This window comes from Phodopus roborovskii, unplaced genomic scaffold (assembly GCF_943737965.1).
Source record: "Phodopus roborovskii unplaced genomic scaffold, PHOROB, whole genome shotgun sequence".
Taxonomy (NCBI): Eukaryota; Metazoa; Chordata; class Mammalia; order Rodentia; family Cricetidae; genus Phodopus; species Phodopus roborovskii.
Genome location: NW_026126511.1, coordinates 5,161,879 through 5,278,954, shown reverse-complemented (window position 1 = coordinate 5,278,954; position 117,076 = coordinate 5,161,879). Strand labels below are relative to the sequence as shown.

The 117,076-nt window shown below is 45.2% G+C and overlaps 2 protein-coding genes and 1 non-coding gene across 4 annotated transcripts; 1 reads left to right on the top strand and 2 right to left on the bottom strand.

Moving 5' to 3' along the window:
* Positions 1–19,849: 19,849 nt before the first annotated feature.
* Trnaf-gaa (transfer RNA phenylalanine (anticodon GAA)) lies at positions 19,850–19,922 on the bottom strand. The gene has a single exon. It is a non-coding gene; the product is annotated as a tRNA-Phe (tRNA).
* A 7,100-nt stretch (positions 19,923–27,022) lies between these two features.
* Positions 27,023–44,903, bottom strand: Tgds (TDP-glucose 4,6-dehydratase). Its single transcript, XM_051195228.1, has 12 exons — positions 44,735–44,903; positions 42,936–43,002; positions 41,684–41,752; positions 41,051–41,141; positions 36,643–36,785; positions 33,276–33,374; positions 31,954–32,013; positions 31,326–31,369; positions 30,347–30,512; positions 29,537–29,595; positions 28,715–28,812; positions 27,023–27,593 (listed from the first exon to the last, which is right to left on the bottom strand). The coding sequence occupies exons 1-12, from the start codon at positions 44,818–44,820 to the stop codon at positions 27,508–27,510; spliced, it is 1,068 nt and encodes a 355-aa protein (XP_051051185.1). The 5' UTR covers positions 44,821–44,903; the 3' UTR covers positions 27,023–27,507.
* Positions 44,904–48,314: 3,411 nt separating this feature from the next.
* Positions 48,315–70,174, top strand: Gpr180 (G protein-coupled receptor 180). Of its 2 annotated transcripts, none has more exons than XM_051195226.1 (9): positions 48,315–48,534; positions 50,583–50,741; positions 54,948–55,148; positions 61,492–61,672; positions 61,805–61,854; positions 65,008–65,165; positions 67,322–67,513; positions 69,012–69,089; positions 70,001–70,174. In XM_051195226.1, exons 1-9 carry the CDS (start codon positions 48,387–48,389, stop codon positions 70,157–70,159), a joined length of 1,326 nt encoding a protein of 441 aa, XP_051051183.1. In that variant the 5' UTR covers positions 48,315–48,386; the 3' UTR covers positions 70,160–70,174. The 2 variants fall into 2 exon arrangements, with proteins under 2 accessions (XP_051051183.1, XP_051051184.1); XM_051195227.1 differs by having other exon boundaries at positions 48,391–48,534; positions 50,608–50,741.
* Positions 70,175–117,076: the final 46,902 nt, after the last annotated feature.

Sequence of the window (117,076 nt, the reverse complement as noted above, 5' to 3'; positions counted from 1 at the left end):
TATATAAACACAACACCTAAACAAGAGGAGAAATATATATATACATATATATACATATATATATATCACAAAATTAACCTTAAATTTGTTTCAATAAATGAAAATCCATTCCAAAACAAAGTATTCATTTCTACACCATAATCCCCTTTTTAACCTTTAAAAAGAGATTGGATGTGATCATTTACAGCCAACACCATTTAAATTAAAACAAACAGCTATAAACAATATTTGGGAATTTGGGCATCATTTTTTCCAAACTGCTTCCTGCTGGTAGGGGGCTTTGTCATGGGGATCCTAAGACATAAATCCTGGCTGTTGTCTGCAAGGCTGCCTTGTCTCAGCTGTTTTGAATGTTGGATCACCTGGGACACTGTTTCAGGGGGTCTGGCTTGATCAAACCACGTTAGTGTGGAAGGAATCCATAGCTTTTCATTTTCTGTGGAAACAAAAATAGAAATTCCTTTCCCCAGTAATCTGTCCTTAGACTTAAATTTTGAAGTCAAAGCATTTTAAAATATATAAATTGGATTAATTCAGCGGCATTCCTTTTAACAGTTGCTGCTATTTCCTTAGCAGTCAATCAATACAAAGACAACACAGCATACAGTATTCAGACTTTCTGTGTGCTTTCCATCTTCACATGGCTTTTTATTACTCTATTTCTTTTTTTTTTTTTTTTTTTTTTTTTCTGTTTTCTCATTTTTTTGAGACAGGGTTTCTCTGTGTGCTTTTGCCTGTCCTGGGATTAACTCTGCATACCAGGTTTGCTTTGAAATCACAGAGATCTGCTTTCCTCTCTCTCCCCAATGCTAGAATTAAATGTGTGTGCCACCACACCCAGCTACTCTCTATTTTTTTAAACCACTTTATCCTGTTTCTTTTTCTCTCCCAAGCCTAAGTATATTTTAAAGCACACTGTAAACCTTTAGAGGTTTTTCTTTATCTGAATCTGTATTTACTGTAAATCTTTATCTTTTTTTGACCATGAGTCTTTTATCTGGTAAACAACAACATTGCTAAAATGAAAGCCACAGCCTTATTAGCAGCTATCCAAGATGGCGGCGGGTACTTTTACTGCCAGAACTGAGAGCTGTGCTTACTGCCTTGGTTTTTGCTGCCATCCAGCAGCATGCTGCCAGCTTAGAGATGTGGTCACTGCCATTGCCAGCTCTCCTACACACCATTGAGTTGTTAGCAGGGTTTGCTGCTTATGCTGAGTCAGGAAGACTTCCTTAAAGGAGGCATACAAGTCTCTGCTTGTCTCTAGCAAAACAAAGCCCAACAGAGAAAAATAATGCTACCAAGACTTGTTTGTCTCTGCTCTTTTGTTTTTAAAATCCCTTTTTAAGCTTTTGTTAAGTTTTAAATAAAAGTTCTTAGTCCCCATGTTGCAGGCGCCATTTTGTTACTAGCAATTTTCCCACCAGCCTGGTCCAAGAGCCATGTTAGCCCCAAATAACACACAGACGCTATATTTGATATAAATCTGTTGGCCTATTACTAGTGTTTCTTATTGGCTAGCTCTGTCTTAAATACTAACCCATTTCTATTAGTCTAAGTGTTTCTACATGGGCTTTTTTAATTGGAGAGAGGGTTCAGACCTCTTCTCTCAAGTCACTACATCTTGAATCTCCTCTACTACATCTCCCAGAATCCTCCTTGTCTCCTAGTCCCACCTATCTTGCTTTCCTATTGGCCAACAGGGCTTTATTCATTAACCAATAAGAGAAACATATTTACAGAATGACATCTCCCATCACTGTTTCTCCTGGCTTCCTGTCACTAGAGTGTCAGCTCCTGACTGGAGCCATCCTTTGTCATTTTAGCACTTCTCAACCTGGACACCTTATTCTCGTGGTGCATGGTTCGTTTTCTTCACAGAACTCATTTAAAAAAAAAAAAAAAAAGATTTGTTTATTTTTTATTATGCACACAGTGTTCTGCCCACATGTATGCCTGCAGGCCAGAAGAGGGCACCAGATCTCATTGTAGATGGTTGTGAGCCACCATGTGGTTGCTGGGAATTGAACTCAGGTTCTCTGGAAGAGCAATCAGTGCTCTTAACCTCTGAGCCATCTCTCCAGGCCTACTCACTCATTATTATCTCATTGTTACAGAAGAGGAAATGGAGGCTGTGAGGCCTCGGTTAACAAGCAGTAGGAAAACCGTGTTTCCTTGATTCAAGAACCAAATCCTCTCAAGACGCCATACTTTTATCTTCCCTGAGGAATTTGTGGCAATGTCTCAAAATAAGGAAGCATATTTAAGATTTTATTTTCATAAGTACATGTGTGAGCCTGTGTGAATGTCTTTGCACTGCATCCATGCGGGAGGCCAGTGGAGGGCATCAGACCCCCTAGGACTGCAGTTACAAGCAGCTGGGAGTCACTGTGTTGATATTGGGACCTGAATCTAGGCCCTCTGCAGGAGTAGTACAGGATCTTAACAGTCTTTCTGGCCTCATGAAAAGCTTAGATATCTTAATCTCCTCCTCTATGTCGGGTAGAGAACTAAGCTTTCTTCTTTACCAACCCTTAATTCATTTAAACCACAAAGCGGGGCATGGGGTACAGTTCCATTGGTAGAGAGTTTCCTGGCACATGTGAAGCCGTGGACTCAATGCCCAGCCCCTCATAACCTAGGTGTGGTGGTGCATACCACCCAGCACTTTGGGTGCCGAGGCAGCAGGATTCACGGCCATCCTCAGCTGCGGAGTAAGTCAAACGCAAAGGAGAGTGTCTTCGAAATGTACACGTTTCAACTAGAAATAAATGGTTTTGACATTGCTACCCGGAGGGGGGGGGGATTGCAATTGAGAGTAAGGGGTCTATCCGGCTATCACGATGTCAGCCTGCACTAGAGTCTGATATAAGGTAGGACCGTGTGACACTGATGCATTTCTCACTGGAGGAGTTTCTCTGCCAGCCTGGTACCCCGAAAAGCTGTACTTCCTTATAGGTGCCAGCCTGGCCAGAACGATCCAGCCTTGTGAATCTCCATATGGTAATGGACATAGTTCCAAACCTTAGACCTCACGACACGCAGCCAACTGGGCAGAATCTATCTGTTATTCTGAGCTTCTCCTTGTGTATGTGGGAGCAGTTTTAGACTCTTTGGGAAATGAGATATAAAGATAAGCTGTACACACACAGAGAGAGAGAGACTTCTTGTAAATCTAGACACACCCATATAGTGTTGCAGACAGTGTTCTGCCTCCATGTCTGCATGTATGTATACCCACATGCCAGAAGAAGGCACCAGATTCATTATAGAGGATTGTGAGTTACCATGTGGTTGCTGGGAATTGAACCCAGGACCTCTGGAAGAGCAGTCAGTGCTCTTAACCTCTGAGCCATCTCTCCAGCCCCCAAAGTTGTTTTATTTGTTTACTTACTCATTTATTTAGGGAAGCTAGACCTAGGAAAGAACTCAGGAAGTTGCTGAGAGGTGGGTGGAGGTGATCTCACATTTAAAAAATAATCTAAGAGCACAGGTGTGATTGCAATTAACAACTCCACAACATTACTCAAGGAAAGTTCTGCAGGGCATTGAATGGCAGGATCCAGGAGGACACAGCTCGGGGCATTCAAAAACTATTTGTTGCCGATAAGAACTGTAAAAACCAACAATTCCTGTAAAGAGTGCTCTAAAAACCCAGTGAAACTTGCTACTGTTTGAACATGGATTTCTTTTGTGCTTTTGGTTATATTTTCCTCTGGAAGCGTAGTTTGGCAAATTCTGTGGTCTCCAAATTTAAAAAGTGTTTGAGGAAGAAAATAAAGAAACTCTGTCCAGAGAGGCCACTGTGTATCCAGTGCTTAGAAATCTTAGAGTAGGGTTCTTTCTGTATGTCTTTCCACAGCTGAGGCAGGAGTGTGTTTAAGAAGACATTCCATGGACATTCCCTTTGCTGCCAGCACTTAGCACCAAGAACTGAATACACGGCAAAGGAGGGAATTTAGACGATGAGAATATTTGAACACAGGGGGTTCAGGGTCGGGTGCAAACCTTTGGCAACTGAGACGACATTTACAACAGGGAACGACAGCAGCTTGAAGCTGGGTGAGCCATTGAATAGGACAGCCAGTGTCTTAGAGTTTTTGCTAAGATGAACACAGAGAAAACATTCGCGTCTTTCTTCTGGCTGTCAGCAAGCTGCCTGCCCCTTTCCCAAAGGCCTCTCTCTGAACGTAAAAATCCTCCCCAGCTTTAGCCCCCTGCTGGGCGTCTCTGTCTGGTGTCTTTTCCTCTGTTCTCTGCGGCCACGCCATGGGGATGTGAGATTAGATTATTTTGCCTGCTGCAGCCAAATTGTCTCCTAAATGCTGGGCATTTATCCTCACCGGCTTTTGCTTTCTCTGCCTAAGCTCTTCTCTTTTCCTGGCGGTGTGAGGTGTTTTGTTTTGTTTCCAGAGGAATTAAGGGTTAGGAATGGGCTGTGTGGCTTTTGTTAAGTAAATTTCTTCCCATGTAGTTTTGATAGTCTATCCTGAGGCTGTGATAAAGATAAAAACAAAACAAAACAAAAACTCTAGTTTCAAATTTTGCATTTGCTTGGGGCTTTCTTACTTTCAGCTCTACAGTTTAATGGGTGATTTGAGGCACAACTGAATGACTTCTGCTTCGAAACACTGACCTGTGGGAGGGACCACTCCACAACAAACCCAGTGTGCATGCCCAAGGCTCTACACTGTCTAAGACACAAGACAGCAGCGTTAGTCCTGGCTTACGAAGGCGCCATTGAGACTGCGTGGGAAAGGCTCAGAAGACACTGAAGGAGCAATTGCTGGGAAAGCATGCAGACCTGAGTGCGAATCCCCGCGCCCATGTGAAAAGCCAGGCGTGCAAAGCGGGTGACCGATACAGGTGACGCAGGGCTGGCCAGTGTAGACAGTACAGCAAGCGAGCTCAGTGAGAACCCCACCCCTCTCAAGGAATGAGGTGGATGATACAGAGGAAGATGTCTGACCACCTACTCGGGCCTCCACATGTGTGCACACACACACACACACACACACACACAATTCCCAATGGATAGATTTAAAACACTTTTCAACATGGCTTCCTGATGGGAGATGTCAGTCTGTAAATATGTTCCACGTATTGGTTAATGAATAAAGCCCTGTTGCCCAATAGGAAAGCAAGATAGGCGGGATTAGGAGACAAGGAGGATTTGGGGAGAGGTAGTAGGAGAGTCAAAAGGTGGGACCAAAAGAGGAGAGGTCTGGACCCTCTCTCCGGTAAGATAAGGCCACGTGGAAATACTTAGATTAATAGAAATGGGTTAATATTTAAGACAGAGCTAGCCAGTAAGAAACACTAGTAACAGGCCAGCAGCTTTATATCTAATACAGCGTCTCTGTGTGTGATTTTGGGCTGATGTGCCTCTGGAACCAGGCTGGTAGGAAAACTGCTCATAACAGCTTCCAGCAGACATCTTCCCACCTATAAACAATAGACTAAGACTGCGTTCACGGGCGCACTATTACAATCTCAGGATTGGACATTACTCCTTCTTACTAAGTATTCACCACATGTGAGAAAACAATACATATTTAAGGTGGTTGCCACTCAGTCCTTCAAGACAACACTTAAATAAGTTTTCACTCCAAAGAAAAGCGCCTCTGGAGACAGGCCTCTATTAAAGCGTTCTGTAAAAGGACAGGTGCTTGTGACGTGTGAAGGACAGCTCAGAGCTGAAACTATCAGCTCTTTGTTCTTCTCTATATTAAATCCCATAGAACATGCCACATTGCACTACTGGTTATGGGGCGGATCTTCTCTAGGGAAGAGGAACATTGCTTTCTTTCTTTCTTTCTTTTTTTTTTTTTTTTTTTTTTTTTGTAGCCACCATCTAAAACTAATAACAGAGCAATAAGTGTTCACTGTCAGAGCAAGTGAATGAAAGAATAATAAACAGTGAGTATACATATCAGGTTCAGGTTAGTTGGAGATGGGAACTTAAACCACAAAACTTGCTTACTTCTTCCAATCCAAAGCTAAGTTTTATTGTCTAAAATTCTATTGTTTAAAATTTGTATTTACACATGTGTTCATGTGTCTGTATTTATATGGCAAGTGTACGGGTGCTCATTGGGGTCAGAAGAGAACATTCCATCCTCTGGAGTCGATGTTACAGGCAGCTCAGGATGCTGGGAACTGAACTCGGGTACTCTAGAAGACCAGCAATTCTTAACTGTGGAGCCATCTCTCCAGCCAGCTGAAATTTATGACCTAATATAATTTCTTATGTATTGGTTCTGATAACAAGATACATAACCATCTCAGAAAGTTTGAAAATCTAGGCTAAAGAGATGGCTTAGGGAGTTAAAGGTTTTGCAAGCATGAGGACCTGAATTTAGGTTTTAAGAACTCACGTAAAGCTGGGAGCTGGTGAACAATTCCAACTGCATGACGTTCTGGAAAGGTCAAAACTATAGGGACAGTAAAGAGATCAGTGGTTGCCAAGAGATCAGAGTAAGAAGTAAAGGATAAAGGGGTGGCCCCGGGGACATTTTTATAGCCGCGAAACTATTCTACACCAGACTGTAACAGCAGATACATATACACCATTGTCAAAAGGCACAGACTATACAACATGAAGTGTACACACAAATATAAGTAACGTGCGTAATAATGTATCAGCATTGGCTCGTTGACTGTAATAAGCGAACCATGACAAAGAGTTAATGATGGACATAACTGCACTGAGAACGTGGCTTGGGAATAGAGTGCTACTTAGTACATGAAGGCCAGGGTCAGATCCCTAGCTATGAAAGAAAACTGAAGATGGCAACATCACGCATGGGAACTGCCTCCGCCTGCCACTCAGGGCTTCTGGAATCTTAACATTGCTTACAAGTCAGATGCTCCTGTGAGTGCCCATAGTAGCAGCTTCTCAGGAGGCTGAGGCAGGAGGATGGCAAGCTTGTGCCCAGACCGAGCAATGTTAGGAGTCTCTGTGTAAAAACAATTGAAGCTAAAACAGTGCCAAAACCAGGAGAGTCCATCCAAAATTTCCAGACTGAAAATTTCCCAAAAAGGTCAGAAGCTCCAACAAACATGACACAAATTCACTCCCAAATCCGTAGTCTCGTGGTGTGTGTGTGTGTGCATGTGTGTGTGCATGTGTGTGTGTTCATGTATGTGTATGCATGTGTGTATCTGTGTTTCTGGGTCTCAGTGTCCACCCAGTTCTTGAAATCTCATAGAATGGACACTGTCTCCTGGGGTTGGGCCTCCGGGAGTCCTGGCTCCTGGCCACATCCCAACACTATCAGATAGAGTACTGGGATTTAGAGGACAGTAACCCAGTTCTGTGGAATATGAGGTTCTCAAGTCCTGGATAAACGATGCACTGCTGTCTACTGGACTGCGACTCCATCTGCTGTCATTATATCTCTGTGAACAAAACAGAGTATGTTCTGGGAGCAAGCTGGAGTGGTGGCCTGAGTCTGTGCCTTATAACACTGAAGTTGTTCTTGTTTCTACGGTGAAAGAAGCCGTTGTTTAAGCATCCTAGCAAAGAGCTGTATTGGTTGCTTTCCTTAATGACAAAGGCCACTTAAAGAAGGTTTACTTTGGCTCACAGTTTGAGGCTCACCGTAGGGGAGGTAGTGGGCACATTGCACCTGCAATCTGAGTCCACAGAGATGACTACTGGTACTCCACTCTATACTTCTCCAGGGTCCTAACGCAGGAATGGCGCAACCCACACCAAGGGGAGGTGAAATGGGTACCAAAATCAAGCTATTCGATTTATCTTTTTTACAAGAGCAATTAGCATCTGTTTCCTTAGCAGGTTTCGTGTACACTATACGGTGTCGTTGACTGCCATCCCCATGCTGTACACGGGATCGATAGACCTTACTCATCTGCACATTTCAGCCTGCACACGGTGATGGGCATTCTTCCGATTCTCCCCCGGCCCGCCTCTACTAACTTCCATTCTGCTCTCTGCTCTCAGGAACGCTACCTTCTGTAGCCCCAGCACACAAGTGAGATCGTGCAGGTCTATTCTTTCTGTGCCTGGCATTTGACTCGGAACTGTCCTCCATGTCCATCCATGCTGCTTCAGACAGCATGTTTAGCGTCTGAATGGCATCCCTTAGGCATAAATGCTACAGTTTCATAGCCTTGTCTGTTCACGCCTTGCTTATTGTGAACAACAATGTTGCAGTGAACGCTGGCTGTCGCTTTAAGTGTGCTTTCAATTTTTAAGTCACACAGAAGGTAGGTATGGTGCTGTACAGCTGTACTCCCAGAGCTGCGGGTGCAATAAGAGGATTCTAGCTTTAGGACAGCCTGGGCTATGCGGCAAGGAGCAAGATAAAGGAGAAAAGGGGGGGGGGGATGAAGGAGAGAGAGAGGGAGGGGGAGACACTGTCTCTCAAATGCTAGGAAAAAGGTCTCGCACAATTTCTCACATTTGTAAGGGCTCAATGGCTAAAAGGTGTCAGAGGCAGGCCGTAATGACATCTAGAGCAAAGAAACTCCCTGTGCTGCCTGGGGGGGCAGTGTAACCACAATCTCTCAACAGGAAAAACCACGCCCTCTCCAGCGCCCCGCCCCATTCAGTCTAAACACTCTACATCTTCCTCACCAGTCAGTTATCTAGATACATCCCATGTCCTGGAGCGGAAGCTCCCACTCAGAGGCACTCTATCTTAAGACCCTGGGAATAATCTAACTCTTATCCCCGCCATCCTGTCGATGGTAAGCATGGCTTTCATAGCTGAACTTCCGAGATGAAGAAGGCACATGTGAGTCCGTTTCTTTTCCGTTCTTGTCAGGACTGGTCAGGCATGTCTGAGACCAACAGCAGACATTCTCTACCATCACCCTGCTGGTCACAACACATCCCCCCTGCCTCCCTCACCCGCCACACCACCCCAGCTTGAGTGACTTAGTAGAGTAGACGGAAGGATTCGGGCCTTGAGGACTGCTGAGAGGCAAAGCGGTGAAGTGTTACTCTAATTAATCCTGTTCAATAAAAAGCCGGCAAGGACGTGGAAGACCAGAGAAGTGGGTTGCTTCCTATCTCTTTCCTTCCTGCATCCAAAATGGACCAAGACCCTCTCTCTGCCCTGCCTTATCACTTCCTGACTCTCTCTACACTCCTCCAGACCTCTATGGTTAACTAGCCGCTAGCTCCACCCTCTGACTTCAAGCAAGCTTTATTTGTTGGAGCACAAAGAAATATCACACAACACAGAGGGGATTGCCTGCATCCCTGGTTCCTTTCTTTGCTCTAAAATGATGCCCGATCCCCACATCATCATCCTGCCCCCCACCCTCCTCCATCCCTTCCCCAAGCCAGAGCATGGATTTATGCCCTGCGCTCCCGAGACTGGCCTTTGTGGAGGAATTCAGCATTGCCCTGTGTTTTCTCTTCCTCGTCTTTATTGAGAAATGCTGCTTTTTCCCTCTTCCAACTCCCTTGTTACCCATCACTGGCAACGCTTTGACGGTAGTTCCTCGATGTGTGAACAGAAGTCATGTGGTACTACTTGTCTCTCAGCTACTGGGAGAGTCTATGTTGCCTCTCAGGGGTAGAACCACATTTTCTTCCCCTTTACCAGGGTGGGTGGTGACCATCCGATGTCCCCTTTACTTACCGAGTTTTCAGTTCAGGTCTAGAGATGATCAGGGAAGGCACCATGATGACGCATGCCCTATTGCGACGGTCTCCCTCGCCACACTCCTGTTTGGACTTGCACTGTGGCATTACCATTTGACAGCCCTCCACGAATTCTGCCCCTTTCCTCCCCATGCTCCTCTCTTGCCCCCAAAGTTCTCTGCATGCAGCGATGCTGTCACGAGCTGAAGAAAATCTGGAGCCTCGAAAAACCAGGGAGGAGAGAGGAGCCTCCCCTACACCTCAGAAGCAGCAGCAGCAGGGTCCTGCCCCCACTTTGAGCTGTGGGAGACCACATCTGCACAGTTCAAAGCCACCCAGCTTATGGAGCTTTGTTCCAACAGCCTAGGACACAGATCCTGCCCACATTCCCTTTATAGAGGTATCAAGGGTGGCTGTGGCTTCCATAATATTAAAGTCCTTGAAAGACACCCTGCTCATTGTTAACCCATAAAATGAGTGCCATCAATTGGCATTAACGAGGTAACACTGTTTCTCTCTTTCATGCTGTTGCGTGGTGACCTCATTCATCAAAGTCAAGGAAAACGATGAGCGTTGCATCCCCAGTCCAAACATGCGGGATCGATAAGGTGGTGCTGCACGGTGCAATCCTGGCATTTTACAGAATGCAACGGAAGTGCTTGGCACATTGAAAAGAAGCAATTAGTCGTCGGCTAAAATCATCTGCGGCAGACGATTTTACACTTTCTAATGTTTGGGAAGAACGTTGCGCTGCTCCTCGATTCTCACGCTGAGTGCATCCTTCACGCTACAGAAGAGTCTCGGTTTGTGTTTGTGTTAGTGAACCTCAGTGTTGCTTCTCAGCCCAGGACAGCACAGCCTCCGTCTGCCATGCTGGCCACGTGATTTTGACCCAGGGGGTACTTGCTCCTGGTGTTCAGTGAGCAGGAGCCAACAATGGTCTCCTCCAAATGTCTATAAACACCATCGTAATCAATACTGCTAATGATCTCCATTGAAATGTTGGTGTCATTTGCCATTGAGTGAGAAAAAAAAATTAAAAGTGATTTATTGGGCCAGGAAGATCGCCCAGTTGGCCACCAAGCCTGAAGACCTGAGATCAAGCTCTGGGACCCATAAGATGGAGGGAGAAAAATCACACTCCCTATGTGTCCTCTGACTCATTCACGGCGGCTCCCACGCACCCCCAAATGAACACACCATCACAACGTGACTGTATTCTAAGTTATAATGGGATAAGTGGTATGGAGAGTTACAGAGGATAGTATAGGTTCAGAACATCTTCCAAGTAATGTGTCTCCCCCTTTTGTTGTTTAATTGCACTCAAACATCTCCCATATATCTTCCACCATCTAATCACTTTTAGCCTCCCTCTAAAGATTTCGATGATTGGCTGCTATCTAATGTGGCTCGGAGGTCTTTGTTGACACCCACACACTGTCCTCTTGCTGGAGAAATTACTCTTTCTACCTTACGTACCAACTTGATGGTCCTATAGCTCACAATCTCCCTCTGACACCACATCACTTCCAAAACTGATGCTTTCAAGGTCTGTGACATGTAAATGACCAATTCTGTAATGCCACCTTCCCGTCCCCCCCCCCCCAGAATCCTTAATTACTCCGTAGCCAGCTGAAGGATGACTCCAAAATACCAGGTTTCATGCCCTGAGTCCTGAAAAGGCTACCTTATAATAGCTTTAATTGATAACCTTGAAATGAGGACAGTCATGGACTGTGCAGACAGACCCTAAATGGCTCACACGTGTCCATCCATGGGAGCCGGAGCACAGACTGTAGGAGGACAGATTGTAGAGATAAGCAGCCTGGAGTAACACATCTAGACGCCAAAGAACGCAGCCACCAGGAACAGGAAGGAGCAAAGAGCGGCAATTCCAGTAGAGCACGAAGACCAGTCGTCTGTCTTGTCCCTAGTAACAACTCCTACCATCTTGGATAGCTGCTGAGCTCCGTAGCAATCCATTGGAGATAGATGAAAGCCAGTATCGATCCAGCCCTGGTTTAACTGCCCCCTCCCAAGCAGTTTGCCTTTGAACACTTGGACTCCTCTCACTCAACCTCCTGTCATCCCAGAAAATCAAGACGTAAGTAGCGGTGTCGGTGAGATGGCGCAACTGATAAAGTGATTGCCTCCCACTCATGGGGACCTAGGTTTGAGTTCCCAGCACCCACGTAAAAAGCAAGGCATAGAGGCATGTGCCTTCACCATAATCTCAGTGTTGTACAAGGGATGAGTAGAAGGCACAGAGCTCCCTGGCCAGTCAGCCTCACCGAGTCGGTAAAAATCCAGGCTCAGCCATAGACCTGGTCTCAGAAGCTAAAGTGGGGGGCGGCGGCGGGAGAGACCGCCCAAGTGTCCATAACTCCAGTTCCAGGGGATCCAAGGCCCTTTCCTGGCCTCCACTGTCACTGTACTCACATCCATACGTGTAGGTAGGACACTCAGACATACAACAAAATAAACAAACAGAGAGGGCCGTTGAGATGGGTTGGTGAGGAGATGCGTGCCGCTGTGTCTGAGAACCTGCGTGTCTTCCCCCGGAGCGCTTGGTGAAAGGGGAGAGCTGATTACACCAGGCACGCCAGGACCTCCACACACATGCCACACACACACACACACACACACACACACACACACACACACACACAGTATAGTGACATGAGCATCTAAGCAATCTAAAATGGAAACTGTTCTTTGAGTCATAGCCTTCACTGTGTGAAGCTGGCATTGCCTGGAGATGGCTAGGAGCCCGAGTCCAACTCTACTCCACTTTTGTAGCTTCAAATCTACGAGGTCTGCAGGGGCAGAAAGATGTTCCTATCCTAGTTTTTGCAAAGGCGTGGGAGGGTCTAATGGTCGCCTTGTTTTATTATGCCCAAGGAAATGAAATTGCCTAAAAGCCAACCCACATTGCAGAAGAACCTAGAAAAAGCCCACTGACAAAGTCCCATTAACTACTAGACAAAAACTGAATGGTTAGCGGAGAGAGAAAAGGGTCTAAGTACATAGAGAGCTCTGAGACACAATGAAGGACATCTGATGGAATCATTAAGTGGGCCCTGCCTGACTTTATGATGTCTCACGGAGGTCAGAAAGGGTCCAAAGGAGACTTAACACACAAATCTCGCTATTTAACATGCCCAATAATCTCCACGTTAACCCCCAACAGCTTCCAGATATTGTACCAATTGCTGCAAAATTATAATTAGAATCAATACAATGAACACTCACTATGCAAAGCAATCCGGGCCTCTTTCAGCACGAAGCTCCATTTAAATTGGGGGAATGAAAAGAACAGACAACCCTTTGTTCTGTTCATTTCACAACCCTGCAAATGGCCTCTTAGCCAAAATAGCTCCTCTAATCTTTAAGTTTTAATTAGCTGCCCACAATTCATAAACTATCAAGAATTAAAATGCTGGTACCTCACTCTCCTGAGAAATGGCACACAATTAACCTCTTTTCTTCTGGTCAAAGGCAGAAATTGAGAAAGGGTAATGACAGAATTAATCTATTCTGGCAGCAAGGCCCGCCATAGGATGGGAAACAGCATCAGCTCCTGCATCAAAGAGGTCGGTGATGGCTAGTGTGTAGGGAACCACACATTTCCCCTTCCTTTTACACCCCTGACAAGTTATATCACAAACACTGGGCTCCTCCTAACTAACTAAAGGGTTTAATGAGACCCTAGACTAAATCACCTAACTCGTCTTTCTCTTCTCTCTGGAAGCAGGCACACTGGGCTCTGGGCTGCATTAAAGTGCTCACTTTCTGGAGACGTGTGTAGGTAGAGAAGAGAAAGGACGAGAAACGCACACCTTGGCAGTACATGCCCCAAAGCAAAAGAGACGCTGGCTGGGAAGCCAGACAGAGATGCCCGGCTCTGATAATCACTCTCCCAGGAAGACAGATCCTGATTTCTTAACTCTTCAGGGCAAATTACAGGATCAATATTTAAAGAGAATTAGCCGCGTCCACCTAAACTTAGCTGAAAACTCACAGGGCAGAATCAAACCCTTCTCTTTGAAGGTGAAGCCACTTCGAGGCAGCTGTCAGTGCGTTTGCTCCTTCTGAGATGACGTTAGAATGAAGTCTGCCAGTCTGGTTTCAACCCTCCCCGACAGGGAGGGGCATTTCTCTGGCTGTGTGCTACGGGAAAGTTCCTGAGCCTCTAAAACAGGTAAGAGCCTGTGAAGTGGGGGCGAAGCAGAAACTGGCTCAGTACCTAGAACCTCACTTCGAGGTCCCCTGATCAGCTAATATGATTAAATTTTCACCCCCTAAGCATGTGCTGGAGTCAGCCTCCAGCACAACAATATTGGGAGTTGGCACCTAGGAGGAGGTGCTTGGGTCATGAGGTTCCCCCCTCAAATATGGATTAATGTTGAATAAAGGGGGCTCAAGCGCACATGGCCAGACTCTTGCTGTCTCTCACGCTTTCTCCACCATGAGTCACCTTCCACCATGGAATGATGCAGTCACAGGCCTCTCACCAGTCAGGGTGAGACAAACCCCAGACATTTGACAGGGACCATGCAATCAAGCAGACGAGGAACCCGACAGACCCAGACCAGAAGTTCTCAGTAAATGCTGGGCCCCCAAACCAGAAATCTCTTGAATTATTCCCAGCAAGGTGAATCATCGTCTCCCTCAGTCCCCTGAAGTATGTTGTGTGTGCTGCATGTAAGTACTACAGATACGATAGTATTTTAGAAGCTACAGCGGGGCCTATGTTGCCTCCCTTAGGGGAGAATCAGGGCCCAAATTCCTGCCAAGGGCCATGTCTAGGTCTGTGCAGGCAGTAAGTGAAAGCCGAGCTCAGGTCTAGGTTGCTTGCCGGAAGAATCTTTGCTCTTGACCCCTCCTGCCATTGTGTGTGCACAGCTGTGGCATGCTGTTTTTAGCATGCTGTTTTTGGCCTCCCCTCTGCCTCCTCTGGACTGTGCTCCCTGACATCAGCTTTAGTGGAAAAAGTAGATGGTGTTGGCTCATCATCATCTTTACTGAAACATGAGAGTCCAGGGAATATTGCATAAATAGATGATAGATGATTGATTGGGAGGCAGATAGATGGATGGATGATAGGTAGATGGATGACAGAAAGAGCAAGAGAGATAGATGATAGGTAGATGGATGGTAGAGGTAGACAGACAGACAGACAGATAGGTAGATATATATTCATAGACAAATGCTGCAAGCTAAGAACAAATACGGCCTCCACAAAAAAGGAAATACTTAAGCCACCGCAACTGTAATTCAGGGCAATTTTTCTGGGGAGCCAGAGATAGACCTGGCCACCGCCTATCCACCTGGCCAGGATTTAATTAAATCTTGCTTCAAATTTGGCTTCAAATTATTCTCAACCAGTGGGATTAACAATGCCTCTGGGGACAAAGCAGCCAGTGATTTTTGTCCAACATGACAAAACATTCGGGAAGCAACTTCTTTCAAAATGCTGTTCTCAGGACTAGTGGAAACTCACTGGCCCCTGCACAGCTTACCTCCCGCTGTGGGCAGGCTAACCCCTCTCTCCTTTGTTCACACTCCGGCCTTCCACTAAAGCTAAATCGTTGGCCTGGGTGTCCTTTCTCTGTCTCAACATTTAATTCTCTTATTACCGGAAGTTGCCTTGTGTCCCCTCTACCACTAGCCTTTGAAAGACTAGCTTAAACACAAAAACAGAAAGAAACCCCTGAGATTAAAAACGAAATCAAATGCAAAGGCATCCACACAGATGAGGAAGAGTTATCAAGTTCATAGTCTGCTTTGTGACGGGAAAAGGACATTTTTTTTTTTTGCTTTGGCATCTCATCTCCCATTTCTGTGGCATTCAGGTCCCAAAGAGGGTGTGTGGCGTCGTGGGGGTGGGGTAGTAAGACTTGTAATAGCTACCTTGGAATTTATTAACAAAAGAGCACTCCTTTTATGCTCTATAATGGCTCAAGGGATTAAAAGGAAGACCTGGGAATGTGAATTGGGGTGTGGCCAGAAATCAGGGGCAGAGGAAGCTAGCACTGACCTTGACAAGTTAATAGGCACCAGCCATATGTTAATAAAAGGGCTGCAAGTTCCTTTCCCCAAAGTAAGAATGTCTCCTTTTTTTTTTTTTTTTTTTTTTTTTTTTTAGCAAGCAGGAACTGTCTACAAGCCCCTGAGGGAATGGGGACTTTTGTTTGGGAGAAGGACTTTTGGGGGAATCAGACACTTCTTTTATAGAATATTGCAGAGTTTTTTTTTTTTCTGTTTTTTGGGGGGAGGGGTATGGCTTAGTTAATTCAAATAGCTAAAACCTAAAGTGTGCAAAGATAAAGCTAGACAAATATTCCTGTGAACCTGAGTAGACTGCAGGGATTTATAAATCCTGACTATCAAATATACCTTACTTACCACCCATATATTACTTACCTAAACTTTCTAGCAGATCAGTGTTAACTTGTATGGGAGTATGCAGAATTATCACACTATCTGGTTCCACGGTGGCAGGGATTCCCCCCCCCAAAGAATTATTTTGCTCAAAGAGGCTGTCATTGTGCGCATTTTCATCCTTCACCGAAGCCCACACAAAATCTCCCCAAAGGAAAGGCACAATAGTAAGAACCATTACCATGAGAGGGAGTGTGCTGGAGAAGTGCGATTGCAAAGCTGAGATGCAGGATCTCTGTCAAGCAGCAATGGTCACCTTGGGGTCCATGCCAGGCATCACCTGTCTTCAGACGTCAACCATGGACACAGATCAAAGTCTTCGGTCTTCCCCCACTGCAGAGACTCACCAGAGTGGCTCTTCGGAGAGTCCTTTTGGTTTACATCAGGAGACAGTGTGTGTGTGTGTGTGTGTGTGTGTGTGTGTGTGTGTGTGTTTGGTGTTTGTGCACTACTGGAATATAATTGTGATACCCATGTTAACTCATCATAAATGGCAGCAGGCAGCAAAAGATGTTGGCTTTGCTTCTAGGTGTTCTGTTATGGGTGACTTAATGTCAGGGACAGAGTCTGAGAGACACAGATGATTCCATCATTGTGCAAACATCAGAGAGTATGCAAGACCCCCTGCATCACCCCTGAGCAATAGACTCGTAACAAGACCACCAGTATATGCCCAGTCATCTCTAGCTGCAATGCTGGGTAGCTATATTGGTAAATTTCATCTTGATACAAACTGGAGTGGCCCGGGCAGAGAGGATCTCGATGAGGAATTGTCTCTGTCGCCCTGGTCTGTGGATGTGTCTACAGGGGCATTTTCCTGGTTGTTGACTGATGAGAGAAAGCCCAACACTGCTGGCAGTGCTCATCGCTCAGCAGGTCGACAGACAGACAGACAGACAGACAGTGTTTCTCCGTCTCTGCTTTAGTTCACATCTCTAGGTTCCTGCCTTGATTTCCCTTGGTGATGGACTGAAACTTGTGATCCAAATAAACACTTTCCTCTCCACACTGTATTCACTCAGTGTCTTATGAAATCAGGAGAGCAGCATCTGGCGGTGCTCAGCAGTGAGACCCAAGGCAATAACAACACTCATTCCAGTGAGCTGACCCCGACCCCCTCAGTCTTCACACATCCTGCTACTCCAGCCCTTCCTTCCACAACCATCAGCACCAGAGGCCACAAGGAGATCACATTTAAATATTTAAACAGTGCTAGAAGACCGTGTTTGAATGCCTGGCCCATAAGAAGTGGCACTATTAGGAGGTGTGGCCTTGCTGGAGGAAGTGTGTCACTGTGGAGGCGGGCTTTGGGGGTCTCCCATGCTCAAGCCACGCCCACTGTGCCTCACAGTCTCCTGCTGCCTGCAAGCCAAGGTGTAGAACTCTGGGCTCCTTCTCCATCACTGAGTCTGCCTGCTCACTGTCACGTTTAACCATTATGATGATAATGGACTGAACCTCTGAAACGGTAAGCCAGCCCTAATTAAACGTTTCCTTTTATAGGAGCTGATGTGGTCCTGGTGTCTCTTCAGGGCAACCACGGCAATGAAACCCTAGCTAAGACAGCCGAGCTGGTCAAACCTGACACGTGCTATGATTATCATGGACTGACTCCCTGAAACTGTAAGCCAGACCATCCTTTTTCTAAAAATAACCCACTAAATCCAATCTACGCTGTCCATACATCTAAGGCTGGAGCATGGTTAACCAACCAGAGACCACAGCCTTAAACACAATGGACTCTCCCTCCCTTAGCAGCCACCAACTGTTAATAGCCCCTCAGTTAGGGAATGGCAGCTCATAAGCCCATCCCCCACTCCACTGAGGGATGCTGGCAAGCTTGATCATGAGCAGGTAACTACAGGTTTTATTATTGAGGCATTCCATGTAGGTATACAGCATATTCACCCCCTGTGGTGGCTTGACTGAAAAAAGAGCCCATAGGCTCACAGATTTTTAATTCTCTGTGTAGGGGAAAGAGGAGAGGGAGGAAACTGTGTAATTACAGCATTTACGTGTGACATTCTCAAAAAGAAATTTAAATTAATAATATTCTCAATGTAGCTCCACAGTGTATTAGTAGGAGCATTACTTTATGTATATGGCTCAGGCTTGTGTCTTATGCTGGTTTCTCTCAAGAGCAAGCATAATAAATGTACTATGAATTCCTATATTTATTTTACATTCACTTATGTTTTTTTTAACTTTGAAGGACTGTTGACCAGATAAATACGATTATCTCAGACTGTTTAGCACCATGCTTGGAAACAAGGAGAGGACCCTAAAACTGGTGACTATCATTATTCTTGGTGCTTTGAATTTGCGGTACGTTGGGGATTGGTTTGCTCGCTGGGCCTATGAACCATGCTTTAGACTGGTCACAATAATATTGGAATGTGTGGTACTAATTTTGTCGGACCCCAGCTCTTTCTTAGCAGTCCGATGTCACTCCCTGGGCCACCTGCTGGCCTTCTTCCAAATGGCAGTCTTGACAGCTATCTGTGACAGCCTCTTAGAGCCCCCCCCCTCCACTGAGGGACACATGAGCAGAACAGTATGCAGTGTGTATTAAGGATGATTGTGGGAGATCCATATCGACTTAGAAAACTAGACAAATTCAAGTTTTAAACGTCAAATGAAATTAGATATGATATTATAGCACGAACCATTGGAAAGGTGAAAGTATGGCCTAGGGCTAATAAAATGGGTCATGACACATGTAATAGTCATTCATGGAAGGCCCTAATTAAATATTCAAAGCTCATCTAGTTTTACTGCGTGTAACTTTGTTTTAAATCATAGTTCTGGCCTCAGATGAATAGATAGAGTATACAGAACAACTAAGAAAGACACATTTACTCCAGGTTATATTTACTCGTGACCTTGGACACCTATAGCGGCGCGAGCTTTCTCTCCGAAGTTTTCTGAGGAGCTGTGAGGACACCCCTACTAGAGGACACAGCGTCTCAGGAGAAAGCAGTAAAAGTTGCCACGTTACAGTTTTAGACCGGTTCTTAGCGGGGAATACGCATGGTTAGGAGTTTTGGGCTGGTTAGAAGCGGGCGATGGTCAGACCATGGCTAACATCAGACTGTGAAGCGAGTGTCCAGCGCAGAGCTCGGCTGTGAGTGACACTGGACCCCCTGGGAGGGCGGCCGTATGCCGGGCTCCGCTGAGCAGCCTGGTGTGGGGCATTTGGAACTAACTCCAAAGTGATGCCGAGGGGCTGGGCTTCTGGTCCCCAAGACCACCCTTGGAGACGCACCTGTCCAGACTAAGAAACCGTCGCTTAGGTAAACTCGGGAGCTACAAAGCTACCAGGCCTTTAGCACCGAGCAAGCGAGCCTGCCTGGGCCACCCCGGGCTCCGCTCTCCTGCATCCTCTAGCAAAATCCTGGCGGGAGCCACCTGCGTGCGCAGTGGGTGTGCATCGAAATGCGGGAGTCGGAGGACCCCGCCTCCGGGGCAGCAGGAGAGGACCCCGCTGCCTCGCCCAGGGATCCCCGACGTCCTGCGCGTCCCCGACTCCCACCCCTACCACCATCTCAATCTGGAGCCACAGGGGTGCGGGGCTCAGGGCTGCGCATGCTCAGCAGCGCCTCCGACGACAGCCGGAAGTGGCTTGCGGCGTGCCCGCCGCCGCGGGTGGTCGAGAAAAGCCGCGCGTGTTGCTCTACGACTCCTCCTACCCCCACATCTGCCAGCATGAGGCGAATGCGTGGGGAGTCCTTGGATGGGAAGACGTGAGGAAGTTTGAGTCTCATCAGATTAAAATTAAAAACTAGCTGCCGAAACCCGGGATCGAACCAGGGACCTTTAGATCTTCAGTCTAACGCTCTCCCAACTGAGCTATTTCGGCGCCGCGAGTGCTCCATGTCGGGTATGCTATCCCTGAGCACTTCACGTCCAATTGTCCCGCCTGTGTGAAGTTAATAATTGACCTCAGTTCCGTTCCGCAGTTTTCTTTGCCCCGTTCTTCGGTCTCACTTTCCCGGTCCTGGTGTCGTCCAGGGACCCGCTCGGCGCTCAGCCCGAGCACCGAGCACCGAGCACCGGGACGAGCGGGAGCGCGGTCCCCGCCATCCGGGATTGCGGTCCCCTAGGTAAACGCTGTGCGCAATTGTTTCAGTGTTTGCCCGGAGCCGTGGGGGACCGAGTGGCTGTGGCCGCCCCAGGTGCGGCGTTTGCAGAGTCCCTGCGACCCTCGTCCCGGGAAAGCTACTCCTGGGTTACAAACTGCGTGGAACCTGTTTGCCAAACGCCTGGGCGGCACATGAGAGATGATTCGGTGTTCCTGCGCGAGCCCCGCGGGTCCCTGAAGCACCCTCTGCGTGCGTTCTGCAAGGCCAGCCATTTCACTGAAATTCTGTTTTCTTGTTCTCGCTCATTAAATAGTACTAATCTCAAGGCGATTGGCTTTCTTTTGCCACCCGCCCATGAGACCTTTTAATTTATCCGGGAGCAAGGCAACCGATTTGGATTGATGGGAGGATGGATTGAAATGCGAAAGAAAAAAGAAAAATAAGGAGTGTGTGAAACCTTCACTGGGTCTCCGAAGTCTGCATTCTACAAATGAATGTCCGAGATCGCTGGCTGTATAAACCAATAAACAGACAAAAAACCACATCTAGGCAACCAAAAAGATGCAGAGTTAAGAGGTCGGTGGATAAGGAGAAAGAGACGGAAAAGAAAGGACGAGGAGATGAGATTGGGCTGCTGCCTTTCACATTCTCCTCAAACACACTCCAGCAAAGACGTGGTTGTTCTCTGTGACTCGTTGGGCGACCAGCCCCTGTCGTTTTCTGTGCCTGCCTGCCTGCCTCGACTAAATACTGCTACAGATCAATCTCTGGCTCCTCCAGTCTTTCAAGGCCTTCTTCCATGATCGTCCCCAAGACTTGGAGAGATGTAGTAGTACTTTGAGAAATGTCCCCTACAGTCTCGAACATTTGAATGTGTAGATCGCTGTGCTACTGTTCAGGGAGGTTTAGAAGGTGCAGCTTGTTGGAGGAATTAATCACTCGGGATCCTTAGCGCTTTCTCAGGTGTCTGGGTCGCCAGCCCCCCCCCCCCCCAATAAAAGTTCACATTCTAGAGCTCTGCTGTCTTTAGCATACGAAGTCACTAAAGGTGCTGTGAGCACAGGAAGCTGACCACAGGGATAAACTGTTGCTGAGTTTGAGAGCAAACTTTGGTTCATTGGCAAGACTGCAGAGGCAAAATGAGCCATCACAGCAAACACGGAGGGTCAGCTGACAAGCTGAACGGAGACTCTAGACTAAAAAGAACGTTTTTGTAGGCCGCCCTCCTGCCTTCCCGGTTAGCCCAAAGATCTCGGCTAACTCCAACCTAATTGCTTATGATAACTATGAACACTGAGAACCAGCCAGCAGATCTAAGACTAATACAACTAAAGAAATGTTTTGTAGATATGTCTGGTAAACTTTGGAACTGCTGTCAATTGACTAAATGTCCGTAACTTTGTTTCTGGGGCCCTATGGCATATACAAACAGAACCCTAACAACACTTTATTTTCTAGTATTTATCATAGGGAAGTTTTTTTCTTTAAAAAAGAAAAAATGATGGCAGTGTGTAAAAATTATATAGGAGTAGTTTGAAAGGGTTCATATTGGCCCAAACCAGGACAACATGAACGTCATGGATGAGCAAAACACAAAGCCATGAGTGATAGCTAGGCCTTGTGGTCAGGGCAGAGGGGAGTGTGGGATTCTGGTCTGTGGACCTGAAACAGAGGCCACACCTCTTTGGGTGTGGTTTCAGGCGGACTGAAGAGGAAACAGAGGGCTTGAGGCCTGGCTTTCCTTTGTGTGCTTTTCTGGTGGATCAGCAGATCCGGTAGGAAGAGCAGGGAAACGAAATGCTCCATCGGTCTTTGTATGTTTCTGTTAAAGTGTTTCCCAATAAACACCCATGTATCATTTATCTCGGGTCTACTGATATAATTACATCCTCGCCTTCAGTGAAGACTCCATCAAGCTGAATGAATTGTGCCATGGGATAAATGGCATGCATGGGTTAGCATTCACCAAGTACAGTAGTAAAGACTCATTCAGTGAAAGAGTAGCTGGCGGTGTAGCTCAGTGGTCAAGAGTGATGCGCATAAAACCCTGAGTTTGATTCCCAGCTTTGCGTGAAGCCGTGTGTGCTGGTGCATGCTTGTACTCCGAAGAAATGCCAATGCCTGGCTTGGTCATTAAAGGTAAGATCAGCAATGAAGAACATTTGGGTGCCATGAAGCCCAAGACCCACACACTTGAATGGAATCAAGCCGGACATGAATATGTTGGATTTTTACCATGAGCAGCAACAAACAATCGCCAAGCAAAAGCCATTCTAGAAGATATCAGAAAAAAAAAGCCAAGGACCTCACAGGCACACCATCACCACTATGTAAAGAGACATGACATCCCAGTGCAACTTGGCTCTGAGAACGAGCTCTCACGAAGGGGAGAAGAAAGTGGTTGGAATTCCCCAAGGTTGGCAGCCATAGTTAAGTGACCATTGGTCCTTGTTATCAGGACATGCACAGGGTCATATTTGGGGCAATTAACTCTCAAATGCTTCAAACAATAAACAAAAGAATACATTTCCTATGTGAATATATATATGTATGTATATATATACATGCATACATACACACACACACACACACACACACACACATATATATGAAAAGTTGAAAAATACTAATAATTGGCATATCTGGGTAAAGTATATACAACTTCTTTGGCTGATTTATAATTTTCCAGAGAACTTGAAACTAAGATTAAGTTTTTCTTTTTGGCTGTTTTCTAGACAAAGGCTGTTCCAGCTAGAATCATCAATGCAGGAACTGAAAAACAACTTGGGTTTATCCAGCCCAATCCACACATTTTGTGTGCCCGAAAGCTGAGGCCCAGAAACACACATAACATGCTTAACCTTGCTGTGTTAGCCTGCTGGAGCAGCCTCAACAAAACATAGATCGTGTGGCTTACAAAAGTGGAATTACTTTTCTCCTACGTTGGGACTGGAAATCTAAAATCAGTGTACCGTTCACTGGTTCCTGTTAACAGATGTCTTTCTTAGCCAGTAGCCACCTGGCCTCCCTGCTCACCCCCATACATGTTTGTGTGTATACACAGAGAAAGCTACATCATCAAATAAGACCATACTTCCTATGGGTTAAGGCTCTATTCTTGGGACTTCTTTAGCCTTGATTACCTCCTAAAAAGCTCTCTGTTCAAATAGAACCACATTGAGGAACTCAGGAACATCTGTAGTTCAGTCCACACTAGTCAGTTTGGTATAGCGTGGTCCCTCAAGCGTGTTCTGTAACCTCAAATCAAACACTTTTAATTTGTAAACTTCACTTATTTATATTTATAGTGTTGGGGGTTGAATCCATGGCCTACAGTACAGTGGGTGAGTGTTTGCCATCTAGATATAATCCAACTCCTTAGTTTTTTGAGACAGTTTTTTCCAAGTTAGCTCAAGCTGGCCTTGAACTTGGATGCAGACCAGGTTGTTACACCATCCCATGCCTCAGCTTTTCCTGTGTTGAGATTATAAACAAATGCCACCACATCCAGCCACTTTTAATTTTTTAAAAAGACCTTATTTTAATTAAAAATTGTCAAAAGAGTCTAATTTAAAAACCAGAATCCAGGACTATGCCCCAAGCTTGCAATTAGATGTTTTCTTGTATGTGTATGACTATGCATTTTGAAGTTTTCTGTGTGTAGAAAGTAATACTTTCACTTGATGAATGCAAAATGATTTCTCCAAAGTTATACGTTAAAGTTGTAACTGAGGGGAGAAACGTTAAAAAGCTAATAGATTGCAAATATCATCAGCATGTTGAATCGATCCAAAAGAAGTTAATTTATTTAAAGCCATTAAACCACGGGTCGATGAAGACCTTATTGTGTTTTTGTTTTTGTTCAGTCACATACATCAATATAAACCCTCTGGGTATACTCACCAGGCCAGAAACAATGAAGTAAATTACACTAAAAAACAACCTACCCAGCTGTTTGTATGTTCTAATCCAACCCTCTGACATCCATCTGACAAGATATAACTCACCTTTGCAGATTTTTGTGGAATGCCCCAAAGGCCAGGAAACTTGGGTTCCAGAACTTGCGTGTAATGGGCTTTAGTACTCTTAGTTGCTTGTGGCTCTCTTTTGATGAAATGGGTCAGCCTTCCATCTGTTCCCATGTCTCCATGTCCCCATCTGCTGCCTCTATATCCTACAATCCAGCAGTGAGGATAGACCCTGATTATTCACCCAGACATAACATGGTATAAAGTTAACACAGGAATTGGTTAGGAGCTTGTGCTGCTCTTCCCAGAACTGAAATGTGTTTACTCTTCACCTGTTTAGGTATTCCAAGCCACTGGGATCCCAGGCTGCGTCACCAGGCTGAGACAGCACAGCATCTCTTGAGTTTCCCGTATCTGAGGAGGGAACTGCCATCAGCCCCCTTGCCACAGAGGGTCAAGGACACTGCACAGACATGATCACACGCTGGCTGTCACACCTTCCATTCCCTCTCTCCCATTATCCCGAGCTACTCAGCCAACCTGGGCCTTGGAATGATCTCTTGTGCATGTGAGTTAAAATAGCTGTCACAGGCTGACAGTCTAGCACAGGCTGAATCAGAATGCACGTGTGCCCTCACTGCAGGAACTCTCTGTGTAAGTGAACGGAAGCAGTGGTTGCCTTGAGGATGACTGACGTCTGCTTGTTTGCCTCATAGGGACTGCAGAGTTCTTCACCTTAACATACTCTGACCGTAGCTGTAGCCACGGGGGAAAAGTAACTGCCCAAGCTTCAATAAATGATCCCGTGTCTATGATCATGCAAGCAGCCCAATTAAACTCAGGAGGGCTTGGGCACACATACACACACATGCACGCATGCACATGTAAAAATAACCAGAAACTTATACATTGGGCTGTAATCTGTCCCCCTGCCCCAGGAGAACAGAAGCTTGTGTGTCAGAGGGCCCTGAGTACTTCCCAGCAAAGAAGTCTGCGTGCCTGGTGGCTTGTTTATTGGGGTAACAGGCTAGCTTATATGTAGCTTGAGGACAGAGGAACAGGAGAACACACCTAATTTGCATACAAGGGTCCGATTTAAGGACAGGCAGGCTTTATCAGCTCAAAAACCAAAGAGTCCCCGCTCAGGGAGTAGTGAAGAGAGGGGGCCGGACATGGCGTCACTAGGGGAGGAGCATCCCTTAGTTCATCAGCTGACGGGCAAAATAACGTATGCTGGCGCCAGCTTTCTGGAAGGGGCGGGAAAGGCTTGCAGAATTTTTAAATGACTTGACCTTTTGTCCTTATGAAGTGGATCCAGGTTTTTCAACCCACGTTGGGAAGAAACGCCCGACGCCTACTGTAAATCTCTGACAGACTTGTTTGATCCTGGAATTCCACATTTTTGTTTTGCTTGTCAACTTGACACAAGCCGGGGTCACCTGGGATGAGGGAACCTCGGTTGACAGTTGCCTCCATCAGATAGGATGTTGGTGAGTCTGCAGAGGTCTTTCTTGGTTAGTGATTGACGTGGGACGACTGAGCCCATTATGGGTGGTGCCTTCCCTGAGCAGATGGTCCTGGGGTGGTTAAGTCAGCAGGCTGAGCAAACCAGGGAGAGCAATCCAGTTAACAGCATGGCTCCAGGGATTCTGCTTCTGTTCTTGCCTCCAGATTCCTGCCATGGCTTCCTTTCTTTTGTTCGTGGAAATAGAAGGTGAACTAAGACTTGCGTGCATGAAATTGGCGAAGCATGAAATGATAAATATGTACTGACATTCGATCTCGTCGGTGAGCAGTATTAAATAACTTTAAGGAATTGTGGGGGCGGGGGGCTGGACAGAGGCCTTCCTCGGTGTTATTCTGTGCAAGCCCGAAGAGGTCCCGAGCCCTGGAGACACACATTTTGCGACAGAAGTGGGGACTAGAACTTGGTTTTAGGTCCCCACTCAGAGAATGGGTAAGGGTGTGTGCAACAGATCTCATAGTGGAGACAGGTCATAAAGGAGCTGGGGGGGGGAGTGGGGGGAGGGAGCATTGTTGCTGTTGTTGTTTTGTAACAATTCATTCTCCTGGAAATTAACAAGGTTTCTGGGAAAGTTACATCAGTCCTTACAAAAGGTTGCATCCGTTGATCTGATTACCTTCTACTAGGCCTTAGCTCTTAAAGGTCCGATCACCACCAGGGCACACTCTCAGGTGTTAACAGCCAGTTAGCCCCCAAATATGTTTCTCCAGATCTTGACCCCACTAAGTTGATCTGCATATTCATATATGTGACCATTTTTGAGTTAAAGGCTCTACTCACTCCTAAACTGATCTTTCCAGTCCAACATCCAACACCTTAAAATATCACCCAAGCCAAGTAACAACTTTCCCACATATCATCAATCAGTGAGGTTTTTAATTTAGAAGTTCTCCAGTCTGTCATCAGCACTACCCATGTGCTGGCTGTGCTTCAGTATCAGCAGCCTGATTTAACGCAGCCGCTTCCTAAGCTGGATGCCTTTGGGAGCTCAAGCCTGTCATCCTTAAACTCATGTTCCGTACTGTTTCCGGAATAAGCTATCAAACATAATTCTACAGTCAATAAAAATGGCAAAAGATCCCATATCATAGAAAAGTGTCATTCTGTAAATATGTTTCTCGTATTGGTTCATGAATAAAAACACTGCTGGTCAAAAGGAAAGCAAGATAGGTGGGACTAGGAGATAGAGGAGGAAAGACGGAGAGAGAAGAACTCGGAACCCTCTCGCCAGTAAGATAAGACCACGTGGAAACATTTAAATGAATAGAAATGGGTTAATATTTAAGGCAGAGCTAGCCAATAAGAAATGCTAGCACCAGGCCAAAGAGATTTTAAAAAAAAATGCATGATTATTTTAAAAAATTATCTCAAAATAAAAATATACCACTAACACACCCACAACATGTATTTAATATATTAAAATATATTGATACTTTTATAAATAAAACCATTGTACATGGTAGATACATGATGAAATTTCTGATACAGGTTATATATAAATCAACAACTGATTCAAAAATGTATGAAATTTACATCTTTCCTTAAAAATCACCTAACCTGATTTTACAAAATTATCAAAAGTGAAAAAGTGCTCAACGTGATTCCATTATCACATCATCGGACCCGAGGCCGTTGGGCTGGGGAGCCGACAGGCAGGGGTTCTCGGACGGACAGGGTCCTCATCCTGCCCACGGCCCGCTTCTGCAGCTGAGCGGGTCTCCGCACGAAACCCCGGACCAATACTGGAGCTTGTGGAGACTCTGCATCCGAAGCCCACACGGGAGCACCCTGCCACTCAGAATGAGCTGGCACTTCTTTTCGGCACGTGTGGAAGTAGAGGTAGGATGACGTCCTCTTCACAACTGGCGATTAAATAAAGGGCGGCTGAACCGGAAAGGGCTCTAAGGCCTTTTCTGCGTTCCTCCAGTTGTGGAAATTCTCTCGGTACCACTCAACTGGCAGGAAAATCAAAAGAGAAAGACAAGGTGTAAAACATGCATCAATCAAACGTGATTCCTGAGTCCCTGCGGTGTCAGGGACGCACCTTCAAGCTGACTAGCAGGAACTGTCGCCTGAAACGCCCTGGGAACGGTAGGAGCTACTGCGTTCTGTGGCTGAAAGGCAGTCCCTGCAGCAGACCTGCGGGAATGCTGACCACATTCGGACTGCAGAGATCTCAGGCGAGGAATGCCATTTGTGCTGCCTTTAAACCCATTTTACAGCAAAAAGTAATACCTACCCATCTAAGCACAGTGACACAGGATTAGCAACTATTAACTAGGGGGGGTGGGTTTCCAGTGCACACTATCAGGAGACGTCAGTTTCCGGTGCGCACTATTAGCTCAAAGCTTTGCACCAGGCAACCCAAGTCTAAGTAAGAATGGAAGCTATTATTTGCTTTTGTTTTTAATACCTGAACAAAGTATTTTGTATTTAAAGTTTTTAAAATCTAGTCCTTCTTTTGTACATTTGAGTAGATCCTTTCCTAGGAATACAATTCCCATGGTTTTTGCTGCTGTTTTGTTCTGTCAACTGAGATAGGGTTTCACCATGCAGCCCTAGCAAGCCTGAAACTTGTCATGTAAACCAGGCTGGCCTCAAACTCAGAGATCCTCCTGCCTCTGGCTCCTGAGTACTCACATTAAAGGTATGTTGCAACACACACACACACACACACACACACACACACACACAGTTTCTCATTTTCCTAGTGTTTTTCTGTGCACTTTAAATTTACAGAAACTTTCATCAAAGCTAAGACTCCACTGGTGGCAATATGGACACCATTTTACAGACCACTGAGACAGAAGGCGTGACCGATCACAAAGCCCGCCTTTCAAGAACACAAAGGAAGCGAAGACCCAAGCACCTGGTGAGCTGAGCAGATGCAGGAGGGGCAGTGGGAAGTCAGGTCCATTAAACTCAAGATGCTCAGCAACAACTGCTAGACACGAAAAGCTAGAAACAGCTGGGGGCAGGCCGGCCATCACCCGGCCCGCACACCTCTGGGGCTCTGAAATGGGCTGCCTCTCTTCCACTGGTCTGCATGCCCCCAGATGACCCACTGGTTACTTACCCGTTTTCTTTATTCCTTCTTCCCAAGGCACTTTGGGCTTCCATCCTAAACTGTGAATCTTTTCAGACTTCATTGCATATCTCATGTCATTGTGAGGCCTTGGAAAGCAAAGATTTAAGATGACATTGTGAACACACATCTGCACATCTGACCAAGACAGAATGCATACTCACACATCTTTACTGTGAACACACATCTGCACATCTGACCAAGACAGAATGCACACTCACGCATCCTTACTGTGAACACACATCTGCACATCTGCACATCTGACTAAGACACAATGCACACTCTACACAACTTTATCATAGTTCACGTTAGAACAGACTCATGCTGGGGACATGCTTATTGTGGAAAAACGTTACAAAGTTTATACAACCCATATTTACTAATGCCTCACATTCTCCTTTCAATAACTTAATTATTTCAGCCACAATTCAGGTACAAATGAAGTGCCTGACATAGAGAAGGAAATTAACAGTGTTTGATGAGTTAATGAATAAATCACCAGGAACAAGTGAAGGCTCCTGGGTGCCAAGCCTGGGGCTAGATGCATCGGCTACCTTCTAATTAACCCTTAGAGCGCTTTCATAAAATAACGACCCAATTTCTCAATGGAGAAAGCCCCACACTGGGGAGGAGTTATTGGCCCCTGGCCCATGACAGTACTGCCCTTAGTCTCTGTAGCACTTGTAATTGGGAAGACAAATTTGTCAGAAAACTCGTGTGTTCAACTACTTTTCCAGCAAGTTCATCTAGCTTGTAGTTTTACAAGCACCTAAAGCTTCACGTCTTCCCCGGAAGTCCCAACGTGTTACTCACCTGTCATTCACGTAGTCCACCCACCTTTCCGTTTCAGACTCTGAACTGGTCTCTTTGATCTGTCAAAATCAGCAAACTTCTGAGTCACGCTACACAAGGAGGCCACAGGGCAACAACAGTATTTAATAGCTGATAGAAGCTGGCGAGAAAGAGACAACTGCCTCCAGCGGGAAGGGAGGAGGGGCCGCAGCAAACTTTCTACCCTTTGCAAGCTGCGCTGCGCCCAGAGCTCATAAAGAGTATGGGCTGCATGTCCCCAGGGGTTCGCCTGGCGCCCAAGAGGAGCAATTCCCACTGGAGCCCAGTTACTTCATGCCCCACTCTCGTTGGCTCTGAGGTGAGTTCCTACTTCTGAAGCAGGGGTGCCTCACAGCTACAGGATGTGCACTAACATCCTTCCCGAAGAACGCACGCCATTTCACAGAGACACATGGTGTAGGTAATTACGACTTTATTTTCCCACCTGTCCATTTTTAACTTAAGTAAATGGGAAGCCACTGATTCTGAAGTAGTCATGGGAAATTTCTCCTGTTGGCTGAGTCCTTGTGCCCCGTGGGTGGTGCCGCTTGGGGACACTGCATAACCGCAGGAAGTGAGGCCTCGCTAAACGGGGGGCCACGCGTGGAGGCTTGACAGCCCCACCCCCCGGAGAACTCTAAACTGAGATGAACTCTCTTTCCTTAACTTGCTTGTGGTCACGCTGTTTCAGCAGCAGGAAAGTAACTAATACACGGGGCGACTAAATTCTTCGTCACTGCCACCAACTGGACGACCACTTCATAAACGCCCTGACAACAGACACGCACATACCAGCTGTATTAGTTCCTTCGCAAGCTGGACAACCGACATTTCAAAGCTGGTCCCAATGTTGTAAATTTCCCCTGGTTCTCCCTTTCTGAGGACGGTGAGGAAGGCTTCCGCCACATCAGCCGCATAGAGGAAGTTTCTTCTTTGAAGCCCTGATCCGTGAATACAGCTAAATGGGTTAAATAAAGCAGAGTTATAAAATACACAAAAGATGCTCCCAAGCCAGGCGTAAGCAGGGGCAGGCGTGACTCCCGAGAAGCCAGCTTCTAGAGGCCCTAGAAATCCGTGACTATAAAGACTCAGTTCCCTTAGAATTTCTTCCTCATTTCTGAAATGATGCCCGAACTTCTTGAGAAGTTTTAATTTCAAAAGTGGAAAATACGGCTCCCTAAGACAGATTTGTTAATTTTATACCATAATTCATTCTGAAGAAACACCTAAGCTGGTGGACTGTAACTCCACTTGGAGGACCGAGACAAAAGAGTTCCATGTTCAAGGCTGGCCTGAGCAATTTCAGAAAGTTAAACAATCAACGATAACGAAATCGCAGGGCTCGGACGGAGCTGGGGCTACAGCTGGTTATCACAGTGCTTGTCCAGAACCTGACGGCCTGCTTCCAAGCCCCAGAACTTAAAAATAATGGGAAAACGAAAAGTAAAATCCACATCTCTATATTAAATTAACCATTTGGAAATATGAACTAATATATATAGATGTCAAGATTTTGTCTTGCAACTCTAAGTTCCATGGCAGATAATTTCAGAATTTACTGTAGTAAATTATGAAGATGCAGTTCAGTTTTTGGCAAGCTATCACATTAAATGGAGAAAGCATTCCTACATGGCAGAATGTTCAAATCCTTGGCCTCTATAAGACTTTAGACGTCATGGCTTTTAAAGATTGCTACAGAATACCAAAATACCGAATACCGAATACCAAAATAGCATAGAGCATATAAATGCAAAAATAAAAAGCAACATACCATTTCCTGTCATGCTGGAGCAAAGATATAAATTTTGGAATAACCTAGAAGAATATTTAAATGTCATTTCAGACTTTGAAAATGACATCGATATGAATATAAACTCATAAGATTAAAAATTGTTTTATATATACATACATACATATACAGAGAGAGACAGTTTGCAGCCAACACACGCCGCCTCTCTGGAGAGTTCTGACGTGAAGGCAGGCACCAAACATCACTTCCATATAAGCACCCGCTCAGTCAGCCCAAGCTTGCCGCACCTTTCCCTAACGAGCTTTTAACTTTGTGTACCCTGACACAACTGCAGACCAGTCTTAGGCGCTACGTAGGGCAATGTCGGAAGGGCTACGCGGTGCTTTAGGATGCAAGGAGACGGCGTGTGCCCACGCACATCCTAAATGCTGTCATTTCCCCCAATTTAGAGACCAAGGCACGCCAGCTGGCGGGCCTCAAGTTGATACTTGGGAGTGAAATCTTCAAACTCTGAATGTGATGAGCTCTCGAGCAACCCCCACAGAGAACGTAACTATGCACAATTACAACGTGAACTGTTCCAGACGAGTAACTGCTGAAGATTGCTTTAAAGAAAGCCACTCGCTAACAATTTAGAAATGGCGCTTACCTTTTCAGGGTACTGATGTGGTCCATAAACATTACTGCTTCTGGTGATGACAACTGGAAACTTAGAGAACATTCAACATTAGCGGGAGGGAAGGACCCAGCAATCAGTGCCAGCCCACAGTGAGGAGCCTGCCAGGTAAGCTTATAAAGACAAGCCCGCACCTGTAACCCTGACACTCCTGAGGCTAACACAGGAGGGTCCCTAGTTCAAGACCAGCCCAAGCTATGCAGTGGGACCTGGGTGTTTTTGTTGTTACTTTTTTTGTGTTTTGGTTTTTTCTTTTAAGTCAGGCCTGGTGGTGCATGCTTTAATACGAGATGTCAGGAGGCAGGGGCAGGTCGATCTCCGAGCTTGAGGCCGGCCTGGTTTACATGGTAAACTCCAGGTCATCCGAGGTCACATAGCACGATCATATTTTTAAAAAGACAGGAGAGGACAGGGCTCAAATAACGGCCGCAGGCCAACAGGAAGTTGGACAGGAAGTTCACAAGGCTCCTTCTCGTGTGGAGACAACGGGAAGATGGATATAGAGGAAGGCACAGAGTCAGGTTAAACACTGAGGCCTTCCACACCATCATTTCCAACATGGCTTCCAGCAGTCTACATTCCATGAGACAGTAGACATCAACTTGACTCTATCCACTGAATCTACCCTACGAATAAAAAGGATCACCACAAGAAGCAAGGGAACACCAAGGAACTTCTTGACTTGCCTTTCTGAATCAGCTCCTAATAACCAATATGGCCACTGGGAAGCCTAATTAATATATGACATTGGAGCTGCTAATACTTGTTTTGTAATACTTGTTTTGATTAGACTCCCAGACGCAAGCCTTCAAGTCCACCTCACGTGGGGCCAAGACTGTTTGACTCACGCAGGGAAAGCACCTGCTGGGAAAGGGATCTGTGATTCTACCACCTGGCAGGGTTCCCATGGAGCGCCTCTCTAACCCTGTGATGTTCTATCATTGCAATAGGATCAAATGTGTTTCAGCTTAGTGCTTTTATGAGGAGATGAACACAAGGTTCATGCAATGTAAGATTTCAATACTTATAAGCCCGTAATACCTAAGTTTTTAAACTAGGTCTTCTATGCCACAGCTGACTTAGAATGCTAAGAAATCGGGCCGTGAGATGGGTAAGAGCAGGATGACCTAGCTCCATGCCTGAACCCACAGGGTGGCAGGGAAGCAGTGGCTTCCATAAGGTGCCCTCTGATCAGCAGGCTCATATTACAGAACACAATACATACATGCACTCACCCGCACGATAAATAAATAAATAATAAATGTTAACACATACTTTCAGAAGTCAGCGTTTACCTTGTATCGCTCCCAATAAGACTGCACAAAGCACTCAGCAGCTGCTTTAGATGAGGCATATGGGTTTGTAGGTTGTTTGGGCGATGATTCATCAAACTCCTAGTTTTAAAAGTATACATTTGAATTACACACATTCTCTAAGTAGAAAACATACTACAAGGTCTAAGTGTGTGACTCAACAATAGTATTCTGTGTTACACTCAAGGGAACCCAGGTTCAGGTCTAGTACACACATACGTGAGTGCACGCCACCACACACACACACACACACACACACACAGAACCAAACAAAACTGAAAACCAACCATACTACTAGTTTGAAATGTCAGTCACTACAGCTAAGAAACCATGCCTTGCTCTGGTGGACATACCCAGGATTCCAGAACTTGGGAGGTAGAGGAATTGAATGGAGAATTGAAACTCTGTCTCAAAAAAAGACAAAGAGAAACCCAACAACACAGGAACCCTTTGAATTCCCGCAAGGGAAGAGCAGTAGCGCAGCGGGGTCTTAGAGACCAGCCCCGGGGAAAGGAGACAGAAAAGGAGGCCACTGAACCCGTGGGAGGGCATACTACAGCACATCCATGTTCTCAGGCATTTAAAATATTTTTAAAGACTATTTATTACTTTTATATGTATGTGTGTGTGCACGAGAGTTTATGGGCAGCACATACATGCAGGAATCCCTGGATCTGTAGGAAGGGAGTCACACATTGTAAGCAGCCACACGGATGCTGGGAGCCAAGCCAGGGTCCTCTGTACCGGCAAGGAGCCATCTTCCCAGCCCTGTATTTATTAATTTGAGACAAAGTGTCACTAAGTTACCCAGGCTAGCTTTTAACTTGGGCTCCTCCTGTTTCAGCCTCCTTCAGAGCTCAGCCTCCTTCAGAGCTCAGATTATAGTCCTGTGCCACCAGGCCTGGCTAAAATTTGTTTACAGCCATCTTGGGTGAATAAGCACAGTCTTAGGGAATCTTGGTATAGCTGACTGCAGTTACTGTGGCAACATTCTAAAGCTCCCCACTGAAAGGAAACTCGTGTAATTATTTCGTTATAAAAACGACTGTCAGAATAGCTTACATAAGAGAGCTAAAAAGAAAATTGGTAGCAGGCGAAATGACAGGTGAGGTCAGTATTGTGCAGTCAATAAATAATCCTCCTGGGCGGAAGGACAGTTGCACGGACTTGGGGCTGGGCAGGACCTTCCCTGTGCACCACCCAGACGCTGCTAAGTGCTTCCGATCAAAGCAAAGCTGTGACATACATGGTCCCCAAACAAGGGGAAAGGGACAACATGTCCTGAGCAAATCGGGAGCACAGGGGGAGGGAGAGGTATTTAGGAGAAAGAGGCTATCTTAAATATCCTTCCCCTATAATGAGATTGATGACTACTTCATATGCCATCCTAGAGCCCTCATCCAGTAGCTGATGGAAGCAGAAGCAGACACCCACAGCTAAACACTGAGCCAAACTCCTGGAATCCAGTTACAGACATGGAAGAGTGATGAGCAAAGGGGTCAAGACCAGGCTGCAGAAACCCACAGAATCAGCTGACCTGAACAAGAGGGAGCTCATGTAATCCAGACTGATAGCTGGGAAACCAGAATAGGACAAAACCAGGACCTCTGAACGTGGGTGTCGGTTAAGAGGCCTGGGCAGTCTATGGGGCCTCTGGTAATGGAACAGTATTCATCCCTAGTGTACAAATGGACATTGGGAGCCCATTCCACACAGAGGGATACTCTCTCAGCCTAGACACACAGGAGGGCCTAGGCCCTGCCCCAAATGATGTGACAGACTTTGATGATCTCCTATGGCCTCACCCTTTCTATGGAGCAGAAGAGGGATGGGATGGGGGTCGGTGGGGGGCATGGGAGGATGGGAGGAAGAGGGAACTGGGATTGATATATGATAGCTTCTAGTTTAAATGAGAAACAGCTCTGAAGATGGTCCAGAGAGCAGGCTAATACCATACCAAACATGCACACACAGGGGGTGCTGGGAGCCCTTTCTAAAACAACCCACACCAAAACGTGTTTTAATTCTCACAAACACACACTTACACAAGGAAATCTATAGCTTTACTGGGTAACAGTTGGGAGCTTACATATCAAGCATGGTAGTATTTGAAGATTAAAACTTCAGAAATATGAGAGACCATACTCTTCTCTGCCTAGTTTAATTTTTGACTGCTATTATTCTTTCAGTCTGTATAAGACCACAAGGCAGTAGTAAAGTGTTAACTGTGTAGAAATTATCTTAACCATTAATAACTTTTAGAAATAAGCATCCAATACCTGTTACATGCACACAGATATATTTTTGAGGCTTCTCTCTGGTACCTTCTTAATTTCAGGGCCATTATAACTAGCAGTATAGATAATTTTTTAAACTTTATTTAATTTTATTTTTATGCATTGGTATTTTGTCTACATCTATGTCTGTGTAAAGGTGTCAGGTCCCCTAGAACTGAAGTTATAGACAGTTGTAAGCTGCCATGTGGGTTCTGGAAATTGGACCCATGTCCTTTGGAAGAGCAGACAGTGCTCTTAATCACTGAGCCATCTCTCCAGCCCTGCAGTATAGGGGTTTACTCTGAGGCTTTTGTTTTTATCTGCTGCTTAGGATCAAGCCCAGGACTTCACAAACACTGGAAAAGTACTCAACATGGAGCTGGACCCTAGCCTGTTACTTCCCATCAACTCTGAGCTACACCCTAGCCTGTTACTTCCCATCAACTCTGAGCTGGACCCTAGCCTGTTACTTCCCATCAACTCTGAGCTGGACCCTAGCCCGTTACTGACTCCCAAAAGAGCATGCCTTTAAGAGAAAGGACCGGAGGAAAGGAAACTGGACCGAAGAGTGGTTCTATCTTTGTCTAAAAAGCACAACAATTAGGAACGGCTTCCTATGAACAGGGCCAGGTGTGGTGGCACATCCCTGTGAAACCCGCATTGGGGACACAGAGCAGGAAGACCTGAGGGTTAATATCAAACTGAGCAACGCAGGGACTTCCAGGCCAACTGGGCGCACCATGAGACCCTGTCCTCAAAACATCAAGGAAGGGGCAGATTCCAGCTCCAACAACAATTCTGCAGCACTCTTCACAACGGGCTGACGTGTCTTCCTGCCCAGAGAAGGTGAGCAGGGGGATGCTACATGCATCATCACGCTTTACCACTGAGACTAAACGTGAGACCTGCTGCTGTGTTGTACGACAGTCAGACCCTGAGTAAATCTGTGCCAGTGAAGTGGTAACCCTTGACAGGAACAAAGGAGCAGGAAGGAGCGTTATGGAGGTGACGCCAACAAGACACGCCCTATACAGGCACAGCGCACGCACGCAGAGTGCGCTCTCCACACTTACCTGATCGAGACTGCCTCCATACACTTCGTCTGTGCTGACGTAGATAAATTTCTCCACTCTGGCTTCGTACGCAGCACTTACCAAAACATGAGTGCCATAAACATTGACATATGTGAACTCAAAGGCACGGACAAACGAAAGATCTAAAAAGGACGAGAGAAAAGCTATAGTAATTCCGTTTCCGGGGCAAAACAAACATCAAAAATCTGACTCCGTGTTAAGGGTTCGTACTTCCCATTCCTCACCACGGCTGCAACAGGGTTGACAAATAACACAAGGGCACTGATTCATACTTGCTTTCATGTGTTCTAAGCTGGCCGCAAACTTACTATGTAGCTGGGCATGACACTGCTGTGTATGTATTGTGTGTGTGTGTGTGTGTGTGTATGTAGTGTGTGTGTGTGTGTGTGTGTATTACACATCAAGTGTGGAGCCATCCTCTCCTTCAACCACGTGGGCTCTGGGGATCAAATTCAGGTTATCAGGCGTGCACAGGAAGAGCCTTTATCCACTGGGCTATCTCACTGACCTAATCTTGAACTTTCTGATCGTCCTGTCTCTCACTCCCAAGTGCTAGAAGAGGCAAACATGAAGAACAGGTGAGCAGCCTGAGACCTTACTTAATTCTGGTCACGTGCCCACTCGGCAGGCACCTGGCAACCTCAACCCCCTCCGACTCCTACCTACACTGGGCTCCACGGCTTCTGACTGACTACATGTGCCCTCCTCCCTGAACTATAGTATACGTTTCTCTACCCCTAAAAATAACCAAACACAGATAGTTTCTACTCAGACACATTCCTGATGTACCTGGGTACAAGACAGAAAGGCCAGTCCAGCCTGAACCGGTTTGTGGTGCATATACAGTAAGGCAAACCGCACCCTCCTAGGGAACTTTTAGGGTTCTATTTACTATCTTAGATCCAGTGTGGTGGTCTGGATGTATTTGGCCCCCATAATCTCATAGCTAGCGAGAGGCACTATTAGGAGGCGTGGTTCTGCTGGAGTGGGTGTGTCACTGGGGGGCGGGCTTTGAGGAACACCTGTCCAGACTGCTCTCTGAGCCCAGGCGATAAGGAGGACCCTCTGCAGCAGGGCTCCCTCTCTACCCTATTTGGACAGTGTCTCTTCTAGACTCTGACGCCTGATCTTACTGAAAGCTGTCCCGAGCTTGGGTGCCTGACTCACCTTAGATGTGACTTTTGACCCCGCCCGCCGCCCATATGATAACTGGGTGTTGTGTTCCAGCTGTATGGTAGGACCGTGCTGCCAAACTCAAATCAGGAGAGGCTCCAACTGCTGTCCCCATCCCATACATTCCCCTGACCCTGAAATAGAGATGAGCTGTCTCACCGAGGCTGACTTAGGGAAGGCTGTACAAGGCCCCTCATGCCATCTCGGCCCCCTTTGTCCTCGTGGACTGGTGGCCACCAGACCCTGGGGAAAGGGAGTCCCCGGCACACATGCACACACTCGGGAGCATACACTTAAAATAAGTACCTAAAAACTAACATACTTCTGCACACTAGGAGTGGGTGTACAGCAGGTTCTCAACCCTCCTAATGCTGTGACCCTTTAATACAAATCCAGGTGTCGTGGTCACTGCTACTTCATCACTGTAATTTTGCTACCGCTACGAATTGGAATGTAAATATCTGATATGCAAGGGTATCTGATCTGTGACCCCCGGGAAAGGGTCATTTAACTCATGAAGGGTTTACAACCCATAGGCTAAGAACAGCTGTTCTACAATGATGTATTCAAACCCAGAGGAAGGAAATCTGGTGATGTGTAGTCAAACTGATATGCATTTCTCCCTTAATTCAGACCTATAAGCTGAACTTTTCCCCCAAAATCTATGCTGATGCCTACTCCCACAGCACAGTAGAGTGTGGTTATGTTTGGAGACAGGTTTTCCAGAGGAGAGTTAGTCAAAATGGACCCCTGAGGGTGAACACTAATCCAATACTGATGCGAGGGCTCAAACACACAGAAGCCACTCGAGGCCACAGAAAAGGCAGTGCATGCTGGGAAACCTGGAAGCTAAGCAGGGAGCACCTGCTCCACCAGGACAGCATAGTGCCGAGGGCTGTGAGGTTAGGACAGACGGACTCAAGGAGCTACCAGAAGTGCTTCCAATGGGTGCTGGCAGGCGTGGGTGCTCACAACACACCACAACTGACTAAAGCATGCAAGAAACAGGAGTCATGTTAAAATCGTCATGCTAAAATCCATGGTCTCGTAAGAACACTGTGAAGAAAATGAAGAAACCAAGTCTTTGCCACAGAACCCAGTGCACAGGGACAAAGAATAAGTCAGCCAAGCTGGCTGCCACCATCAGCTGAATCTCAAGGTGCCCTAAGAGCTGATACAAAGAACCTGTTTTTAAATCCTGATTTAACGTATGAACGGGGAGAAAAGGACAAGGAGAACATCATCATTACCAAAGCTCAAATGCACCCGAACCTTGACTGAGGGAAACAGTACTATGGAAAACAGTAAGACTGATGTGTGCTGGAACTGAGGGACAAAATTAAACACAACAGACTGGAAAGCTTGTCTGAACACAACGCTGGGCATGAACAGAGGTAAAGGGAGCGATCTGGGAAGACGGCAAAGGTTTCCAGACTTTGGGCTCCGAAACCTAGTTACATTATAGTCAGACAGTTCTTCCCAAGCGAGCTGTGGAAAAAGAAAGTGAAAACAATTCAAAAGATAGCAAGGGGTAAATGTCACGGGTGATCAAACCCATTTTTCAGAAGAAGTCAGATCTAGGCTGAGGTGTGGAGCTCAATGGAGAGTGCTTACCCAGCATGCACAAGCTAAATCACTAAGGCAGACAAGTGCTGGAGATAAATTATAGAGGAGACACCCCGAGACAACACAGCCATAACCATGCCAATTAAAAGGTTTCAAGGCAATCCACATCACCACGGAAGAAAGATCACTTCAGAATTGGGGTGATGGCTCAGTGGGTGCCTGCTGTTCGGGAGAGGACAGGCGTTCAGACCCCAGCACCACACATCGTGCAAGTCTGCAATCCCGAGCTGGAGTGGAGATGTGGATCCCAGGAGCTGGCGGGCTGCCCAAGGAGTCCAGATAGTGGCTTCCAGGTTCAGAAAAACGCTCTGTCTCAGGAGTAAGGCAGAGCACAACACAGGAAGACATGTGACGTTCTCCTCTGGCTTCTGTATGTGCCCACACAGGGCCATCTACCTGTACACACACACACACACACACACACACACACACACACGAAACAATAACATAAAGGTTCAGCTAGCCCAGAACACAGAAGAAATCACTTCTCTCTCTCTCTCTCTCTCTCTCTCTCTCTCTCTTTGTTTACCAAGATATCTCTCACTAAGATATTTCGATATGAAAAATATAAATAGGCTTTTTTTTTTTTTAAACGGGCAAGTGATTTCAACAGTATTTTACCAAAGGAATTTAAATTGTCAGAAAACATAAGAAACATATGATCTCACTGGAAACTTGGAAAAATATAAATTAGACTCTCACTGGTAATCAGAGTCTACCCAACACACAGTACTGAGTTTGGAACCCTGAAGATACACTGACAGGAGCCTGCGCCACAGTGAGACCCCTTCACAAAGCTGGCTGCCACTGTCCCATTACTGAAGAGAGCAAATCTTATGACAGCAGACAGAAGGTGTACTTACCGTGACATGGTACATGGACCGGAACATTCACCACACCACTGCCTACAGCTGCCTAGAAGGACAAGTAACCCAGAGCCTAACAGGGGTCAGATCACACCGGGGAGCTCTCTTGAGTTCTAAGGACAGTGCAGGTTTGTGTCTGCCTCCAGGAAGCATCAGCAGCAGCACCCATCACAGGCGACACAGGTGGACACAGGTGAACCTGTTACTTCCGGTTTCTCTGAGTCTGTGTTGCAAGGTTAACTCAACTGTGAAACCAGCATCATGAATGTACTGCGCTACCACAGAGTTCATGGTGTGCTACCACTCAAGAACAACACAAAACAAAACTGAGGCTCATCGTATTCCTCCCTTTCAGAAGTAACCAGTGCTCTGAATTTGACTCGACTCAAAGTCTTTAGAGCCATTTTCCATGTCCCATTTCAATACACATGAATTAAAAAGTGACCGATAGCAAGCCCCAATTATCTGGGCTGAGGATGTGGCCAGGTGGGTGCAGAGCAGGTGGGCCGAGTAGATCGATCCCCAGAACCCACGGTAATAACAACCAAATGGAAACAAAGCCCTTACCCCATCAGGGACAAGGGGCTGTGCTTATGGCCTGGCCAGTGCATTCTCTTTAAAGACTGATAAGTTCCTGCTTATTCCTTCTATTCCTGGACTTTGGGTTTCTTCACTAGGGAAAGAAGAGGCCAGTCATAAAGACAGCATAAATCGGTGCTTACCTACATGTGTCTGTGCAGCAAAATGCAGGACTATATCTATTTTCTCCATCGCAAACAGCAGCTTCACAAAGTGAGAGTCGCAGATGTCACCCTGCAAGGAATGGCAAACACGGACGGGTGAGGATTCCTGAGCACTCGCCTTCGTAACAACCAGCGCTATCAGCACCCGGCTGTGCTCATCCCGGGGCTTTGCTCATCCCAGGGTTCAACAGAAAAGGTCTTGAAGTCAGTCAAGCAGCCAGCCAAGTAAAACATGACGTGGTTACTCGGTATCTTAGAACATACGCATTTAATTCAAAATATTTTTGCAAATGTGTCTGTCACATACTTGTAAAGCTAAGAGAGCAAGGGCATTTTTTTTAGCACTAAGAAAAATAAATCTTCCAGAGAGCTATACTAACATACATTTAAAACAAGTGTGGCATGCATGCTCAATTCACATATTTTGTCAACTATTCATACGTTTGCCAAGTCCCCAAAACGTCTATGCAGCTTTTTCTGTGATAATCTAAAAGAAGAACTGTCTACGGCATGTACTATTCTGGAAAACATCTGATCTTTAACAGGTTTGCAACACAAAGAAGATGACGATTTCTGGTGACTAAGGAGGCGCGGTCAGCAAAGCTTCCATACCTGTATAAATTTGTAGTTTTGCTTGTTAGAGACGGGTTCCAGATTCTTCAAGCTTGCACAGTAATCCAGCTTGAAGGAGGAGGATGTGGTGCAGAGAAAACAAACCACAAAGCAAGGTCAGGCCCTCCTATGACGAGCCAATTCAGCTTGGAGGTCACAGATGCTACTAAACAATGACACAAGAGTATGTCCCCTAAAAACGCTTCCTGTATTTTACACCCTTAAAGTTTCTGGCATCCTCAAAGTAAAAGCAGGTCATGGCTAATTTTCAAAGGAACAAACCAAGAGAGACTCTGTTACAGATCTCTCTTCAGAGCAGGCCGGATGGCTGGGTGGGTGAAGATACTTGTCACAGAGCCTGGGCCTGGGAACCACATAGTGAAGGAGAAAATGTTGCCTCTCTACATGCAAGCCGGATGCCCCTGCCCCCAAATAAATAAATGACATGGAAAAGAATTCTGTCCACCTGTTTATAACATTAACACAGAAAAAAACAAATAAGCCAACGCTGAACGGGCGCTGTTTCCCTGTATATCTTAACCATCGTGTTTTATGAAAATAAAGCCATTTGCATCTTTTGTTTAAACTAAAACATCATATTCTCTAGGGAGACTTCAACCATGACTATAAAACTGTCAAAACTAAATTAACTTCACTGCTTTTCATTTGTTGGTTTGCTGTTCGTAGATGGGATCTCATGCATCCCTAGGCTGGCCTGCTTTATAGTTCAAGGTTGACCCTCAAGTTCTAATTCTCCTGCCTCTACATGGCTAATGCTCAGATAATAGGCAAGTGCCACTGCAATTGCTTTTAATTATACCCTAATATTAATATATATACATATATTATAAAATATATGATATTATATATGTGTGTGTGTGCACACACACACACACACACACACACACACACACACACAGGTGTTCCTGGGAGGTAGCAATTATAAAATCACAGTATATGTTGAATTTTAAAAAGGGTAAAGCGTTTCTTTTGCTAAAATTGCTGCACTGACAACCTTGGGTTTATAGGCTGGCAAAACGATTTCAAAAGCGTTGACCTAAGACTAAACGCAGCATGAACACATGACAACACAGCCCTCCGAGCTGAATAAATGAGAACCAGGAGGACATCTTTCTACTCAGCACTCCTCAGTTCTCTGGTGCTACTTCTTAATGGTTCCCTGGTACTTTTTAATGATGCGGCCAACAGGGGTCTAATTTTAGAACATGAAGCTCATTTTTCCGATACTTACCTTGTCTAGATTTATGATCATGTAGTTGGGATAATCTTCCACCAAGGAGACAATCACGTGGGATGCACTACGAGGAGAAAAAGAACTTTGTGAGTGACAAACATGGACCTCCCTAGACTCTTAAAGAGTTTCCCTAAGCTATGGAGTAGTAGGAAACATTACACTTTCCCAAGACAACGGAAAGGATGTAACACACCACACTTTTAACCCACCTTCTCAACAGAACCTATAAACAAACTCTCATATGAATTTCTGGAGAGAATAACGAGGAAGCCAGTTTAACCAAATGATGCTGCCCATGCATGCTGTGAGTGTGAGCATGGAAAATATAAGATCTAGTCCGAGCAAGTATACCGAGAGGCAGGTATGCCTTCTCAGGAGCTGCAGCATAATTACACAGATGTTACTTCAGCGTAGACGCTGTCATTTGCCTGTGTTTATACTGACTTCTGCAACTGCCCTCTCCTGGTACTAGCAGTTGGCTGTGTAAGCCTGAAATCTCAGGAGGGTCCTGGACTGAACACAGGTTTCCTAGGCAACACCGCCTCCATAGTTGACACCATGTCGAGTTAGGTACTGACAGTGCTTCCAGCGTTATCAGGGGACCCTGCAAAGGAGCGATCTCAGTAAAATGAGACGCCAGATATTTTTAAACACACTCTGGGTTCTTGGGAGTAAATGGCGAGCACTGACCAGCTGTGAGGACGACGCTTATACTTGGCTTTATACTTATACTCTGGAGAACGGCCCAGACCTTTCTTCCTGCATGTGCTCCATGAATATCAGTCTGCCCTCATAGAGGTTACGTTCCAGAAGCGGGCCAAGGCCACAAACAACAAGTAAATACAAATAATGCAATTTCAGGTCGTTTTAAGTGGCTCTGTTACCTAGGGTGGTCCGCTAAGGGCTCTTAGGTTGATACGTGGGTAGATTAGCACCTGAACTGAACAGCCTCGGCAAAGAAATTAGTGCAAACGTCCTGTGCTCCAAGAACCCTGAGAGCACTGTGGCGGGTACAGAAAAGCCGGAGATTACATTGGAAAGCAGGGCTTGCGCAGCGCGCCTGAGTCTTCAACGCCGATGAAGATGTTGGACTTTCGCATCTCACAGAAACCACGAGTATAAAATCCTATGTGGCTGCAGCATCTGACTTCCTCAAAGACAACGACTTCTGTATGAGGAACACGCTTTAAGGAGTCTCAAGAAAACTCGGGGAGCTCCATCTGGGGGCAGGCACAGCACCCGTGTTCCAAGCAAAGGGAGGCAGTGTCGGGCCCAATGCGGTCAGGACAGGGGTGAGAGGTCCGGGATAAACTCTGACACCGAGTAGGGCAAGCTCATGGATTGTGCTTACCACAGAGGATCTGTAAACGTGTTCTTAAAGAAAACGGGGTGTGTGTGGGGGGGAGAGTCCCACCGTGTCGAGAGAGATGCTTTTGGACAGGCCTGTGCGTGCTGGAGGGAGGCTCAGCAGAGAGAGCAGGGGCAGAGTTCGATGTGCAAAGTGACAGGCAGGTGGCAAACACCCCGGGCAGCAGGGGGGACAGACACTACACCCCGGCCCTCCCGACTCCCTCTATTTGCAGGGCAGGTGCTGAAGAAGCCGCAGGCTCAAAGCAACCCCGTGGTCGCTGGCCCCGCAGTGAGGGAGGCGGGCGGACGTCCCACGCGTCCCGAGCGAGCGTCAGCATCAGCATCAGCACCAGCACCCTCCCGCCTGGGACCCTCCGAGCGCGGACCCGGGGCCAAGACGGGGCGAGCCGCGGGCAGAGGCCAGGGCCACCAGCACGGCTACCTACATGAAGCCAGCGCCCCCGGTCACCAGCACCCGCTTCGCGTAGCTGCCGGGAGGACCGCAGGGCTCCCCCCGGCCCGACGCCGACATCTCTGCGCTCAGCCGCGCCGGCGCCGTGCAGCGCGGAAGCTGCACATCCCAGCGCAGTGCCAGCCACCACGACGTTTTGCGACACGACCCCGCCCCTCGACACGTCAAAAGGAAGTCCGCAGCAGCTTCCGGGTTCTCCGAGGGGGCAGGAGAGGGCGAGGGAGGGCGGGGGAGGGCGGGGGAGGAGGGCGGCCGTGGCACTGCGCAGGCGCAGGCTCTATCTATGGTTGGGGTTACTGGGGAGCTAGAGTCTGGAAGACAGGTGTAACCCACGTGGGTCACTTGTGTAGACACTTAGAAGTTCGGAGTTATGAATGGATGCCTTCGTTCTTTCTTAAAATGTATTTGCTTATTTATTTATTTACTTATGTGCATTGATTTTTTTTTTTCCATATGTGTGTGCATTGGGTGTCCAGTCCCCTGGAACTGGGATTACAGATAGTCGTGAGCTGCCTTGTGGGTGCTGGGTACTGAATCCGGTCGTCTGGAACGGCAGTCAGTGTTCTTAACTGCGGAGCCATCTCTCCAGCCCTAGACACCTTCATTCAGTCATGCAGGTAGACTAAACCCCCCAGCTAAGCAGAAGCCTCAGGAATGTATGCAGTGTGGAAATGGGCCGGTGCTCTGCAAGACTGAAGGCTACTTGAAATCAGGACAATGACGATTCGGAGATTCCCCTCTGCCCCCATCCTGGTCCTGCTCTCTCTTCTTGCATTACCAGGCCGGTCCTGCCCTGGTCTCCCTGCCCGTTCATCAAATATCTGTTTGTGTCTTCCCATACTCCTTCAGTTCTCAGTTTGAGTGTCAGCCTATTGGAGTCTTTCCTTGATTCAATTTGAGCAACAACTGATACCGTAACTACACAGATCCACTAGTTTTTCTCTTTTTCAGAGTCGGTTCATCAACGTACCCCCGGCCAGTGATATAATTGCTTACTGTCTCTACCCCATGGAGGCAAGGTCTTTCATTTCTCTGGGACCAGATCTATCAGAACGCTCATCAACAAGTTACATTCGTGATGCAATTGCCCCTGGTATATTAGAACTGTTCTAATGTAGTCTGCGTGCTCTTCATGAATTCTGAGCCTTCCCCAATTGGAATGGTTGGCAGCCATATTCTCTCAAATGAGCACAGGCACCAAAACTCTTCCTTTGGTGTAAGAACGGCATTCTGACCAAGAAGAAAATCGGGAGACAGAAGGAAAGTGCTGACAGTGGTCCAAGCTGATGCTCTGCTTTTCCTTCAGGGACAACCCCGTCCCTGTTCCTGGCTTATCAGTAATACCATTAAAAGTTTAGACAAGCTAAATTTACTAGAGTTTATTTTAGCAAACAATGAAAACCAAAGCAACACTCAGGAAGAAATGGTCAGAGAGCCACCAAGCAACACAGGCAGTCAGTGTGTACAGAAAAGGGGGGGGGGGTACTGGCTCTGTGCTTCACAGCATGCGCTGCTCTTCCAGAGGAGCCAGGTTGGATTCCCCGCACCAACATGATGGTTAAACCACCTGTAACTCCAGCTCCAGGGTGTTGGAAGCCCTGTTCTGGCCTCCACGGGCACTGACTCATTATGGTAAACAAACATTATGTAAACCAAATTCCTGTGTACAAGAGAATAGATTGCTTTTTTGTTTAAAAATGTATTTACTTATTTTTATTTCATATACAATGTTCTGTCTGCATGTATGCCCGCAGGCCAGAAGAGGGCACCAGATCTCATGATAGATGGTTGTGAGCCACCATGTGATTGCTGGGAATTGAGCTCAGGACCTCTGGAAGAGCTGCCAGTGCTCTTAACTGATAAGCCCTTTCCAGACATATTTGTTTGTTTGTTTAAGGTAATGTTTAGGAAAGACTCAAAATTGTGCCTTCTGAAAGGGCTCCCTGATTCAATGCATCTTCTATATACAGGCATAATTGATCAGTTACGCAGGCATTCAAAATACTGGGGGCAGTCTCTGGATAAATTTAGTTTAATACCACATGTATTTGCAGAGACTTATCTGAAAAGATCCACCTGAAAATACTAACAGAGGCTACTTTTCAGTGTTGGTTATCGACAAGGAAACTAAGAAGTCAGACCTTAAAATGTTGTTCTAATCACTTGACTATGATTGTTTTTCTAAGCTGCATGGAAATTACTCTTATATTTAAAGAGAACTAGGGTAATTTTAAAAAGTCTCGAGATATTAATATCCACCTGGCAAGCCACGAGTGCTGATAGGGTTTCTTTACTTAAATGGTGAGGTATGTTGTGAACACATGCTTTTACACTACAGAAATATCTCATTGAATGAAAATAACTTGAGCACACTTGTTCATGGAGTATTTTTCGGTTCCTACTTTCACTTTCATCAAGAGGCTCACAGAGTCTGACCTTTCTGCAATTTACAATAGTTAGAAAGTCAGAAGAACCGGAAGTAATTCACAATATCGTGTAGCACATGGTCTGACAGGGGCGTGAGGCATTCTCGTTCCACTGAAATCCAACTCAGACTCAGGTGTCAGAAAGGTTTCTTCAAGTGTGTTGGGAAGAAACAAAGTGAAACCAAGGAGGAGCGGTTGAGTAAGAAGTACCGCAGCCAGAGGAATCTGCAAATCTCATCAACACAGAGCCTTGGAATAGTCACGGGACATATAGCATTAGGATGTGTATTCGTTGAGAGATGGAGTTTTGAAATATTTGAGCCCATATTCTAAAGACCGAGGCTTGTATACTAAACGCGATGAAGGAAGGAAAGTAATGCTAGGAAAGGGTGTTTTTTTTTTTTTTTTTTTTTTTTTTTTTAAGCAGTCTCTAACTTTACAGTCAGAGGTGGACCGTGGCTACGCAGAATTAACACAGGAAGGAGGGCAGTTGCCACAAGCCAATTCAGTGATGGCTGAATAGTACGGTGGCCGCTGCTTCCTATCGTCACCAGAGGAAAGGCCGGTGGATACTTGATCAGAGGCGTGATGAAGGTGGTCGTTGCTAATTCTCAGCTGCGTGGCCTGACGGATGATGATATAATTCAGCCAGACCCGGGAACCCTACTCGTGGAAGGAAAAAATCGTTTCGGTGCCAAGAGAAGTTAGGCTTTTCAGTTTGGCTATGTGAAATGTCCTTGCAGCAGCATTCAAGTGGGCATAGACGCAGAGAGCAAAGAACGTTTTCCAACTTTGAGGGAGTTTTTCCTGGCAGCAATAGTTCGGCCACGTATTTCTCGGTTCTTTCCTGGAAAGCCTCAGACGTCAATGACAAGCGCGCCAGTGCGCAGCGGCGCAGCGCGCAAGGGATACCCAGGGCGACTGTTTCCAGTATCCCGACGCAGCATCCCCGGAGGGCTCCGTTTAAAACCGGCGCCAGGCAGCAGCTCGGCCGGGGAGCTTAGGGACCCGCGGGGCTGCACGTCCCGCCCAGCGCGGCCGATGATTGGCGGCCGTCTTCGGCTCGTGGCGGTGATCCCGCGCCTCATTGGCCGTCCCTCTCGGGCTCCACGCCCCCTCGGCCCCGCCCCGCCCTCCGCTGCGGACGTGGGCTGCAGGCCCCGGGCGGTTGCCAGGCGCGCGAGCGAGCGGGCTGCGGGCATGGGCGGTCTGCGGCTGCTGGCGCTCGCCCTCACGTGCAGCTGCTGGTGGCCGCAGGGCGGCCAGGGCAAGACCCTGCGGGGCAGCTTCAGCAGCGTCGCGGCCCGGGACGCCCAGGGCCAGAGCATCGGCCATTTCGAGTTCCACGGTAGGTCCGGGGCGGGCCGAGGGATGGAGGCGCGCGGCCTCCCGCAGGCCCGGGGTCGCTGGGCGGCGGCCGCGGCGCCTCCCTCCCGCCACGTCGTCCCGGCCTCACCTGGATCCCCGCGTCACCGCGGCCCTGGCGCCTTCACCGGGCCGTAGCCCGATGCGCCCGAGAGCGGTTTCCATTTCCCCGACGCTCCCCGTGCAAGCGGGGCCGCCCTGATGCGTCCTCCCGGAGCTGTCCCCCCACAACTCCGCACTTGGCCTCATTGTGTGCCTTTGGTCCCCGCGGTTGGGAGTGAATGTCAGCCCAGGAAACCAGCCTTCCTGTTGTTTGTAACAGGGAACCTACCTGGAGCGGGTTTGGAATGTGTCATTTGCCCCAGCAGTTTGGTTACAGCGCTGCCGTGCAACAGATTTACTGTGTGCCCAGAGTTCGGTTGGTGGAAATGCGTTTTGAGCGTTTAGAAAGTTCCGTGGGTTGATTTTAGGTGTTTAGAAAGTTTCGCAGCCTGCCTGGAATGGCTGCATTTCATTCTTACTTCCTGGCATCCGCCAGGAAAATCAGTAACTCTTCCCTTTAGGTTTGTAAATTTCCGATTCATTCTGTTAGTTTTGCCCCCATTCATTTGCTCTCTTAGTATCTGTCTTCTTGGCACTTTGAATTTGACGTTACTGCATTTCAAGTGAGTAATTTCCTTAATGCAGCTCAGCTAGTATATGATCGAGATGCATTAGAGATGTAGCTGTGTCTATCAGTGTGTCCACTTAGGTGCTCTTAGGAGCCGATTACAGAAATGAGAAGCTACATTGGTGTGGGAAAGAATGTCAAGCCCTGGACACTCGCAGAATTGATGGTGTAAAGGGATGCTTTTAAACCACAAAAACTGAAGGTTTCACAATGTCTGGGGAAAACATGCCAATTTTCCAAAATCTGTACATATGTGAGTGAAGGAAGAAGACCCCCCCCCCAATAAACCATTTTGTTGTATTTTTGTCATATTCTCAGTGTCTTAACCTCCTTGTGGTGGTCCTTTGAGAACTGACAGTGCTGTCTGGTCTGTGAGCTGGTAAATCGAGGATCAGTGCACGCTGTGATCTGCAATGCTCATGCCCCATGGGGATACATACACATAACCCTGATCATGGTTACCTTGTGAACACAGAGGGGAAGCATGAAGGAAATCTGGGTTATCAAACACCCCACAAGAAGCGTTACAAGTATCACCTGAATTAAAAAGATACGTTTCATAAGGCTCATGACAAATTAGGGAAGTTTCTCTCTTTGACATATTATGCACACATAATTCCCTTACACATGGTTCTTGCCAGGTTTTGGCCAATTGCAATTTAATTCACTAAAGCTGTGCTGAACAACTAACTATAGCTTACTACCATTTAATCCCAGTATTTAGGAGGCAGAGGCAGACAGGTCTTTGTGAGTTTGAGGCCAGCCTGGTCCACAAAGTAAGTTCTAGGACAGCCAGGCTGTTACATACAGAGAAACCCTGTCTCCTGTCTCTCAACCCCTCCCAAACATGTACGTGTGTGTGTGTGTGTGTGTGTGTGTGTGTGTGTGTGTGTGTGGTACTAATGTATTTATGCTAAAAAGATACTTTAGCAAAAAGTATAGATTAAGAACAAATGTATAAGGTGAATGAATCGGATTGTAAAGTGAAGCAGAAATTCTACGATGACTGTCCATGTGTCCCAGATCATATTCTTTACTCAGTGAAACGTTGCCAACTACCACAGCAGTTCTACAGTTACTTTCATGTTGGATAAACTCTTACAATGCTACCAATTGTCATAATATTACAGAGATATTTCCATATTGGGTATACTCTTACAATGTTACCACCTATCACTATAGTTATACAGTTATGTTCCATGTTGGGTAAACTCCTACCCCTGAATGAGATGCTCCCTATGTTGTGAGTAATTTGCATGAATGTGATTTAATAACGTAAAATTCCCACATTGCTTTGTGGAAGTACTGTCTTAGTTCTCTGTAAGACCAAACTAGTTGACAATTTTTGTTTTAATGTCAAGGTGACCATGCTCTTCTGTGTGTCAGAATCAACAACATAGCAGTGGCTGCTGGGAAGGAAGCTAAACTCTACCTGTTCCAAGCCCAGGAATGGCTAAAGCTTCAGGAGAGCAGTCCTGGGCATGGCTGTAGTGAGAGGTTGTCCAGAGCTCAGTTGACAAGTGAGTATATGTCGAAGCACAGTACAACATGGTCCAAATATGTATATACGAAGATATATAATTGCGACTACATACATATGACCGATGATGTTTTGGTTATTATGTTTTCAGCTTTGTTTTTCAAAAACTAACCATTTCCTTGTTCAAAAGATAGAATACTTTTTCTCCTTTCATCATTCCAAAAGTTCTTAAATGTGCAAATAATTTATAAAGGTGTCTTCACTCATACTCTGCGGGTTATGCAGTCCGTGCTAGTATGCCAGACACATTTATCTGGTTGTAGCATGCAGGGAGTAACCCTGAGCAGACATTACCTGCCAGCTGTGCACTAAACATGTTATTTCACACAACTTAGCCCAAGTGATGCTGCTTGATAGCATGCCTTTGAGACTTAGTTGCATGATGGTGAGTAGCAGTGTGTGTGTGTGTGTGTGTGTGTGTGTGTGTGTGTGTGTATGTATGTATGTATGTATGCGTGGAACCACATCACCTAGAAACCTTACCTTAGCAGATGATTTGCCGTCATGATTAGGATGCCAGCCATTGGTGCTGGTGGGGGGGGGGCTTTCATAATGTAGAAATGAAGTGCACATGTCATTCTATCCATTATACCCCTAAAATTAATAGGTTGTGGGAGACATGGTTGGAGAGTCTGTATTGGTTTCTTTTCTATTGCTGTGATAAGAGCACTTACAAAAGGGTTTATGGTTTCCGAGGGGTAGAGACTCTGGTGGCAAGCAGGACACTGGGGCAGTAGCCAGGCCCTCACATGCTGGAACGGCTCGAGTGTTCTAAAACCTCAAGGACTCAACCCTTCCCAAACTGCTCCATCTGCTGGGGACGGCGTGCTCACATATGAGCCTAGGAGGGCCACTCCCATTCCAGCCACTGCAGCGTCCATGGGAAAGAGAGCGCCCACCCTCTGACCCCTTTCTCTTCTGTTTGGGAGCATCACACAGAACTCGCTGATAATTCTCATAACCCAGCCAGGCAGACGTCCCTCTTTAATTTTTTTGTTTTTGTTTATTTGTTTGTTTTTGTTTTTCGAGACAGTGTTTCTCTATATTGCTTTGGAGCCTGCCCTGGAACTAGCTGTGTAGATCAGGCTGGCCTCGAACTCACAGAGATCTGCCTGCCTCTGCCTCCCCAGTAAGGAGATTAAATGTGTGTACCACCAATGCCTGGCTTGATGTGCCATTTTAAATATCTGCTCAGCCATCTGGATGCCTGAGCAGCAAGTGGAGGGGAGAAGGCAGTTCCCAGGTCACCCTTGCGCTGTGTGGATTTGGAGAAGGCAGTTCCCGGGTCACCCTTGCGCAGTGTGGATATTTGCTTCCTAGATAGTTAGCTGACATCTGTGGTATGCTAAAGAGCTGAGTGCTTGGATTCGGATAGCGAAGATATTACAGTTATTTACACCAACCTTGAGTTTCTGAACTTATCTGGAAATTAGTAAAGTCGCTATCAGTTTTCCTTTCTGCCGCGTTTGCTCATCTCTGAGTTTCATGTGTGTAGAAGCCCTCCTCCTTTGCACTTCATTTCCTCCAAAGTTGAAACGGAGCTTCCCATCCAACGTCCCCACCTCTGCAGTGCTCCTGGTGTCCGGAAGTGGCCTCATCCATCGCCTCTACTTCACTCCTGAGGGTTTGCTTCGAACACCCTTTTGAACATCTGCTCTCTGGCCTGGAACTCACTCTGTAGACCAGGCCATCCTCGAACTCACAGAGGTCCGCCTGGCTCTGCCTCCAGAGGTTAAAGGCGCGTGCCACCTTGCCTGGTCACCGATGTTTTGCTGTCCCCTCAGCTCGTCCCCCCCCCCCCACGCATCCTCCTACTTTTTCCTGTGCAGCATGGTTTATGATTAATCACATCCCCACTTCCTATTTTAGTTTTTCAGAATTCAGCCAATGACAGCAGTATCATAAACCGCATGTGTGTCCATTTGTCCCTTCACCGGGCAATTGTGTGTTTGCATGCACAATGCTAGGCATTACTGATACGTCAGTAACCACAGCCCAGACATCCTCTCAGTCCTTCGGGTAATGGTGACAGGAATGCACCAGGTCAAAGTAAACAGACATACAGTTAGGGCCGAGAGATGGCTCGGGTATTGAGTGCTTCCTGCTCTTGCCGAAGACCCTTGCTGTTGTCAACAATGTCCACTGCACTGCTGCAATTGAAATTTCATGGGACATAGTGTGACATTTACTAATTTTAATTATGTGTGTGTAGGTGCGCGTGTCTGTGTATGTTTGTGGTATAGGGATTGAGTCTTGTTGGTACAAGGTAAGTGAACTGCCACTAAGGTATGCCTCCAGCCTAGGCTTTTTTCCCATATATATTAAAAACTACTTTGTTCATTTTAGTTAAAAATAAGCACGCAAGACATGGAAGACTAGTATAAGTTTCTCTTAAAAACCAACAGTTGCCAAATAATTTGTTGTCAGATTAAGTAGTTACATACAATATTACATAGAGAATAATTTACATCTTGTAAATCTCATGCATGTGATCCCTTTTGTGTTTTGGCATTAATGTTTTACTGTGTATTCTGGTTAGCAGTATTTGTTTCTTTTTATGGTGATTGGACAATTAGCCATTCAACCCCTACTTCAGTGATTCACACTTTGTTAATATTTGAGAACTAATTATACCCTCATAGAACATGCATGCTGTGTTGTAGTCTTTTGTCTCAAAAACAATAACAGTATTGTCAAGAGGCTTGCTGCAAAAAGACAGTGAGACAGAAACCAAATCCAGCATCACTTTGGAAGCAGTTCTGTTTCTCTGTTAGTGTGGGTCTGTATAATTTAAAGAGAAGCATCAAAAGCTGTTGCACGGTGGAAATACAATGTCACAGTTTTGTGTCATGTCATCGTGGGACAAAGTCTAAATGCTAAGACACACAACATCACAGCAGAGCTTTGTTTTGCAATGACAAGCCGGCATTGGGGCAGCCTCACTTGAGCCCTGTGTGGATGTCATGGGGAATTCTGTGTTGGAGCCTTAGAGTATTGACACAAACTAAGGTCTTAGCCACAGTTTTTCAGGATCTGTATATGGTGTGGGGGAGTAGGAAGTTTCTTTGTGTAGCTGTCCTGGAAGTCACTCTGGACCAGGCGACCTCAAACTTAGAGATCCACCTACCTTTGCCTCTCTAGCACTGGCATTAGTTGTGAGCGTGTGTGAGAGTTGCACACGTGTGTGTGTATGTGCTTGCATGTGTACACATGCACACGGGCTAGAGAGGGATGTCAGGTTCCCTCTTAACTGACTTGAGACAGGTCTCACTGAAGCTGGAGTGAGGCTGGCAGAGTTAACATTTAGTTAATCCTACACTGGGGACGAATACCGTACTAGAAGATTCACAGAACTTAGTGTTTGCACCGTCAGTTGTTTACTGTGGATCTTATTTTGTGCATGCAGAGATTCAGGTATCATGCTTGTCTTAGTTTATACTTCCATGTCACAGTTTGTCATCGAGGAAAGTCAGGACAGGAGCTCAAACAGGACAGGAGCCCGGAGCTCGGAGATGATGCAGAGATCCCGGAAGAGTGCAGCTTACTGGCTGGTCCACATGGCTTGCTCAGCCTGCTTTCTTACAGAACTCGGTACCTCCAGCCCAAGGATAGCACCACACACCACCGGCTGGGCCTCCCCCATCAGTCATTCATTAGGAAAATGTCTTACAGCCAGAGTTTATGCAGGCATTTTCTCAGCTGAGGCTCCCTTCTTTGAGATAACTAATGTGTGTCAAGTCAGCACAGTACTGGTTCCAAACGGACCTTCCTCTGCCCCAGCACTAGGGGTTAGCCCTGTCCTGTCTTACTACCCTGCACAGATCTGACAGAGCTGACTCAGTGTTACTGTCACTTTTTTTTTGTTTTTTTATACCATATTAATGGTATTAATAGTACCTTTGAAAAGAAAGTCCAATTAGAAGAAATATCTTTGAAACAGGCATAATTTGGGGATGTAAGGCTTTCCCTAGTGAAATACTTTCATAGTGATCTCATTGCTTAAATTGATCATTTTGGTCCGCTTCGTAGTCTGTATCCTTTATTCTAATATTATAACAGGGCTTCAATTTTTGAGACAAGAAAAAACAAAACAAAAACCAAAAACACATTTTTAAAACTCAAATTAATTCTATTCCTAAAACATTTAGACCACTGCTTTGAAAGGTGCTTTTTTCTTTCTCTCAAGTGGCCATGAACCAGACAGAACACAACCTGACAGTGTCCCAGCTCCCAGCTCCCCAGGCTTGGCATGTGTTCTATGCGGACAAGTACACCTGCAGGGAGGATGTGGAGAGCCCCCAGGGGGAAGACGTCCCATTTGAAATGGTGTTGCTAAACCCAGATGCTGAAGGAAATCCATTTGATCATTTTAGCGCTGGAGAATCTGGTAAGATGTGTGTTTGAATACACCCTAAATGCAAAAAAAGAGATTTGTGCAAGGGAATCTTCATTTTACCTTCTTAGAATATTAAAAACGAAAAGCGGCTGAAGTTTGAAAGGCAGAATGCTGAATTTTATATAGCTTGGCTTCAAGTATGTTAAATACAGAAAATAAATTATAAAATGTTAACAGGCGGTTGTATACACAGGTAATAGAATTGTATAATTTTCCTTTACACGTTTTAAGTCTTGTTTTTAGGATATTTTGACATTGTTTTAATAAACAAAATGTTAATGAACTGTGTAGATTATTATCTACACTGAGGTATGAAGGAAACTACTTTATAGAAAAAATTCCCTTCCCTTAGTTTTGAAAAGACTCAGACCTTGCTTTTCTGGGTTCTAAAGTAATAATAGTCAAGTCTGTGGTGTTTTCTGGATTCAGATACATTCCTACAAGTCTTCACTAAAATTTTAGGTCACTGTGCCTTGCCTCACTGAACTGAGATCCTAGCCACATGGAGAAGATTGGCATGAACATGATAATGTGCTCTAAGTATGACAGATGGTCAGTTAATATGTTAGACTAAGCATCCATGTGGCCACCTGTCAGGGAGAAGGGTTCACTCCCTCGGGAACATTGGCCATTTGAAGAAGTCAATAAAGAAAATGCCATTGAATCTTGTCCATAAAGCAGTTGAGTTGAACGAGTGATTATTAATTTAGGCTGTATTTGGCTAATGACACCTTAGGCTGTGGACCATTACTGGAAGTCAGTGGCTGTCCTCAGTACTGTAAGATGTCATCAGTGAAACCCAGGCCAATGGGTAGCATTGGGCAGAGGCTCGGACTAACGGCCCTGGGACCCTTATTTTAGGACTGCTCAGGGCTTATAAGAAAGTAGCGCTCTGCCAGGCAGGGCTTTCCCTTGCTGCCTGCAGGTGCTCTCTGAATCTTGATAAATGCTGTCTTCCTTGTCCTGGCTCTGTCTCAGGACTTCATTTCTTCCTTCTCCCTAAGTTGGCATTGAACTTCAACCCCACAGCATAAAGTCATCCCATTTGCAGTCCCGGGCCTGTAAATGTGAGTCATCCTGGTCCTGGCTCTCCCTGAACTGGCCTATTCCTCTAGAGGTTTCCTGGCAGCCAGGGTTACTGCTAGTTTTTCTTTAGCATTCACACAAATAACTCTAATCCATCTGTCAGTACTTGGCTTCCTGGCTTTTGTTACTGATTTGGTATAAAAAAAAAAAAAAGCTTATTAAAAAATGGGAAAGTTACACAGGTCATGCCCTGACAATATTTGATTAGTTGGGAGATTCTGTGCAGAACCACTTGCAAGGACTGATTATTTAACAGTCAGAAGAGCTCAGAAATACCTTGGGTTCTCTTGACAAAACCCAGATGTGCCTTGGATTATTGAAAGCCAGTCAGTGGTTGGCTTACTTTCTGAAAGTTTACATTATTTTGTTGATTAAAATGCATAAAAGCCCCTGTGAATAGGTCTGTATTGGAGTTGAAATTGATGGTTCTAACCCCATCACTATAGAGAAAAGATTTATAAATCTAGAGACGCTTTTTTTGTTATTGTTATTTTTCAAAAAATGAAATATTGAGAGGCAGAGGCAGGCGGATCTCTGTGAGTTCCAGGCAGCCTGGTCTACATAGTGAGTCCCATGACAGCCAGAGTAAAATAAAATAAAAGATAAATTAACTTCTCCCAAGACTCAGACTTGTTTTGGGTTATAAGCCTGGCGTTGGATCAGAGCTCTGAAGTTATCTAATGCGCAGAACCACTGTTATAGAAAGCTGTAATCCAATCCTGTGGGTGATCCATCCGTTTTATGCTATAGTTTAAGAGGGTCTTTCCTTTCCTGTAGCCTTAGTATTGACTTTGTTTCTAGAAATGGTCTCTAGTTCTTTCAGAAATCTGTTAGTTTGTCTAATTATACACTCTGGGTAAGAAAATCTGATTTTCCATTTTTATAGAGATTTGACCCTACAGTTGAAAGATTTTAATTGAGTAATCTACTACAAACAACATACAATTAATGTTGCATTGTATTTTCTTTAAATTTTACAAACTGTTTCCTTTCCTTTGGTCCAGCTAATACATTCTGAATCTAGACTTTGATTAATCCCTGCTTTGCAGATAAATCTCACTTACAAAACCTACTAAGGCAAATTTGATGCCACTAAACAAACTGCTAAGTAGGAATATATGGTTTTCCAGGTAGGAAAAAAGGAAAAGAGCTTCTTTAAAAGATTTGTTGTGAATTTGAGAGGGGGCATGAGGAGAATTGGGGGAGGGGTATAAATGATATAAATATACTACTCGTGAAATTCTCAAAACAGATATAAAGAATGAAAAGATTAAAATGATTAAGTGTGTCTTCTGCTCTCCTTTGAAGGTAGACTTTTGAGAGCATGCTGCCTAAAGCAAATAGCTGGCTTTTATTGAGATAACATAATAGGCTTTGCTGTGTGACTGGATTTCAGCAGATACATTATGTTTCTCTGTTTCCCTTTCCCCCCCTCCAAGTTCCAAAAGTAAATGGACCACCCACTTAGCTCTAATAAAATGCTACAGCTGTAGGGCTCAGAGGAGGTGATACAGATACCGAGTATCTTAGGACAAAGGTCAGGCAGGGTGGCGCATGCCTTTAAATCTCAGCACTTGGGAGCAGAGGCAGGAGGATCTCGGAGTTCCAGGCCACCCTGATCTACAGACTGAGTTCCTGCACAGCCAGGACTACATCGTGAAATCTTGTCTCAAAAAAAAAAAAATCCTAAAAAATAAAAAGACGGGGAGAGAGAGAGAAATGAAAAGAAGGAGGAGGAGGAGAAGGAGGAAGAGGAGGAGAAAGAAGGAAGAAGATTCACCCACTTTGCCCTACCAACACAGTTTCAGTGTTGGAAGCCTCGGGTGGTTTTGCAATCTTGAATGGTGTTGAGACACTTGAGGGTGGGAATTGCTGGGCCTGGAGGCATGAAGCAGGCTGGGCAGGAGCTACCACACTGCTCCCTTCTCTACCCTTGCTGTGGAGTTCCTCAGATGGAGCTGTGGCTGCTGGAGCTGTGGTCTAAGCCTCCCTACTAGGTCTCCTCAAGGCTCCTCTAAGGCTTGCTTTGTGACGCACACATCTCTTTGTAAGCATTCACCATCTGCTGTGTGTTTGTCTGAGAGTTGTCTTCAGGGTGCATTGACTTTTAAGACACCCAGTTACCCACCTGTTTTAAAATTAGATTTTAATTCCAATGTGAACAACCCAAATTGCTTTCTTCTGACTTGTGACTGCCAGAGCCAAAGCAAAAGTAAAATTGGTAGCTAAAGAGAAAACAGAGACATGTCTTAGAGTTGATCTGCTTAAAAGGAAAAATAACATAGAGCCCAGAGTGGAGGGCTGACGTTGTCTTTTAAAGTGTGTTATGGACAAGAAAAAGAGAAGACTCCCTTATCAGAGACTTAGTTCACAAAATTTGAGTCATTGTTTGTGTTTAATTTACTTAATATATTCATCCAATCAAATACCTTCCTTTGTTCTCTCTCTATGTTAGTGTTTTCTGGGAGATATATTTAGTACTGAATAAAGTCTGTTGTCTAAGTAATTTTGATTTCTCAGTAAATAGTGATGATTTTCTTGTCATGTTGGATCTGCTACATAATGAGGCCTGAAACCTGGGCCTGTGATGGGTGCTTTACAAAATATTACAAATAAGTAAAACTTTAAAAAGATGCTTTGTGTGCTTTCTTTAATTCAAAGAAGGAAAAATTAAAAACTTGGGAATGTTTTTGGCTCACAGCGTTTAGTGTATTGGTAGCACCTGTATTTTCTGTCTTGATTCAGTACTATAATAATCTAAGGACATCATTCTGAAGTGCAGTCTCTTTCTGTGAAGGGGGTGTGAAAACTCTTCTCCTTCCTAGCAGCTGGTGGTTCTTCTCTGGCTAGCCCAGCTTCTCTGCTCTGGAACCGTGTAACTCATCGCTGTGTAGCAGGGCAGGAGAGACACCCAGTGGTAGAAGAACTTCTTGCTCCTTTTGGTTCTCTTGCTGATGACCCAAAAATGATGGAGTTTGAGTTACTTGTTTGCTGTTTTTACTGGGGTATGTGTCTGCTAGTTTGCTTTTCCAAAGTGATTCTTTAATAATAAAGGTACTTTCTTTTTTTTTCTTCATTAATTGGCATTTAACCCAAATGGGAAGCTAGAGAAATCTCACGCTTCTCATTGAAATGGGAGCGGATGCAGGTCCATCCACAGAGTCAGGGGAGCGGATGCAGGTTCATCCGCAGACTCAGGAGAGAACTCTCTGTGCAGCCGGTATTGCACATTGGCGTTTGGTAGGATGTAAAATCGCTGCTCTTAGGGACCACTGTGAGTTTAATCAGTACAGCTGACCCTCCATCTCAGCAGATTGCACATCCTTGTGTGCAGCCAGCCACAGATGAACAGTGTCATGTGAGTAGTTGTCTGTACCGAAAAAATGCCAGCTTTGTCCGTTTCAGTATTCTCAATACAATGTAGTATAATACCTGTTTATATAGTACTCACCTTGGATTAGATTTTCAAGATAACTTACAGGTGACTGAAAGTGTATAGCAGGATGTGCATTGGTTTTTATGCATAACTACCATGCGTTTTATTTAAGAGACGAGCATCCATGGGTTTTGATATCTGAGGGATTCCTGGGACCAGTCCGTGTGTGTGTGTGTGTGTGTGTGTGTGTGTGTGTTTCTATGCACACGGGTAACCACAACAGTCAGAAGATGGGTGCTTGGAGCTGGAGTTACAGGTGGTTGTGAGAGGCCTGATATGGGTGCTGGGAATTGAACCCAGGACCTCTGGAAGAGCAGCCAGTGCTCTTAACCCCTGAGCCATCTCTCCAGCTCGGGACCAGTCCCTCTTAGACTGAAAAGGCTGTAAATGAGTCCCTCAAATTCGAAGCCACGAAACTCTTGGTGTGAGTGAGTGGCACACTTCTCCTGTAGCCCTGTGAGTGGCACACTTCTCCTGTAGCCCTGTGAGTGGCACACTTCTCCTGTAGCCCTGTGAGTGGCACACTTCCCCTGTAGCCCTGTGAGTGGCACACTTCCCCTGTAGCCCTGTGAGTGGCACACTTCCCCTGTAGCCCTGTGAGTGGCACACTTCTCCTGTAGCCCTGTGAGTGGCACACTTCTCCTGTAGCCCTGTGAGTGGCACACTTCCCCTGTAGCCCTGTGAGTGGCACACTTCTCCCTGTAGCCCCTGCATTTTTGCTTGGGTTTTATGTCGCCAGTCTCCTTTGTGCATAGTTCCTCAGAACCTTGACATCGTCACCGCTGGTTTGACGCTGGCCGCGTCCAGCATTAACTCTTTTCAACTTCAGCTTTGACGGCCTACTTCCCGTAGTCTGTAATGGGAGTTCTGAGAGACAAATGATCCATCTGACTTGGTTCTTGGCCACTTGGAATGGTGGTCATTTGCTTGCCATAGTTGTACTTCCTATTGACATGGGGTCACCTGATTGCCAGAGGATTTCCTCTTTGCCAGTAGCTACAGAAAGTGCCAGAGAAGAGGCCTCTGGATGCAGATCTTAAAGCTTTGCCCAAACGAGAACACAAGGTGGTAGAACATCCCCAAACTGTGATTTGTATGTGTTATTATCAGAATCACCATAGGGCTTCCCAAACCAGACTTCGTGGCTTCATCCTCCAGTGTCTGGTTTGGTGGATCAGAACTGGTACCCAAGAATTTGCATCACAAGTCTTTGGTGATGTTGCCAGATCAGGGACCACACTTGAAAGAGCGTAGTCAAGGCCTATTCAGCTACTGGTGACAATGAATGTTCTAAAGTTCTCAGAGAAGATGTGCACTTTGAACTCTGAAGTCACTGCAGGCCTGGCTGTTTTCAGACGAAACAGAGTTCTGATTTTCAGTGAGTTGTCATCCTTGAGTGACTTTGTTGTTCCACAGATTGACTTTTAACTAGTTTAGGTTGCAGTCTCATAGTTAAAACTTGGTCAGGCCAGGTGGTGGTGGCACACATCTTTAATCCCAGCACTCAGGAGGCAGAGGCAGGTGGATCTCTGTGAGTTCAAGGCCAGCCTGGTCTACAGAGCGAGTGCCAGGGTAGGCTCCAAAGCTACACAGAGAAACCTTGTCTCAAAAAAAAAAAAAAAAAAACCCAAACAAAACAAAACTTGGTCCAAGGGGAAAAGATAATAATACCCACCTTTCTTCCTTACAAGACTGAGTGCTGTGAGCCCAGTTTAAAAGACAAGCACCAGACGTAGGTAACTTGACCATATGCGAAAGCTGCCCGGCACTGTGCTGTTTTACTGAAGCAAACTCCCTTTCTTCTCTTCACAGGGTTACATGAGTTCTTTTTCCTCCTGGTCCTAGTGTACTTTGTGACTGCTTGCATTTATGCCCAGTCACTGTGGCAGGCCATTAAGAAAGGAGGACCCATGCACACGGTCTTAAAAGTCCTTACGACCGCATTGCTGTTACAAGCCGCTTCAGCCTTAGCTAATTACATTCATTTCTCCAGGTAACTCCACCTCTGTGTTCATCCTTACAGCTAATTAATCCTAATTAGTTCACAAACATCATGCATGCTTTGATTGTGAGCATTTTTCCACACTTGTGATTTATATTAATGCTCTCCTCCTCAATTCCTCAGGTACTCCAAAGATGGAATAGGGTTACCTCTTATGGGAAGTCTGGCCGAAGGTGAGGATCTTTCTGAGTACCTTTTCAAAGATAAGTTTACCGTATTCTTAGAGAGAGAGAGAGAGAGAGAGAGAGAGAGAGAGAGAGACTTTATTTTCAGCTAGCAGTGTAGCTCAGTAGTAGAAGGAGGGAAGAAGGGAGGGAGGGAGGGTGGGAGGGAGGGAGGCCCTGGGTTTTCTCTCCAGCACTGTAAAATGATGGTAATGATGATGGTGATGGTGTGAGATAATTATTCTTGCTGTGGTGTTTTTTGTTTTTGTTTTTTTTTTGTTTGTTTGTTTTTGTTTTTGTTTTTGTTTTTTTTTTTTTTTTACTCTCGGGTAGTTAGAACTCAGCTTAACCAGAGCAGGACTGTGGATTTAGTAATCAGATCTTGTTTGATCTTGCTAATGAGCCATGTGTCTAGCTTAGTTCTTTACTGTTTGTTACCCACGTGGACTTCTCAGTTCATCCTCAGTAAAAAGCAGATGTGCTTTCCTTATCCCCATTCTGCAGAATCTGCTCAGATACCTGATGCAGACTGGAGAGGCCCCTGGGCCAGTGAGCTGCAGAGCCCAGCTCCAGACCCAGGGCCTACAGCCCCGTAGGTGAAGGGTGTCCTGTCCTCATTCCGCATTCACCCATAGTAACTTTGTTTCTGGTCCAAGACCACATACACACCTGTAATTGAGCTGACCTCACGTCTTTGTTCTTGTATTTATAGAAGAACTCTTAGTAATTTTAAAGCGGACTTCTCAGAGAAATGAAACCATGCTGTTCTTTACACACAGAACTGAACTATTTGGCCAGGGACAGGATTTGAATATGGAACCATGCTAGAATTTGTTTTCCTTTCCTTCCCATAGTTCCCCTTTGGTCTCACCATTCTTGAACAGGGCGTCTTTGGACAATTGCTACACGTCTTCTCAGGACTCACTCATCTGATCTCATCACCCATTTTGATTCAGAAACTTCAGAAACTTTTGTTACCTTGTGAAGCCAGGGGCACCATTCACCTTGGGCGCGAGCATGAGGGTGTGTCCCTTCTGAACGCTGTCTAGACCTTGGCTTCCCCTTCCCCTTCTTTCCTTGTGAACGTACTTGGATGTTTAGGGGACTCACGCTGCTAAGGCAGGGCAAAAGTGCACAGGTAACTTAGGCAGTTGAGGAAGCCAGCATCTGAAGAGGCAAAGCACAGCACAGACCTTAGCAGAAAGCTCCAGAAATCGAGGGTCATTGACCGTTTGTCTGCTCCATGTGAGACTGTTGGGTCTCCTGGCCGTTCTTTTCCCCTTCAGTTCTGACTTTTTGCCTGTGATACGAGCTTTCTACCACCGAGCTGTATCCCTTGGTATTTGAGAGTGGGGTGTACTTTCTCTGAGCTTGCCATGTAGCCTAAGCTTCCTCCTAACTCAAAACCCTGGCAGTGTCTCAGGTCCTAGGGTTTAGTAAGCCCCTCTGTCTCGTGTCCCTCCGCGCTCTGTGCAGTAGTTGTTTTAACTGCAATGAGTTGATGTTCCTGAGTGTCGGTATTCTTCCCACAAAAGAATTACTGGTTCAGAGATTCAGTTCAAGAAAGCAGAGTTCTTATGTGATCTGTGTATTTCATCTAAAGTAAATAAATGTTTACATTTTTACAAATATAAGTATATCCATATATAAAATGACAGGTTGTTATTTTGGCAACAATGAGCATAGGTTTGTCTATTCAGTTATGGTATGTTATTGGCCTTTGTAACCTGATGTATAAAGAAATGAGCAGGAAAATGAAGGGGATTTCCCCAGGTATTTGTTTTTGCTACTTAGGAGCTTATATAGGAATCCCTTCAGCCAACTTCTTTATCTAGTTAACTGACTGCATTTATGAATCGTTTAATGAAATTAATTGACACCACACTTAAACATGTGATGAAAGAAAAATGTGCTTGATCTGACAGGCTGTGCCATTCAAGTGTAGTAACAGTTTATTATCAGCAGTCATACGGTGTGTATGTAAGTGTGCATACGTCTCCTGGGGAGACAGACATCTGTTTTTCCCAGGTAGCATACCAGGAGCAGACCAAAACAATCCCACCCAAGATTAGGTTGGTGAACAAGTGAATTAATTTACTTAGGGTAACCTGTGGGCACGGGCAGCTTGCAAGCAGCGGTTACCTGCCCGTGTTTCATCAGGAAGGCACTGTGGGCCTCCCCCTCCCTCTCCCTCTCCGTGATGGGACATAGCTGTCCCCACCTTGTGCAGCTCTTCCGTAGGTAAACTGAGCTGCCAAGAGTCCAGGAAGTCAAGGCCATGGCATGCCACGTTCAGAAGTCAGCGTGTTACATGGTGCGTGTCTCAGCAGGAGGAAGTCTGTCAGAACACATCTAACATGTATTGTTGGTAAATGTTCCATGTGTAGCTCAAAAACATAAATAAGCACATAGCCCAGCTGCTCCTCTGTCTCTGTAGACAATCTTACCCAAAGCAGTGTCAGCTGGCAGTGTTAGCTGTGTGGGGGCCGTGGGTTATGTTGTGATCACAAGCCATTCACATACACCGCGATAAAAAGTAATAGCTTTTATCATAACCAAGCAACTGTTAACGTCTAAGATAAGCGTGCACGGACCCCGAAGCATTTACAGTTCACTCCTTTTATCTGTGCGCAGGTGGTTTCCTGACCGCCTTCAAAGAAGTGGCGTTCTCCTGCAGTGCCGGTGCTGGCCACCGGGTGGCACTAGTTCACGGAGCTCTTCATTTCTCTTCCGACTACCTCTACTGTTTCCTAACAGCTTTAGAGAATACTCCCATATTACATTCATCCATCAAACATCATTAGCACCCTACAAAGGATACTAATATTTTCCACATTGCAGAAATTATATTTAAAGTTTGCTTTTTTTTGTCAGAATTGTACATGCAATAAAAACTTTAAAGGGAAGAAAGAAAAAATAGCTTTAAGGTTGGGCTAACATAGATAGCCATGTATATTTGCTTTTAAATGGCAGTATTTCACTGTTCTTATAACCAATTACAAATTTTACAGCAAACATTTAATGTTTTAGAACTACTAGACATTAATGTCTCATACTGACTTCCCTCAGTTTGCTTGTGTGGTTTGAAAAGGAGCGCTGTCATGTCAGTATACAATGCGCTAAGCTGTGTAACTGTTGGCTTTGGCTTGTGTTTCCCTGCAGTTTTTGACATTGCCTCCCAGATCCACATGCTGTACCTGCTCCTGAGCCTGTGCATGGGGTGGACAATGGTCAGGATGAAGAAGTCTCCAAGCAGACCCCTCCAGTGGGACTCGACCCCTGCTTCCACGGGCATTGCTGTATTCATTGTCATAACCCAGGTGAGAGCTGACCCCACACACCGAGTGTGACCCACCACAAACGGGCACGGGGATTCTAGAAATGCACCAGCCAAACAATGCTAATGAGACCAGCAGTCTATCAGTTGATGAACACATACTTGTGCTTTTAACACACTGACCACATATTAGCACATGTGTGTGTAAACACAGAGTTCAGCTGTGGAAAACCAACTTACAGGAAATGGTAGTTTTACAGTCTTGCCTCTTTGTTGTAAAAGTCAGGGTTAGAAGTGTGGTTTAAGAAACAAGATAGTCATAATTCAGTGTAAGGAAGAATAGTGCTTTTAGTAATAAAACTCTCTGTGTGTGTGTGTGTGTGTGTGTGAGAGAGAGAGAGAGAGAGAGAGAGAGAGAGAGAGTGTGTGCCTGTGTCTGCACGTGCGTGCGGTTTGTGGGGGCAGTGTGCGAGGTGTATGAGCATGTGGGTGGGTTTGTGAACATATCTATGTTTGTATGTGCCTACGTGTGTGTATAGCATGACAGGCACATGCTTCCACACCCGGCTTTTTCTCGTACTGTGAGTTTTAGGGGTAGACTCAGTTCTTCTTGGTATTAGTTAATGGTTGCTGGAGGAGGGGTTGACAAGTTGTGCAGGCTTCAGTAAGTAGCCTCCCACCCATGCGAGCAGCCCTAATTAATGGTTACTGTGTCTAATAAAAAATAGAAATATAAATAGGAGGGGTTTGTTGGGAAGAAGGCTTCCATAGAGAGAGAGGAGTGAAAGGCTAGATTCATTATATACATGTACAAAGCTGTCAAAGAGTAAAAAAGAAAAAGCTTAACACACACGCACGTGTGTTAGATTTTAAGGATGGTTTCATTCCTCAAGTCTGTGCTTTTCCAGTCACTGCAGGTACTTCATGTGGCTAACTAGACATAATAAACATACGTATGTAGTTCTGTGTAACACACTCTGCCTAAGACTGAGTTATTTCCCTGACTTCCCCAATGGCGGGAGCTCTTCTGCCGTAGTGGTGGGATTGGTGGGATGGAGTGGAGCCTGCTGCCGCTGGCAACACCTTACGACAACCAATTGGATTTTGTTGTTTTGAGATGGTCTCATTATGTCACAGAGCTCTGCCTGCTCCTCCCTAGTGCTGGGATTAAATGCATGAGCCACCGTGCCCTGCCAAAGAATTGGATTTAATACTGAATTTTATCTATCAAAGGTGTTTGGAAGTGACTGAAGACTCTGCTTTGAAAGCCGAGCTTACATAAGGAAGCCCAAAAGCTTATTTGATGGTAAAGATTTCAATAATTTAAGTACTTGGAGTTTAGTAAGGACAGAGGAACCATGGATAGCAGCAAATGGAAGAGCAGAAAGCTGTGTTCTGTACTGTCACCGATATGACAGGGAAAGCCACAGGCAAGTAAGGGTGTGAGACAGTGCCCAGGAGCTTATACCAGATGTCACAGATGTGCTTTCAGGCTGAAACCCAGCAACCTGCGTTCAGTCCCCAGTACAAACCCACAGAGTTGCCATCTGACCGCTACGAGCATGGTGTGGTACAGACACGCACCTTCACATGCACGATAACAGTAAAAAAATCTAAATAAAGAAGAAAAAATGTCTTCCCTTACTTAGAGAAGTTGCCAGAGTGACATTTGACAATGATTTGGACCTGGCGCACTCTGTTAGAAAAGATGGAGCTATTTGAAAGTGGTCTTGAATTTGGCACAGTGAGGCACGTCCATCCCACCAGATCTCAGGGGGCAGAGACGTGACATTGCTGGAACTTTGAAGCCAGGACTTTCAGAAAACAAAAACAACCCCAAAACCTCAGCAAGTTAGCCCTGAGACACGAGGAGAGTTGGGATGTGAGGATGTGAGTTTAGAAGAAAGTTTCTCCTCTTCACTTCTCCATGTGTTTACTCTTAGAGATGATGGGTTTGGCTCATGATAGCAGCAGTAACTGTTTGTTTATTGTCTCTCTGTGTCACTTGGTAGAATCCCCTGTCAGGGTTACAAGAGCAGGAAAAGAGCCACACTATGATTGACAGCCTTTACAGTCCCACAAATCTTCGCATCCCTCCAGAATGTATTTCTAGCAAACAAAGGATGCTTACAAAAGGGTTGAAGACAAATTGTCTTGGAAGTAGGCGAATTCTTCTCTAATTGTTGTTTTTATTTACAGAGCATTTTGCTGCTTTGGGAGCAGTTAGAAGATACTCGTCACCATAGCTCTCATTCTCACCACAGCTTAGCAGGGGTGCTTCTGATCGTCCTAAGAATTTGCCTGGCACTGTCGCTGGGCTGTGGCCTCTACCAGATCATCACCATGGAGAGAAGCACACTCAAGAGGGGGTTCTACATCACATTCGCCAAAGTACGCACTGGGCAGGAAGTGCTCCGGTCAGGTGCTCTGCTTCTGCTCCGTCCCGTGGGAAGCTCGTGGGTCCCAGGACTGCCCTGAGCCTTTGTCCCTTCAGCTAGTCTTCAAGCCATGCACAAGGTGGTCACGGACCCATTTTACAGAAGCCACACTACCATGTTTCCCATGCAACCTCTGAAAGGGTCATAGGCCCACATCTTGGTTTTTCCTTACCAATGTATTTGTCAGCAGCTGTTACCTGTCTAACTGTTACTCTTGGAGCCGTGTTGTGTGACAAGCTGTGAGGAGCCGTCCTTTAGTTTAAGAGGGCGTGGCCCAGAGGCTGCTGCACCTGCCTGTGTGCACACTGCTCCACACCCTTGTGACTGAGCAATCCTAGAGCAGATTGCGTTCTTTCTGTGCCCATCTAGTCAGATGCTGAGGGGTAGCAAAGAGCTCTGAGCTGTCTCGTCTCAGTTCTTGCCACTACTGCATGGAATGGGCGCCACTGGCCCTACAGCCCTCTGCTAGAGAACCCGAACGTGTGCATTCCTAAGAGCATCGCCATCTTTCTCTCCCCGAGGTACCATGCTGAACAGTGCCTTTCTTCCCCTTAATCTTCAGGGTGCTCCAGGCATTATAAACTTGTTTCTGGTTTAATTTTGGAAAAGAGATACATTGGGGCAGTTCGTGGGAAAATAGAGAAAGGTATTTGAAAAGCATAATGTAAAATTTCCTGTTCCCACTCACCCCGTTGCGTCCCCTGTGCAATGCCGCTCTGCCGTTCCTGGTGCGCAGTGGGAATCTTGTGGGTATTTTTACTGAATTCATTTGCGTATGGTCACGTGACTGACGCCAATGCATCTGTGCTGATTCTTCTCAGTTGCCACTTGTTTCCTACATCCCAGCACCGGCACACACACAGATTGAAATATCTGTATGTAGCTGGTGTATAACTGTAATGCTATAAAGTACACTAAAAATTAGCAATTTGGTTAGAGAAAAGTATTAATGTCATAGCAAAAAATAAATTTGCTTCTACATTTTATTTCAAGTTTATTCTGAAGTTCAATTGAGGCCAGTCAGGACCTACAAGAGGGAGTGTTAAGATATTAGTTTTATTTTGTGAGTGTGTGTGTTTGGCCATTGTGTGTGTACCTATATAACATGTCAGATCCCCTGGAACTACACTTACAAACAGTTGTGAGCTGCCTTGTGGATGCTGGGGCTGAACCTGGGTCCTCTGTGAGAGCAACAAATGCTCAGTAAGAGTACTTGCCGAGCCACATCTCCACCCTGGGCCCTGGTGTATTAATAATTGCTTGGTTTTGATTCAGGACCTCGGTCCATAGCCCAGGCTACCCCCAAGCTGCAGTATTCCTGCTCTGAGGGCTGGAATGCTGGGAGATTCCAGTGTATGCTGCCAGGACCTGCCATGTTCTGTTTTTGCTTTTAATGTGGTGCATCCAGAAGTAAGGACAGCAAATCTTACTGGCTTGTCGCTTTCTTCCAGGGCTGTGTCTTGTGGTTCCTGTGCCAGCCAGTGCTTGCCTGTGTTGCTGTAATATTTAATGACTACCAAAGAGATAAGGTAAGCGATAAGCATGATGGCAGCGTTTTCAAATCCTCATGCAGGACATGATGTTAACGTAGGGGCCACTCAGAAGCTTCTTGACTTCTTTGAAACTCACAATATTAAAACCTGGTGAATCCATAAATGAGAAGTTTATAAACATTAATAAGACTTAAAAATTAGCTCTTGAACAGAATGATAGAGCCGGCTTTTTTGTCAGTCTGCTGTCAGAACATAGAGCCCTGGGCTCAGAATGGTTCTCCTGTTCGTACCTGCCGGGTGTGGGATTGCAGCACATACACCCAGCCCTAGAAGTAGCTTTCATGGGTCTTAGCCTGTTTCAGAATCATGTTTTATAAGTTAAATTACAGGACATATAATGCATCTTTTTTTAAAAAAAAAGAGAGAGAAATGATTAAAATTACTCATTGTGTACTGGTAACAACCAAAGTAGAGAAAATGGCATTGCTTTAACAGACTGCAGATAGTGTTTGCTGGTGTTTGATTGCACCAGTACCTGCTTTCCTTCCTCAGCGAATGGCTCCAGCATTTCAGAGCCCAGCTCTGCCATGAGTGTTTACAGATGCTAGGTAGGAGTGTGGCCCACAGGAACAGCTGTGCCTTGAGGCGGGAGTGTGCTTACTGCTATTACTAAAGTAGCCTGTTAGCAAAACGCATGCCTGTAGCATGCACACGCTTGGACAGGGGCCTTTTCTATCTCTCTGTGGTACCGTGCCAGGAGTTTACCCTTGAGTAGTCACAGTCCTGAAGATATGCCTGCTACTGTGTGTGTGTTTGATAGGACGCATCTGTGGGACAGAGGAAGGAAGGTAGGCTGAACAGAACACAGAGTGGATACATGCTAAATTAAATGTAACTTTTCTGTTTCTGCATGCATTGAAACATCCCCTTTCCTTTCTTTTTTCCAGGTGATTACAATCGGTGTTATCCTTTGCCAGTCTGTTTCCATGGTAATTCTGTACAGACTCTTCCTGTCCCACAGTCTGTACTGGGAAGTATCCTCACTTTCCTCAGTGACACTACCACTGACCATTTCATCTGGACACAAAAGTCGCCCTCATTTCTGATGCCCGACCTCTGCGGGAAGAGCAAGAGAATTGCAGAAGTGCAGTAAGGTTGCAGGTGCAGTGGCTTCTCTGACGCCTGTGCTGTGGAAAACTGGACAGTGAGGGCGGAGCGCGCTGCTTAAGTCACTGCTCTCCAGCAGTGCACTAAGGCGAAGGTAATAAACGTGCTGGCCTGTACCCACACGGCAGACTTGTAAGAGAGAACATGCTGTCAAGGGGGACTGAAGCACTTTTGACCTGGAAATAAATGTGAAAGTGATAACTCGAATGGCATGTGGGTCAGCTGTTCACACTTGCAATGCCTCACCAGTATCGAACTCAGGTCTGACAGTCTTAACAGTGTCGACGCAAACGGTCACGCCCAGGTGTGATGTCAGTGTGATTTTAAAACACTTTATGCTTTAAAGAACATGCATTTCATATTGCAATTTAAAGGAACTGTTCATTCGTGGGTGGAGTTATTCTGCAATTGCTCTTGTATTGTTGGCCCTAGATCAGGCTTTATTTTGATTAGGACAATGTATGGGAAATTCTAGATACCTTACATTGTTTTAAGGGCAGAGAGGGTTTATAATCTGAGTCCTTGAGTGAAGGGATGAGCAGGCTTTGTGTTTAAAAAGAAAGAAGGGAAAAGTAGTATATGATATGGCACTAAAATTCTAATCCTGAGATAATTCATTTCTCTAACATTGAATCCCCAATCATAATTAAGCTGTATACACAGATTAAATTAACAGAAGCATTTTACATAAATGTTGGTTTCAGTCATCAACTACCCATGAATTCCTGGCCAAGGATACTTAATCAGGATTAAATTTTCTATGAATAATTGAAAAACAAAATACTCACTGGATTTGTTATAATCCATGTTGGCACTGGATTGTAAGTAGTTGCCATCTTGAATCCTTTGTAATATAGCTGTGTGCCTCTGTGTGTGCGCGCACAAGTGTGAGTGAGTGAGTGTGTGTGTGTGTGTGTGTGTGTGAGTGTGTGTGTGTGTGTGTGTGTATGTGTGGTCTCCAGATTGAGTGTGTAGTTTCCTAAAAATTACCTGACTGAAGAGCAGCTGTGTGGACGCTATGAGAATACTGAGTAGTAGTTGCTGATTGACAATTATTCTAGTGGTATTTGTCAAGTTGTTTGGACCTTTTGTTTATGTTTGGCTAATTTTAAATATTTTCATCTGCTTATTGTGTTTTTAAGCAGGGAATGGTGCAATAGCCTGGTAATTGAGCTTTTTTAATGAAAGATTCAGGTAATGTAGCACAATTGAAAAGTATCTGCTTTGTCTTCATTTTTCCCTTGCATGAGTTTCATTGAAAATGAAATATTCTGCCTCATTTTAAAGACAAAACATGTTTTCAGCTAGAAAATTGGCAAAGTAATATGGTCCAGCCTGATTAAAGCATTTCTCTAGCAGTATTGATAACCTTCAGTAAAGGAGAGCTACAGGCTAATAGATATGCAAGGTAAATCTCAGGTTTGTAGACTAATAGATATGCAAGGTAAATCTCAGGTTTGTGGACCTATTGAGCTCTTACATCTTCTCTGTGTACCTCACTAGTTCCATCCACATCTTACATCCGTTATGTTCAGCTAAGCCAAAGCGAGAGTTCTGGAAACAGTGTGGTCTTACGCAGAGCTGGGTGAGCATGATGATAAAAAGCACAGGACATGGACCAACGTGCTTGTGTCGGCCAGACTTTCAGCAGGGACTTTGTTTTTATATACCCAGTTGCTGATAATTTATATTTTACTGTTAAGAGCAGTACGAAGGCAGAAATATAGTTGTTTAACGAATGTATGGAACTACCCTCGCCTAACAGATCCAAGGACAGAAGTATCTCATGTTATAATGGGGTCTGTTTCCTTTTCTTAGATAATTAGCATTCTAAATCACAGAAGGGTGAAATGTCCGTCCCCTGCCTGGCTTTCTCCTGTCAGACAATGCCTTTTAACGTATGGGGATTTTTCCTTTAAAAACTTCAATCTGTGGACACCCCATCCTATTAAGCACTGGTTTCTTTCTTTAAGGAAATACGAAGATGCTTGATTTTATTGGTATGTGTAGTAATGTAAATGCCTACTGTCCGTCAGACACCTTAACCTCGGTATGACTAAATCAAGCACCCATTTAACTGAGTAGGAATAAATAAATGTTCCTTTGAAGCTCACCAGACCTTTTTATTACTTTTTATTTTACTTTTGTGATTTTTGAACATATTTATTAGGTTATATGTTTTTAATTTGTGTGTGTGCGAGAGCAGCGAGCGCCTGCAGCATCTGAGCAACCTTCCCAGCTCCGTGTGCAGTTTTTCTCTCGGATGAGTGAGTGAGTGTACTCTGGCTTGCTGGTGATGGCAGAACTGGACCTGCAATTGTGCTGGAATCTGAAAGGAACTTCAGCAGCTATGAAAATGCAGTCCCTTTCCTACTGGAACCTAGCCAGCAGCCAGACAGGGAGAGTTAGTCCAGGTTGAAGGGCTTGCTGTCAGAAACTGGGTGACCTCAAACAAGGGAAGCCACATCTGACAAAGTAGAATATATACAAGTCCACGATGATGCCGGTGACACTGGACCACCCTGTGTGTGAGCAGAAAGCTGGTCCCTCTGGCGCATTTCTCTCAGATTCTCTGGGATTGCAGTTATTTGTGGCATTCTTATACGGAGTTTCTGTGGTGTCAAATCTTAGAGGACTTTGGTTTTGATTTAAGGCGATAGGATTGTTACATGTAGCCAGGCAGTTGGAGGGTTCCTGCCTTGAAACCTGTGTGGGTGTCCTGCAGCTTACGCCCTGCAGCCCTCTAAGTGTCCTTCCTGCCCCCACACCTGGGTGGTTGTCTTCACAGCTCCACGGACATGGCACATGGTGTGTTCCAGGACACCCAGAGGCATGGGGAGGAACCGGCCTGCCTCTGCAGCCATTCACCGTGTAACCAATATAGTCTCAAAAGGGAAATCAGCAAGGCGGGCGGTATTTAGGATCCCTTTGTGGTAATCATGTATCAGGTTGGGTTTTATTTCAAAATAAGGTATGTGTGTGCATGCATACATGCGTGCGTGTAAGTAGTAGGCCCGGGCTTGTAGAAAGCTCGACTACAGAACACTTGCCTGGCATGCATGAAGCTCTGGGTTCAACCCCATCGTCATACAACAAAGTGGCTTTCCTGTTCTGGTCGGACCCTGCCTGCTGACAGGTGCATCTTTGCCTTGTCTTCCCAGGTGCCACGGCTCTGTTCTGTTGTTTTGCCGATTAGAGTTTGAATTACAAGAGAGTTTGCCTGCTGACTTTATTGCACACGGACATTCCCTACTGCATATTAGATGGTCAGATACATACATACTTTTGTGTGTTGTTTTCTGTTTTGAATTTTTTTGAGACAGAATCTTGTTTTGTAACTCAGGCTGGGCTCACTGTTTGGCCCGAGCTGGCTTGGAAATCATGGCCGTCTTCCTGCCTCGGCCTCTCAAGTGCTAGTATTACAGGCGTGAGCCACCACACCTGGCTTGCAAATGCAGTTTCGAGGCAAATGAAATGGCTTAGCAGGTGAACAAGATTGACAGTCTGAATTTGATCCTGAGGACGCAGTAAAGGCGGACCTGCCAAGTTGTCTTGTGACCTCCACATATATACCCATGGCGCATATGTCTGTACATGCTGTGCACACACAAACACACAACAGTAATAAAATTATATTTATGTATGAGCGAATGAGTGACAGAAATTCTGAAGAAAAAGACCCGAAAGTATACTTAGCAGCATTGCACGCGCTAAACCCTGTCGGCTCGGCTTCAGGGGCACCTGCCTTGTCCGACCTTTGTTCGTGGGGACGTGGAGCCTGCGGGTGTGTGACGTCTGTAGCCAGGTGTTAGGAGCAGTTCCCCTTTACTCTCATGGAACACTTGGTGGACTAAAGGACAGTCGTTGGAAGTAGCTGGTAGAAAACAGGAAACTGAAAGTACACACACGTCATAGTAGCTCAGCGTCATTTGAGTAATGAAAACGTTTCTTGTATCTTAGCACACTCAGCCTTATCCAGGGTAACCATGGCAAGTGCTTTTCCTGGAAGCCGGGACAGATCACAAGTTAGAAGTTTTGCTTAGTTACCCTAGATGTGAAATATAGGTCTTTCTTTACTAGGTAGCATATGCATTTCATAGATGGTATATGCATTTAACAGTCCATGCATTTAATAGGTAGCATATGCATTTAACAGTCCATGCATTTAATAGGTAATATATGAATTTAATAGGTAGTGTATGCATTTTGAACAAAAAGACAGCTTAAAGGCATTGAGGTCTATAAAGTAGGAATCTTCCAGTTACTCATTTTCCTGTTGTAAATACTACCTCATTACCTGCTACTTCCTTGTTTATATGTCTAGAAGTAGCTCTATGCATGGATAAACAAACACATGTATTAAAAACAAGTTGTAACATGTCACACACCTGCCAGTATACCCAGTAATGTGTTCTGTAGCCACGCATATAACATGTCTCATTGTATGAATTTGCTTTGATTTGTTTAATCTGTTTTTATTGATTTGGACATCATTGGTTTCCAGTCTTTTGCTAATGTAGATGGGGCTGAAATTAAGGCTGTGAAATCAAGAATGTGCTTACTCTTCCTCCTCCCTGGACAACGCCCTCTATCCCACAACTTCCTGAACCTAAGTTCCTAGTGATTGCCTAGTGTCTGGTTGTGTCTCGCCCTGATGGCTACACTAGTGAGATGCCTTGCCACGAGGTTGTCGTCTACACAGACAGGAGTCGTCTACACAGACAGATCAGCTGTCTGATTGATTAGGAGGAGGAGAGTCAGTCATAATTGAGAGATGAGGGTAAGCTTTTTATCAGGTTTGTTTGCAGTGGGTTTTAGTTTTGTTCTTTCACAGCTTCATGCATGCACGTGGTGTATTTGGTCCCTCTGCCCACTCCACGTTCTTTCCACAGTAACCACCCTCTCCCTGCTCCTTCCTATAAATGTATTTCCCCTGTTTGTTAGGTTTTTATGCTAGGTGCCCTCTAGCTTAACCCGTGCTGTCTCTGTGACGCTCAGTTTGGAAGGAGCCATCAGTGCCTGGTGGGCTTCCTGTGGCTTCCGATTGCTGTGAGTTTGTGGTCCAGTGTCAGTGGTCCATTGAGAGAGTGGGATTTCCCAGCCTCCAGGTCCATCCTGCATCTCTTACATCCTTCCAGTTTGTTTCCCGAGCCTAAGGGCGACATCAGTGTCTCGTGTGGCTCACCTTGTCTAGGCTCAGCTGCGTTTATTCTCAGTGCCGTGTGCCGCCCTGGTGTTTGTGTATCTCTGTTGACTGCAAGGGGAGGAGCTTCTTTACCGATTTCCATAGCCTTTGTGGTCTGTGGTATAGATACTCAGGGGTGTGGCCAAACCAAAAGATTCTGTTTGGTTCCACTACGCGGCACGTTAATGGCTTAGGTGTCCACGTTCTAGTCCCCCAAACCTTTCATGAAGCCAAATTTCCCTAGTATGAAAACCAGATAAAAAGGAAATTGTAGGCCAGTCTCCTTTATGAACACCAGTGCAAAAATTCCTAATGAAATACCTGCAAACAATTAAAGATCACATCAAGATCATTTTCCATAATTAAGTTGTTTGTTTTTTCTAGAGATATGGGGAGATTTCAACATAAATAAGTCAGTAAATGTAATATTAATGGACTCAAGGGCAGAAATTGCATGATTATCTCAATAGATACAGAGAAGTCCTACAAGACCAACATCCCTTCATGATCAAAATCATAGAGATGAAATGGGTGTACCTTAACATAATAAAAGCCATATACAACAAATCTGTAGTTGATATATCAAATAGGGGGAAACTTGATGCATTTCCACTAAAATCAACCAAAACAGAATGTCTTTTTTAAAAAATGCTTTTATTCATTATACTGACATTTTAGCTAGTACAATAAAATATGAGAAGGAACTAGAAAGGGATACAAATGTCAAAGGAAAGAAATCAAATTATTCTTTTGGTAGATGCTATTCAAAACACAAGAGACTCTAAAGACCATGCACACATAGACACACACACACACAGAGAGAGAGAGAGAGAGAATCAGATAAGAGTGAGTCCTAGATCTAATACTTTCAGCAACAAAGCAGGATGAAGATACCTTGAAATATACTTAACCAAGGAATTCAAAGACAGCTGTAATGAAATATGAACCTTGAAAAAGGAAATAAAAAACATTAGAAGATAAAAAGACCTCTCATGCCCATGGATTAGGAGAATTCGTACTGTGAAAACAAATATATTACCAAAAACAACGTTGTGATAAAAGCATAAAAGTTGGTATATTCAGTACAAATTTTATTAAATTCCAATGCCTTTCTTTGTGCAATTTTTTTTTAATCTAAAATTCTCACGGAAATATAAAAGACCCCATATAACCACAGAAATCCTGAGCAAAGAAGGTAATACTGCTAATACTGGCCTTGTTGGAGGAGTGTGTCACTGTGGAAGCTGGCTTCGGGGTTGCAGGGTTGACTCTCGGCCCCAGCACGGTGTCTGCCATGTTTCCCATCATGACCACAATGGACTGAAGCGCTGAAAGTGTAAGCCAGCTCCAGTTACACGTGTTATAAGAGTTGCCATGGTCATGGTGTCTCTGCACAGCAATGGGAATCCTAACTAAGATGAGACACTAAGCTTCTGCACAGCAAAAGGAAATAGTGGAGACCCTACAGAGTGGGCGGGGGGGGGGGGGGGGAGCTTGCTCTAAAACCCAGAAGTATATGAAGAACCCACACTAAACAAAAAATCAAAAAGCAGAGGAAGTAACTGCAGAGTTCTCAAAAGGAGGAATACAAATGGCCAATGAATATCACTCAAAGCATCAATATTCCTCATCACCAGAAATACAAACGTTAGGATATTGTGAGAGTTCATCTCGTGCTTGTCAGAATGGTGGTCATTAAGTCATCAGGCTTCAGAGTTGCCTCAGGCTGCTGTAACTCCAGCCCTGGGGCTCAACGCTTCGCACCTCCTTGGGCACCTACAGTCATGCAAACACACACACACACACACACACACACACACACACACACACACACGCACGCACGCACAGGGCTTTCCTGTCCCACTTGCCCGCTCCCAAAGCCACCTATAAAATAATCGCTCAGAGGCTTTATATTAATTGTAATTGTTTGGCTGGTAGCTCGGGCTTATTACTAGCTAGCTTTTACATTTAAATTTACATTTACATTTCTATTAATTCATGTATTGCCACATGGCTGTGGCGTTACCTCATTTCCTACATGCTTCCTCAGGAGGTACTGGCATCGTCTCCCGACTCCGCCTCCTTTCTCCCTGTATCTCTGTTTGATTTCCAGCCTAGCTATATTCTGCTCTGCCACAGGCCAAAGCAGCTTTGTTCATCAGCCAATAAAGGCAACACATATTAGCTGCATGCAGAAGGACATTCCACATCATAAGTAGATCTACCGTGTGACCCATGCTCCCAAGTGACTTCAAATGACCACGTCACAGACAAATGGAACATCCACTTTATTCAGGTAGCCCTGTTCCCAACAGCCGAGTTACAGAGCTAAACTACATGCTCAATAAAAGCAATGGGTAAACATAGGTTATATACACGACAGAATCTTCATCCATAAGTAGAATAAAGTACTAGAAAATGGGTACAAGTGGAGTTAATTATATTTCATGTTCTGTCTCTTGTGTGGGCCTGGACTTTATAGATATGTAAAGCCACATCTGTCCTGATGACATGAAAAAAAGCAAAACCACTTCAGGGGACTAATGGGGAGTAGAAATGAGAAATGCATGGTTAGGGTAGGAGGCAGAGAGTGTGCTCAAAGCACGTGTATGAAAATGTACATGGAGAGGTGGCTCAGAGGTTAAGAGCACTGGCTGCTCTTCAGAGGACCTGAGTTCAATTCCCAGCAGCCACGTGGTGGCTCAGAACCATCTGTAATGAGGTTTGGTGCCCTCTTCTGGTATGTAAGAATACATGCCAGGATACTGTATACATACATGCATACATACATATACATACATACATACATCCTTAAAAAAGAGAGAAAAAGAAAAAGAAAACTTACATGAAATGGTATAGTACTATTTACAATGGAAAATCTTAAAGAAATACATTACTTTAATTAAAAAAAATCTATTTGAGAATTAACCAAGAAGTAAAAACAGAGAGAGATAAAACAGTCAAGGTAACATATGTTAGTGACCTTGGTCATAGAGAAACTAGTGAGTCCAAAAGCTGGTCCTTTAAAAAGATGGATAAAATTTACAAGTCTATATCAACACTGTCAAAATGGTAAAATAAAAGGGAAGACACAAAGTACTGATGATAAGAATAAAAGCTACAACCCTGCAGAAAATCTCGAGGACCGTGGATACAGGGAGAAATACTGACCAGCAAAGGAAACATTTACCACTAAGATAAATGATGACGACGTAAGGGAAACATCTGATGCTCTGTAAACATCTGGTGCTCTGTAACTGTACACCAGGCGGCATTGGCCCTACGGGGCTGACAGCCTGAGTTCAGTCTCCAGAGCTCACAGAAAGAAAGATGCAGTTGGTGGCTCACATCTGTAGTCCCAGCTCACCTAAAGTAAATGGGGGGCAGGGACAGAATTACTTGGGAGTTCATTGCCAGGCGACCTGGAAGTCAGCAGAAACAAGGGAGACTCTTGTTCACCTCCACATGTGTGCTTTTCACACACGTGCCTACATGGACACGTCAGTAATTCATTCAAAAGGGGAGTATGAAGGGCTTGAGGGTTTACCACGCCTTATAAATGGACAGGTTGATGTGGCTTCGTTGTGTCCTATAACTTTTGTTAGAAGTTCGATCCCCAGTGCAGTACAGTTGACTGAGGCCGCATGAGGTGAATAGCAGAACCTACCTAAGTGGACATCAGTCCATGTATGTGATCTCTGTAGGTCGGCTGGTGACAAAAAGTATTCCACCCTTCCTGGCTTTGTTTTGGTCCCATGTGTTCATTTGTCCTTTCAAGCCCTGCCATGCTTTTATGCAACACAAAGACCCTCGCCAGAGGTCACCACCACACACTAGACTCTAGAACCACGAGGTAAACTTCTTTCCTCATGGATTACCCAAGCTATGGTACTCTCTTACAATAGAAAAAGAGTGAAGTTTGTAGTTATCTATGAAGGTAAGCACTAACACCAAGTGTGTTTGCTTTAGTTACACATGCAGTGAAGGTTTTCTGGGTTCATGGGGAATTGCCCCTTCTAACATCCCAGGTGACCAAGAGCCACTGAAGAGTGAAGAAATGCCTCAAGAAACTCTATAACTACTTAAGAAAATGAATCCTGGTTAAAATACTAGTGAGACAGGAGTCTAGTCTAGACAGTTTAAGTATAAATTGTATCAAATATCTATGGAGAAATAGTAATTCTACATAATATACTTGTCTTAGTTTGGGTTTTATTGCTGTGAATAGACACTATGACCTTGGCAACTCTTACAGAAGAAAACATTTAATTGGGACTGGCTTACAGTTCAGACGTTTAGTCCATTGTTGTCATGGCGGGAAGGTTGGCCATGTGCGGCAAGTGTGCTGGAGAGCGAGCTGAGAACTCTACATCTTGGTCTACCAAGCAGAAGGAGAGACTGTGAGCCACACTGGGCATAGATTGAGCAAAGCAGACCTCAAATCCCATTACCACAGCCACACACTTCCTTCAACACGGCCAAACCTCCTAATCGCCTACCTCCTATGGGCCAAGCATTCAAACACCTGAGTCTGTGGGGGGCTTTCCACTCCTCGGCCCCCATGTGATTATAGACGTACCAGTGCAGAGATGAATTCAGTCCAACTTCAAAAGTCTCCATAGTCAGTCTCAAACTTGTTTAAAAGTTCAAAGTCTCATCGGTGGTGCACGCCTTTAATGCCAGCACTCGGGAGGCAGAGGCAGGCAGATCTCTGTGAGTTCAAGTCCAGCCTGGTCTACAGAGGGAGTTCCAAGACAGGCTCCAAAGATACAGAGAAATCCTCTCTCTCAAATAAATAAATAAATAAATAAATAAATAAATAAATAAATAAATAAAACAAAAAAGAAAGAAAGAAAGAAAAAAGTTCAAAGGATATACATTCCAAAAGGGAGCAAAGGAAATACTGGACCAGAGCAAGACTGAAAACCAGCCTGGCAAACTCCAAACTCTGCATCTCCATGTCTGATGTCAAGATGCTCTTCTGATCCCCAGCTCCATCCAGCTTTGCTGACTGCAGCACACTTGTCTCTCTTGGGCTGGTTCCACTCCTGTTAGCAGCTCTCCTCTGCAGGTGTCCCGTGGCTTCAAGGTCATTTTCCTGTGCTTCAGCTGAACTGGAATGTTTGGGTCTTGCTGTCGTAGGATAGCTGGAGTCTGGTGGCCGTGCATTTCTCTTTCTGGTATCGACTGTGTTCTTAGACTGGAGTTTAGGCATCTGGATTTGGGATGCTTCTATAGGTCTAGGTGTGGATTCCCGGGTTTGTCTTTGTTGGGGGTGTTTGGTTCCTTGGTTTCTGTTTTCTGTCCGGTCTTCCAGCCTAAGTGGCGAGTGGTTCTGGTGACCGGAGAGTCTTCAGGTCCATTAGGGTGTCTCCACTTGGGTTTTTGTGGCCTGTAAGGCCTCTGGGGGTCTGGTTTCCTGCTCCGTCTCTGGGATTTCTAGTAAAGCAAAGCCTCCAGTAATGTAGAAGTCTCTGTCAAGCTGTGGGCTGGGGTATGAAGCCCATGGGAAAGGGCACAATTGGAGGCTGTCTGGCCACCTTTAGGGAGTGTTAGCTGGCAGTGGGCAGCATTTTACCTTGGGCCCCTAGCACCAGCCTGGCCTCTGGTAATGCAGTTGGAGTTGTGGGTTGGAATATGGAGCCCAGGGGAAGGGGTGCTATTGAGGAACGTTGGGTGGAGTTTAAGGAATGCCAGCAGGCAAGACCATGGCAACTCTTAGAAAGGAAAATGTGTCATGGAGGCTGGCTTACATTTGGAGAGGTTTAACCCATTATTGTTAGACTATTAAAGCATGGCAGTGTGCAGGCAGGCAGGGAGGAGAATGGACTGAGGGTTCTACATCTTGATTCACAGGCAGCAGAAGGGGAGACAGACTGAGTGCCACTCTGGGCATAGTTTTGAGCATATGGACCATGCAGCCTCCTCCACAGTGACACACTTCCTCCACCAAGGCTCCGTCTCCCGATAGTGCTACTCCTTATGGGCCAACCATTCGAACACACGAGTCTTTGGGGCCATTCCTATTCAAACCACAGCAGTATTCCAGAAAAAGAGAAGAGAAAGATAGGGTGCAAAGGGAAATGCTTTTTCTGTGTACCTCATTAGCGTCATTGGACATGGAAGTGAACTTCGGCCCGGTCTCACCTTGTACCAAAAGACAAAGAGCTGGATACCTAAGTGCAGAACACAAGACTTTCAGAGCATAGAAATGAAATATTTATGGCCTATCATCACACACCAAATGTACAGTCTACAAAAGAAAAGCAAATTGATATTTAACTTTTTAAACATTAAAACTTGTGCAAAGGACGCCATCAGTAGAATGACTAGACAAGCCACAGTCTGGGGTAAGCATGTGTAAGCCATCCAAACAAAGACTGTAACAAAGACTGTTTCAGAGAGGACCCTCAGAACCCTGTAGTAAGAAGTCGGCCCAATTTAACAATGAGCCAAAAGCTTGAGCAAGCGTTTCACCGAGGAGCATGTAAGATGGCAAATCAGCACACGCAAAGATATTCTGTGTAATCAGCTGTAAGGGAAATGCAAATTAAAACCACAGTGGAATACCACCGCGCACCTTAGAACGACCTAGATGAAGACACAGAGATTAACCAGGTCCTAGAAAGGGTGTGGAGAAACCAGGGCTCTCCCAAGCCATGGACGGCGATGAAAGACGGTGCAATCCTTTTTGGAGAACAGTGTTGGGCTTTCCTGCCAAGTCAAATTCCCACGTGGCCAAGAAGTCTGTGATTACCCAGCATCAATCAACTCAGACAGAGGAAAGCTTCCATCCACGCTAAAAGCAGCGCACAGTAGCTAAAGCAGTCCCCCTACCCATGCTCATAACAAACAAGACAGATACGCTTATTGCTAAAGTCCAATATATCCAGGCAAAGGATACTACTCATAAAAAAAAAAAAAAGAAAGAAAAAGAAAAAAAATCAATGGACCTCAGAGGCCTGTGCTGACCGGAGGAAGGTGATTTTCAAAGTCTGTGCTGTGGGGTTCCATGCACGTGGTATTCTCACACACAAAGCTGTGGGGTGGAGGAAAGGCGGGCGACTGCCCGGAGAGAGAGGTGTGTGGACGTGTCTATAAAGGGGTAATGCTGCTGTACTTCCGGGAGCCGACAGATGGGGTCTGTATCCCAGATGTCACCAGTGTGTATGTTTCAATTAAAACAACGGTATGCCATGCAGTTTTCACATTACAAATTTATTTTAAAATTTGAGTGTAAGAAAAACGAACACCCAAGAATTTAACGATAGGCCTTTATCTCTTGTTCTATGTATATATGACTGTCTTAGTTTCTTTTCTGTTGCTGTGATAAAACCTTTCCAAGGCAACTTAGAGGGGTTTCATTTCCCTTTATAGCTGTAGAGGGATGGGCCTACTGTGGCGAGGAGGCGTGGCGGTGATCAGCAGTTATGGGGACAGGGGCCAGAGGCTGAGAGCTCACACCCTACCTGTAACCGCAGAGCAGAGAGACCACACTGGCGGTCCCAAGGCTTTGAGCTCAGATCTTGCCAGCAGACATGATTCCCCCAGGAGGCTGCATCCCCACCCCACTACCCCCAATAGGATCACCGGCCCAGGCCAGTTATTCACACAGACACACAGGAATAAAATGTTTCAGAAGTTATTAATTTCTTGACCCCTGTATTGAATGATATTTTGGATTTATTGCCACTAAACGTCCTCAGCATGTGGCTGTTTAGGAATAAAAGAAGCCGAAGTCCTTCATAACTAGTCCTTCATAACGAAGGCATTAAGTGTAGGCTAGAGAGAGTGTGGGCTTCTTCGTTGCAGGCAGACCTGGTTTCTCAACCAGCTTCTGCTAAGTCCTTCTTGGCTTTCCCATCCATCCAGCACTGCATCAGGATCTCACCCCACAGAGAGAAGCATGACCTGACCTGAGAGGTGGGTTCAAATGTCGCTGACTCCGGGATTGCTGTGGTGAGTGTGGATGGTGACTACCTGGCTCACTGCTCGTATGTATGTATGTATGTATGTATGTATGTACACACACACACAAACACACGTATGTATATATGCTGTGCTGAGTTTTCAGTGAGCCCCAGGTTATCATTAATCTACCGTTCATGGAGATAATATGTAAATGGCCTGAGATGAAATGTTTGTTTTAAATGATCATACATATGTGATTAAGACAGAAGGTAGGTGTGACTGGAAGATGCTCAAGATTCTGTCTAACTCACACACGACTGAATTCCAACTTACTCCCACATAAAACAAACTTTTACATCTTGAGCCTAGCCTGTGAGCTTTATAGATCTTTTAAAAGATTAGCTTTTAAGACTTACTGAGAAGCCAGTGTTTGTAAAAAGTCCCCCCTCAGGGGCAGGGCAGGGCAGGGCAGGGGGAATAAAGGTTTGGGTTTTTTTTTTTTTTTTTTTTTTCATGGAAAATACAGCCTGGGCACACCACACATTGTTAAAATTCACATTTACTTTCAGATTTGTACACTGTGGTCATCTTTATTCTATTTTTGGAAGGTTTCAGGTTTGTAGGAATAAATGTCATTCAATGGTTGTGAAGAAGAACTCTTTTCAAGCTTGCAGTCCCTTTATGCAGGTGCAAATTCTGTTTCTGACAGTTTCTGGAAAGTGTGTATTATAGAACGAGTCACAAACTTAGCTTGAAAATTGGAGATGGGCAACATTCCTGCGAGAAAGAATGTGAGTTTGAAGTGTAGCGCAACTATGGCCGATTATGATTTCCGTCTAGATTTTGTTAGTTTCTGAGTATGAATTGTTTTCCCACAGCAACACTCCTCTAGCGACTCTTCAACCTCCGGAAGCCACCTCTCAGATCCTTCCATTTTTCCAGGGTACCCAGTGAGCTCTCTCTCTTCCTGGGGCAAAGGAGGCTAGGGCTTGCTTGCAGCCGGATGCCCCCCACCCTGGGGGCTTCTGTTGATTGAAGCCAGTCAGGCATTATTTCCCACCTTTTGTCTTCTCAGTGCACATCCACTCTTTATCACAAGGCTGTTTTGGTGTTTCTGGTTGGGGATTGTGCTCCGCCACAGGCTCAAGCTTTCGCCGCGTTTCAACAGCTGCGGCATGTCTAAACTGCATTATCTTGAAAGTGTTGGCTCTCCGAAGAGTGAGAAAGGAGCCAAACGACTGAAACAAAACATTTCAAAGGGTTCCTATGGATACGCCCCGCCACCAGGAAGCACACCCTGGACCGCGTTGACTCACAGAGCTGCTGATGCTGCCCGCCTCTTCTGCCAGCCGTCTCTTTTGAGCACACTGTAATGCAATGCCTCAGAAGAACCCGAGACCTGATGCCTGCAATCACATCATAAAGGTGTGCCTCTGCCTATAAAATCCATTCTTAAATAGGTTATTGTGTTGGAAGTGATTTATTACAGTCTTTAGAGATAAAATATGAATATTGAGCAAGGGTTGTGCAAACCGAAGTGGGAAATGATTTGCCTTACTTACGTAGAAGAGTAATCAAGAAATAATGAGCGTGCATTCCAGTCGGGGTGAAGTCTCAGAGTAGATTGAAAAGACTTCTTTTATCGGAGGTTAAACCTGCGCAGAGCCCGATTGGGCGACAGCAAGGTGGTACTCTCTTCCTTTGCATCTGATTTTATGGACCTCCGTGTGTCACTGCGACTTTCCTCTCCGTGTATTCAGGTTTCACTGTTAATATATTTGCTTTGGGTTAGGACGCAAGTGTAAACAGTGCTGGATGACCCGACTTACTGGTGACAGTAAGGGAGTTAGATACCCTGCAGGAAAGTCAGCTTCTGTGCCATTTAAAGATTGAAAAGGAAATGATTTTTAAATCTCCACACACATCTTGGCTTTTCTTGCTGGGTAATTTGCCTGTAGTTTGGCCCTTTCTTGTGGCTCTTCCTGTATAACTTTTAATGAATTTTTGCCTATAACACACATGGGAAATACATGCCCTACTATGTCATTAGCTGTTCAGTTTTGTGTATAGAGGAGAGATGCAAAGTTTTTGTGTTGTCATATATGAATATATGTCTTTGGTGTTCTTTAGTACTCCAAGATGTCAATTATATGTACATTTTCACTCACTAGTTCCATGGCTTCAGGTTGTATTTCATTTTTTTTTTTTCCCAATCAACTCTCAATCTATTTATTTTGACATGAATCAATAGTTCTTCCCTAGATGTGTTAGGAGCACATGAAGAATAGAATTATGCCTAGAATAACTGAGAATCTCTGGGGTGGGTTATGACCTCTGTAGTTCTTAGAATTTTACAGGTGGTTCATGATGTAAAACCAGAGGAAGGGCCACTCTATAGAATCGGGAAAAGTCCAATCTTTTCCCAAATGGATCCAATGAAAATAGTAGTGATAAAATGAGAAGAACAGGGAAACAGATATAAACTTTATTACATCTCAACACTCTAAGTTTTTATAGAGTCATATATAGTACTATTCAAAAGATGGTAAAATACACTTAAATCTTAGTAATATCTTAAACAAATAAAATTTTAAAAAACTTTTTAAGTAAGTAAAATCTTAATAATGCCTCAGAATGGTGGAATATTTTAAATTTATTTTTATTTTTAGTTATGTGTATGTATGTGTGCCTGTGTGGGCATCTGTCTGTGAGTGCAGGCCAAAGAGGGTGTTGAATCCCCTGGAACCAGAGTTACAGGCAGTGACGAGGCTGGACAGGACTCTACATGATCAGTACATGGCTGGCCACTCCAGTCCCAGGAATATTCTTATTTACCCCTCTCCATACTTTCCAAATCCTTTGACAAGAGCCATCTATTACTCTTTGAGAGAAAACTAATCACAGAAAATGTTAACTTTTAAACACAAAGATTAACTTGTAGTCAGAAGGCTACACGGACAAGCCAGTCTGGAAGTGTCTGCCCTGTACTAACACGTCACGACCGGGTGTGCTCCCTGCCAGAGTGCGGGGCTAGGCGAGGAGCATGCATGCCCGCGTTTCTGTGTTTTCCGCTCGTGTTTAATAAGTAAGCACTTGGTTATTTTTAAGAGATTAGTCACATAAATGTTAAATTATAGCTGATTTTAAGTTCACCAGAGTTTTCTTTTTACTGTAACTTATCTCTGAGGATAAAAATGTTTGGAGAAGGTTTGGTCAGAAAATTCACTCGTATATTATAGCACGTTATTTCTTTGACTGACGAGGAAATCAAACAGCCAGGAAGGTTTCATCTTAGCCTCTCGCTCACACTCCTGATCTCACAGAGGCCATCAGGTGACTGGTCCTGAAGGCAGATGAACTTCAGAAGAAGGTACAAGCTCTAGCCACGTCTTCATAGTCAACAGACTCGGGGGCCATTTGTCTCACCGAGTTTCACCACATCAAACTAAATCTAAGATTCCGTTACTTCCAAGACTCACTGTCAACTTTACTACCATAGACAAAGTAGTGCTTGTCAATTATAACCAAAGGCTTCCCAAACACACTGGGCAATAAAGGCAGCCAATTACAGCGATTTTAAATTTTGAAAGATATATGCATCTTGGAATCCGAGAAACCTGGGTTCTTTTCCTATGAACTGTATCCTTGTCCAATGTATCCAGGGATGAAAACTGACATCTAGATCATTCTGCATCATGCTGAGAGTTTTAATGAAGGTTCTAACTAGAGGGACAGACTGTTGATTTGCTTAGAGACTTATTTGGTCCAGGGACTGAGACCCTTCTGCTGGATCCATGCCTTCTGCTAACAAGGCACATCCCTGGGGGGATCTGTGTGGAGTAGTGTGTTCTTGCCAAAGCCGCTGCCACTTCTTACAGTAAGTGACAGTCCCTCTACATAGGTGACATAGGCCTGGAACCTTCCCAAAGTGCTAACTAACATGCAGTGACAGGGGAGGGGTAATTTTGTCTTAAACACCTACCTCTATATCAGGGCAGACCATCAATGCTACTTAGTCAGAGTCTTAAAGATGATCTGAAACGATCCCCTCCTGCTGATAATGTCTCGAAAGGAGACAGAGGTAGACAATTGGCTGGCGGCGATCACAGTCAGTCACAGTCAGTCTGAAATCCCTCTCCACTTGTTCATAATCTTGCCATCCAGGGTCAAAGGTGCTGAGGATGAAGCCATTGTATTAAGTGCACTAAATTTAATTATGTGCTTATTTGTACACATTTGTTTTAAGTTTATTGTGGGGAAATCAAAAAAGAATCAGCGCCGACAACGTCTTCAGTTACTGAACTCAAGTGGCGGAACACACATTATCTAACAAATTCTCTCAGCATCCTCAAAAGGAAATGGATTCAAACAGTTGAAGCATCGTTCCCTACACGGCACAGTAAAGTGTGGACTGGGGGAGCATCTTACTCTCATCCTGAAACTCAGCCACTGCTTCATTGATGGGGAGGTCCTTCTGTATATGTGTTTCCCTTATTGGCTACGAGTAAAACACCGAGTGGCTGATTGGCCAGGCAGGAAGTAGAGGTGGGGCTAGGACATGAGGAGAATTCTGGGAAACGTAGGCAGACGAGTCACTGTGTAGACTGCAAAGGAGTAAGAGGTCCAGACCCTTCTCTATTAAGCCAAGACCACGTAGAAATACATAAGTTAATAGAAATGGGTTAATAATGAAGACAGAGCTAACCAATAAGAATCCTGAGCCACCGGCCAATGGTTTTATAACTCATATAGCATGCGAGTGTTCATTTGAAGGGCATTGGGACCAGCTAGGACAAAGAACCTTTCGTTACACTTCTTTCATATTAAATATACTTTCCTCAAAGAGTATTTTTTAAGAAGAAAACTCTCACTTTACATTTTAGTATATCTTCAAGTTTCATGTTATCCATTTTATTCTTGTTTCTTTTTTGTTGTTGTTGTTGTTTTTGTGTTTTCAAGACAGGGTTTATCTGTGTAACCACCCCAGCTATCCTGGAATTCACTTTGTAGACCAGGCTAGCTTCGAACACACAGAGATCCACCTGCCTCTGCTTCCAGAGTGCTGGAATTAAAGACATGTGGCACCACCACCCTACTCCATCTTCTTCCTAGTCTACTGGCTGGTTTCATCTGTCAACTTGAGACAGACTAGAGTCATCAGAGGAAGGAGCCTCAATTGAAGGAATGTCTCCATGAGATCCAGCTGTAAGGCATTTTCTCAATTAGTGATCAATGGGGGAGGGCCCAGCCCATGGTGGGTGGATGGTGCCATCCCTGGGCTGTTGGCCCTCGGTTCTATAAAAAAAGCAGTCTTAGCTAGCCAGGGAACAGCTCCTCTCCATGGCTTCTGTACCAGCTCCTGCCTCCAGGTTCCTGCCCTGTTCCTGTCCTGACTTCTTCAGTGACTTCTTCAGTGATGAACAGCGGTGTGGAAGTGTGAGCCACATAACCCTCCTCAACTTGCCTTTTGGTCATGGTGTTTTGTCACAGCAATAGAAACCCTAAGACACTTGGCAAGTTTGCTTATCCTGCACTGTTAATCCCTTTGTTACAGGGAACCTGTTTCCCAGAAAAGTTGTTGACCTTGGTTTCAACAAGGGATGTTATTAATAAGAGCTAGCAAATGCTCCCCCAAGAAACTGTGCATAGCATTAGTATGGAGGTCCTTTGCCACAGTGTTTCCTCCCCCCTCCCCTCAAAAGTTTCCAATAAAATTATAAAACTCAATAGTTTTCTTCGCATTTTCAAAACCACTAAAGACTGTAAATTGTAGTTGTGCTTAAAATATAGTAAATGAAGACCACATAATGTTAGTGCAAAGACAGACAAACATAGATGGGACAGAATATAGCGCAAAGAAGAGGAGGTGATGGGAGATGTCATTCTGTAAATATGTTTCTCTTATTGGTTAATGATAAAGCCCTGTTGGCCAATAGGAAAGGAAGATAGGCGGGACTAGGAGACAAGGAGGAAAGAGGAAGTAGTAAGAGGAGTCAAGATGGAGAGACTGGAGAGATGAGACTCCTGCTCCACTTCCCCGTAAGATGAGACCACGTGGAAATACATTGATCAACAGAAATGGGTTAATACTTAAGACAGAGCTAGCTGATAAGAAACAACTGGCCAACAGAATTATATCTAATACAACATCTCTCTGTGTATTATTGAGGCAAGACCAGCGGCGGGCGGAAAAAACAATACTCCTTACAGCTGTTACTTACATAGTCAATTACTGTACAGCAAATCTACCAAGGCAATTAAACGGGGGAACGTTTACAACCAGTGACATTGGACGATGGGACAAATGTGTGGGAAAATAATAAACTTTGACATCGATCTCGTGTGACACTCAAAAACTTAACACGAGAAGAACAGTAGGCATCGATAGAAACGTTAAGACTTCGAAGCTTCTCAGAGAAAATGTTATGACATTTAGGTAATGGGAAAAAATTCAGTTGTGGAAGACATGGAGTATCAGGAACAAATTGAAAACTGTTTCATTGTAATGAGAACTGTCCTCAAAGGTAAGTGACAAAGATACATAGTAAGCCACATACCGGCAGAAGATGCTCATAATGCCTAGATCCACAAAAGAATATTAACAGGACTAAAATAAGCTGTACAAATAAATTAGGGGAAAAAAACCTCACAACCCAATTTACAAAAGGGGTCAGCAATCTTGAACTGACAGGCCATGAAAAACAAGAAAGCGAGACCTTGAAAGGGACGTGAAGCAGCCAACGGGAGACGTTGGAGGAGGGGAACGGCACACGGGGACAAAAACGGCTGTGTACACTACGAAACTTTCAGACAAAAATTACCTCAGTGTTTTTACTGAAGAAGCCGAGAGATGTTGTTTTCAAATGGCAAAATATAAATGGACTGAAAGTCCCATAGGTTGCTGTTAGGATCAAAGAATGACACAGACCAGACACTTTAGGAAAGCTATTGACATGCTCTTTTTATTTTATTTATTTATGTGTTTATTTATTACTTTTGGTTTTTCAAGACAGGGTTTCTCTCTATAACAGCGTTGGCAGTCCTGAACCCACTCTGTAGACCAGGCTGGCCTTGAACTCACACTGATGGCCTGCCTCTGCCTCCTGAGTGCCAGGATTAAAGGCGTGTGCCACCACCTCCCAGCACTTTGGCACTTTCTTATAGAGTCAAATGTGCACTGATCCTAAGACCTAGCAATTCCTCTCCTACATCCTTACACAGTGGGATGGGAGGAAAACAGACAACCATAAAAACATTTGCTGGAGCAAATGTTCATAGCTGCTTCATTTCTAATGGTCAAAACCTGGGAACAAACCAAGTTTCCACACAGAGGAGGAGGAATAAACCTGGCGTTGGTGGAGCACACCTTTAATCCCCTCACTTGGGAGGCAGAGGCAAGTAGGTCTCTGTGAGTCCAAGGCTAGCCTGGTCTACAGAGTAAGTGCCAGGACAGGCTTCAAAACAATACAGAGAAACCCTGTCTCAAAAACCAAACCAAAATAAAACAAAACAAATCCCATAAAAATAATCCCAGCACTGATGAGGAACGGGCAACTTGCAGCAAGGAAGATGAGACAAGGTCCTGTAAGAGGAAGTTTTTTCATGTGAGAGGACAGTCTGTGGTCCTGCGACTCTTTAGAACCAGCGAGGCTAAGCTAGAGCAGAAAGAATGTGCACAGTGAGAACTGCTTAGAAGGAGCACACGGGAGCTCTCTAGCGTGCTAGAAACTGTCTTGACTGGGCATTGTCTATGCGCATTTATACACTTACCAAAATGCATGGAATTATATGTCTACAACCTGTGCATTCTACCAAAACTATATCGTAAAGATACTTAAATGCTGGAATTGCGGTTGTGGAAGCAGCTAGCAAATGAAGTTTCCTGACGTCAGCAAGGGAGACAGCAGATGCAGGACAGAATTCAAAGCAGCCTGCAGTAGAATTCGACTGTGTAGAGGTTACCAGGCAGAGAGCAGGTGTTGTTCCTTCCTGATAGCAGCTGGGTTCGCAGGAATCTGAGGGCCAGCTGAGTTCCAGACTAAAGATACAATGAAGCAGGTAGGCGGGAACAAACTGAAACAACATGAAATTGAAGTTGACTAAATTTGAAAGGGAGGGCATAGGGATTCAAACAAAAAATGCCCAAGTATTTATTAAAAACGGAAATGTGAAAGGTGGTAGGCACGGGGAAACATTCCATGATGTGTCAGTGGCAGAATTATACAGGACGACTCAAAACAATGGGAAGAACGATAGGCTAGCCTCTTAGAAAGGATTAGTGATTGGAAGTGCCCTTGCCTGCCGAAGGGCAGTCACAACAGCCTGGCGCCCACGGAAGCCGGTGATGTCTGATCTCTCAGCGTCTTTAATAAAAAGTTGTCATCGCACATGGCACAATGCTAACTAACTACGTGGTGAGCTGCACAGGTAACATTCAGTTGTCCGAGTGAGTTCCTGCTACGTCCTCCTCCAGTGGTGATATTTTACCCTTGTCTCCTATGTCCTAAGCAGCAGCAGCAGAGGCAGAGATTACAAGTTTTGAAAGATAAAGGAGAAACATGGAATGAAATAATGTGTCAAACGAGCTCTGGCCAAAGCTGTCCAGAAGGCGGCAGGATTCAGGGGCACGGGGAGGGCTTGCAGGCGAAGCAAAGCTACAACAATCATGAAGAGTAGGTGAGGAGGTTCATGAGGTCAACCCTGGAAGGAAGGAGACTCTGGTAAAAGCAGATAGCCTGTGCAGTTGGCCTGTGCTTAGCATAGAGGTGGGGTGAGGTGGGGTGGGGTGGGGTGGGGTGGGGTGAGGTGGGGTGAGGTGGGGTGGGGTGAGGTGGGCAAGATGATCGGCAGAAGATCAAAAAGGGCTGAGCCAGTCTAGGGAAAGAATGGTTTTACCCACAAATGTATTGGGAGGAAGGGGACGGGAGAGTTTTGTATTGAGATGGCCAGCCTCAGATTTAGGTTTTTGTTAAGTCCAGAGTCAAAGACCCTGGGCTGGGCCCCATGCCAGGAGCAGCCCAGAAGGCATCACAACGTAATCTGGCCCTGTCAACGACCATGCATGTTGGTGGACCACGGACGGGCAAAGATGACTCCCAAGATTTCTACTTAGTTTTGAGAGACAAGCTGGATGCTTGTTTCTTTTTCTCTTGTTGTTGCTTTTGTTTCAAATTTGGTGGTTTAAAACACCTCGGATTTCCCTGTCTCAGTGTATGTGGACTGAGAGTCCAAAGCCACACTCAAGTCCTCGGTGCTCCCAACCGAGAAGGCCTCCAGTGCGTTCAGTTGCTGGTGGCATTGAGTTCCTTGCAAGCCTAGAACTAAGGACCCTGCACTCTAGTTTTCGCCCCTGGCAACCAGCCACAGACCGCTCTGATCTCAGACCTCACCATGGGACCCTCTCAAAGGCCCTCTCTAAACACAGTACCGTACTTCAGGGCCAGCGGGGGTTCTCTGCCATCTCTGAGGCCTCTCCCAACACCTCAGCCGATTGTATTAGGGTCCCTCAGGTTCGTCTCCCTTTTGATTAACTGATGGTCAACCAGCGGGGACTTCAGGTGTGCAAAACCTCTTCATCTGCCTCACAGTATAACATCATCAACCGAGGGCCACCTCATTCTCTAGTCCTGTGCTCACTCATTAGGGGACACCTCAGAATTCTGCCCGTCACAGACATAGAACAGAAACCACAAGGAGAGAGGCAGTCTCTGTGAGGCTCAACACTGGGTTTGATATTTGAGGTGCTTCACCTGAGTGGAGCGCTGTGTCTGATGACTTTCTCCAGAGCACGTGTGAGCTTTGGCACACATTCCCTGTCATGACAGACACTGAAGAACCACTTTCCTGGGCCGAGGACGTAGCTCAGAGTCCTTGCCTACCATGTGTGAGGCTTGGGGTTCAGTCCCAAGCGCTGCAAGAAATAAAGGTAAATCACCCTGTTAACCAAGCCTGAATGCCAGCCAGAGCTGCAAGCGGAAATTCCGCTCAATTCTCTCTGTATAACAACAAGGTTAGGACACAAGTTTACTCTCATGTGCATTCTGGTGTTTAGGTGTAAACACAAATGCTTTGAAATAATATTAATTAGTTCTCATTATATATTTGCTTCTCTTTGGTAAGAGACATTCCTGGGGTAAAAAAAAAATGTACTATTACTTTTATTTTTCTCATTTTATCAACAGTACGCGTCTATTTTCCAATGCTATGTGGCTTCAGGACACTAAAACACATCTTTTCTTGTGATTTGAACTCTGAGAAGCATCTACCCCTACACGATGGCGTATTATTGTTATGTAGCTCTCCTGAGTGTGACTTCATGCAGTAAACGGCGATCTGTGTGATGCCCACCACTACACAGTCGATGTCCGTGGACATCATCATGATTTGATTTGCTTTGACAGCATGTGGGTTGGCGTTTTTATTTTTTTCCCCCGGGGGCAGTCTGTGCTGCAGCTATGCGGTTGTCCCACAAAGGTTAAAAGAGTTGCAAGCTGAGCATGGGCACTGCCTGCGGCCCTGCTGGAGCTCCGTTCAGCTCTGAGAACACTAAACAACATGGTGGATGGCTTCATTAACAGCCTGTTTGAACAGCGTCTTCACACTTGGTAGAGATAAAAATACTCTCAAGAGTTTGTTTAGGCCTACTGATGAATCCTCCATCCCAGCTGGAGAAATCTCACGGGAGGGGGAGGGCGTGATACAGCGCCAACATCCTTCCCTGAAGTGTCTGAAAAGGCCTGGGCAGTTACTTTGCTCTGCCCCTTTACTATGGCAAAACAACCGAGCTCTCTCTCACAACCTCAGACTATGACACACAGCGGATATGAAAGTAGATCAGTATTCACTATTCACTTATTAAGCATCAACTTTTAGGACTTAAAAACAAAACAAAGAAACAGACAACAACAACAACAACAACAAAAAATCCCTTCCTTCCCAAAGGCCCAAACTTTACATGCATGGATGTAAAATTCAAAGGTTTGCAAATAAATGTGTTTTGCCGTGTTGTATGATGAGCTTAAGTTATGAGTTAAAACAATCTTTGAAGTGAATCAGCCCTTACATGTTCTCAAGATCTAGAGGGCCAGGCCCTTCATTTGCATTTTTGCGTTTTCTTTGGCTCGAAATAGATTTGATTAAAAAACAAAATTTGGCAGCAGATTAATCCATACCAGGGGTTTTATTGCTTCTGTTATTTAAAAAACAACAATGTTCGGCTTTGAGGTGTGATTAGCTCATGAGCACAGCAGCTACTTTTTAGATATGTCTCATTTCACTTTCTTTTGTATCTGCCCGCTGCCTTCCGCAGTTTGTTTTGCTGTGTGTGTTAAAGTGCAGCTTTAATCTACTCTCTTCACATCTACCAGGAAGCAGAACTTAGCACCCCTTTCATTTGCCAGCGTGGGACAAGACGGTCTTTGTGGCTACTGTGCGTGCCGTGCAAGGTCTTGCAAGAGCCCGTCTGTTTGCGGAAAGGTGCACACAACAGGAAGGAGACCTTTGGGACTCAAGCTTGAGTTGCCCACCCTATCGCAAGAGTGTTTGCTATGGGGGGCTGCATCTTTTCTGTGCTTGACTTTGTTTTCTGTAGCATTTTGACAATGTTTTCTGAGAGCTGAACAAGGCTCAAGGCTGGAAGGTAAGCTTGGCTCTTCGATATGTAGTCTGAGTTGGATTTGCACCTCAAGAGCAGTTAGAGTAAATATGCAGAGTGGATCTGAAGAAAGGTGTTTTGTTCTTATCTGTGTCCAAGGTCGTCCTTTATTATATGTGTGTGCATATATGTATCTATGCTTCTGCAATTCACTTGATAGATGTGTACATACGTGTAAGCGTGAGTTTTCTGGCCTGTCTGGTCCCGAGGCTCTTCAGCCCCAAATAAACACACGGATGCTGTATTAATTATTAAACTGTTGGCCAATGGCTAGAGCTTCCTACTGGCTAGCTCTGTTTTAATTGTTAACCCATAACTACTAATCTATGTATTTCTACATGCTCTTATCTTACCAGGGAACGCCTGACTCTGGGCCTCTCTTCCCAGGCTCACATCACGACTCCTCCCTGCCTACACTTCCCAGAATTCTCTTCCTCTGGTAGCCCCGCCTATCCTTCCTGCCTGGCCACTAGCCACAAAGTGTTTTATTCATCAACCAATAAGAGAAACATATACTGAATAACATCTCCCATCACATACACATATAAACAGGATAAAAGACAGCTACAGAATATCGAAGCTTATATCTAATTCATGTCCCTTTAAATCAAGTGGCTTTATCCTCACGGAAAGGAATTAATCCACAGCTTTTTGGTGTCACACTGAACAAAAAGCCACATAGCTGTGTAATTCACTTTTTGCCACTGTGAGTAAACCAGGAGTCAATTTAATCAGTTTTTTTTTGTTTGTTTGTTTTTGTTTTTTGTTTTTTTGTCAGTGAATACTGGATGTCCTCATGTACACATAAAAGCAATTTTCAAAGAGATACTTTGGAATGGGGGGGGGGTCTGCTGATCGCAGACAATGTACGCATTTCACTTGATAAAGCAATCCTAACTCTTTTCTACTAAATCACATGCATGGCAACTGGTAGTTCATGAAGATTTTTGTTACTTTAAAGGTTTGCTTCATATTTTTTTCATAGAGAATGGGCATGCCTGGAAAGACATAGGCGCTTTCAACAGAGACTTTTATGTCTCTGTAATGCTGTCCACCTCACTGGCTGGTACAGTGTGTGTGTGTGTGTGTGTGTGTGTGTGTGTGTGTGTGTGTGTGTGTCCGGAGGAGTCTTCCTTCTCTGATAGACTAAAAACTGTGGACAGGGTGATTGTTTTGGTCTACTCTGTATCTGCATCCTATTTACTTCTGGCAGCATTACTTTGGTCTCTATGTTCCCTGACTCCTCTTTAGTCCACACAGTTGCCCAACCCCTTCCCCAGAAGCACCATACACCCCAGCCCTGGCTCTGTCTGGGTATGGGTTGGTTAGGAGGGATGAAGGTGGTACCCAGAGCATCACATTGAGACAGTTCTTCAGCTTCTGCTAGAACATCATCTGGCAACTGACTTTAGGCACAACACAAAAGGACCACCAAGTGGAGGAAGAGACTTTTTTCTGGGCGCAGCCAAATCTCCAAGGTTTTTCACCCTCATACGCTAATGAAACTCCCTCTGCTGGCTTCTAGTTCTGACTAACTTAAGAGTTAATTGCCTGTTGTTCACCCATGCCAAGATGAACAAAAGAGCAGTAGGTGTGTTCCGTGAATGCTTGCTTCGATTTGTATAAGAATTACCCTGATCAAACAAAATTTCAGTGCTAGCTTCTAATTATCTTTATATGTGACAGATAAGTAAGCAAGGGAGCTTAAATCTTCCTCAGAAGAAGTCAGTAAACATTTTCTTTCAGGATGTTAAGAATATTAAACGCACACTCTCAACTCTGGTCCTTGTCATTGTTAAAGAATATACCTGAGAAATGGTCCCTATTTTAGGTGATTTGTTATATTATCTAATAGAAAAGATAATAATCACATTTGGGGAAACCCTCAAGGTCCTAAAATAAATAGCACACTCTGGTGCTATGTATAGTGCTTGTGTGTGTGTGCACGTGTGCACACTCGTGTGTGTATGTGTGGTCATAGGAAGATTCTGATCTAAGGATGCCTACATGTCAGTGAAATAACATAAAAAAAAAAGAAGAAGAAGAAGAAGAAGAAGAAGAAGAAGGCTGGAATAGGTCCCAGTGTTTTTAGGACCAAAATCTTGTATTTTGGACACCCCCCACACACACACAGGCACACATACACACACACACACACATGCACCTTGAAAAATACCAGCTTAGGAGTGAGGAGCTACGAAAGATCACTGGCCCACAGGTCTGGAGGTATCCGACCCATGAACGTCATGGTACCGGGATGCTTCAGGAGGTAACTGTGCCTGCCACACATAAGCCCCCGTCCTTCAAAAGGAGCAGGTGCGCTCCATTTGCTGTGGTGAGAAATCGAAGTTAGTCCAGAGGAGGAAACAACGGTTTCACTAATTGGTTCCTGGGGAAGATCAGTCCTTGCACGGGTCCTGCAAGCTGTTAGCGTTCAGGATAAAGCCTTTGGGGAACAGAGAAGGGCGGCTGAGAGGCTGAGAGGGGGCGTCACTCTGTTAAATAAATTAACAGTGAAGATAAAGTAATAAACCAATAAATAGATGGAGGTATGGGGCTTCCAAAGATATTTCTAGCAAGCAAAAACAAAACAAAACAAAAAAATGAAAAACAGATTTTTTTTCTTGAGGACCCGAATGGAGCCTGCAAAATATGAAAGGAAGACAATACACCCAAAGTCCACGACTTTGGAGTGTAAATGATGGGGAGGAGAAAAGCCTGGAATAACTCGCAGGATTTCTAAGCTGAAGTGTCAGAATCTTGCCCACAGACCCCTCTTGTTTATGACACTTTTTATTGTCGAGGCGTGCCCTGACATAACTTCCCCGTGGGGCAGGGTTCAGGGCTCTAATGCTACTCTGCGTTGTTATTTTCCTTGTTTGCACATTCCCATTTGATGCCGATTCTAGCTATCACATATTCTACCAACACAAGAAAGAATCTTGACACCGTCCCCACCTGGGCCATCAAAAGGCAGCACCATCTCTAACTATTCCAGAAGAGGCCAAGCAGACACTCAGGCCTCTCCTTGTCTCCATGTTCTGAGCTGGAAGCAGGCACATGGCCTCCACCCATCAGCCACCACCTACCTGGAGAGCAGGCCTGAGCCGGGATGGGTGCAAGCTTGCCGGCTAGCTCTACTCGCCTGTAAGTCCCGAGCAAAATAGCATTTCTCACTCTTTGTGTGTCAAAGGAAGGATTACACACTGCAAGGGCAATGATGAGCAGACATTTTCTTAGTGGTCACACTTGAGAAACATATAGAGTTTTTCAATCATTTAAAGGTAATTCTATCTTAAAGGACTGAAGTAATCCAGTTTAGGCCAAACCTTCCTGAAAGGCAGAGACCATTACAACAATTGACTTTTCCCTTCAGAAACCCAAATCCACTGCCAGAAATATTGAAAAGAAGGGGGACATCATCCCGCACCTCTGTTTGTGACTTCCAAGATGAAGACGGACTTGCCGGAAACCCAAGTTGATTATGCAGTCTGGAGAAACACCCACAGATGCAAAGCTGGCTGTCTGGCGGGCTCTAGGCTGCTGCTCACTTCCCAGCATCGGGCTGCTGCCCGGGAGAGGCGAAGAGGGATTCCCTGAAAACTCAGCTCACTTCTGAATGGTTGGACTTTGATTTTATCTGCTGCAAAGAACCTGTCAGCTAACCAAGCAGTCCGTTTCAGAAAGGAACACTCACAAACCCAGGTGACAGGGAGTCAGACCACTCCGGGGGGGGGGGGGTGGTTTGTTAAGCCCTTCTGTGCTAAAAGAAGGATGGGTAGCTTTTAAAAATGACTGTAGTTATACAATTTTAAATAGTCATTAGTCAACTTTTAGGAGGCTCTCAAAGCAAACTCCTATCTCACCCGAAGCCACCAAACGCCTGTAAACATCCCTTTCTTGTTTTAATTGCAGAAGGATTAGCTGGGCTTTGAAGTAGATGCAGTGCAGCTCTCAGTGCCTGCTTCCTCTAGCAGCATCCAGGCTGGTGCTGCCCAGAAGCCAGGCCCTGCCCTGGCCACGTAGCTCACGGTGTCTTTACACCCACTGGTTATTCAGGCTTGAGTTTGCCAATGTGGTTATCTAAATTCTCCTCGACTCAAACCCCAACAAGACAACAGCAAAGAGTGATTGGCCATGATGATTACAAAAGGATGGAGATCACAAGGGATTTAGGAGGCTACACAGAAAGAAACCCAAAGAGCCTTTTCTCCCTCTTTGACAAAGGGGCAAATTAGATTTAAAAGGGAGGTGGCTATGGTGTGTGTGTGTGTGTGTGTGTGTGTGTGTGTGTAAGGCTGTTTAGACAAAATGCCAGTAGTTTTTAGCGAGGCTTCTCCCAAAGATAAGCGATCTTGCCTGCGCTGTGTTTATAATCAGTTTCAAAATCCTGGGCCTGGTAGCTTCAAAGAGGCTCCTGGGAGGATGCAGGAGGGTAATGCATTTGGAAAGGAGAAGGGAAGGAGCTGGGTGGACTTCCAAGAGGCTCACAATTGTTTCAGCCATCAAACATCTATATTTAATTTAAGCTTCGTAATCCAGGACACTCTCATTCGTTTGGGTCCAGGCAGAAAATATAAAAAGGATGAGGAAAGAAAGAAAAACAGAAAATTAAATAAGTATAATAGAAGAACAAGGGGGCCAGCTGCTCTGGGCAAAGGAGGGCAATAAAGAGAATCTTTATAATGTGGATGGTGGAATAGGCTTTGCCCCTCCCTGCCAAGCAGAATGTCAAATTCTGTCCCCCCTTTTTCCCCTCTTAAAGCACGCTAAAAGGAAAATTCTTCACAGAATCTTAAAGAACTTTTTTTTTCCACACAACAGCTGCAAAAATCTATTTTCTAAACAAAGATTTATACATATTTATATGAGCTTAATCCAGATTTTTTTTAATAAATCATCCTCAGAACTGCAGAGGTAAACTATATGTAAATACCTCAAGTAATAGGCTTGTAGTGCAAATCACATCATTTTATCTTCAATTTTGCATTCGTTTTTCTGGCTTAAAGGTGCATCAGAGATATGCATTTTAGCATATTCAGAACACGGGGCGTGAAATTAAATGTTTGACAGAGTGAGAAAAATATACAGACTTTGGAGATGCCTTAAAAATAGTAATTTATGTAGATCTAGAGGAGTGAAATCATTTGCAGTGGAGTGACCCTCTCTCCAGGAATTTTGTGCTCAGTGTTCTTCCCTAATCTCCTGCTGTATCTTCATTTTTCATTGAACTAGCCAGTTTTCTGCGGAGCCGTCTTGTAGATAAGGGGAGTGTGCTAAAGAAGAAGAAAGGAGGCTCGGTGGGTCCGTTTCCATTGCACTTTTACCCAAGGCAATGGGCAGAATTTAACGGATTCCTTCCAACATATGTTTTTGCCAGATAAGTAAACAGTGTGTGTCAGAAATGAAAAAGCATTTGCAATTTAATGACATTACAGTTCTCAGCTTAGGCTGGCGTGCTGCGAGGCGAAAAGCAGAGAGAGAGGGAGGGTAGCAGAAAGAGAAAAAGAACAAAGTTCATCCTTGCTTTTGTGCGGGTTTTTTTTTTTTTTTTTTATCAAGGAGAATATTACTTCTTTCCCCTCTTGTTCTCTGTTTTCTCGTCTTTTGCCTTCTTTATTTATTTATTTATTTTTTGTCTCGCTCATTTACATTTTCCCCTTTTCTGCCTCTCTGCCCTCTTGCCTTCTTACATATCCACTGACTCATTTCCCTTTTCTCTCCATTGTGACTCTTACTCATCAGTTTGGGCCATTCAGTTCTGCCTTATGAGAAGCTGTTTATCCCACAATGTATCTTTCTTTCCTGTGTGGTGCTGAAGCCCACAGTCAACAGGATTGTCAGAGGGATTAGAACGTTTCATTTCAAAGCGCTACAAATCAGCTGGCTCGCCTTCCATCCCTGTCCCCAGCTCTGCTGATACTTGCCTTTTTTACTCCGCGGCCTTCGATGTCTGATGTCTTTTGTTTCACACGCCCCCCCCCCCAGGCCTTGCAGCTTTCATGTCTAACCACTGATCCTGACCATCTCTGCCTTGTACACCGATACTGCAGAGATCTGAGTTCAGAGAGCCTCTCTCTAACCCCTAGTTGGGTTCAGACCACACCGGGAACTGACCCAAGGGTCAGAGTTGTGTTTTCCTTGACAGGGACAGGGTAAACTGGATCTAATGCTAAGCCCCTGATAACTATTGTGCTTGATGCTACTTTCTGTGTCCAGCACCCTGTCAGTGTGACTTCTGGGATATGCTTGTGCTGGAGTTGGTGACGCATTTGAATACATGTGCATGTGTGGGGGTATGTGATCCAGACAATGTGGTAAGCGTGCACAGGTGTGGACTTAGGGCCATGAAAGTCTAGAAAGATTATTTTCCAGCCTTGACTTGACCTTAAATTCCAGAAGCAAGAGTTGACGAGAAAAACCAATATTTTTTTCTTCATTAGCATCCATAACGTTTTTTTTTTGTTTTGTTTTTTCTTTTTCTTCTTCTAGGGTTATCTTGCCTGCCATATTTTTTTAACAGGTAGAAATAAGATTCCTCTTTTGTGCCAGCTCCATCAGGAAGGAGGAACATCTCCAAGTCTCTTTTGTTGCCTAGAGTTGGCCTGTCAATCTCAGCAGCTCCTAAAGAGACAGCTTTTAACATGAAGATTAGGACACACCGTCATCTTTTTATTTTCACGAAGCAAGTCGGTGCATCCCCAGTGTTGTTATCATGAACGCCTGACACTCAGCACTCCCGATTTTTTAACATAAATCTCATTCCAAGAATACACTTGAAAGTTGCTTGTTCAGTCCTAAGGTTAACCTGCAGGTTACGTGTAATTGAAAGAACCATAATCATATTGCAAGCCCTACCACAGAAGGGCTTGTAAAAGATGCCTGAACAACTCACTCTTCTCTACAGACATACACACGTTTTTTTACCATAAAATTACATCTTCCACATCTTCCAGATCCGGCGCTTGGTAAGTAAGAAGAAAATCTATTTGGACATAAGGATGTAAAGTAGCTGGAGGTGGTAATTTAATCAAGCAAGGATATATTTCAATGTTTTTTCTGGTCTTCTAGGCATTAGCACTTTAAATTCATTATGTCGGCTTGACAGATATTTGCAGCCTTAAGGATCGAAAAATGAAATCCTAGAAGTACAGCCTGCTAGAGGATATATATTGAACTTAAGAGATTAAAATGGTAACCATTGCAACAAAATGGAACATATCGCATTTCTCATTTTCCCCCCACTAAACACGAGTATTTTGCAGATGTAAAATCCAGTCTTCTCTAATTATAAAACCTGGCTCAAGAACCAAGGCTTTCTAACATTTATTACTGATGAAGTGGATATTAGAAAGGAAATGTTGGCTTCATATAGAGTCTGGAGATGAAGAAGTCTTCCATTTGGGATTTTCTGTATCAATCGCTTATTAAGGAAAATGGGCCAGTAGGTACATGCAGCCTGCCATAAGAGGCAAGCATCGTGCCCATGCTCCCTATGGAAGGCAAATAACCAAATGTGGCCAAATTATAAAGCAGGTCTTAACATAACTGGGACGTTAACTCTACTATATCATTATGCCAATTTAGCGATGTTAATGATCTGTAATATTAATTCATCATCCTGAAAAATAGGGAAGAGTCGCCATAATTAACTATATTAAGCCACAATTAAGAAGCCATCCAAGCCGTTGTAAAGATGCTAGAGTTTGATAAGGGTGTTTGTTATATTACACACCTCTGACCATGTACATTTTGTATAGAATACTTTTACAAACAACTGCTCGCTCTGAATTCAGATATGTCAGAGCAGCAGCCACCCACAGAGGCAGTGGCACCGACTAGACGCCTTATCGTCCATTCCCATCACTGACTGCGGTTTAGCACTTGCTTACAGCGAGAACCAGCTTTGAAAACGGAACAACCTTTCAGCACATCTACTCTAATTCCTCACAGGAACGCAAACTCAGGCTGTCTAGTGAAATCCACATGTGTCGGACAGAGCGTCTACGTTCCTGAGGTTCGGGTCATCTTTGAGAGCCATACATCACACTGCACAGAAATGCACATTTGATGTTGTAAAGTGGAGATACTGTACCATCTACACCTAAGCCCAAGTTGCCTATCACCAGATAGCCGATAAGTTCCTCATTCTCCTCCCTCCCTATTTGAAGTCTCTGCTGTGAAAGGGACTTTTTAGGTTACTACGGTGTCAGGAGAGGTAAGTGAGGCCGAGGTGATAACCCCTTTTAACTTTCCATGCTAAAGTACCCCCTTTGCCTTTGACAGGGCAGACATACTGGTTATAAAGGACAGTTTACAGACTGCAGGGAATGACTCAATGCATAAAGTACTTACTGTGCTAACACCCCCCCTCCCCCCGGCCAAGTACCCTAGCTCCTGGTTCAGTGGGAAACCCTTCGTACAGTAGTGGTGTCTGAGGGGGAGGCATACAGATGTCAGCGTCTGGCCTCCACACAGGAGCACACTTGTGCACAGATACAGGGGCACACCTGCGTGAACACGTGTCAGACACATATACACACAGAGGACAATTTCCTCTTCCACTCAGGAGCCGGCCGATAAGCCCTAACCACTTTCCTTTATGTCCTCGTCATTAAGGATCTTATGTCCTTTCTCCTGACACATCATCTATGCTGCTGTTCCGATGCCCAAACATCCCTGGCATGCGTCTGTTATCAGTAACTGTCACCACTGCAGAGATCTGAGTGATGGGAGGAGCCAGGGCATGACTAGCAGGCACACAGCTGACCTTAGTTTGTGGCAGCTGACGAACCACACCTCACCTCATTCTGAGCATGGTGTTAGAGATTTGCAGAGATTCATAACAGGCTCTTCTATATACTCATGTAGGTCCTTTTGCTTTCTCCACTAAGTCCAATGGTCAATTGCAAACTGAAACCGTGCAGGGTAACAGTGATCACATTGGATCACAAACCTAAACAGGAAGAAGCACTAAATCCCTTTCTCCCACATCACAAGCATTCCCATCATTACAGAGTTATCTCTAGGCAGGAACACCCATATACTCCACACTCCAGTCCCTTAGTGTGCAGCGCACTAGAAAGGCCTGGACAACAGCTTGAATGTACTCTCAATGCTGGGGGGGGGGAGCATCTCCTGACATTGTGAGTGACAGGAGACTGTTCATCCCAATCTTGCAGCTCAGCAGGGATCTAGTCACAGAGAATTATCCAAAGAACCAAAGCAATCTTTGGCTAAGGGCCAAGGAAGAAGTTCCTCTGGGGGAAGGCAGGGAGCATCATGGCAGGGTCGTGCATCAGTTTTCCTCTGAGACTGAAACTTTCCATCTTGCAGAGAGGCTCTTTAAGAAAGGTAAACAACTCTAAGTAGTATCAGGAAGTTCCTGAAACTGACCAGATTCTCTAGGCCCCTCCCTGCCAGAGTAAGTAATAAAAGCTGAGACTCCCTTTCAGAAGAATAGACTCAAGCTACAAAGAAGACTCTTGGAGGAGAAAAGCCACAAAGAAGACTCTGAAAGCAGACAGACTTCCTGGAAGATGCAGAAACCAGCCAAACTGCCTGGAGGGGTTTTAGACCAGACTCACATGGTGGGAAGGTCTCTCCCACCTGATGAGCAGCCTGCAGGCTGTGCAGGGTGCTCAAGGTCCCCAGCTTTTTGGTGATGCAACTGTTTTTGAGTAATTTCTGCTCCTATAAGTAATTCCTCTCTCACATTCCTGTAAGTAGTAACCCCAATAAAACTCTGGTTCGCCAAGTCAGACTTTGGTGGTATTGAGACTTCGTCTGTCATGGTATACCTGTCTGGGGTGAATAGACATGTGTGCTGCATCTCCCCAGGAAAAGTTTTGTCACACAACAGTTACCCAAAGAGAAGTGCCTTTACTTACAGCACCAGACTGGGACATGGGTGCTACTGTTTCTTGTGAGGGAGAGGGTTCCAAAGGAGCCTTCTTCCAGTTAAGTATTACAAGAAGGAAGTCAGGGTCTTATGTAGACATGCCAAGTTCTCCAGACTTCAGGCACCTTCTCCCCATGAAGAAGCCAGATCTTCCTCAATGAGGACATGACCTGGTGGGAAGGTGAAAGACATCTTAATGTTTTTAGATAATGAGGTTTGAAAAGAAAAAACAGCCCCCATAGGGAGCAGCACTAATGAGAGCTGTGGCCTTGTTGGAGCAGGTGTGATCTTGCTGGAGGAAGTGTGTCACTGTTGAGGGCTCATATATGCTTAAGCCACACCCACTAAGACAGGCACGTCCTGCTACCCAAACTGTGGGACACTCGGTTCCTTCTCCAGCACCGTGTCTGCCTGCACAGCACCATGTCCCACTGTGATGATCATGGACTGAACCTCTGAAAATTATAACCACCCCAATTAACTGTTTTCCTTTATAAGAGTTTCCATGGTATCTCTTCCCAGCAATACAAACACTAACCTAGACATGGGCATTGCTGGTGGGTCTCTTACTCCATGTTTGCATTGTGGTATGGCTACAGGCATTTGAGGGCCAGGAAGTAGAATATGGTGGATTGAAAATAAATGACCCCCCAAGGGGAGGGACACCAATGGGGGTGTGGCCTTGTTGGAGAAAGTGTGTTACTGTGGAGGCAAGGCAGGCTTTGAGGTCTCGTATAAGCTCAAGCCACGCCCCGTGAGACAGAACACTCCCTGTTGCCTGCAAGTCAAGATGTTGGTCATTTGGCTCCTTCTCCAGCACCAACCACATCTGCTTGCACACCAACCACCAGGCTGAGCCACGATGATCGAGGACTAAACATCTGAACTCTCAGTGAGCCACCCCAGTTAAATGTTTTCCCCTATAAGAGTTTCCATGGTCATGGTGTCTCTTCCCAGCAACAGAAACCCTAAGACATAAACTTTTTAGCGCTCACCTGGGCAAGACATTGAAAGCAGAGAGAAGGTCCTAAGAAGTCTTCATCCACAGGTGCACGCCAACTCAATGCCGTGTCTTCTGGGGATGCATTCAGAAGTTGAGAGGGGCCCACACTGATGTCCCTTCAAAGGCTCTGGTGACACCTTTTACTCTGTGTCTATGTGAATGGACTACTTACGCTAATGGCCACAATTACTCACAATCACAAGAAAATACGCCTGTGTCATGAACCACTTTGTAGGATCCTCGTTCCCTTTGTCAACTCCTCTACTAGACATTTGTGGATCATCCCAGTGACTGTGGCCGTTTTATGTCGAATGGCTCTTGCTCTGTTCTTGGACAGTTTGTCTCAGCATGTGGGCGGTCCTTTTGGTTCGTATCTGCATTGTTCTGTGAACTTCAACGTAGGCCAACAAATTTCTCCAAGCAAAAGCCTTGGGCCCTACTGACTTTGTAACGCTGGTTAGACGATGGCTGCCCGCGTCTTCAAGTGAACACAGAAGGTATTCAGAGGAAGAGGAGACGCGAATTCGTTGCCATGACAAGTTGATTGAAGACTTCCCATTTTGTGTAATGGGTACCTCAATATTTCCACCTTTCCAGTTTCACTGACTGGCGGATGCCATAATAAAACAACGGAACGCCCAAAATTCAGACGCCAAGGAAGTGGGACCCTAACGGTTTTCCTCTGGAGCATTAGACACAGAAAGCCAAGCGTTCCCACCCCACATCCCTATGAATGCAACATACCTGGCATTTTTGTGTTGTGTAGTGATTGATATACAGGTGTGGGAAGAAACACGAATCACTGTCCACTCCTTTGTGAGGGTCAGGAGACCAAGAAAAGCTAAACAATGCCACCAGCAACCTGTAAAACCATGACAGGAAGCCAGAGCCACTTAATCTTATGCCTATTTTCAGGCAACTTGCCTTTATAAGCAATCTTGACTTGTAAAAATCTGACTTTGCTAGTAGCCTTTACAATGGATCTTTTCTGAGGTTTTGGTCACTGACTTGGCCAGTGAGCTGGGAAGGTGGCTTAATTACCGGCTGTCCACGAAGAAGCATCTTAAGTCACATCACCCAGGGTGACACCCATCTTCCCAGAACTGTGTAAATCAACATGCCTTGGGATCAAACACAGACTCCTTCCTAATCAAAATGAAGAACAAATAAAGGTACCCATTTATAGTCATTTCCTTTTATAACACCCAGAGGTAATTTGTTCTTCAGTTACCCCTGTATTATTGTACTGTGTCCCCCAGAAGATGTGAAAACCCTGACCCTCACTAAGTGCACATGTAACATCATTTGCAAGTGGGATTCTTATAGAAGATCGATTAAAGTTGAATTCCCTGGGTTTAACCCTAATCCCATATGAGTGTGTCTTTATAAAGAAACAGAGTTCTAGACTGGCAAAATGGCTCATCAGATAAAGAAACTTGCCCCCACCAAGCCTGACATCCTGTGTTCAGTCTCTGGGACCCACATAGTTGAAGTAGGAACCGACTCCTACAAATTGTCCTCTGACCTCGGAGTATGTGCTGTGGCAATTTGCTCTCATAAATACACACACACACACACACACACACACACACACACACACGCGTGTGTAAATTTTGGAAAGGAAAGCTGTGGTGCTGTGTAGAGGGACACAGAAGAATGACATGTGTGGTGGGAATTGGGGTGCTGAGTCTGGACACCAAGAAATAGCAATGGCTGCCACAAGTCCACCAGAAGGAGAGAGAGACGCAGGGAACGGATTCTTCCTCCCAGCCCTCCCGTGGTGGAAACAATCCGCTGACACCATCATTTTTCAGAGTCCCAGCCTCCAGAGACAGTGGCTGTGGTTTAAGTACTTCATCTGTGGTACTCCACACCGCTGTTCAAGGGATAGAGAATGTGGACTATCTTTTGTAAGTTACTTCACATGCTGCTGTGGTTGTTCCTGGTTGAGGGCAGCTCTGATATCACAGGCCTTCTCTAGACAGACCAAGTCTCTAGATGTGGTTGATGTCTGACCATTCCCACGAACACTCACGTGTAGTGGGATATTCACTTTGTCTCCTTCTGAGGCACTGACCACGCCCATGGAGGGTGGAGCCAGGGGCGGAAGTGACCTGTGGAAGGAGGTCAGAGGAAGAGCCAGGAAAAGCTCTCTTGCTGGCAGGACTTGGACAGGAGAGCATCCGGTGGAACTTGTTGGTGTTCATCTGTCTAGGTTGTAAGTTATTTCTCCCTGAATAAACATCTATTCGGCCTATTTGTTTATCCTGATCCTTATTTAACTGCAATACTCATGTGCTTTAGCCTCAGTTTCTTATGGAAGGTAACCAGGCATGCGATGGCCCCATGAGTGAACTAATTTATTGATGGGTTCACAGCTCAGTGGACACTTAGGAGAAACTTTAGGAGGTGGGGTCTACATAAAGGACATAGGTTACCAGGTGTACCTTTGAAGGTATATTATCCTTCCCACCAAACTACCCAAACTGATCTCTCTCTTTCTCTCTCTCTCTCTCTCTCTCTCTCTCTCTCTCTCTCTCTCTCTCTCTGCTTTACTTCCCAGCTACCATGGTAGGAACAGTTTTGCTCTGCCATGTGATCCTAACCATGAGCTGCTAAGAAACCTGAATCCCCCAAAACTAAGGGTCAAGAATAAACATTGCCCCTTGAAGTTTCCCCACCCAGGAATTTTGTCATAGTGATGGGATGTTAAGACAGCACCCTTGATGATGTGAAAAAGAACTACTTTTGTTAACATCATTTTATAACGGATGGATTCTGTTTCCAGGCACAGGGGTTCTTTATTTATTCTTTTAAAAATATTGCATTGTTCTTTTTAATTATGTGCTTGTGGGAGGATCCGCTGGTGTGCAGTGCCCTTGAAAACCAGAAGATGGCGTTGGATCTGCTGGAACTGCAGCCACAGGTGGTTGAAAGCCACCTAAAAAGGGTGCCGGGAGCCAAACTCGTCCTCTGCAAGAACAGTGAGCTCTCCTAACCACTGAGGCACCTCTTTGGTCCTGAGGCATTCTTTATATTCCCAGTACCTTTTACCCTTTAATTATTACTTAATAACTAACTACTCCACCCCAGGCAGGAGAGATGGTCCAATGATTAAGATCAACCTCAACCACGGCTCTTCCAGAGAGCCCAGAGTTTGACTCTCAACACCATATCAAGTAGTTCACAACCAACCGTCTGTAACTCCAGCTCCAATAATCCAATTTCCTCTTCTGCCTTGGAAGGGCATTCATATGCTTATACCCCCACATAGATACACATGCATCCCCACAACTAAAGATGAAATAAGTCTTCAAAAGTGTCCCTAGAACTTGTTGCTGTACTTTAAGTATCCTCTCCATGAGCGAGGTTTTAGTTCATGGAATAAATCCCCACCTGGCTTTATTTTGAAAGCACAAGAAAATGATTTGTGTGGGACATACTAGGAACTGTGTAGATATCAAATGAATGTATTTTAGAAGAGGCATACCTACACAAGCCTGCAGACTCAATGTCTCTGGAAGAGGAGTCAAGAGATACCGCTGTCATCGTGATGTGACAGTTCCGTTGCAACCCTGAGCACACAGTTCTTCGGGTCCCTGCACAAGAGCCACACAAAAAATGGGCCCTTTAACATGCCAGCATGGATGGGGAATTGTCCATGAGCCCCCATTCCTTCCTGAGGAGCTATGGACAGTTAGTGTCTGCAGAGGGGGTGGTGCCATTTTCTTCCCTGTTGTAGCCATTTATAAATAGTGCATGCTCCAGTAAATAGCCCCCTACTCAAGTTCATACATGCTAAGGGGGTCGGCAGCAACCACGAAGGACAGACAGGAAGGTAAAAGTGGGATTGGCTGTGTAGAAGAAAGGGTTCATGGGGGGTGAATATAATCACAGTGCTTTGAATGTACATGTGATTTTTCACAATTAAAATTACTAGAATAGAGACGGTTTAGAATTTTCTATTTTTTTTTCTAGACTGCTCCAGAATAGGAGGGGAATATCTTGCAATATTATTAAACTGTGTGTTAACAACAACAACAACAACAAAAGATACCAACAAAGTATAGTGAGCAAACTTGTGATGCTCCTACATTCTTGCTGGAGGTTAGAGAAAAGTAGGGGAGTTTTATAATTATGTGATTTTTCTAACACCATGTAGAAAATTATACAACAGAAGCTAGTATGTTTGCTCAACTCTAAGATCTGAAAAGACTGAATTACATGTGCTCCTCAGAGAGGTTTATGTGAGGGGGCTGAGGTAGACAGCGCCTGGATAGGCAAGAGTTGAGGCTCTGCCTCCGTGCACGATTCTGTGTACGACATGCTTCCCAGGCAGTATTCCCAGCTCACTGTTATGCCAGGGCACCGTAGACAGGATGCCTCGGACAGCACAAGTTTATCTCTCTGTAAGCTTACAGGTGCTATGTCAAGGTGGAGATTCCAGAGCTCTTGCTGAGGGCTGTGAAGATGCATAGATTCCGGTGTGTATTCTTCATGTGGGGTGTAGAGAAAGACGGTCTTTCTTCGATTTCTTCTTCTAAGATCACTAGTCCTAGTTGGGCAGTTAGGACCCGCGCGATCTAATTCCTTGCCCGTCAGATACCAAGACACGGAGGAGGATTTAGGCTTCAACATGTCAGTTTTTGGAGGGCGCAAATGTTCAGAGTGTGGCAGCCTTTACAGCACCAGCATATTCGATGACAGTCTAGGCTAACTGAAGAAGAAATAGCGAGGTAAACCTAGAGGCTCAAATATAAAGAGATATGTGTCTGCTTATGTGTGTAGTTTATTCCCTTAAGCCCTTATTTAAACTTGGGTTTCAAGAGAATTAGCAAATCTTCGCAGGGCTTTCCGTTAATATGTTTCCTGATAATGCTTCTTAGATTTTTATGCTAATGGAAGTCACATTAAGGCAGCCAGAAGCCACCCAAGCAAGCGCAGGCTGCGGTGCCCCACTACAAAGAGCAAATATGTGATGGACAGGTAGGAAAGACAGAAAGACCGAGTGGAGAGGGAAGGAGCTGGAGACGTGGTAACAGGGACAGGTGGCAGAGAGAGCCGAGGTCGACATGCTGTCTCTTTGCCCAGTAGGGTTGCGGGGGAGTATACAACAGACACGGACTCAGCCCCCTGAATGCCCGCCCGGCTGTGGGATTCTCCCTGGCTCTGGGCAACCATGGAGGCCTGAGAGGAGGAAAGGTTCACTGTCTGGACTGGACCCCCTTTAAGGACCACCATGGCCCCTGATGCCCCCGGAGGAGGCCGTGTCAGTCAGTATGCTGTGATCTATGCTTCTGCCCTGTAGCGCAGCGAAGCCTGAGATCCATGTGGACCGGCGCAGTCTGTAACTGCCCGGTGCCTTGGTGATGTCCTCGGGCTTTGCTGCCTCAGGGAGCCGAGCAGATGTGAGTGGCATGCGTAACCACCTGTGACCATGTTGACCCCTTGACTTGCTGCTGCTGAGGGCCATGAGCAGGTCAGTAGTCCTGATACAGCCAAGGGGTTGAGTCTGTGTCTCTGTTACCACGGGAGCCAATGCAGATGCCTGTAGGCTCCGTGGAGCTGCTCCACCCCTCGCTGGCCAGGGTAGGGTGGGCAAGGGAGAGCTAGTCTCATCCTTTTCTGGACATCGAGGGGCTCTTGTCAGTTGACGGCTTCTGGCATGGATCCAGGCTGAGAAAGTCTCACCCTACCACCAGGAATTTAACCATGATCCAGTGACTATATAGACAACAGGAAATGGACTTCTCTCTTTTTGGTGAGGCGATGGAGGAGCATAGAGGAAGGGAGTGGACACGGGAAGACTGGAGGTGTGCGCCATCTGGGCACGTGATGTGAGATTCCCAAATAATCAATATTTTTTTAAAAGTTACATTAGATTGAATTTAGCTTCTAACCAAGGAGCTACAGAGCTTTGCTTTAGGCCGGTGGTTCTGAACCTGTGGGTTGCGTATCAGACATCCTGCGTATCAGATATTTATATTACAGTTAATAGTAGCAAAATTAGCTATGGGGTAGCAACAAAATAATTTTATGGTGGGGGGGTCACCACAGCATGAAGGACTGAATTAAAGGGTCACGGCATTAAGGTGAAGTCAAAGACACGAAGGAGGAATCGGGGTCCCCAGGCCTCCGGTTTTAGGCCTCCCTTCCCTCTCCGCCCTCACTTCCTGTCACTTACTCAACCCCTGCAAAGTGAGTGGGCCAGGGCCAAGTCAGGCTCTTGGGGTTCAGATGCCCATCTAGAATTACACGACAAAATACAGGATGACTAGCTAAGTATAAATTTCAAAGAGTTTTAAAACTACTAAACTTTAGTAGAAATGTATACAAAACTTAGTAAGCTTTCATGAAAAGGCATTTGTTGTTAAGGAATCCTGCTTTATTCCTATCAGAGTTGCCTTGGCGCCTGACATGCCACTCCGTCAAACACTCTGAAGAGACGTTCTAAGGCAGGCCATTCCGTCGGTCTTCAGACGACACCATGGTTGTCTATCTTCTGGATCACATTGATGGGTTTGTAAGTGTATTTGTGTTTCCGTATTTATTTGACCCAAGCTAACTGTCCCCAGGAAGCCAAGCGCCATTGTCCTTTCATTTGCCACTATGCTAAAGAGCCTGTGACAGTCATTACATATTCAGTGTGTGTTTTTACCATTGACCAGATGAATGAGCCACAGGTGACTGCCAGCAGCTGCATGCAGGGGCGCTGAGAACCAAGCATACACACAAGCTTGCTTTTTAAATAAAACCATAACCAAAAGCCAGGTAAATAATAATCCCTCACCTTAGATTATTTTAATGACCTTGACATTGAAAATACTACTTGGTAGCATTTAATTAGGATTACAGAATTACAGAGACACACAGACAAACACACACACACACAGACTATATATATATATATATATATATATATATATATATATATATATATATATATATGCACAAAAGTACTTTTACTTTGCCATTAACTATGCTAACTCTGTTGGTGAGGTTAGGTTAGATCCAAGTCACTTCTGCAGCTTCGATGCAGCATCTCTAAGGCACAGTTCTATATTCTAGTGTTAAATTAGTCACAAGGTCAGTATTCCTCCAGATACACAAAAGAAGTCACGGAAAACATAGAAGTGGTATGGGTTTCAATCATCGCAGTGTTGGTTCAGAGTTCCAAAGCAGCTTAAAAACTGCATCTCAGTTGCTCAGCATGAGCATGGAAAGAACTGTAACCAAAAATAAAAGCAAACAAAACAGAACAAACCCTTGAGATTATGTAATAGTTTTCTACCCAGACAGGCTGACTTTTTATAACACACACACACACACACACACACACACACACACATACACACACCATTACACCTTCCACGATGTTCCGGAAGGTATTACAGCTTTCTGCCAGTCCTGGACAGCAGCTTAGTGTCACAGGAAGGAATGTCACATAGCTTGACCTTTCTGGGCTGGAATCTTTGTCCTGACAACAGCCACCTTTCATCCCAGATCCCACAAATTCATAATGTGAGCTGCAGAAGTGGAGGGTGGTTAGTAACTGAGGCGACTTGAAAACTCATGCTTTGCAGCTTGTGACACACACGCACTGAGTTAGTGAGCCTGCCAGAGGATCACATTAGGTCAAGCCCTTGTAATAGCTTGTCCACTGATTTAAGTGATTTTGAAAAAATCAGTACCTGAGATGTATACCTAGATAAAATGTAAGAAATACATGAAAACTGTTGGGGGAGAGGGAGAGAGGGAGAGAAGGAGGAAGAGAAGGAGGAATAGAGGTATGGAGGGAAATTTGCAGAAAACTCTTTTGTCTTATGGAGCAGAAGCATAGTTTTTCTTTGTGGATTAGCAAATACATTTAATATGACTGTGCTACTATTTTTGCTAAGTTCACTGGCTGCTTGCAACACGAATATGTGCTGACGTCTCTTTTTTAAAATTTAATTTATTAGCAACGCATTCATGTAGTTCAAAACAAACACTGGCTGGCGTATAACAAAAGATCTCTTTCTTTTTTCTGTCTCTTTCCGCTCCATTCCCAATCCTTCTTCCATGCCTCTTTTATTTTCTTTCAAAGTTTTCAAGATTTTCTTTATATTTAAACAGAACGTGTCGGCAATTTTGGAAATCCGCGAGTGAAAAGAATCTAAGCCAAATTGAAGCTAACACAAAGCATTGGTCGGAGCTTTGCGTTTCCGAGCTGTTGGACCTTCTCACTAGCTCGATTCTATGCGAAAATAGTTAAATTGTGGGCATGCCTGTGTAAAGTTAACCATTTTTCCATAGGAACGGAATGAAGTTGGGTTGTTGCAGAGTTTTGAAGATGACTTTCCTCACCAGGTGGCGCTCATGTGCCTACAGGTCTCAGTGAGTAGCCCTGGCATCTGCAGATCGCCAGGCCTTGAGTGGTTACGTTACCATGGAGACCCCCAATATCACAGAGAGTGGAACTTCAGCTATTTTCTCTCTGGAGAATGACTCTTCTAGTCAGGTTTCTGCTCCACGCTGTAAGTAAAGAGGAAGACTCGCTTTGTTCTCGTTTGTCTGCATGGTGAGTTACGTAAGGTTTGTGCCCAGGGGAGAAAGGACCTGTGGACTACTGCTCTGACTTGCAGAGCAAAGCCTGAGGAAGTTGGAAGGTGCCCATCACCCGTGAATAATTTGGAAAGTGTCCTTACCTTTTCCCTGAAGACCTTGAAGTTCACCTCCTAACAAAACAGCTTTAAACATCTGTTGGTGGTATTACCTTTCTAGTTATAGAAATGGCCACTGCATTATAAAGGGGCCAAAGTGATGTATCCATTCAACCACCTCACACCCCATGTAGTAATGCAAGATAACCCAGGCATTTCCCTCTTGACATTCAACCCAGTCCAAAAAAATAAAATAAAAAAAAAAAAAAAAAAAAAGTCAAGTAATCCAACTGGCAGCAAGGGAAAAGAATTCAACCAAGACAAAGGCAATATATACAATATATACAGGCTAAATTTTATTACCTATATTTTATATCAAGACACAACTTTTAACATATTAGTTCACCAGTTGTTAACCCTTTGAGAACCGGTTGCCATGGGCGCAGTGATGGCTTAGGCAAAATCTGTGTTGAAGCCTGATGGGAAAATGAATTGAATTCAAGATTTTCCTCACAGGCACCACTCCCGTCAGCCTGGGTGGCTTTATATACAATCAGCCCTTTATTTTCTGTCTTTGGTGTCAAAGTACATGTCATATTTCCCACTTCCAGAAATTTCCTACTTCAGATACAGTCCTTCAACAAAATATTATGTTATGCTCACAATTCATGAATTTTAAGTGTTTGTATCACTTTAAGTTGGGGGCAACCTTAATGCATGTGGGCATGAGTTCATGTGCTTGAAATGTTGACTTCTCATACCAACAGTGTGGTCTCGGGTCTCATTTACTGAAATGTCCCTTTAGTGGTTAAACACACACACAGAGTTTGCTGCAGAAAAGTCTCTGGGAAAGATAAGACAAGCAAGTTGAAGATCACGACTGATTCTTTGGGGAGTGGGGTCCAGTAGGAAAACTGATCACATGGAGAAGCCTCCAGTGGGTACCCAGGATCATGGTGTCTCTACAGTGAAGGATTTGCACCTCTGGATTCCAGAGACCATAAGAAAATGCAGAACCCAGATTCCTGTCCCCCAGAAGTCCTTAGAACAAAAGTTGGTGGGTGGGTGTGAGGGAACCGAATATCCCCAATTATCCAATGTTTTCTTACAGTTTTCTTTTTCTTGATTCTTCCCCCAGAAAATGGGGGAAGACAAAAACTATGTATCTGTACTCAAATGGCTCCTATCATCATGGTGTGTGACATGAGTGCTCTATCTTAGGGCTTCGCAGGCTCCTGCACAGTCCTGGAGGTGTGGGGATGGACACTGGTAAAATACAAAGGCAAGGCCACCTCGCTAGAAGACAAGAAGGAGACACACTGGTTTTTGTTTTGTTTTTTCTTTTGTTTTAAGATACTGATGTCTCAGCATATGGTATCTATGTTCTAAACGGAGTCTGGAGAGCCAGTCACCTGACATTCCCCCATGCCTGATGTACGAGCCTGGCTCATGTGTTCCCATGCCTGTGAAGACTTGAAGGGAAGAATCACGGAGGCATGGCCCACTGTCCCCTGGCCTTCTACCCTTCTCTAGCCACACACGAGGAGTGCTGTCACTAGCGAGTCTCACAGTGCTCTGCGGTGCCTAGGGGAGGGAAGTGGAAAGCCCTCCCCACAAAGGACCACCCCTCCCCACATTTCTCCTTTAACTGCATCTCTCTGAAACCGGGCGAGTTTCGGTGACCATCCAGGTACACCGGGTAAGTTCCCTTTCTGTATAACTTGTTGCTGCAATTACCCATGCAACCCTCTGAAATAATAAAGGGCAGAGTACAGCTGCTGTGGCAATCCTTTCCTTTGGCCACCAAACTCTAGCTACCTTTTACCCAAATCACATCCTAATTATTATTTGCTGGGAATGGCGAATAGCCTTGCTTGTCTACAGTAGGGGGATGTCTAAAGACGGGTCTAGAGCAGTTCGTTGACTTCAGAGGATGTGGTCGGTAAAGGAAGAGAACAGAAAGACTTCACCAGCGAATCAGTGACTCGTGGCACGCCATGATAACAGACCTCTAAGGGCACAGTTATCCAGCAATGAAGTCACACAAAAGGTAAAAGGACTGGACAGGGTTCTCAAAGTCTCAGCAGACCCGGAGGAGCTGTTGCAGGTGCATGAATGGTGTGACTAGAACGGCCTTGGTAGAATCTGTGGAAACCGGGAAACAGTGGGCCCTAAGCTGGAAATGTGGACTGAGGCCAGGATGTGGAAGGAAACTAAGGCGCTTGGACCTCATCCTAGTGGTAATGAAGAGATAATGAAGATTTTTAATTAAGGGTTTGGCATGATTAAGTGGTGTTTTAGGGAGATTACTGTGGCAGCAGTGAATTGGAGAGGGAGAAACAAGTAAGAGATTAGTTAGGATGCTATTATAATTATCCCGGCTTGAAGCAGCAGGGGTCTAGGGGCACTGGGAATAGAAAGGAAGGGTGGAGAGACAGAGATAGCGGGAGGGGACGCCATGACGGTCCTGGTGACTCGACTTAGGAAAGCAGGGGCAATTCTGACAGTGGGAGATCGGGAGAGGCGGGGGCGGGGCGAACCTAGGCGGACAAGGCATAAGC

Excerpts from the sequence above, each read along its gene's own strand:
- Tgds (XM_051195228.1), bottom strand. The coding sequence starts at position 44,820 with ATGTCGGCGTCGGGCCGGGGGGAGCCCTGCGGTCCTCCCGGCAGCTAC. Across the intron at positions 36,786-41,050 it reads TGCTGCACAGACACATGTAG|ATCTTTCGTTTGTCCGTGCC; the intron begins GTAAGCACCGAT and ends CGTCCTTTTTAG. Across the intron at positions 29,596-30,346 it reads CGAAGGAACTAATACAGCTG|ATCAAAGAGACCAGTTCAGA; the intron begins GTATGTGCGTGT and ends TGATTTTGACAG.
- Gpr180 (XM_051195226.1), top strand. The coding sequence starts at position 48,387 with ATGGGCGGTCTGCGGCTGCTGGCGCTCGCCCTCACGTGCAGCTGCTGG. Across the intron at positions 61,855-65,007 it reads TATGGGAAGTCTGGCCGAAG|TTTTTGACATTGCCTCCCAG; the intron begins GTGAGGATCTTT and ends GTTTCCCTGCAG. Across the intron at positions 65,166-67,321 it reads TATTCATTGTCATAACCCAG|AGCATTTTGCTGCTTTGGGA; the intron begins GTGAGAGCTGAC and ends TTTTATTTACAG.